This window comes from Paramormyrops kingsleyae, chromosome 7 (assembly GCF_048594095.1).
Source record: "Paramormyrops kingsleyae isolate MSU_618 chromosome 7, PKINGS_0.4, whole genome shotgun sequence".
In the NCBI taxonomy this organism is placed as follows: domain Eukaryota; kingdom Metazoa; phylum Chordata; class Actinopteri; order Osteoglossiformes; family Mormyridae; genus Paramormyrops; species Paramormyrops kingsleyae.
In genome coordinates this window covers 11,112,299-11,229,989 of record NC_132803.1, presented here as the reverse complement: position 1 = coordinate 11,229,989, position 117,691 = coordinate 11,112,299, and the positions used below count along the sequence as shown (strand labels likewise).

At 51.3% G+C, this 117,691-nt stretch overlaps 7 protein-coding genes and 1 long non-coding RNA gene across 18 annotated transcripts in view; 5 read left to right on the top strand and 3 right to left on the bottom strand.

Annotated features, from left to right (window-relative positions):
* Positions 1 to 238: 238 nt before the first annotated feature.
* Positions 239 to 2,466, bottom strand: LOC111842115 (uncharacterized). Its single transcript, XR_002837831.2, has 3 exons — positions 2,366 to 2,466; positions 1,962 to 2,032; positions 239 to 1,770 (listed from the first exon to the last, which is right to left on the bottom strand). It is a non-coding gene; the product is annotated as an uncharacterized lncRNA (long non-coding RNA).
* Positions 2,467 to 2,545: 79 nt separating this feature from the next.
* On the top strand, positions 2,546 to 34,757 carry LOC111842114 (NIPBL cohesin loading factor). Of its 3 annotated transcripts, XM_072714265.1 has the most exons (48): positions 2,546 to 2,873; positions 15,093 to 15,245; positions 19,679 to 19,844; positions 20,036 to 20,136; positions 20,436 to 20,547; positions 20,661 to 20,812; positions 21,265 to 21,419; positions 21,544 to 21,634; positions 21,820 to 22,410; positions 22,527 to 22,699; positions 22,787 to 23,822; positions 23,942 to 24,118; positions 24,217 to 24,387; positions 24,619 to 24,690; positions 24,784 to 24,873; positions 25,057 to 25,160; positions 25,280 to 25,366; positions 25,463 to 25,694; positions 25,990 to 26,141; positions 26,256 to 26,336; positions 26,471 to 26,571; positions 26,658 to 26,793; positions 26,972 to 27,054; positions 27,143 to 27,275; positions 27,370 to 27,513; positions 27,629 to 27,715; positions 27,807 to 28,027; positions 28,197 to 28,299; positions 28,403 to 28,501; positions 28,592 to 28,738; positions 28,950 to 29,084; positions 29,225 to 29,323; positions 29,491 to 29,544; positions 29,744 to 29,852; positions 29,941 to 30,077; positions 30,354 to 30,494; positions 30,596 to 30,689; positions 30,878 to 31,032; positions 31,151 to 31,241; positions 31,345 to 31,515; positions 31,616 to 31,806; positions 31,897 to 32,004; positions 32,086 to 32,286; positions 32,366 to 32,512; positions 32,602 to 32,939; positions 33,094 to 33,268; positions 33,385 to 33,567; positions 33,662 to 34,757. In XM_072714265.1, exons 2-48 carry the CDS (start codon positions 15,182 to 15,184, stop codon positions 34,025 to 34,027), a joined length of 7,956 nt encoding a protein of 2,651 aa, XP_072570366.1. In that variant the 5' UTR covers positions 2,546 to 2,873; positions 15,093 to 15,181; the 3' UTR covers positions 34,028 to 34,757. The 3 variants fall into 3 exon arrangements, with proteins under 3 accessions (XP_072570366.1, XP_072570365.1, XP_072570364.1); XM_072714264.1 differs by having other exon boundaries at positions 22,527 to 23,822; positions 25,060 to 25,160; XM_072714263.1 differs by having other exon boundaries at positions 22,527 to 23,822.
* A 786-nt stretch (positions 34,758 to 35,543) lies between these two features.
* Positions 35,544 to 49,046, top strand: nup155 (nucleoporin 155). Its single transcript, XM_072714262.1, has 35 exons — positions 35,544 to 35,691; positions 36,202 to 36,364; positions 36,478 to 36,615; positions 36,774 to 36,870; positions 36,949 to 37,019; positions 37,102 to 37,194; positions 37,299 to 37,562; positions 40,221 to 40,294; positions 40,834 to 40,925; positions 41,005 to 41,102; positions 41,183 to 41,350; positions 41,444 to 41,544; positions 41,650 to 41,820; positions 42,263 to 42,373; positions 42,460 to 42,554; positions 42,638 to 42,723; positions 42,824 to 42,886; positions 43,046 to 43,187; positions 43,264 to 43,330; positions 43,871 to 43,986; positions 44,070 to 44,176; positions 45,075 to 45,208; positions 45,297 to 45,488; positions 45,576 to 45,714; positions 45,839 to 45,974; positions 46,047 to 46,200; positions 46,289 to 46,393; positions 46,473 to 46,627; positions 46,711 to 46,840; positions 46,925 to 47,038; positions 47,125 to 47,245; positions 47,345 to 47,455; positions 47,644 to 47,780; positions 47,866 to 47,972; positions 48,047 to 49,046. The coding sequence occupies exons 2-35, from the start codon at positions 36,223 to 36,225 to the stop codon at positions 48,183 to 48,185; spliced, it is 4,170 nt and encodes a 1,389-aa protein (XP_072570363.1). The 5' UTR covers positions 35,544 to 35,691; positions 36,202 to 36,222; the 3' UTR covers positions 48,186 to 49,046.
* Positions 49,047 to 49,580: 534 nt separating this feature from the next.
* On the bottom strand, positions 49,581 to 50,555 carry ora5 (olfactory receptor class A related 5). The gene is made up of 2 exons (XM_072713869.1): positions 49,922 to 50,555; positions 49,581 to 49,852 (listed from the first exon to the last, which is right to left on the bottom strand). Exons 1-2 carry the CDS (start codon positions 50,553 to 50,555, stop codon positions 49,581 to 49,583), a joined length of 906 nt encoding a protein of 301 aa, XP_072569970.1.
* A 595-nt stretch (positions 50,556 to 51,150) lies between these two features.
* On the top strand, positions 51,151 to 72,220 carry cplane1 (ciliogenesis and planar polarity effector 1). Of its 5 annotated transcripts, none has more exons than XM_072714260.1 (51): positions 51,151 to 51,252; positions 51,619 to 51,742; positions 53,238 to 53,373; positions 53,453 to 53,572; positions 53,669 to 53,901; positions 53,975 to 54,081; positions 54,169 to 54,325; positions 54,586 to 54,689; positions 54,780 to 54,962; positions 55,051 to 55,300; positions 55,387 to 55,506; positions 55,616 to 56,361; positions 56,522 to 56,712; positions 56,823 to 56,903; positions 56,981 to 57,142; positions 57,235 to 57,408; positions 57,496 to 57,724; positions 57,807 to 57,913; positions 58,035 to 58,249; positions 58,342 to 58,506; positions 60,377 to 60,512; positions 60,597 to 60,706; positions 60,793 to 60,924; positions 61,000 to 61,093; positions 61,299 to 61,533; positions 61,614 to 62,442; positions 62,560 to 62,699; positions 62,811 to 62,920; positions 63,017 to 63,123; positions 63,521 to 63,597; positions 63,910 to 63,993; positions 64,090 to 64,267; positions 64,625 to 65,254; positions 65,401 to 66,098; positions 66,786 to 66,876; positions 66,973 to 67,033; positions 67,123 to 67,257; positions 67,472 to 67,543; positions 68,390 to 68,511; positions 68,614 to 68,821; positions 69,113 to 69,354; positions 69,501 to 69,594; positions 69,684 to 69,896; positions 70,224 to 70,254; positions 70,354 to 70,485; positions 70,588 to 70,744; positions 70,891 to 70,946; positions 71,059 to 71,199; positions 71,282 to 71,427; positions 71,535 to 71,800; positions 71,979 to 72,220. In XM_072714260.1, exons 2-51 carry the CDS (start codon positions 51,662 to 51,664, stop codon positions 72,120 to 72,122), a joined length of 9,432 nt encoding a protein of 3,143 aa, XP_072570361.1. In that variant the 5' UTR covers positions 51,151 to 51,252; positions 51,619 to 51,661; the 3' UTR covers positions 72,123 to 72,220. The 5 variants fall into 5 exon arrangements, 3 of the variants coding, with proteins under 3 accessions (XP_072570361.1, XP_072570362.1, XP_072570360.1); XM_072714259.1 differs by having other exon boundaries at positions 51,154 to 51,256; XM_072714261.1 differs by having other exon boundaries at positions 51,151 to 51,742; positions 55,390 to 55,506.
* A 922-nt stretch (positions 72,221 to 73,142) lies between these two features.
* On the top strand, positions 73,143 to 93,175 carry LOC111842234 (WD repeat-containing protein 70). Its single transcript, XM_023808648.2, has 18 exons — positions 73,143 to 73,282; positions 73,944 to 74,003; positions 74,094 to 74,177; positions 74,399 to 74,480; positions 74,624 to 74,855; positions 77,470 to 77,529; positions 77,755 to 77,888; positions 78,447 to 78,600; positions 79,771 to 79,847; positions 83,654 to 83,828; positions 88,122 to 88,221; positions 88,820 to 88,904; positions 89,004 to 89,142; positions 90,551 to 90,651; positions 91,091 to 91,170; positions 91,297 to 91,413; positions 91,545 to 91,707; positions 92,699 to 93,175. Exons 1-18 carry the CDS (start codon positions 73,177 to 73,179, stop codon positions 92,784 to 92,786), a joined length of 2,037 nt encoding a protein of 678 aa, XP_023664416.2. The 5' UTR covers positions 73,143 to 73,176; the 3' UTR covers positions 92,787 to 93,175.
* Positions 93,176 to 96,372: 3,197 nt separating this feature from the next.
* Positions 96,373 to 102,347, bottom strand: gdnfa (glial cell derived neurotrophic factor a). 3 transcript variants are annotated; one of them, XM_023808555.2, is made up of 4 exons: positions 101,337 to 102,347; positions 101,116 to 101,223; positions 99,290 to 99,520; positions 96,373 to 97,821 (listed from the first exon to the last, which is right to left on the bottom strand). In XM_023808555.2, exons 3-4 carry the CDS (start codon positions 99,492 to 99,494, stop codon positions 97,289 to 97,291), a joined length of 738 nt encoding a protein of 245 aa, XP_023664323.2. In that variant the 5' UTR covers positions 99,495 to 99,520; positions 101,116 to 101,223; positions 101,337 to 102,347; the 3' UTR covers positions 96,373 to 97,288. The 3 variants fall into 3 exon arrangements, with proteins under 3 accessions (XP_023664323.2, XP_023664324.2, XP_023664322.2); XM_023808556.2 differs by lacking the exon at positions 101,116 to 101,223 and having other exon boundaries at positions 101,337 to 101,618; positions 101,847 to 102,347; XM_023808554.2 differs by lacking the exon at positions 101,116 to 101,223.
* Positions 102,348 to 115,643: 13,296 nt separating this feature from the next.
* Positions 115,644 to 117,691, top strand: part of LOC111842181 (pikachurin) — a 13,028-nt gene continuing 10,980 nt past the window's right edge. For 2 of the 3 annotated variants that reach the window (XM_072713841.1, XM_072713840.1), the window contains exon 1: positions 115,644 to 115,960. In XM_072713841.1, coding sequence (XP_072569942.1) covers positions 115,822 to 115,960 — 139 coding nt within the window. In that variant the 5' untranslated portion in view covers positions 115,644 to 115,821. Of the gene's footprint in view, positions 115,961 to 117,475; positions 117,614 to 117,691 lie in introns of those variants that run through there. The other variant, XM_023808538.2, reaches the window with a different exon arrangement.

Genomic DNA, 117,691 nt, shown 5'->3' with positions numbered 1-117,691 from the left:
ACTTCACAAATGCTTTTCTGGACGAATGGGTCAAAATTCCCACAGACACAATCCGTAAACTTGTGGAAAGCTTTCCTAGAAGAGTGGCATCTGTAATCACTGCAAAGGGGGACCAACTCCATATAGATGCCTATGGATTTAGAATAGGACGTCATAAAAGTTCTTGTAGGTGTAATGACCAGGTGTCTCAATACTTTGGTCCACATAGTGCATCTTTTATGCAATGTTATGTATGTTGTCTGCATGAATATCAAGATGCAGGGCTAACTTTAGGTAGAATCATTTCTGATTTTAAAACAAAAAAATATTTTGAACTTAGAAGAATGCCAAATGTTTACTTCCATATCTGCATTTATTCATTTGCTTACTGAAAAATCAAACTCACAAATTGTTAGCTGCAGATTTTTTCTGCCAAATAGTACTTGCAGACCCCCGAAAGTAGCATAGCTGGACTGGCCATCTGGCATACTGGGCAATTTCCCAGGAGGCCAATGTGTATGTGGGCCGAAGGGAGAGATCCCCCCCCCCAAATTGGCAAAATTAACTGAAGAGCCCTCCCACAGTAGGCAAAATATTACCCATGAGGAGCATTTGTGTCCAACCCCAAATCCCAGGGCCCAAGTAGGATGTCGGAGAGTACAGAGGTACTTATAAATCAGTAAGGGCCACTCATAAATCATTCAAAAGTAAATGGTATCTTCAAGTGTCAATGGCATCACAATTGCATCTGTACTTACAGGGATCAGTAAGACAGCAGTGCAGGCTACTGCACCCATACTGTTACACAAAGGCAAAGCACCGTAACTGTTAAATGTGGAAATTCTGGTACTTATAGCAGCAAAAACGCAGTGCCAAACAGACAAAGTGCAAATATAGTAGGCCTATACACAGCACAAACAAGTAAACGTTACGCAAAAAAATCTAAAAAGTACACAGTACACAAATAGAACATCCTGAAAACAGAATACTGTAATATTATAGAAATAAATGTTTAGAGATAATAATAAATTAGTGGTGATAAGACAGATAGATAGGTGTGGGGAGGTGTAGTGCCTCATGGCAGCAGCCAGGAACGGTCCACAGCAGTGTGAAAACACTGCAGTGGAATGAGCCAGTGGAGAAATGTGCTCCAGAACAGCACCCGCTAAAGCAGTATACAGAATCGCTCATAGTATTGCCCAATTTTGCCCACACCCTCTTCAATGCTATTGCCTTCAGTGGGGTCCAGGTCAGTCCTTTCCTCATGAGTTAGTTCAGGCATTTGGCATCACCTGCACTGGTGCCATTTCCCCTGCAGGTCCCACAGTGTACAAAAGCATGTCAGAAACATATTTTGCTTGCACCCCCCAAACAGATGTAGCCAGGTAGCAGAATTGCAAGTTTGCTGCTCCTCCTCCGTCATTGTGTCGAACTGTTGCGAACACAGCAGGGTTACTCCAAAAATGGTGACTGTAACAAACAACACCCACAATGCCTTGCGTTATGATGTCATCACCACAGGAGCGATTAGTTTCTGGCTATGGGCATAGTCTGTTTTTAGATGATCCCTGAGAGTCACTGATCATTTTAAACACTGAATACACAACCTCTCCAGACAGACTGAGGGGAAGTTTCAGGACTGTGCTAAGGTGAGGAGGAGAGAATAGGCTGTGGAATACAGCTCGACTAGTGGTGAGACATTTCTTCTCTCCCTGGCCCCAGAAGGTACTGCTCCAGCTGTCCTGAGGATCCAACCCAGCGAGTCCACTTGTGGTGCTGCTGCTAGTGTCACTGCAATTTGAATTAGCGTCAAGTTTCTGGAATGATCAGCTATTGGGGTGAGAGGCGGGAGAATGTTGGTTGCTAATTGTATTAATTATGCCCATCATATTAACAATTCAGGCAGTATGGATTTAAAAGGCAAGAATGTGTGCTGTGAGTTGGAGAACCAGACAGACTGACTGGCATTTCATCATTTTCACCTTGAGCTGGCTTTCTGTCCAGAGTTTCACCAAACCTGTATTTGCTGTGCTGGGTTCCGGATCACTGCAGACTTAATAGTTAAGCAGGCAAGAAAACAGAATGAACAGGATACATATTCGAGTGGACACTGTTTCTGTCTGTACACTGAGGTTTGAATAGTGAGGAAAGAGGATGGTCATTGCATTACATACACTATGACAATCACTTAACAAAAGCCAAACATACAACAACTGACCAGCCAACTGCAGTACAAGGTACAGCGAAATAAATGCAATCAAATTTAGCAAAATTACGTCTATGCAATTATCCAGGTATTAAGTAGGAACTGTTTCGCCTACAGTGAAGTACGCAGATCACAATTACTGAACAATGGGGTCCACGCTGAGGGGGAAAAAAAAACTACCCGAGGAAGCACAGCCGCGGCGAACATGACCCGTCGGTTCTGGTGGACGCCGGCTGAGCCCAGCGCGCTGCCCGGCCCGGATCCACTGTGCCTGCACGACGGTGCCGGGGCAGCTGGGCGGCGGAAGTTAGCGAGCTGGCGCCGGCGGAGGGAGTCGCTCCCACAGCAGCACTTCCGGTCGGCATTTTGTTCCGACAGAGGGAGTCCGTCTGAGTGGCTCCTTTGATCGCCGCGTCGGTCGCCCTCCGTGGCTTCTGCCCCTCTCCTCTCCCGAATTGTTCTCGTAGCCCAGCCGGATTTTAACCGCCGTTTCCAGCAGTGTCGGTGTGGAGCCGCCCGAAGGCGCGGCCCGGGGGATGCTCTCGCCGTCGAAGCAGTCGCGTTTGCAGTGAGTTGGAGGAGCGGAGCCGCGGCCCGAATCGCTGTCGTGTTTCTCCGCGGAGCGGTGAGGGACGGACGGGGCGCCGCCACCGACCGCCCGCTTCTCCTCGCTAACAAACACAGGCAGGTAAACCTCTCGCCTTTTATTACGGTTCCCCTAAACGGTTCTCCTCCGCCAGCGCGATTTCTGTGTAAACCCTCAAAGCCGGCTGAGCGCAGCTGAACCGGCGAGGGCCCCACCAGCGAATCGGCCCAGCTCGGTTCGGTTCGGTTCTTTATGGCGGTCCGGGTCACAATTGTGTGCCCGCCGAGATGCGCGGGGGCGCGGTGTAGTCTGATACGGCGAGCCCGAGGACTGGAGCTGCGGGAGGCCATAGCAGGCCGCTGGGGGGGGGACAGCCTTTCACATGATGGAGGAGGAAAATAATGAGTCCCTCGAATGGCGTTCTGGTTCGGCGGCGCTGGCGGATCCGAACCTGGCGTTTCCGGCACTTTAGTACCGTCACTGAGGGTCAGCCGAGACGGGCCGAGTGCCCGGCGGGGGCGGTAGTGGGCTCGCTAGCGGCCGGCTAACCCGCTCGGCTTCGAAACAATGAGCTGGATGACTGGCTAGGCTAGTCCGCTAACGGGCCGGGCGCCCCGCCGACGAGGAGCGGGGGAAACCTCAGCTCGGCGTCGGCGCCCGTCGATTGGACGGGGCGCCGGACACTTGGCGGGCTGGGGGAAGGCACTGCTCCAACCTTTCTTGTCCGAATATCACAGACTTTGAAAGGCAAGGCGAAGGCAGCCCGTTGTGGGTGTCATTGGCCGGCCTCGGCTGTCCCTCTTGTCCCGCTCCAGGTCCCGCTCCAGGTCCCGGCGTCTGTTGACATGGCCTGTCCCAGTGCGAGACCCCTTCACGGTGACCTGGGGTTGAAAGTCATGACCTAATGGATGTAGGTGACCATGATTCGTTGCGCGCTGTGGGGGTTTGTGTCAGGCCGGTCCACACTGTGGGGGCCCCCGGTTCGAGGGGCTCCTTGATGTCCCTGTTTACCCTGCACGCAGCCCTGGTTTCTGTCCTTTGGTTTCGATTTTTGCGGAATACCGTTAAAGTAACATATATATAAGTGATGATCGTCTTCCAGTATTGTAATTATTTTTATCTACTTTCGTGGATGTAATGCTAGATAAAACATTTGGTGTGTAAATACGAGTGAGCATGGACCACACAAGTAGGGACCTTGCGAGCAGTACTTGCCTGGTTCACACCGTCCCCCGCCATCCCCCACAGGAGGCTCCCCAGCAAGGGAAGTGACTGACTGTCCGAAAGAGGCCAATCAGCCACTGTACATGTAACACTAGGCTGATGGGGCAGAGTTCTGGGTCCAGTCATGTTAGTTTGAAAGAGTGCATGGACCCTTCCATACCTGGGGAATGGCCAGCAGCCACCAGTCCATCTCTCTTCGTCTGCCCCCGCCCCCTTGCATTCCTGTCTTTGTTTTGCTGGTCATATCCTTTCACTCACCTGGTTGTGGTTGAAGTGGGAATCAGGCCCCTTGTCACGAAATCTGTCTCCCTGAGATCTGGATCCCTGTGTGTCCTCACTTTCTTTAATGTCCTTTGTTTTGGTTGTATGATCTTTTATTTGCTCGTTTGGAGTTTTTTTCTCTCTCCTTATAACAGACTGGATTCTGAAGTCAGTGACGGGATAAATGTTTACGTAGTAATAAGGTCAGTTGTCTTATTGTGTTATTCTTTGTACCAGCTGTATTAAGGGAGTTTTGATCCCTCTTTTTTTAAGCAGACGGTCAAATATAATGCAAATGTGAAGAGAAACAACTTTGGGCACTTTTCTAGCCTTTTCTAGTGTGACCATAAGGAAACGTTTGCATGAAGGACCGCTTTCCTGAACCCTAAGCCTTTCGCAGTCCTGTGTGTGCTTGTGATATGCAGGTAGCTAACTGGTCGTCAATGATTATCATATCTACCGTGCATCAAATGGGCCATCTAGGTGCCAAATTATTTACATTTATATGTTAATTAAAACATGAAAGCTGTCACATGACCTCCTGCTTCCTCATTGCCATCGTCAATCTTCCCTTTCAATGTGTTTAAGAGCCCAAGAGAGGCTTTCTTTCAGATTACATGAACTCACCTCCCAGCTGACATCTGATGGTTAATGGGCTGCAATCTTGATATATCACAGATTTTCATATAGTGCAGAGAAGTGGACTTAGTGTTTGGTTGCTTCTTGATGTGTTTTTTTTTTCTCTCGTATCTGCGAGTTTGGAATTTGCCATTCGGCTGACTTAATCGGGGGGGGGGGGGGGCTATAGTGTAAGGGCCATCTCCCCTGATCATTCTGAAGCTGGTTACCTGCAAACATGCAGGCACACCTCACCTGAAAGGTGCCCCAGAACTGCTTGATAGCTGGGATGTAACTGAAGACCATTAGAATCCTGGGAGGGTCCACCATCTGCACTTTTTGTTTTTATTTTTATTTTTAATTTCAGCTGTTATCAAGCAAATGTATGAACTGGGAAAGCATCTGATGTGTCACTTAAATTGTTAGAATTGCATGAATCTAAAAAGTAGGAAATATTTAGACTCGAGTATTTTACAGCGTGAACAGCTGTTAGTATGCATATATAAGTGTGAATAAATGAGACCGTCAAGCAGGCAGTGGTTGTGCTACCAGCATACATGCGACTCACAGATACACCACACTTCTGTGTGCTTTTACCAAACTGGCTTTACAAGCTGACTTTTGCATGGGAACCAAAGGGAATTAACTGGCTAGTAACTTGTTGGTCAGCAGTTTTTCTTTTCAGGAAATAAAAACAGAAAGATGAAAAGTGCTTCTACAACAAGCCTTAAAATGAAGAGTTTGTGTTTTCTTTTTAATACCTTGGCTTCCATTGGACTTGAGCCTTGCTGTCTAATAGCACAGCTGAATGCTGCGCTGTTTTCTGACTGTAGGCTTGGATTCAGAAATGCTGCAATATATATGGTAGTATAGCCCCATAAATAGGAAGCAGGGGGTGATGGAGTGCAGTTTCTCTGTCAGCCATTTTGCCGGGGTGTTTGAATTCCCTGTGGAGAAAATCGTATTCTTCAGAGTCCACATGTAATTCCCCAGAAGGCGCGAGCTGGGGCCCCGCAGCATGGCATGCCTCCTGCAGTGAGCTGCTTCTCTCTTAGAAATTCTGCTAGAAATACGGCCACAGACACGGGCTTCATCTGTATTTTTAAGTCTGTGAACTCTGTGATGCTTTGGGCTGGGTGTAAAGCAATATCTGTAGTCACTGGAAGGTAAAACTTCATAGAAGTATTCGCTAATCTCTGTTTTGTGTTTTGTAACAATGAGAGATTTTAGTGGTCATGACGTGCAGCTGCTGGCAGCTGGCGTGCCCGCTGTTTACGCCCCGGCTGAGCCGTGTGAGCCAGAGCAGTGGTAGAAGCCGCCCACTGATTCGCATCTCAAACAGGAAGCCGGCCGGAGAACGACAGTGGCTGTGGCGGGGAGCACTGTGCGACATCGGGCATGCAGTGTCACATAAAACACACACAAAGCAGGTGTCGGTGTGGTCTTGTTATTCGTGGTGGTGCTGATCGGTCTAGTACTGATACCCTGCACCTGAGGCAAGGGCCTTACTGCAAAGGGCTGGGCTGGATGTGTGAGCATGGAACAGTGCTCCAGTGAATCACGACGAGTCACTAAGTCCTAGCTGCACATGTCTAAGTTGCACATTAAACAGTTTGTGCCATGATAATTATCTTCCTAGGTAGTGTGTTAGTGCCGCAATTTTTGTGATTTTTTTTGTTGCCTGTGTTGTACTGTCCTGGATGTGGATAAGCGATATGGGAGATGGATGGATTGATTTGTGGTTCTTTGTTCATAATTGTAATTCTGCGTACCCCTTGACCCAGACTGCTGGGGCGGCTCATCGGCTCTGGTGTCCTGCCTGTGCCGCTACTTTTACTGTCATTGGCAGCCTCCTTGCCTGCCCCAGCCTGCCCAGCTGTAGGTGGCGCTGTGCTAGTGCCAGAGCACTTCGGCGAGAGCATGTTCACCAGCTGGACAGATCCCCTGCCAGTTTGATGGTCTTTGTGACGATGGCCTAACGAACGATTGATCCGTGAATAAATGCAAATGACGACACCCCCCCGCCCCCCCCCAGGCCGAAATCATGTTGGATGTTTAGCTCAGTGCATTATGCGTGTGTGTGTGCTTCTTTGTTTGTGTAGTGCTGTTTGACCATGGCGCTGATGCTGCCTCTTTGTTTGTGCAGGAGTGGTGCCCCTCTGCTGTGCCTGACAGATTTCCTTTTTGTTTTTGCTCCCTCCCAGGGCAATAAAGGGAGCAAAAATGTGGACTGTCTGGCAGGGAGCTTGGAGGGAGCAAAAACATGGACCGACCGTGGGTCCCTGAGAATTGGATTGGGAAACACTGCTTTAGAAAATCTCATAGCAGACTGAGGTGCCTGTGTATAGGCTCTGCTTTTTTGATTATCAGCATTAGTGCCCTGATGCTGTCGGCTGTGTTCTTCATCAAAAGGATCAGTAACCTGTCTGCTGGTTGAACGTTCTTATAACATACATGTCTGACATACATTTTGAATAGAAGGGATCTTCCTTGGATGGCATAATTAGGCAGAATTTACTTTATCAAGTATTTAGTGTTTCCCCTAGTCTTTTACGGTTGTTTTCGTTAGCTTTGTGTCCTACTCATGTTATTTACTAACTTCGAGCTGTGCTTTTCTTGTAGATCCATTATGTATTTATCCATACCAGGACAGGTTGTGGTTGATGTTTGAAAATGCTGTTCTTGAATCAGTCTAAAGCTAATGGATTCACTGATTTGATGGAAGATAGCATTTCTTGATTGTCTGAAGTCTGTTAGGATTAGGGTTGCAAAATTCTAGGAATATTCTTGTTAATTCCCATACTTTCCCGTTAATTCCCATGGAAAGTTTCTAATGTGGAATATTTCCAAAATTCCCCAGCTTAACTTCCCATGGAACGGAAAGTTTCAGGAAAATTTCCAGAAATTTTCCAGCCCTTTGCAACCCTAGTTAGGATTGAGTATTGAATCCCCCTCCATTACCACACTAAGCACTTGGATTGCTGGTATGAATCCTAATTTGCACTGGTAAAAAAAGTTGTCCTTTGTTTTCTACTGTGTATATGACTGTGTAGTTTGAACGGAAGTGTGCCCATAGCGTACCTGTTACCACGTGGATTGTAATATACACTCTGGCCTTCAGCTGGAAATAGGGTTTGAGCACAACATCTTCCTGCTTTAAATGCCTGGTTCTTTAAACCCATTTGAAATAATTGCATTAAAAAGTCGCCCAGTTCTAACCCCAGTGGTTCCAAATGCCGGAGTCTGTCTTGTTTATAAATGATTCATTTTTCATTTCCATTTGCAAACCGGGTTGTCTTAAGGCTGTTTGGAATTCGAAGGAGCCAGTGACCTGGCTAAGCTTGGCATCGAGCAGAATGTTGGTGTCTGTGTTTGACCGTGAGCGCCGCTGGTTTCGTGTGCGGTCAGCCGGCCACATCTCCTTAGCGTCTTTCTGCGGGATAGCGGGGGTCGCTTTGTTTGACTGGTGGGCTTCATGGGAGTCTTAGATTATGACATCAGCATCACCAGCTGTCTGCTGCTACTTATGTTTTAAGGTGTTTCCTATATCGGGATACGAAGGGAATCGTGAGCTGTTAACGCTGGGGTCTGCACACTCTTCACTCGCTCCCTCTGCTGGTCAGCCACTCAGGCGACCTGAATCTCCGGCTCGACTCATCTTCTGTTCTTTCCGACTTATTAGTTTGGAAGGTACTGCTGCATTGTGTTTTAATTTCCATTATTACCCAGTTATTGATTCCTGCCCGGCATAAATAAACTTTATCTGTCCGCCTAAAGAAAGGGCTGACAGAAAGATGGAAAGTCTGCTGTGTATAACTTGGTTATTTCCTATTAAAGCCTGGTCCGGTTGCGGGAAGGTGCACCGTAATGGGTGTGTTTGTGTAACCAATAGCCAGAAATGTGCCCGTTTTGTATGCGCGTGTCGTCTGAATACAGATGTCTGTTCCTGCGAGGCCTTGCTTTGATGAAACCTGGGACATCCGCAGGTCTGGCCCCTTAAACACTCCCAGGTATGGTGGGGGGTGAAATAGGAACCGTTGCCGCTGTTGAAACGAAACTGAAACCACAAATGGTGTATATGAAGCTGCAGTCTGTGTGCGTGGCCCAGTAAGCGCAGCTGGCTACCCTCAGATGCCCTCCCTGAACGGTCCGGCTCTCTGTTTCCTGTGTGTGTTTGTGGCCGTTTAAATTCATGTTGGGGGGTGCTACACAAAGCAGGATTTCTCAGTTAACTGGGTTAGCTTAAGCCAGAAGTCATGGCTGTCCAAAAAGAGTTTATGTAAGGAGCATTCCTATTGGACAATCATGACTTCTGATTTAAGGTATTCAGCTAACTGGGAAATTCTGCTTTGTGGAACATTCCCTTGGTCTTTGCTAGCAGTGCAGGGCTCAATGAAGAACACAGATGGTTCAGTAATGTGTCTTGCTTAATCCCTCATGATATTTAGCTCGACTGGAGGAAAGTGATTGGGCATCAGGGTGGCCCCTCCGCACACTTGTGCTTACCTCAGGGCACATGCTGCCATCCCAGCTGGCTCCTAGAGCTGCAGGACGCTGGTGCAGTGGGGTTTTGGGGGAACATGCACAAGGCCCTCCATTAAACCCAGGTTTCATTGGAGCAAAGGGCCTCCTCGCCGGGCTCGTTCAGAAAGGCTTGGGCCCCTTTACTGGATCACTGTGTAAATGCCTGCCAGGTTTCCTTTGTGCCTTGTTTCCAGCCACATGGAGATGGCTTTTGGGTCATGTAGGTGTTGTGGTGTCTGTCCTGGATGGCCCTGACGGACAATGAGGTCTGTGGAGGTATACCCTCTGGCTTTGTGAGCCCCAGTCCGCTTTCAGGCAGACTAGATGCACCAGACCGCTTCTGAGCTGCGGGTTTCCGGAAGGATGTTATGATGAGGCTGTTTGGCTTCACTGCTCAGTCTGTGACGTTGTGATGAGACGCCGGGCCTGCCGACTCTGACCGTGGTCAGGGCTTGAGTGATTAACTTCTCAGGCTCCGCCACAGCGAGTGTTTTGGCTAAAGAGATGCAAATATTTTGGTTCATTACGCTTCCTGAGACGCAGGCTGGCAGATTGAGCTGTCAGAGTGCCAGGCTGCCAGGCCTGGTGTAGCGCCTCATACGCGGAGCCATGTGACCTCGCCGCTTCCTGTGGAGGAGAGCACGTCATTACATCACCATTAAACGTGAAATGTGTACCCCATCAGGATCATTTCACTCCAGTCATTTTCAGTATGCATATAGTAGCTCTACTATGAAATGTGTTTTTAATTTGTGGTTTGTGAAATTTCATCGTATTTTTCTGGTATCCAGGGACTAAAACCACACAAGAAATTCTTGTTAGCTTTCCTAAATGAAAATACCCCTTACTGTTAATGTGGTTAAGGCGTTTTAAATTGGTAGAAGGTTTCATATTGCCAGTGATTGATTGGAGTTGAGATTTGAAGTAGTAGCAGGTTGATTGAGGGGGGGGGGAAACAAACTGTTTGGCACCCAGGGGATGGAGGGGGCACAGGCAGGTGCAGAGAGCAGGGGGAATGAAGCTGTGCCTCAGTGTTTGGTCAGACAGACACAGAGCTCTGCATCTCGATGCTGACCATCTGTCTCGCTGTGCATTTCCAGCTTGGCAGCAGTTCTTTCACATAATTCTGCGCTCCATCTGAAGGCCAGATTTGGTTGGATGAGGCTGTGCCACTAAGCACTGGAGTGCTTCTTGTGGTGAACTTGCAGATGTGGGAGGCCTCACACGGTCCTTTTATAACCAGCCAAGTGGCTCTCTGTAGGACGAGAAGGAGCCGTAAACACATGTACCTGTTTAGAGTTGGGGTGCGGGGATCCCTGAAGCCAGGCTGATAGGGTCCTGGAGCTGGTCAGCTCCTCATGCGATGATGGGAGGGTTGGAGAGTGTTATGTGGGATAGTGAGGGAATGGCTTTTGCCCCCATCAATAGAAAATGTGATCTGAAGGTGGGCTAGGATTAGTGTAGGACTCTCATCAGGACATGCTATAGCATTAATACACCAAAGTAGGGCTTATAAATTAAATTGTATATTATAATATGGTTGCAGACCATTTGCACTATGGGTACTATTAGGGCTGGGCAATTGAATTTTAATTGCAAATACAGTTTTGGCCTTCAACAATTATCAAAATAATCAAGATAAAATGCTTATTGTGCTACATTTCATTTTGCAGTTTTGTCTGGCGTTATAGATCCAGTGCACCCCTTTGCAGCCCAATTTTATTTGTTTCTCAGTCAAATTAAATTTAGAGTTTATGGAGTTTTTTAAGTTCAATAAATGCATGATATTTCCAAAGCCAGTGAGTCATCGTGTTAAATCGTGATCTCAGTATTGACCAAAATCGTTATTATGACTTTGCCATAATCTAGCTTCCCTAGGTTCTGTGACAGGTGATTTCTGCCAGCAACAGTAACACATGCTTCAACCCCCAGACTTTACTGCTTGTGACGATTGGAGCGCTGATGTGGAAGTCTTGACTTATATAGAAACCAATATTTTTTTGTTGCTGATTCAAAACCAGCTAACTTCTCAGGCACAGATTAGCGGAATGACATCACGTCGTTTTTTTATTCTGTGCAAAACCAAAGATCAATCCATGGGTCAGTTTAGATCACAGGTGTCAGACTCCAGTCCTGGGGGGCCGGAGCCCTGCACATTTTTGGTTTCCCCTCGTTTAACACACCTGATTCAACTTCTTGTGCTAATTACCACATAGCTGTTGAGCTGAATCATTTGTGGTGGAACAGGGAAAGAACTAAGCTACACAGGGCTCTGGCCCCCCAGGACTGCAGTTTTGCACCCCTGGTTTAGATAGTGTATTATAAACATGTCATGGCTGTGGAGCCTCCCGCCCCCGCCCTGCACCGCGCAGCCCCACATGGTGGAATTTATCATATCTAAAGGAGTTGGGAATGGGTGTTTTGGCAGGACTCCAGAAAAAAACTTTGAGAACCACTTTTGTAAGTGTGGACGAGCCAACAAAATCCCTCGTCCACTGCTGCAAAAATGGCTGATTGTCCAGTGCAATCATTTCCATTATTTTAGTAGTTCAGTCTTTTAGCTCTGGAGCAGTTTAAAATCAGCTAAGATTTACACATCGGCCCAAAGCCTATATCTTAATTTTTCATGAATATTGGCTGTTCCTGATATGTTAACCGATGGATTGTACATCTCTACCTGCAGCTTCGCTTGTTACAAAAATCCCTTTCTGCCATAGATTCAGCAGAAAACCTCTCATGTCCCATGAATAATTTCTACTAATCTTGTAAGATTTCTGCCAGTCTTCTTTTCAAAACTCCAGCTGTTCATGCAACTGCTTATCCTAGTCATAATTCACATGTGTATGAGCTTAAGTCACACACTGACTGTTTCAATGTTGTAGTTGGGAGATGCGTGTTAAGGGCCGGTAGCAGGGAGCCGAGGTCCGGGCTGAAGGTCTCCAGGTCAAACGTGATCTCACACAGATCCCTGGCTGAAGTCCGTGTGCTGGGTGATGGCATCCATGGTGCAGTTCCTCTGTGACTGACAGCTTAACTCCCCTAAGCCTCCGGTTACCGTGGTGCTTTGTTGTACCGGGGCGTGCTGGGACGCTAACACCATTCCTGGTGGATGCTGTGATGAGCTCATCGTGCAGATATGCGTTATGCTGGGCCAACGGCCGTCACCCAGAAAACAGAGCCGCCGTGGTCCTGCTGTTGCGGGGTCCTGCCGGCGTGGGGTCTGTGAGGGCAATGCCTGCATCAGCCAGACTCTGGGATTCAGCCGCTTGCTGCCTGGAGCTCATTCCCTGTGGCTGTAGTGACATCTTTGGACTGTTCACTTGGCATTTGTTGGATCACGTGAAAGTGCGTCTCAAGCCCAGCCCTCGGTTAAAGTGGTGAACGTGCACGTCTGCTTTCTCCTGGGGGTGTTTTTGTCACAGTGTTTTCTGGGCTTGTGACTTGGCACAATGCGGTATTAGAGGCTGCTGGCTCAGTGCATCATATTGTGACTTAAACCGTTTTTGATTTAACACGATATGCGTCTTTGGCGTTGAGTTAGGTTCCTGCTCGGGTGTTAGTTCTGGTAGAGGGAGAGCAGCTTTGAAGAATTGCTCGTGTGCTTGGCTTCATATTTCGGTTTTGTGGCAGTGGGTGATGTGCTTTTGTGTGTTACCCCTTTCGAGAGCTTGCCGTACTCTCCCATAACATTGCCCTCCGATGAAAACTGTATATGTCATCTTTTGACAATTGTGACTTTAGATTGAATACACCCATTGATGTTATATCTATTTAACTAGTATTTGTGTTTATAATAGTTACCATTTGTGTTCACAATGGTCCTTTGTATGGGTCATTTTTACACTAATTTTAACTTAATATTGATGACTTGATTTAGATCTATTTAATCACAAATACCAAATTTGATATTTGCCTTACTGACAACAATACATTTAAAGTAAGTCCATTTAAAACATTAATCACTGAAGACTGTATAAAGAGAGGTTTATATTTGTGGTGCTATTTTAGATCTATTTTGTAAAGTAGTTTCTGGGACAGTGAGGGTTTTTTCATGTTTCTGAAATAATGGATTTTTGGAGATGTGTGTTTTTGTTGGACAGCGACAGTAATCAGGTTTCTGAGGACCAGGCTCCACACATCCACTGATGTCTAAGTGTGAAATGCTTTGTGGGTCTCATTCAGGTTTGAGGGGCAAATAACAGGGCAGGTTTCTCCTGCACTGCTGTGGATTGGGAGTCTTGGTTGTCAGGCAATCTTCATTCCAAAGACTGATGCACTGTGTTGGATCCAAGTGTCCAAAAGCCATTGCCCACGGTTCTTGGGAGTTCCCATGGCCTCTCTTGCCTGGCTCATTCTTCAGTGGTTCTCTGATTAAAGTGCTTTTGTTCACACAGTGCACCGCTCAACTCGGCCGGCCACTGGAGGGTGCAAAACGCTCCGACTCAGGAGCTGGCACTCACTTGTCCTATCAGATTACCTCCTGCACCTTGGGCTCTGTCGGGCCTCTTGTGTCATTTGTTTGTTATGGTTCAAAGCATCCCACTGTTGGAATGTAACTTGGTGGTTTTTATTTCAGGATGTTCATGTAGCTCAATGAAAATGAGGGAAATGTGCCGTGTGTGTGTGCTAGAGAGGAGTCTTTCAACAGTAACTCACTGAATCAGGGCTCTCAAGCTTGGAATCTGCCACAACGTGATTCTTGTCAGTCATTTCAGGGTTGGACATCATCAGTATCCGTTTTACCATAGCTCGCTGTGGTTTACCATACCACAGATGCCACACTTCTATTTACTAACAATTTACTAGCAATCTTCTTAAGCCACTAACTGATCAGCTGTTTGTCAAATGAGCATTTTGCTGTATGTACATACTCATTACAGGTGTTGCCTTACAGTACAGTGTTCACCCCCTGGGAAGCTAATGGATGGTCTATTTTGATAATCAGTCTTAGCATTGCTGAACCTTCAGACTGAGCATATATGAATTTAAAATCAATTATCCAGTCCTATCTGTACTCACTCCAGATTACTCTGTATTAGTGCTAAGAGTTGTCATGGTACTTTTACTAAACGGTCTGTAGTTATCAAATAGTGTGACTGGCTGAAGATTTCGTGTGATATTGGCTGAAAGTGCTTTTACTGATTCCATTTTCTTCATTCTGCCAGTCACACCTTGTTTACTGGCTCCCTCTGTCTCTGATTTTGTAAAGCTGAGCTTTGATGCTTCTGACGCCAGTGTCGTATCACATTCTGTTTGTGTCTGGGGCTGTTGCACACTGCGATGCACGTCACGCCGGCCACAAGATGAGGCTGAGTAGCACTACAGAATGCGCGTGTGGTCTCGAGCTCCCCCTTGACCGGGCGGGCAGCGTGTAAGCCTGCAGCCTCGTATGAATTGCATGTTTGCCTTGTCCCCTTCGGTCTTCGCCTTGCAACGGTCACCTGCCGTGGCATGTGCAGCAAGCAGCACTGGCTAAGCTGCCCCCCCCCCCCCCCCCCCCAGCTCACCGGCAGGTTCGTCTCTCCCTGCCAGACTGTCAGGGAGAGAAAGCACTGGTTGTGGGGCCTCTGCTCAGCGGCTTCCTGAGGGTGGGAACCAGGTGTGAGCGAGCCCCTCACCTGCAGATGGTGTGTGGGGTCGACCTCGCAGTCGGACTGGGAAGGGACACACTGACGGGCGTTTCTGTCTTTGCAGCGCTTGGGAGATGTGAGGTTCGGACAGACGCCGCCGCCGCCGACACCGAGCGACCTGTGCACCCACGCGAGCCTCAGCCCATCTTCAGCATGAATGGGGACATGCCTCATGTTCCCATCACCACTCTCGCTGGGATCGCTAGCCTCACCGACCGTAAGTATGGCTGCGTCTGCACGTGCAGGCATGCGCAGAGTGGGTGCTGGCTGGGGGCTTTGCTATTCTCCTATGCTGGATGTGTTCTGGATGTGGTGTTCGTCCTTGGACACACTGCTGTGGATTACACTCTTTGGGGAAGATTTTTTTATTTTTTATTTTTTGTGGATCGCCTTTTTCTGCTCGGGAGGAATTTGAATCCTGTGGGACTTGTTTGGATTACCTGTTCTTGGGCTTGGACTCCCCTGGAATTCTGCAAGATGAGCCATTGGGAAGGATTGTTGGTGCCCCCCAGCTGCACAGCCAGCCTCCTGCGCCGGCCGCCCCGCTCTGCGCAGCCAGGCATTTCTCTGCCCCCATGCATCTCTGAATAGCCAGACACCTCATGTGTTTCTCTAGCATATTGTGGCTAAACATCTGGGGATAGCAAACAGGCCGACGCTGTTGGAATAAGTTGGAGGATTTTACAGCGTGTGTGCATGCATTTGGCTCAGGGGGCCATGTGGGGGGGGGGGCACAGTTCGGCTCGCACGCCTGTCAGCATGGCGCATCAGCAAACACTGTGGATACCAAAACACTCGTCCCGTTGGTGTTCTGTTGGCCCGGTGTCAGCTGGATCTGAGCGGAATACAGAAAAGGGGCTTAGAATCCATTTGATAAATAGTTAAACAGAAGTAGATTTAACTGCGGGGATGATGAGGGAGGGGGACTCGCTGTGAGGTTCGATGACATGCAGTGTCAGGGTGATGTGCTGACTGCTGCATGCTCAGCATCTATCCTGCACTCTGCTTTAACTGTATGAGAGGCTGCAGTGATGGCCAGCCCAGTGATCACCCTGTGCTGGTTTGATGAGCAGGTCCCAGTGATGTACTGGTGTGGCTCTATTGGGAGCGAAAAGGTTACGCAGTATTTCTGTAGCAGCCTTCTATGTAACCTGTACCAGATTTAAGTTAGAGATACACTATATATTGGTTAACGTGTCAGTATCAGCTGATATTCGTTGAAAATCAAGATATCCACATTGGTCCGATGTCTGCCTTGGGCAATATGTATCAGTATTTAAAGTTAGCAGTACTCATATTAGAGACACAAGTAATGGAGATGCTTAATCATTTTCTGTAGTGCACGACAAGGTACTTTGTTGCTCTTTCATTGCGTAGAATTATGGTTGCCACTTTCACGCTGAAGAATTGGTTCAAACCGCGATGTAGCATTTAATTTCACAATACAGGATCGCTGTTTAGGTCAATGTTTCCACAGAATAAAAAAAACAGCTATGTAACGTTAATCTGCTGAGTTTCATCACCGGCACCCGCTTCGCTCAGCAAGGGGTTCTGGGGTTAGCTAGTTATTAGACAAAAATAATCTGGTGATCGGTACTGGTCAAGATTTCCATATCGATGCACCCAAAGTTACAGGCACAAACATTTGGTGGTTTCAGAGTGGCTTACTGCTAGCTGGCTAATGGCAGAAACCACGTTAAATAGTAAATGTTAGTTTATGGTGGGTTTTTTTGTAGGCCTGCACGATTCTGAAAAAAAAATTGATCCAGGAGCTGCATGTCAACTTCTGACAACAGAAAGGAAACGCTCATTTGGCCATTCAGCTTGGCATATCGCACATCATCCAGCCCTATAGTATGCTACGGCCATTTTTCTAATTCAGTGCAAAATACCTGCCTCGTGTTGTAATGTCATTCAGCACCAGTACCAGATTTTGAAAACAGACAGTGAAAAACCAAAAGTACCAAAAATACAGTACCTGGTGCGGTGGGAAAACGCCCTTTAAAGAGTATGCAGAATTATGGGATGCTTGAGTCTCTGGGGGAAAAATAGGAGCGCTTGTTTTAATCCAGGTGATGGAATACAATGCAGAAGAACTGTTGTAATTTAGAAATGGGATGAGGTGTGAATCAAGATCGCTGTTTTTTTACAATTATTTATGCAGCCCTACTTATTAGTTCTTCATAAAAGCCAATTTTGTGGTGCCATTATTATTCTTATTTCCACCAAGGATTTGCTGCTTTCAGTACTAACTAAAGGTGGTTTTGATACTGTTTTTGTTATAAAGGTTGCTCAACTGGACAACTATACATAACCCTTATCTGCATAAATGGGCAGTGTTTATGAGTTAGTGCCCATGACCGGAAGTTTTCAGGTTCGAATCCCATAGTCGCCAGAGTGAATTGACCATTGGGTCTTTGCGCAAGGCCCTTAAATCCTAATGGTCCAGGGACTGGCTGACCCTGCCTTCTTAAGTATGGTGCTTTTCCACTGCGACCAAGTACCAAGCTGTAACCATGCTGACATGGCCTGCTTACTAGCAGGGCCAAAAGCATCTGTTTAGTTGAAATGCACAGAGATACCAGTGTTCTGCACATGGATTATCTGAAGGAAAAGCGCTTACTCTATATATTATTCATTTTTAGCAGTATTGTGTACTGATGCATTCCTTATACCTAGAAACCTACTTAAAAAAACTACTATAGAGCAGATGAATGGAATGGATTCGTAATTCAACTTAACACAAGCGAATGCTAATTCCACTTGGGTTTGATGCTGACATAATACAGCAATTCTCACACAGTTCTAGCATAAAGTAGCACTGCAGTAAATAATTGCATTAATAGCAATAATAATAATTGCACATAGTAAATCATGATGTACAGCGTGTGAACAGTAAAGCGTTTCTTTTGCTCTGTTAACCTGGCAGTGCCAGTGAGCCGACCCCTCTGCAGTGGAAAACGGAACCATGTTGGAACTAGTCTCTTCGTTACAGCTCAAGTACAGGTTGATTCCTGTATGCCAGTGGAAAAGCACCAAAACACATTGCTTTGGATAAAAGCATTTTGCAAAATAAATGTACATGTTTAGATGCAGCGCAGGTGGTAAAATACGATCACATAAACTCTCCTGAAGTCCCTTGTTCTGCTACTGTTCCCACTTCTGAGAGAACAGGCAGACGCAACAGCAAGCATTCTCACTTTTAAAATGCAGGAACCTGAAATGTCAGTGTGAAATGATTTGATGTAATGAGGAAGAGGCCTATCGCGGGAGCTGCCTGTTTGGCTCATCAGTGGATGAGTGTCTGGCAGGTGTATTAACCCTTGTAAGCCAGTTAGTCAGCACACCGTTAAGCTCTGAGGGCCTGCCCTGCTCCCATAGCTACTGTCTGCAGTGACACCCTCATGGCTGGAGGCATAGGAGAGGCCTGTGTCTCCAGACTTTATTTACCTTTGGAAAGTTGATTGGTTGATGTACAGTAAAGTGAGTCATCAAGCAGACAAAGTGAGAATGTTGAATGAGAACTATAAATAAAAAGCAACCTTTATCTCATAATGCTTCTTCAGCAGTCTTTGGGGGGCATAGACAGCAGTGGACGATTAGGTCCATCTATCTGCTGTAAGCTCCACAGGTGGCTCTGGTGCTCCAGGTGTCGCCCTCTGTATCAGAACGGGGTCAGCAGACTTACTGGTTTGACTCTGTGATAAGTGTTTACTGGGACGGCACCAGCGATCAGTATTGGTTCTTATTGCATGTTATATGAGAGAGGGTGTGTGACTCATCCGTTTGAGGGGTCTGTGGGTTTGAATCCCGTGGTTGGCAGAGTAATCATGACCATTGGGGAAGGCCTTCAACCATGAGCTCTGACCCCAAAACTTCTCAGGTAACATACAAGTGTGTGTGTGTGTGTGTGTGTGTGTGTGGGTTATGTGAAAACTACTACACTGTTCTGTTAACGAGATAAGCCATATTTCTGCTCGTTATTTTCTCTCATCAGATATACAGATGCTCCTCTGTTTATGATGATTCTACTTACGCTATTTTGACTTTACAACTAGCGATGAACGTTCAGGAGTCATCTTTGAATTTTCATCTGTTCTGGGCTAGCGATGTGCCCTATGTTACTTTCTACTGATGCTAGGCGATGACAGCATCTACACCACCATGCTTCCAGTCTCTGTAGCAATCACAAGTGTAAACATCTTATACAATGTTTAACAACATATCATAGTGTTTTTTCCCTATGTTTAACCAAATAAACTGTGTTTATTTACTTTTCAATTGCTGGTATTTAGTTACAGTATCTATTTACTTATTTAGTCTTTGGCAGTATTTAACGTATCATTTTCATATTGAACTTATATTTTCCACTTACAGTGGTTCATCGGAACGTAGCTCCATTGTAAGTCGAGCACCTGTCCTAGAGTGTAACAAAGGCTCTCTAATCTGCATCTTCTGTCAGGTGTCAGAGCCCTATGCTGTTTTTTTTACTTTAAAACTGCGTTATTCTGGGGAACTGGTCCTTTCTGGCCTTTCACGTGTTCTTTAACCACACAAAACGTCACTCGGCTGTGATGCACAGAAGCTGCGAGAAGGTCCCTGTTCAGCCATCCTCCTCAGAACCCTGTCGGCCTCTGTCTCTGTCTGCAGTGTTGAACCAGCTGCCTTTGCCCTCTCCCCTTCCTGCCACCACCACGAAGAGCCTGTTGTACAATGGGAGGATCGCGGAGGACGTCACCTGCCTGCTGGGCTGCAGGGACGAGAGCCTGGTGGCCCAGCTGGCCCAGAGCCTCAGCCAGGTCTCCACCGAGCACATGTGAGTACCGTGCTAAAGACACCAGAAACACTGACAGACATCCAGTTCAAAGTGATTTACATTATTAGTAGCTTTTCTCTGAGTGGTTCTTCTAGGGTGTAGGAAAGTGAGCACAGTCACATAGGCTAGCCTCATATCGTTCAGTTTAGTTCTTGGCGTCCTGTTCACTGTACCTCTGTGCCTTCCTCCAGAGAGCTGAAGGACAACCTGGGCAGCGATGACCCCGAGGGCGATGTCCCTGTGCTGCTGCAGACGGTGCTGTCCAGAAACCCCAACATCTTCAGGGAGAAAAGTAAGGCCATGCCCTTCGCAGCTACAGTGGGGCGTTGGAGAGTTGGCTGCCCGCCCTTCTGGCCCACACTCTGGCAGCCTTCTTAAGCTCTGCTGACACAGGGCACAACAGAATCTGAGAAACCGTTTTCCTGGTCTCCCCAGTCAGATCCAAGTATGGGATTTCTATTGTTGCTGTTTACCCCAACGGCTCTTCCCTTACGCCGAGGTTGCTTCCTGTTTTAGAGTGACTGGCTGGCTGCCTGGCAGCCTCCAGCCTCGTGCTTTTCACATAAGTTTCATTATACGCTGCTTCTCCAGGTATCATGCAGCAGCCAATGATGCCACAGTACAAGATGTCCCAGAATTCCATGCATGGCAGCTCGGCGTCCACAAACTACCAGCAAACCACTATCTCGCATAGCCCTTCCAGGTAGGTGTTCACATCTTGCTAATGCTAATCCAGCAACTAGTCTCCTTTTTCTAGATCCATGTGTTTGCAGCATTATTTGCGATATTCAGCATGGCCCCTTCTCTCCCTGCCAGTCGCTTTGTTCCACCCCAGACGAGTTCAGGCAGCAGGTTCCTGCCCCAGCAAAACAGTCCAGTTCCGAGCCCCTATGCCCCCCAGAGCCCTGCCGGCTACATGCAGTACCCCCACCTGCATGGCTATGGCCAGCACCAGCAGATACAGCAAGGTGAGTTAACCGTGTGACGGGCCACTATCTCCTGTCCCTCCACTCTAATGCCAGTGTGCTCCTGTAGCTCCCGTGTGCAAACGCCCCTCCGTGTGGCTCCCCTCTGGCCGTAGAGCTCCATGGCTCTCGCTTGGTCACGGCTCCTGCTTACTCAGGAAGCCCCCGGTGTTCCACACAGCCCTTTCTCCTGCTCCATCCTCAGCCTTCCCTTCACCTGAGTCTCTCCACCCCAGCATTAGTTGGGGGGATGGGATGGGGCTGGGAGAGACAGCAATAGGCAAATCTGTTTCCCCCCCCATGTAATGCTTGTGTTGCCCCGATCACATGTCCTTCCTCCGTGCAGCCTGCTTAGGGTCTTGGCATGACCAGCTTATGCCTGTCCTATGAGAACCTCTGAGCCATTTGTAGTCGATGGGCGTTCACAATGACCATGCTGTCTCTTTCCATGTCAGTGGCCAGTCCCATGGTGCCTGGTGGTATGAGGAACATCCACGACGGTAAGGTGTCAGGGCAGCTGTCAAGTAATTCAGCCAATCACCACGCAGACGGAGGCAGGCATGGATCCAATGAAGACTACATGAGCATTGTCCACAGGCTGGGAGCAGAGGTAAGTCCATGCATTATGTTTCGAGGGTCTTTGCACTTCCTGAGCAGGTGCAGCTACTTTCTGCTTCTCATTCTCGAGGTTTGAGCATAACTGTTAGGTAACCGTGACCGCTGTGTCATTTCAGGAGGGCGACCCCTCCATGAGGAATCCCTCTTTCCCCCTTCGCTCCCCACAGTCTGTGTGCTCCCCTGCGGGAAGTGACGGGACACCTAAAGGTAAGTGCAGGACTCTGGCTAAAAAGGCCATTCACTTTCCCCCTGTAGTTTGCAGGAAATGTAGAGGTTCTCCAGACTATGCAGGGAAAGTCTAAAATTATAAACCCGAGAATGTTATATGCCATAGGTGGCAAATGTTGCTGGTGCAACAGAGTTTTTATAACATGCACATGCTGTCTCTGCAGCTGGGTCCCGCCCTCCGCTCATCCTGCAGTCTCCGCCTCCCTATGCCTCCCCCCGTGACGCGGCCCCTGACCTCTTACTTGACTCCCCTGAACGCAAGAAGAGGCAGAAGAAGTTGAGCAAAGAGGAGAAGGAGCAGGCGGACAAGGCGGCCATGTACGATATCGTGAGCTCCCCCTCCAAGGACTCCACGAAGCTGACCCTGCGGCTGTCCCGTGTCAAGTCATCTGAGCTGGACCCATCGGGCGAGTTGCCGGCTGGCATGGAGCCGGGCTTCGACCCGGAGGGAGATGTGCCCGTCAACAGCTTGCCATATGGTGGGGCCCAGCTACTGCATGCGCCCCAGGAGCCTGGAAGCCGAGCTGGATCGGGTCAGTACCTGGCGGCAGGCGAGCCAACCAGCTACCTGCAGGCCCCACAGGTCCCTGCGCTGCCCAACGCTGGGGTGCTCCCAGCCAAGGAGCCCACTCACGGGGTAGCCAGCAGCACGCCCTATGATGAAGTGGAGATGGATGCACTGGCCGAAATTGAGAGGATAGAGCGCGAGTCGGCCATTGAGCGGGAGCGCTGTTCCAAGGAGGTGCAGGACAAAGGTGTGTCATGCTGTTGGGACCCTGTCTCTGTCTCCTTGTCTCTGTCCCCAGTCCCCTGTCTCAGTCTGTGCTGAGGTTTAGCAGCAGTAATGTTGACTGAGGTTCTCTCATTGCAGACAAACCTCTGAAGAAGCGGAAGCAAGATTCTTACCCTCAGGAACCCGGGGCAGGTGGCACAGCAGGATCCACGGGCGGCCCTGGAGTGGGAGGCGGGGGAAGTGCTGGGAACAAAATGGCCCCGCAGGAGGCCTGCGCTGCCGGCAACGGGGCTAGCCGGCCTGCCTTGATGGTGAGCATCGACCTGCTGCAGGCTAGGCGGGGCGAGTCCCAGCTGGATATGTGCTTGGCAGCACCAACCCCGGCTTTTGATGCCCAGAGGCTGCCTGAGGAACCCCGGGGGGGACCTGCTGCTGACAGGGCTGACCCCGGCGCCATGCTCCAGCTCAAATCTAGCCGGGATTCTGGAAAGAGGAGGCCGGATGGGGAGATGCCGAAGGCTGCGGACGGGCGGCCTGAAATCATCAAGCAGCGGACGGAGACACCGAAGAAGGGGAGTGTGGAGACACCCCGGCCAAAAGACCAAGGCGATACCACGAAACACAGACAGGACAGCCGGCGGGACACTCCTGGAAAGCTGCTGAATGCCGACAAGCGGACAGAGCCCTCCAAACACAGGCACGACGGCAGGCTGGACACCCCCAAGGCCCGGCCTGAGGGCAGGGGGCCTGAAGCCCCTCGGCACAGGCCAGAGGAGCGCTCCGCCACGACTGAATCCATGAGGCGGGATGGCACCGAGGGCCACCGTGGCAGCGGGATCGGTGATCCCACTCGCATCCGGCGACCTGACACCCCTAAATCCAGCAGGGGGGAGCCAGACTCTAGGCACGGGCGAGATAGGGACCGGGAAAGGAAACATGGAGATGCTCGGGACCGGCGGTCCCCAGAGCAGCGGTCCCGGCCAGATAGCCCACGTGTGAAAAGCGATCCGGCCGGCTGGCCACAGCCAAGCTTTAAATCTCCACTCCGGAAGGAGGAGAGGAGGCCCGGTGACAGTAGCAGGAGTCGCTCCGAGGGACACAGGCAACCGGACAGCAAGCCCGGGGAGTTCCCCTCTTATCTCCTGGGGGGCAAGTCAAAAACTCTGGGTAACTTCGTTATCCCGAAGATCAAGCGAGACAAGGATGGCAACGTGGTGTCAGAGCGGCGGCCCAGCGAGGCCTTGGGTGAGTGCCAGGCCAGAATGGAGCGTGCGGAGCTGGTGCAGGACCTGCAGAAGGGTGCCAAGCCTGTGGTGGTGCTGCAGAAGCTGACGCTGGACGAGGTACAGCGCTTCATCAGGGAGAAGGAGGACTGCAATGCTAGGAGCTCCAAGTCTGGCAAGAGCAGGCACTACTTGGACAAGACTGGCAAGGGTAGGTGGCCACCAGCCTTAGCCTGCAACAAGGTACAACATTGTATGACACCTTGTGGCAACTTGTACGCTTCTGTTCCAAAGGGGTAGCGCTTAACATTTGCTCGTTGCCGCCCCTAGGTGGCATGGACCCATCAATCCTGCAGGAACTCCCCCCACACCTGTTGGCTGAAATCGAGTCCACCATGCCACTGTGTGAGAGGGTCAAAATGAACAAGCGCAAGCGCAGCACTGCCAATGACCGGCCCAAGTATGCCGAGGTCAGCTCCGAGGACGACAGCGAATGCACAACCGACTGTGAGTAGCAAGGATGGGGGGAGTGAGGCATTCTGGGAATCTGTGTTTGTGCTCAATGGGGTGTCAGAGCATAACCCCAGGTTGTGTGTTGCATCCAGCTGCCCGTAAACGGCACAAGAAGGACCGCGACCGAACGTGGGAGTATGAGGAGCGGGAGTCCCGGCGGAACAGCTGGGGCCATGAGGGCCGCAGGGGGTCTGGCAGCCGCCAGCGGGAGCGCAGTCCAGAGGACTCGGACAATGAGTCGCCCCCGCCCAGCCTGAGCGACTGTGAGTGCCCCTCCATACACTCTGAAGTAGCTTCAGTTTTCCTTTGGTGATCAGGGCTGGAACAGGAATCTGGCTTTGATGTTTCAGTGGTGAACGTGTGGGTGAGGGGGTACCAGTCAGTGGGCTTGAGTTGGCCCTTTGAGGATGGGCACAAGTTTGCCCTGTTGACAGTTGTGTGACAGATCAGGTATTTGGTGACGCACATGAACAGGACTCCTCTGTCTGCCTTAGTGGCCAAAAAGATGAAGAAGAAAGAGAAGCAGAAGAAGCGAAAGGCATATGAACCGAAGCTCACTCCAGAAGGTACCTTCAGAACCTCTCTGTTTAGTGACACTAGGCCTGTAAGTGCTGCTGTCATGTGTGATGTGATCTGTGTGTTTTATCTTCCTCCCTCAGAAATGATGGATTCCTCGACATTCAAACGTTTCGCAGCAAGTGTGGATAACATCCTGGAGAACCTGGAGGATGTGGACTTCACTGCTTTGGGTAGGGGACCAGTGAACTCCATGTAGCAAGTTACATTGCTTGGCATCAACTACTCTAGTTACAAGACTTTTGGCATTGAAGACCAGGCTGGCTTCCATCTTAACTCCAACTTTGAGTATTGTGGTTTAGAGGTAATTGTGAATTGTGGTGAGCGATTTGCAGTGATGATGCTCTCCTCTGCAGCAGATGATGATGAGATCCCTCAGGAATTGCTGCTGGGGAAGCACCAGCTGAGTGAGCTGGGCAGCGAGTCAGCCAAGATTAAGGCCATGGGCATCACCTACAGGGTACGGCCATGCCAGGGGCAGTGTCACAGGGCTGTGTAGGGCCGTTAAGTGACTGATCACTTCATGTGGTGTCTGTGTAAGCTTCTGTGTAAGTTCAGCTGCTTCTTTGTCTCCATTAGCTCTCATCGGATAAACTGGTGAAGGTTTTGAATATTCTGGAGAAGAACATCCAGGATGGTGCCAAGCTCTCCACTATGATGAATCTCGTGAGTGTTTTGAACCATCTTCCTGGCTGCCTCGCGACAGACAGTGGGGCCGTGTGATGTCTGAGTCCCCTCCCCGTCTCCCTCTCATCATCACAGGACAACGACAGCGAGGACGAGGAGCGCCTGTGGCGGGACTTGATCATGGAGCGAGTGACCAAGTCCGCCGATGCCTGCCTCACAGCCCTCAACATAATGACGTCCTCACACATGCCCAAGGCGGTCTACATTGAGGATGTCATCGAGAGGGTGCTTCAGTACACCAAATTCCACCTGCAGAACACATTGTACCCCCAGTACGACCCCGTGTATCGTGTGGACCCCCATGGAGGTTAGGAGGGCTGGTTTCTTGTGGTCCTGTGAAGGGCCTCCCTGTTCACCCTGTCTCTCGTAATGCCTCTATGGCTTTACATCTCCTTGCTCTGTTATAAACGGCTCCTTGATCGACCTGTTGATACGGCAAGCTTGATTTTGATCCATTCCCTAAAACCAGGCTGTACACCACTTCACCTCCTGCTTACTGCGAGTTAGTCTTCCACCATAGAGCAGTGTGGCTTTAGGCTAGTGGAGTCCACACTGGGTCTGAATCAGGCTTCACCTCCTGGTACCTCTTCCTCCCGGTCCAGGTGGCATGCTGAGCTCTAAGGCCAAGCGAGCCAAGTGCTCCACACACAAGCAGAGGGTCATCGTCATGCTGTACAACAAGGTGTGCGACATAGTGAGCAACATCTCTGAGCTGCTGGAGATCCAGCTGCTGACAGACACCACCATTCTGCAGGTGAGGTGCTGCTCAGTGCACTCACACACAAACAAACACACTTAAATGGGAACTGTGCCTCTTTCAGACAGTGCTTGGTATCATTCTCTCTGTCGGTCTCTGCCCTGAACCCAGGTGTCATCTTTGGGAATTACTCCATTCTTTGTGGAGAACGTCAGTGAGCTGCAGCTTTGTGCCATCAAGCTGGTGACCGCGGTGAGCATGAGGAAATGGACAAACACCCACACTGTCGGAGTGTGGTTTACAAATGCTGACCTATCCATCCAAATGCACCGCACCGTGGAAGCTCTCCACGTTTCTTTGACCATGCCCCTCCCCATCTGTCCTAGGTGTTTTCTCGCTATGAGAAGCACAGACAGCTGATCCTGGAAGAGATCTTCACATCTCTGGCCAGGCTGCCCACTAGCAAACGCAGTCTCAGGAACTTCCGGTACGTGCCACCTGTCAGGTGATGTTCATCACAGAGTAATGGGTACACACAAAGCCTGACCGTGGGCGTGTTGCTGTCTTCTCCAGGCTGAACAGCAGCGACGTGGATGGGGAGCCCATGTACATACAGATGGTGACCGCTCTGGTGCTGCAGCTCATCCAGTGTGTCGTCCACTTGCCTTGTGACAAGGACAACGGCATGGAGGATGAGTTTGACAAGAAGGTGAGAGCCTATCCCCCAGACCCCCCTAGGTCTCTGTTGTGATCACCTTCTCAGGGGTCACGTGACATGGATGGGAGGTTGGGCTTCCTGTCAGGTTTCTCACATTTTTATGGAAGCCATCAATGGATTTTGAGTTGGGTTTTGCTCACCTTGAAGCGTTGGCCGATCTTTTCTCCAGGTGGATCATGATGTCCTAATCACAAACTCCTACGAGACTGCCATGAGGACTGCCCAGAACTTCCTGTCTGTCTTCCTTAAGAAGTAAGGGTCGCTCATCTGCTGAGGACTATCTCGCTCTCGTCCTGGTCGTGACTCATCCTTCTCCATCCTTCACCCATGGCATGTTCAGGTGTGGGAGTAAACAAGGAGAAGAGGACTACCGGCCGCTCTTTGAGAACTTTGTGCAGGATCTCCTGTCCACGGTGAACAAGCCCGAGTGGCCAGCAGCAGAGCTGCTGCTAAGCCTCCTGGGTCGGCTGCTGGTGAGCCCCGCCTTGCCAGGCCTCCAATGTGAGCTCCCATCCCATCTTGCCACATGATTCAACATGTAAACCCTCGCTGCCCTTGCCTCTCCAGGTGCACCAGTTCAGCAACAAGCAGACGGAGATGGCCCTGAGGGTGGCCTCACTGGACTACCTAGGCACGGTGGCCGCCCGGCTCCGCAAGGATGCAGTCACCAGCAAGATGGACCAGCGATCGATTGACCGCATTCTCCAGGAGGTGGGCGAGCACCCATGGGCACTGGGAGGCGCAGGACACAACACAAAGCATTACACTAAATGCAGTAGAGGCCCATCTGTGTCACCATGATGCTGACCTGTCTCTCGTTCCCCAGACCTCTGGGACTGATGAGACCCAGCAGCTACAGAAGAGCTTGTTGGAATACCTGCAGGCGAACATGGAGACAGACCCATCGCTTATGGTCAGTGTGGGCCCATATGGGCAGGGGCCAGTTGTAGCTGATGGAGGTAGGATGCCACTGTTGACCCGGGCCTGTTGATTCTTTCATGTAGTTCTCCCGGAAGTTCTACATCGCGCAATGGTTCCGGGATACCACCACAGAGACCGAGAAAGCCATGAAGACTCAGAACCAGAAGGAGGATGACTCGTCTGAGGGGCCGCACCACGCTAAGGAGCTGGAGTCCACGGGGGAGATCATGCAGAAAGCGGAGGCACGCAAGAAGTTCCTGCGCTCTGTCATCAAGACCATACCCTCGCAGTTTAGCACTCTCAGGTGGGCCTACCTGTCTACGCGAGGCTCTGGTGTCCATGCCAGGCTGGACCCCTCCCACCCATGGCTGTATGAGTGTGCCACCCTCAATAGGCTGCCTTTTTTGTGATGGGTGGGGGGGTGTTGTAATTATGTTGACTGACCACCCCACCTTGGGCTTCTCTTCCTGCAGGATGAATTCGGACACGGTGGACTACGACGACGCCTGCCTCATCGTCCGCTATCTGGCCTCCATGAGGCCGTTCGCTCAGAGCTTCGATATTTATTTGACGCAGGTGAGGGGGTGGGGGTGTTTCTGGCTTCCGATTAGCCAGCTGCTACTGTGTCGGGCCCTTGTCCAGGTGGCTGAGGCGGCCCCTGTCATCTATCTCCATGCAGATCCTTCGTGTCCTGGGGGAGAGTGCCATTGCTGTCAGGACCAAGGCTATGAAATGTCTGTCCGAAGTGGTAGCGGTGGATCCTAGCATTTTGGCTCGAGTCAGTATCTCAGCCCGTCTCTGGTCCTTTGACTGAATGTGTAGGAGGGGCCCTACTAATGTCTGTTGGTGTGTGTGATCTCTCCCCCAGCTGGATATGCAGCGAGGCGTCCACGGCCGGCTGATGGACAACTCGACCAGCGTGCGTGAGGCCGCCGTGGAGCTCTTGGGCCGCTTTGTCCTGAGCCGGCCCCAGCTCACTGAGCAGTACTACGACATGCTCATCGAGAGGATCCTGGTGCGTCGTGCCCATCGTGCCTTTATGCTAGGGCTTGAAGTGCGGTCTAGCCTGGCCTGGAGGTGTGGGTTGGCTGGAGAAGTCCTGCCTGTGTAGTGGGCTGCTCTCAGCTGAAAGTTTATCTGGAGGAGCAAGAGGCCCTCCATGCTAACAGGGAGTCTCACAGTAGATGATGTTCCATCTGATTCTCATCTCTTTTGACTCTGTCTAGGACACGGGCATCAGCGTGAGGAAGAGGGTGATCAAGATCCTGAGGGACATCTGCCTGGAACAGCCCACCTTCAGCAAGATCACGGAGATGTGTGTGAAGATGATCCGCAGGGTCAACGATGAAGAGGGCATTAAGGTTTGTCATGTTCACTGTGCCAGGGCTGTGCTACATGCATGGTGCTCTTCTTTCTGGGGTTAAGAAATGAGGATGGGTAGAACTAGACGTGATGTTTGTGCAGGTCATCTGGCTTCATTTAAGCTTCATTTCTCCAACAGAAACTGGTGAACGAAACTTTTCAGAAGCTGTGGTTCACGCCAACGCCCAACCACGACAAGGAGGCCATGACTAGGAAGATCCTCAACATTACTGACGTGGTGAGTGTTGATCAAAGCCACAGTGTTATCCTGCTGCTTCACGACAGTATGGTTGCATTACAATTGAAGATTCTAGCATCTCCCCCTTACCAGGAGTGTGGGTAGAAAAATTAGGTTAATTAGGTTAACAGTTAGGTTCACTAATTTTTGGACAAACTCTTTCCCAGGTATCAGCCTGCAAAGACACAGGTTACGACTGGTTTGAACAGCTTCTCCAAAACGTAAGTATTTTGTGTTGGTTCTTTGTGGAGATCTTGTTGGTTGGTGCTTAGCCTTTTCTGAGTGGGTTCTGCTGGGGGGGGTGTCTACTGTCTACTGGGGGTGAGATTTGTCATCTACTTGGAGCGGGGTTTACCTGTGTGTCAATTAGAAGGCATGAGGTTGGCTCCTAAGACACTTCCCTGTTTCTCTCTGCCGCAGCTTCTGAAGTCAGAGGAAGATGCCTCCTACAAACCGGCCATGAAGGCCTGTGTGCAGTTGGTAGACAACCTGGTGGAGCACATCCTCAAGTATGAGGAGTCGCTAGCAGGTACGCCACAGCTGGCCATCAGCGGATAGAGGCTGCGTGGGCGGTTGCCCAATTCTCCTCTTTGACTGGCCTTTTCCTCTAAACCCAGATTCAGAGAACAGAGGTGTGAACTCCAACCGTCTGGTGGCATGTATCACCACTCTGTACCTGTTCAGTAAGATCCGTGCCCAGCTGATGGTGAAGCATGCCATGACCATGCAGCCCTACCTCACCACCAAATGCAACGTAAGCCCCGACCCACCAACCACCAATCGTCAAAGCTGATTGGCTGTTTTTTCTGTGTGCTGTTACTTTGTGTATATAGTCCTATCTATCCCTGGGTGTGCTGGAACACCTTTTGGATCATTTTTAACAGTGGTAATATGGCGCCCTCTTGTGGTTGTCAAGTGGAGGTACTGGATGAAGCAACATAAGGGGACAATAGGTACCTATGCATCCAGCTTGTGTCTATGTGAAGTCACTGCCGGTCCTTTGGTCTAAGCAGTGGTGCCCCTTCCTCAGACTCAGAGCGACTTCATGGTGATCTGTAATGTGGCCAAGATCTTGGAGCTGGTTATTCCACTGATGGAGCACCCTAGCGAGACCTTCCTGGCCACCATTGAGGAGGACTTGATGAAGCTCACCATCAAGTATGGCATGACGGTAAGTGTGTTCCTGGTCTGAGGTGTGTGTCTGTCTGTGTGTCTCTCTGTGTGTGTCTTTCTGTCTGTCAGACCAGTGATCACTTTTCGTCTCTCTCTCAGGTTGTCCAGCACTGTGTGAGCTGTCTTGGGGCCGTGGTCAACAAGGTCACTCACAACTACAAGTTTGTGTGGGCCTGCTTCAATCGTTACTACGGTAAGATGTGTGTGGAAGCTAGTCCGGTGGGACATTAACATGGATATCTGTACCCGGCATGCCAGATCCATCGTCAAGTGTGATTTTTATTTAATGTTTTTTATGTTCTTGAGGTCTGGAGGCTCTGTGTTCAGCACTGAGTCCCCGTCGTTCAGTCAGTGGTCCTCACCTCTTCCCTTCATCTGCAGGTGTACTGACCAAGTTGAAGGCCCAGCACCAGGAGGACCCAAACAGCACGGTCCTGGTCTCCAACAAGCCCGCACTGCTACGCTCTCTCTTCACAGTGGGGGCGCTGTGCCGTCACTTTGACTTTGACCAGGAGGAGTTCAAGGGTGGCACCAAGGTGTGGCAGCACGGCCAGAGCACAGTGTCGGCCTCTGTGTCCTGCCTTGTGTTTTGTCTCGCCCTGTGCATCATGCCTTTGTTACCTGTGTTCACCTATGTTCACCTGCTCCCTTCAGGTGGTGATCAAGGATAAGGTGCTGGAGCTGCTGCTGTACTTCACCAGGCACGAGGACGAGGAGGTGCAGACTAAGGCCATTATCGGCTTGGGTAAGCAGGCGTATGCCGTGGGTCCCTCCTCATACCTGGCTTCCCCAGGCAGCCTGGTGGTGTGTATCTCTGTCTCTGAACATGCTCATCTCCCCGGCTCCAGGCTTTCTGTTCATCCAGTACCCAGACCTGATGTTCGCTCAGGATGTGAAGAGCCTGTACAATGGCATCCTGTCTGAAATCAGCTCCATCAACCTCAAGATCCAGGTGCTGAAGAATCTGCAAACGTACCTGCAGGAGGAGGACACACGGATGCAGGAGGCCGACCGCGAGTGTGAGCGAGCGCACACGCGCACGCATACACACACACACACACACACACACACACACGTTCGCTTTGTGTAACCACCTTGGCGGGATGATTCACCCCTCAGGGAAGAAGCTGTCGAAGCAGGAGGACCTGAAGGAGATGGGGGACATCTCATCGGGCATGAGCAGCTCCATCATGCAGCTGTACCTGAAGCAGGTGTTGGAGGCCTTCTTCCACACGCAGTCCAGTGTGCGCCATTTCGCCCTCAACGTCATCGCTCTCACGCTGAACCAGGGCCTCATCCACCCTGTGCAGGTGTGTCTCTGTCCCTCCCCCCTGGCCCCTGCCTGTCCCTTACCCAAACCCCCCCCCCCCCCACTGACCACCTGCCCTCTCGCCATCCAGTGTGTGCCCTACCTGATCGCCATGGGAACAGACCCGGAACCCACCATGAGGAATAAGGCCGACCAACAGCTCGTGGAAATCGACAAAAAGTACACAGGCTTCATCCATGTAAGTATGCAGCCCCCCTTGGGAATACTGTGCCCCCTACCCCCGGCTGTGGCACCCCCTCATGCGTGTGCTGTCCCACAGATGAAGGCCGTGGCAGGAATGAAGATGAGCTACCAGGTCCAGCGGGCCATCTGGCCGTCTCGGAACATGGTGATCCGCGGCTTCCGGCCGGACGAGACGCACTCGGCGCTGTGCTCGCACCTCTTCAGTATGGTGCGGGGGAACCGACAGCACCGGCGCGCCTTCCTCATCTCACTGCTCAACCTGTTTGACGACAGCGCCGTGAGTCTGCCTCTGTTCACTAAGACCGCCCGCATCACTTGACCTGCCTGTTGCTTAATATGAGCCTCTCCCCCCGCAGAAGACGGAGGTCAACATGCTGCTGTTCATCGCAGACAACCTGGCCTGCTTCCCCTTCCAGTCCCAGGAGGAACCGCTCTTCATCATGCACCACATCGACATCACGCTGTCCGTGTCGGGGAGCAACCTGCTGCAGTCCTTTAAGGAGGTGGGCGTCCCTGCCCAGCCGGGCTGCGCGAGTGTCCTGCACCCGGCTGTATCGTTCATGTCTCTCTTCGCTCCTCTCTCTGCCCCCAGTCCCTGCAGAAGGAGATAAAGAGCCAGGAGAAGCCTCGAGAGATGCCCCAGAAGGACGGCTCAGAGGAGGACGAGGACAACGGGCCGAGCAGCGGGAACAACAGCAGCGATGAAGATGAGGTGGTGCGACGCTCCAAGAAGCCCAAGCAGGCGGTGGTGGCCGTGGACTCCGACTCAGACCTGGATTCCGACTTGGAGATAGAGGACGTGGACAGAGTGATGCAGCGGCTGCCCAGCAACCCCGGGCCCCTGCTGGACTTCGCTAACGCCTCTCAGGGCATCCTGCTGCTCCTGGTCCTCAAACAGCACCTGAAGAGCCTCTATGGCTTCTCAGACAGGTGAGTGCTTGGGCCACCAGGGGGCGTTGATGGTGGGCCAGTGACTCCTGAATGGCTGTATCAACTCTCTAAATGTATACGCTCCTTTTGGTAGCACCCTTGAGCTTTCTCTGTATTCCATCCTCTCACTGCATTTTTTAATGCCCCTCTGCAGTAAAATCCAGAAATATTCCCCGACTGAGTCGGCCAAGGTGTACGACAAGGCGGTGAACAGGAAGGCCAATGTGCACTTCAGCCCCCGGCAGACGCTAGAATTCCTGTCCAACAACATGTACAAAGCAGACCTCAGTTATGAAACCAAGAGGAAGATCGTCAGGCAGTACCTGGATGTGAGTACCTTTGGTCTTCCTGTGATTGTGGAAGCTGCAGGTGCATTGTGGGTATCCGTGGCCATGTGATCGGCAGACTGACTCAGCCCCTGAACCGTCTTGTTCCTGTGTCTCAGTTCAAGCTGCTGATGGAGCACCTGGACCCAGACGAGGAGGACGAAGAGGGTGAAGCTTCGGCCAGCGCTAACGCCCGCAACAAAGCCATCACGGCATTACTGGGCGGCTCCAGCCCCAAGAACAACACTGCCATCGGTGACACGGAGGACGACGAAAGCGACGGCGAGGACAGGACGCCCGGGGTGAGGGGCCACACAGGGGTAGATGGGAAGGCGGATCTGTCTGTGGAATCGGGGAGGCGATGTCGGCAGATAACCCATTCCTCTCTCTCCGCAGTCTTCCCGGAAAGCCAGACGAGGCATAGACTCTGCCGAGGCATCCGGTCACATGAACGAGACGGTGGAAGCCATGGACGTCATCGCCATCTGTTGCCCCAAGTACAAGGACCGGCCGCAGATCGCGAGGGTCATCCAGAAGACCAGCAATGGCTACAGCGTGCACTGGATGGCCGGGTCTTACTCAGGCGCCTGGGCCGAGGCCAAGAAACGGGACGGACGCAAACTGGTGCCTTGGGTGGACACCATCAAGGAGTCGGACATCATTTACAAGAAGATCTCCTTGACTAGCTCGCACAAGCTGACTAACAAGGTGGTGCAGATTTTACGATCGCTGTACGCGGCCAAGGAGGGGACTTCCAGCTAATGAACCCAAAACGTCAGCCCCCCTCCCCCCCCCCCCCCCCCCCCACTCCTCCCACAGGCTGACTTCACTGGGATCCAGCGTTTTCTAAGAATACTACAGACACACAAACTTGAAATGCAGCATTCTGATGGACCTGAGGGAATAAGAGGAAGCGTCTGTTAACATGGGTCTGTGCCGAACTTCAGGTGGAGACCTGGTTCAAGCTGGAGTTCAGCAGGAAAATCAGGAGGGGGCAGATGTTTGGGGAATGTATGTGTGTGTGTGGGGGGGGGGGGGCTCCTTCGCTGTTGTGCAGCAGAAATCCTGGTCTTTTGATTTCTACTCCCACTGTATCATAGTTTAACAAAAAAGAAAAATGTTTATATCTCTGATAAATTCTGTTTAAAAAAATAAACTTAAAGTGAATGTTGGAAATTAGTGTGTCGATGTTCTTAAAAAAGTGTTCTTGGAGTTAACCTAGGGCCAGGCGGCTCTCATTAGCATAGCTCAGTTTGCAGGGAAGCAGCTTTTACGTTGCCTTTTGTCGTTCATGCTGTACAATGGCAGAGTCTCCTGGATATTATTTATTCTGTTTTAAAGGAAGCATGCAGTATCTGTGGCCTACCTGCAGGGGGAGTTTTTGTAAATGTAGATTTTGATGTATTAGGTCACCCTAGTGATGAGGGAAAGGGGTCCCCAGCACTTCTGGCGGAACAAATACTGCAATAAATTTTTCTACTTCTCTTTGTTACTTGTCTTGTTTGCATCTCACTTTGTTTTGGGTTTTCGTTTTCTGTTGTCGGTATCGTTAGGCGAGTTTAAATGTCAGTTTGTATGACCTGTCTCTAGTGTTCCTTTTTCCATTTGAAAGTTTTTTTTTCCGTTTGTTTTTGAATTAAGTACCTACATCTGGAGGAGACGGGTGCAGGTCATTCAGATGTGAGCAGGACCTGCTGTGGCTCTGGGTCAGGCCCCTTGCACACGTCCCCACCCTCCCGCTGAGCTCTCTGCGAACACCCACAGTTGTTTTGGAGAGTGGAAGCCATGCTCTCTTCTCTGGAGGAAGAATTTGATTTCTGTGGAGGAACATCTGGGCTTCTGCTCCATCATTCAAAGAAACCGTGGGCAGTGTGTTCACTGTGTTCACTGTGGTCTTGGCCTCCATAGATATCCCTGGTCTGTTCCTCAAACCAGCCCATTGAGTTGAAATGGGTACCACACTGTTGTTGAAAGCCAGTGAATTAGTTATAATGCCCCATTTCTTCTCTGGCAACGTCCAATAGAGAATTTCTTGGCAGAAGACAGAAGGTGGGTTTTAGATTAAATTTAGCATTTGGGTACATTTTCCACCTCAGAATGTTAAGGAAAAAATATATATATATTTAATAAGTGAGATAGTTTCTCAGATAAGCAAAGTTTAATTCATGTCGGTAGCGGTGTAATGATGCACGTTGGCCGCAGACTCCGGCGGCGCTGTAGCGCACTGGCTCCTTGTCCCGCGTGGGTTCACCGGAAGCGCTCGCTCTGACTTTTCACCTTTTACTCGACGGCGTGAGGCTGGCGGGATACGGTGGAGGTTGTTGTGCGTGTTGGAATCTGAGAAGTCCTGCTAATTTTAGGGAAAGTGTAATTAAAACAAATCCGCAGCACTTCAATTCCTCATAAGACCGGGAATTTAGATTAAGGTAAGTGTACGGTTTGTTTAAATATGTCACCTTCAGTGTAATTTGGGGTCGTTAGGTTTTTGTAAGTCCCGCGTTTTGCCGGCACTTTGGCTGTACTGACCAGCGATTCCGTTTTTGCCACCATGGCTATTATACCTTCATTCAGCGACACTGGGTGCGTTCCTCGGGCAGTGCTGACCCGCCAGTGCCCGGTGCTTTGCAAAAAAAAGTGGACACCGGAGACAGGACGCAAAGAGAGGCGTCACAGCCATGCAAATATGCGCTCTGAAAGTATTCTGACCGTACAAAGCAAATGTCCAAGATTTCGCTTTGTTTCATGTTGACATTTCAGGCATTTTAGATCCCAAAAAGAGTCACTTTATTTCGGGAAGGTCTGTGAGGTAACTGGCATATCGTGTTCTTCTGAGCTGTGGTTTCTGTCAGGGCGGGTAAATCACGCTTGTAGCTGTTTACTCGCATGTTACAGCATCTCACCATGTCTGATCAGTGCCGGCTACGCTTCTTGTCCAGGCTTGTTTTGTTTCCCCGGCGATGCCGTCCAACTTGGGCACCAGCAGCTCCGCCGCTGCCCTGCACGAAGCGCTGGATAACGCTGGCCGGCTAATTGATCGTCACTTGCAGGATGACCGCTGCTTTCCTGACCTGTCAGAGCTCCTCAATGTTCCCGCACATAGTGAGTACCAACTGTCAGCTGCCGTGTTTATTGCTCTGGTTTAATAACCTTTCTGCTTGTCACTGCTTACATTCCCGTTTGTCTTGGTCTGCTCCTCTCCATCTCCGATGCAGACATGCCTTCCCTGTCGGGGGTGTCGGACATGGATTATCCACTCCAGGGCCCGGGGCTGATCAGCGTGCCTAGTCTCCCGGAGCTGAGTGCTGTCCGAAGGGTTCCCCTCCCCCCCGAGCTGGTCGAACAGTTTGGTCGTATCCTTCAACCTGCATTATTGTTAGAAGGCATAAATGAGAACTGCTCCTGTCCGCTGGTGCAGCAGGCTTCTGCCAGAATTAGGTGTACTTTAGTATCTAAGTAAAATTCTGGAGTTGCTGTAATATCCGAGAGCCTTAACCATGATGCCCCGCAGACATGCAGTGCAACTGCATGATGGGAGTTTTCCCTGAGATCAGCCGGGCCTGGCTCACTGTGGACAACGACATCTTCATGTGGAACTACGAGGACGGGTGGGTGCTGTGATGTCACTGATTGAGTTCCGGTGGGTGGGTGTCACCGGTGACGCTAACTTGGGTTCGTCTGCCCAGGGGGGACGTGGCGTACTTTGACGGCCTGAGTGAAACCATCCTGTCCGTGGGGCTGGTCAAACCAAAGGAAGGTGAGCAACTTCACAGCCGCGCGTTTCGCCGTTGGTATGTGAGGGCTGTCTGTGTCACCGTTTATGGCCGTCTCTGTCTTAGGCATCTTCCAGCCCCATATCCACTTCCTACTGGTGCTGGCCACCCCTGTGGATGTCGTCATCCTAGGCCTCAGCTTCCCCAGAGCCCAGGGAGGTGAGTCCCTCCCCTGAGGACCTTGCTCTGCATGCCTTGAGCCAAGGTGCAGTCGCTGTTTGCTGCATTTCCCACTTGCCTATCCCCTCACACCCCTTCCACAGGGCTGAATGACAGCATGGTGGGTGGCATGCAGCTGCTGCCAGACCCCCTGTACTCCATCCCCACGGACAACACCTACCTGCTGGCCGTGGCCTCCACTGACCTGGGCCGCATCTTCCTGGCGGGCAAAGATGGCTGCCTGTACGAGATCGCCTACCAGGCAGAGGCCGGCTGGTTCAGCCAACGCTGCCGGAAGATCAACCACTCCAAGAGCAGCTTGTCCTTCCTCGTGCCCTCCCTGCTGCAGTTCTCCTTTTCTGAGGATGGTGAGGCACTGTGGTCTGGCCCAGGGGGGTAGATCAGACTAGGGGTGGGAATTATGGCCAAAATGTTGTATCACAATATTTTTAGTTTGAATCTAAATGAATGAATTTTGAATTGAATGAATTTTTTTGCTTGTATGTTTACAAACCAACCAAATTGAAATGTGTATATAGTAATGCAGGTTGACGTTTTAACCACTTACCCTGTTATTCCATCCTTGCAAGAAATTCTTGTAGCATTATAATAATAGGTATTCATAGCCGAACATTTTGCATGCTATTTGTGGTGTTTACATTTCAGGTGGTTAAAATGAATGTTTGTGTTGTCTCCTTTTTATACGAACGGTATCACTGCAAAGTCTGTAAATTACAGAAGATTGGTCCATGTTGGATTTTGCCAATCATAACCACACAAGGCAAAGCAGAGCCTTGATTTGGAACCAGTTCTTTCTCATCAGCCATGCAGCACACTCGTCAACGTGGCAAACCTCTCTGCGGATTGTGTGTTTACCATGTGACACAAGTGCAGTATTTTTAGCAGTCTGATGGTATACAAAGTTTGTTTGCTGCTTTTTTTCCATCAAGTTGGGTAACTGGTTAGAAAAGATCAGTTAAGTTCAAGATATAGTCATTAAGTTTGATCCACTGAAATAGGTAATTAACAACGAATAGACATATACAGACAGAACTGGGATGTTATGCAGAGTGAAATGTTGTTTCACGTCGGTTTGTTTTTATTGTTGTACTGTTGCAGTCTCTGAACACTCAGGCATTGTGTGACAGGGGTTTGCTGGTTTGTTCTGTTGTTGTTGTTATAATTAGGGGTGTAACAATACATCGATTTGTATCGATATATCGATTCAACAGCAAACGATCCGATGCATCGATGTGACCACATAAATATTGATACATGCGTTTTTATTTCCTCGCCTGTTCCAGTGTTCCAACGTATACATGGTCTACGCCCAATATGTCAATTGCAACCTACTGGTCGATTGCAAAGGTAGTGTGTGTAGATCGTATGGCATAAAAAATAGAGGATGGATGACGCGTTCAACCACGCCAGCTGCTACAAGCTACCGAGTCGCCTATTTAGCTTCCAGTTTATTTCTACTAAACCTAAGAAAGGGTATAAAAATGAATGGGGGAGCTGGACCAAGTAAAAAGCCAAAAACCTGCCACTTCCATACGGAATGGGAGGAGGACTGTTGTTTTTCCACAGTGTCATATTCGAAGTGCGTTTGCCTCATCTGTCAGTCTTCCGCTGCTATTCGATCCGAAGAAGGGAAATGTAGAGCGGCATTTTCAGACTGTCATAAAAACTACGACATTAACTTCCCTCTGAAAAGCGAGCTGAGAAAGAGAAAGGTGAAGGAACTAAAATCCCAGTTCAATTCAAAAATACTTTATTCATCCCAAAGGGAAATTAATAATAATAATAATTAATATTAAAGAATACTCAATATTTTTTACATAAATATACGTTTTGCATTTTTATAGTAGGTAGATCATTTTGACTTGGTCATTTATAAGTAGCTCGCAGGCTAGCGTTCCTTCAGAGCATGTGTTTAGTATGACAGGTGACATAGGACACAATCTCCTGAACACGCTGACCATTTAATTTTTCTTTAAAAAAAAAAAAAAACCTCTCAAAGCAGAATACTGACGTACTTGTTTCACTGCAGAAGTCAGTCTGTTGATCTTCCTCATTCTACATGTCTGTCCATGCAGTGTTTTTTATTTGACTTTATTGCACTTTATTTTACTTGTTCTTGTTGTATCCCAGCACAGGGCGAGCAAGCAGGGAACGAGGAATCAGGGTCAGGCAGACGGAAATCCAACAAGGGGGGGGCGGGGGGTTATTGCAAGCACAGCACATAACATGGGGAAAACGTCAATGACAGATCTGGGCGACAGACTCTGATGTGGACTTAAATACACGGGACTAGATGAAACAATAAGAAACAGCTGGGAACAATCGGGATTGCACACGAAGTTAATGAGGGGCGTAGCACACGAGAGGGTCATAGGAGCAGGTCATGATGGTTATGGACATACTTTTATACTTTTTGTTACACTTTTGTATTTATCTGGAGAAGACTTGATTTAAAATAAAATTAGTCACCATGTTAATCTAGATCCATCCAAAGTTTTTATTTTTACCTTATTGCACTTTATTTTGCCTGATTTATGGGACATACTTGACTACACTAGATTTTGTTTACAGTTCACAATAAAATATGATAAAATGCTAATTATATTTGCCTTTTTTAATTCATTGAAATGTAAAGGATTGTGTGAAATTTCATCATTTCGACTACTATCCCCAGTAGACATATAAGATCAGAAATGAATCGAATCGTATCGTGTGAATTTTTGAGGTATCAAAAAAAATCAAACCGTTGGCTTAAGGAATCGATATTGTATCGTGTTGCGAGGAAAGCTGTGATTTACACCCCTAGTTATAATAGTGCTGTATCGCAGTTCTGGTGATGACTATGAAAAAGTTATCGTGGATACAATTGCAACTGGTTACAATATATTATTTGTCATATTGCCCACCACGACCTTAAACCCACGTATGGGAAAGTGGCAATGCAGGTGTGTTTCATAGGACTCCTCAGAAGTTCGTCTCAATCTCAATGTTGTCTCCCCACGCAGACCCTGTGGTTCAGATTGCTGTCGACAACTCCCGCAACATCCTCTACACACGCTCTGAAAAGGGGGTTCTACAGGTAGGTACCAGTAGGTTAAGGGTCTCGACCTCTATCCAGAAGGTAGTGGATTCTAACATTAGCAGGGGTCTCGGCAGAGGGTGTCCTGGATGAAAACGGTGAAATACGAAAAATTGGCCCAGGTTAGATTTAAGTGCTTTATTCTGACATCACATATCAAGGTATGGGTTTCTGCCATTGATTGTGGGGTTTCGCTATGAATGTCCTGAAATACATATTTTATCTGTCTTAATTCTGTGAATGTCTGTCAATTACTGAAAGAACAAGTCATGCAGTACCGATCTCGTTTGTTCACCATTAATGATCTCGTGATGCATCTTTTATCATAAGTTGTGACTATATTTGTTCATAATTTGTACTTCAGTAGTAACTGAGTTATTACCAGTTATTAGTGCTCTGTCAAATAAAGTTTAAATGTCACATTTCTGGACAGAAATAAGTTTAATCATAAGTTGATGCTCTTACCTGCTGGTACCTGCTAAGAGTCAAAAGGAGCTTTAAGTTCAGCCGCGATGACGAGCTGCGCTGCTTTTCTGCAGATGTACGACCTGGGTGCGGACGGGCAGGGTATGAGCAGAGTGGCTGCCATGTCCCAGAGCTCCATCGTGGCAGCAGCGGGAAACATCGCCAGGTGGGCTCAGTCAGGAGTGGGGTGACCGGGGGGGCGCGTTGGCTTACTGGTACGCTGGCTGACTGATGTGTGTCCCCAGGACCATCGACCGCTCTGTGTTCAAGCCCATCGTCCAGATCGCCGTGATCGACCGGTCGGAGTCCCTGGACTGCCAGCTGCTGGCCATTACACACGCGGGTACGGCCACTCGCCAGGCGCTCCCTGCGCTCTCTGCCCCCTGTGCCGTCCCACTTTCAGCCGCCTCTGTGTGCCCGCAGGGGTGCGCCTGTACTTCAGCACCTCGCCGTTCGCCCTGCCCAGTGCCAGACACACCCCTGCCCGGCCCAGCCTCCTGGTGCTGATCCACGTGCGCCTTCCGCCGGGCTTTTCTGCCTCTTCTACACTTCAGAAGCCCGCCAAGGTTCACAAGGCGCTCTACACCAAAGGTAGCCCCGCCCCCTCGTGTCTGGCCCCGCCTCCCGTCAGGCTGGTTCTGAAACACGACACGTGAGCTGAAGCTGCCCCCGCTCTTTAATCAGGGGTCCTGCTGATGGCCGCGTCAGAGACTGAGGACAGCGACATTCTGTGGTGCATGAACCATGATTCCTTCCCCTTCAAGAAGCCACTCATGGAGGCTCAGGTTGGCTATGCTGCCTCACAGCCGTTGGGGGGGGGGGGGGGGGTGTCACCCTGGCCAGCAGAGCACAGGTGAACTAGGCTCGCTCTCTTGACTGTATCTCTGCAGATGACCACCAATGTGGATGGCCACACATGGGCACTGTCCACCATTGAGGAGGGCAGGGCAGCCAGGATCTCCACACCGGTCAACAAAGACCTGGTTCCTCTCACGGACTCCCCCGTCGTGGTGCAACAGCACAATGTGCCGCCCAAGAAGTTTGTGCTCCTCTCTGCCAAGGTGGGTAACCAAGGAAGGAGATGTTTGGGGCTGCCACTGTGCTCCGTCTGTCTGTCGGCCTGCCACTGTGCTCCGTCTGTCTGTCGGCCTGCCACTGTGCTCCGTCTGTCTGTCGGCCTGCCACTGTGCTCCGTCTGTCTGTCGGCCTGCCACTGTGCTCCGTCTGTCTGTCGGCCTGCCTCTGTGCTCCGTCTGTCTGTCGGCCTGCCACTGTGCTCCGTCTGTCTGTCCGCCTGCCACTGTGCCCCGTCTGTCTGTCGGCCTGCCACTGTGCCCCGTCTGTCTGTCGGCCTGCCACTGTGCTCCGTCTGTCTGTCGGCCTGCCACTGTGCTCTGTTTGCGTGTCTCTCTCTCTTTGTCTCAGCACTTCTGTAATTCTTGATTCGGCGACAGCTCCTGAGAGACTTTTATACAAACGTGTTTGATTGACTGCTCTTCTCAGGGGAGTCACATCTTCCACAAGCTGCGGCCTGTGGATCAGTTGCGCCACCTGCTGGTGAGCAGCGGTGGTGGTGAGGGAGAGGAGATCGACCGCTTCTTCAAGCTGCATAGGGTAGGTGTGCGGCCGGTGCCCCCCCCCCCCTACCGCGATGTGTTGCTTGGCCCTGGTACTGCAGTCTGATGTGCGTCTCCACACAGGAGGAGCAGGCTTGTGCCACCGGTCTCATTTTGGCTTGTTCCAGCGCCGCCTGCGACCGTGAGGTGTCAGCGTGGGCCACCCGGGCCTTCTTCAGGTCGGCTCTGTGTGCCTTTGCGTGTGTGTACTGCTCAGGCAGCCATATCCCTGTCACCTCTGACGTCCCCGGTCCCCGTGCAGGTACGGAGGCGAGGCCCAGATGCGCTTCGCCTCGGCCCTCGCCGCGCCCAGCAACCTGGGGCCCCTCTTCGGCTCGCCCGTCCCAGGTCAGCCTGTCATCTCTGTGCATGTCAGCAAATGAGGTCAGATATGCGAAGCCACGTGATGCAGTTCAAAGGTCACACGCTGGTGTGTCTCCGCCCACAGGGTCCCCGGTATCTGTGGGCAGCCCCCTCCCCAACCCCAGCTTCCTAGCCACACCTGCTCCAGGTAGGGCACCTCACCCTGGGTGGGAAAGGCTGGCTGTCCTGCTCAGATGTACTGTGTGTCAGGTGAACGTGGTGTGTGGATAATGTCAGCTGATGCTGGGGGCAGGATGGCAGAGGTGCTTTATTAAGCTTTGCTCTAAGCTGCCCCTTCCCCTCCCAGGTCTGATGCCCGCCAGCATGTCCACACCCTTAATCCCTGCCAGTCCTGGGGCGCCCTCTCTGACTGGGGGATCCGCAGGCCCCGAGGTGGTCTTCTCCGGGAAGCACAATGGCATCTGCCTGTACTTCAGCCGCATCCTGGGGTGAGGGTCCACCGGCCACGCTTGGGGTGGTGTAATGCGGATGCACTCCTGCTCGCTCACTTCTACCTGTCCTCAGGAGCATCTGGGACAGCAGCCTGGCCGTGGAGAAGCCCGTCAGCAGAGGGGGCCAGACACTGAGCGTGGTGAGTCGCAGTGCGGGGCAGTGGCTGCAGGTTGAAGGGCGAGGCCTGCGTGTCGCGGCTGCATGTCTGTTAGCTGCAGGTCTGTCTCGCCGCGGGGGCGTGGTGCATGGTGGTGATGTCAGTGATGATGAGCGGTCAGATGCTTCGTTACTGTCTGTGGGGAGCTGAGTGGCCAGGAAGTTCAGTAACTGGTTCCTGTGGCCTTATTTTCGGATTCCTACCGCAGCTGATCTATAGAAAAAAATCAGTAAATGCGAGGTGTAGCCGTGATGTATATCATTATCGGGATATGAGATTTTGGTCATATGGCACAGCCCTGTTAACCAGTATTTTATGTATCTTTACATATTGTTTGTATGTAATGCAATATAATAATAAATATATTCACTCAAGATAACAAGCACTTGGTTCAGCAATACTTGTCAGTAGCGCTACTCAAGTACAAGGGCAGAGCAGTGACAGTGAGGTCTGCGCAGTGCTTACGGCGTATCATGTGAAGCCCACTAACAGTGTCACGCGATGTCTGTGCCCCGCCCCCAGATGGAGAGCTCCGTCAGCTCCCAGCACTTGGAGACCGTCCTCTTTGAGCTCTGCGGCCTGAAAGACTTCCTGGACAGGAATTCTCAGTTCAGCCCTGCCTCCCTGGGTGTGGCCAGGTAGCTAAGCCCCGCCCTTTCACCGGCCTTGTCATCCTTCAGGCTCTTAGCTGATATTTCTGTCCCCCCCCCCCCCTCCACAGCTTCAGCACCTCAGCCAATCTGCAGCAGCGACTTCTGGGCTTCATGCGGCCAGATGGGGGCAGCAGCTCTCAGCAGGTACAGCAGGAGCTCCAGAGGAAGTACCACAGTAAGTCCCTGTCACTGTCCCCTCACTGTTCCACAGTGAGTCCCTCTACCCAGTGTATCACTGTACTGGCCCGAATATAAGACGACCCCCCCCCCACACACACACACACACACTTTTCTTTTTCTATTTGTTAGAAAAAGTTTTTGGAATACCAAATGTTACTTTTATAAAGAAAAACAATTGTATTTCACAAGAACATATAAGTTAACCAGCAACTGCAGCTTAAAAAGCAACCACAGGCAATCAAATTACTATAGGTGTATTAAACAGCGGCACAGCCAGGGAAGCCAGCAATTTACATGACACACGCTAAACACACGCACTGCCACTGTGGCCAGCTCTCACACATCTGGAGTGACACTCAGGGTCACGCTAAACACACGCACTGCCACTATGGCCAGCTCTCACACATCTGGAGTGATACTTTTTGACTCTTAAAAATCTTACAGCAAATCTATATCGCTCGTTACAAAATATCGTATTTGGTGCCGTCTATTCCCCTTCTTGTCTATATCCCGAATATAAGATGACACTACTTTTTCAGACATATTTTGAGACAAAAAAACCCCGTCTTATATTCGGGTCAACATGGTAATTGATGCATTCAATGTAATTGAGGTACAAAAACAATTTCACCTGCTCGATTCTTGCTGCACTACATCTTATTTTCTGCATTTCGGCGTAACTTCCATGTTAGCGCCGTTGCTTGTGGTCAACCAGTCAGCAAATTTATCTCTGTAAGCGTCTGCCCAGTAGTGCATGTTCGAATGAAAAGTACCGAGTCTGGAGCAGATACTAAGAAAGGGTTCTGGAACTTCCTCTGAGGAACTGAGGGCCAAGTTCCTGCACCTAGTGAGTTTGTTCCCCCGCTCTGACACTCGTCCCGTGTGCTTCACAGCGGAGGCGCAGGCCTACGAGAAGGCGTCCCTGCAGGGAATTCAGCAGCTGGTGCATCGTTCCTGCCAGACGCTGGCGCTGTGGAAGTTGCTGTGTGAGCATCAGTTCAGCCTGATCTTGGCCGAGTTGCCCAAGGTGCGTGCGTGCATATGCGTGCTCTCCTTTCGAGTGCGATGCTGTCCCACTCCTCCTGACGTGATGGACATACCCCTCCGTGCATCAGGAATTCCAGGAGCAGGTGAAGAGCAGCAGCTTTAAGGACGTGGTGATCCGGGGCGGCGAGCTGACCGGGGCTCTGATCACCGCTCTCATCAACGTCTACATCAAGGACAGCGCCTCCGTGGACACCATCAGCCTGCACCTGCGCGACATCTGCCCCCTGCTCTACAGTTGTGACGATAGCGTCTGCTCTAAGGTGCCCCCCTCCCCCCCTCTCAGCACACAGCCCAGCCCCACACCCCGCTTTGGTACAGCCCTCTGACTTCTGACCTCTCCACTACAGGCAAATGAGCTGCTCCAGGGTTCCCGGCAGCTACAGAGCAAGTTGGAGCGGGAGCGAGCGCTGAGGGAGTCCCTGCGGCTCTACCAGCAGATCAGCCACCACACAGATCTGCAGTTGGTGTGCGCGCAGTACCGTAGTGGTGAGTACTAGGTACTGAGTACTGGCTACTGAGTACCAGTACTGACTACTGGGTACAGAGTACCAGCTACTGAGTACTTCCTGGTCGCGCCTGTGTGTGACGCCCCCTCTTGCTGCCCTCGCAGTGCGTTTCTACGAGGGCGTCCTGGAGCTTTGTCTCACAGCGGCTGATAAGAAGGACCCCCAAGGGCTGGGCCTCCACTTTTACAGAAACGGGGAGCCAGAGGGAGACTCGGCCGGACAGCTCGCCTTTCAGGAGAGGTAGGGGCCGCCGTCCTGAGCCACAGTGGGCTGGTGCGGCGGCCCATATTAAAGCATCACCCCGTCCCACAGGCTGTCCAGCTACAAGTGTGTGACTGACACCATGCAGGAGCTAGTGGCCCATAGCACGGTGGCCCCCCAGTCCCCCAGCGTGCCCAAGCAGCCCGGCCCCCCCGTCATGACCTCTGACCCCAATATGCTGAGCAACGAGGATGCCGCCGCCCACGTGAGTCAGCACGCCATCGGAGGCCAGCCTGGCCGGCAGGGACAGGCGTCACCCATGTGTCACTCCTATCCCCCCCCCCCCTCTGCAGTTTGAACAGGTCCTGCAGCTGGCGCAGAGGTCTCAGGATGAGCTTTTCCACATTGCCCTCTACAACTGGCTGATCCAGGCAGACCTGACGGAGAAGCTGCTGGAGGTACGTGGAGGGGGGCCTGCGGGCCGCGGGGGGCTTTGGGCGGAATCAGTCCTGGTGTGAGTGGTTACCTCTGCCCCAGGTCAACTCACCCTACCTGGAGGAGCACCTGATGCGGATGATCAAGCAGGACCAGAACAAGGTGCACAGCATGGACCTGCTGTGGAGGTACTACGAGAAGAACCGCAGCTTCAGCAAGGCGGCGCACGTCCTGGCCAGACTGGCCGACATGCACAGGTAAGGACGCGCCTTACGGGGTGTGGGCTGCTGACCCTGGACGCTCCCCTGACGCCTCCACCCCCCTCCACCCCTCCCCGCAGCACGGAGATCTCCCTGAAGCAGAGGTTGGAGTACATCTCCAGGGCCATCCTGTCAGCCAAGAGCTTCTCTGGCACCTCCTCTCAGGGGGCTGACGGCGAGTTCCTCAACGAGCTGGAGGAGAAGATGGAGGTATGGAGGAAGGGGGGCACCAGCGAGAGCACGTGGGGGAGGAGCCCCGCAGGCCCGTCGCTCATAACCTTCATGCTACCATAGGTGGTGCGGATCCAGGTGCAGATCCAGGAGACTCTCAGCCGGCAGTACTCCCAGCATCCTTCAGTGCAGGCAGCCGTGTCACAGCTGGACTCTGAGCTGATGGACATCACCAAGGTACGGCCCTCGGTCTGAGAAGCCAGCCGCAAACCCCCCCCACTCCTGGTGGTATTAAGCCCCCTGTCCCCCCTCCCCCCAACCAGCTCTACGGTGAGTTTGCGGACCACTTCCGGCTGTCGGAGTGCAAGCTGGCCATCATCCACTGTGCCGGCCACTCAGACCCCATCCTGGTGCACTCGCTGTGGCAGGAGATCCTGGAGAAAGGTCAGCATCCTGGGGGGCGTGGTCTGGACTGCCCTGCCCTCCTCTCCCCACTGGCCACACAGCTCACTGTTTGTTTTCTTTCGCTGTTCTCCCCCCTAGAGCTGAGCGACAGCGTGACCATGAGTGCGGGTGACCGCATGCGAGCTCTGAGCCTGAAGCTGGTGTCCCTGGGCAGGATCTACGCCGGCACGCCCCGCTACTTCCCCCTGGGTGAGATGCTCCTTGCGTGCATCAGCGTACCCGCCTTCCGTCCTCTGTTGATGTCTGTAATTGCCCCACCCTTGCCCCCTACTGGACGTGCCCGGGCTTGCCCGTCCTAGCCCGTGCGTCCATCCCAGGAGGCGCGGGGGTTTGGGGGAGGCGGTGCTACTGGTCTGAGGCTCACGTTCCCACTGCAGAGTTCCTGGTGAAGTTCCTGGAGCAGGAGGTGTGCCGGCTGCACTGGGACGTGGGGTTCACCACCTCCACCATGCTGGAGATGGGGGTGCAGCTGCCCAGGTTGCTGGAGGTGTACGACCAGCTCTTTAAGACGCGGGTAAGAGTTGGGGCCGCGGGGCAGGGAGCTGAGCCGTGCGTTAGAGCCCGACGGCGAGACTGATCTGGGGTCGCTGTCCCCGCAGGACCCCTATTGGCAGCGCATGAAGAAGCCGCTGCACCTGCTGGAGTGCATCCACGTGCTGCTCTCGGGCTATGTGGAGGACCCCAGCCGCGTGCCCGCGTACGACAGGTACTGCCTCGATGGGCCACTGGCACCCCCCCCCCCCTCCCATCCCCACTGACCGCGCGTGCGCTTGCTTGCAGGAGGAGGTTCACCAACGTGTGCCTGGACAACATCTGTGGCTACCTAGTAGAGCTTCAATCGCTGAGCCCCAGCGCCGTCCTGCAGCACGTCATCGGCAACTTCAAGGCCCTGCAGTCCAAGCTGGAGAAGGTGCACTGAGAGCTGGGGGAGGTCGTACATGTGCAGGATGCCTCACCACTGAACCCCCCCCCGCCCCCCACCATCACCACCACAACCACCCAAACAGAGGCGGATCTCAGCCACCGTCTTTCTTCCACACATTTTCATCCCTTTAATTGTTTTGCATGTTCAACAGTTGGAGGTCTGAATATTAGCAGCGTGGGTTTGACGGAGGGTCAAACTACCTTGGTGACACACCCCCCCCCCCCCCTTTTGCAGACACCGCTGCTCATTTCCCGCTGAACCAGGCCTGGTGCTCTCACTGTAAACTTCCTGTGATATTCCAGTGGCTGGTGTTCTGCAATATGCCCCACATCCCCCCAAGGGTGCCATTGTGCTTCTCTGTGATAGACGCACTTCGATCATTCCCAGGGGTGGGCATTAACAGCACAGTACACACATCTGACGGCCCCCCGAGGGTATGGGGGCCCCCGTGCGTGTTACGGAGCCCTGCTTGCACTAAGGGGCCCCGGCTGTGGGATTGTTAGTCGGCTCATTTGCCCTGGGATTTCCGTTCTCCTGCTGGCACCCTCAGTGATCCTCTAATCAGGCACTGGGTTTGAATGGACAGTGCCCTGTACCTCTAGCAGGTGGGACCCTGAATTTTCCTCCTTTTGTTTAGGGTGCAGCCCAGTCCTCCCCACCAAAGAGGAGTTCTGTACTTTAAAACCTGACTCTCACTGCTATTTTATAATAAACTTTTTATGTAAATCAACCATTTAGGTTTGTTTTGTATGTTTTTGATATAGGCCTTGCTGATTGATTTGTATTGTAATAAAAACTGAAAGCACTGAGAAATTTGTCTTGGATTTAATATCATAATAAACATGCCGAAAATAATCTTTATAGCGTGGAGATTGATGTTCAGCCGGTGTCAACATGGATGTGTAACATCCATACAGAGACTGCACCCAAAATGATTACCATCTTCTTTATGGTGCCCCCAAGAGGCTGCTGTCATGGCAGGTGCATGAGTTTACCCAATTAATGAAATTGTCCTGTTCCTTGTTGACTTGTGTATGTTGACACAGTGGCCTCTGATGAGCTGTAATTATACGTTTGGTCACAGTGGACACCCAGCTCATTGATGTTCATATGTGAGAGATGGTGGCTTTCATCACCCTCCAGGTGGTCTCCAAATCTTTTTAATTAATCAGTTTTGATCACCCCTTAATTTCTTTTACCTCTTTGGTCTGACCTGCAGGAACGCGACTAGAGTCGTATGGTACAACAGAAAAGTCACACACTGCTGGTGAACACAGTTGTCCTTTATAAATGAATCCTTATACTTCTGCTAGATCATTACCTCATACATGGAATACTAGGTTGACCGTACGTCCAGGAACATGCCTCCCTGGAACATTTTTGGTGCTTTCACCCTCGACATGAGCAGGTCAGCTTTCTGATGCCGTAGAGGAAGATGTAGGGGATGATGCTGGTGTAGGAGGAACCGGCGTATGAGGCTACATCCATCAACACGGACGACTCATTGATGTTGTTGTAAATGCGCGATAGCAGATGGGTCAGCCAGCAGACCAGGAAAATGCTGGCCACAGCCACCTTGCTCTTGGCTGCCCTTACTTGGGTGCCAGCGTTCGGTGTGGGCTTGCTGGGTCGTGGGGGTGGAATATTTTTAGCCCCTCCTGCTGCTGTCCCCCCTGGCAGGCTGGATCCTTCTGGCCCAAGCGTCTGGGGGGCAGGGGGTGGGTCAGCACCCATTCCCTGGATGCGGTTCCGGTGTCGGAGTAAGGTCACCACGATCTGTACGCTAGCGAATAATATTCCAGAAATGGGCACGACATTAGCCAGGGTCAAGTACGCGATTTCATAGATTTCCTTGGCTTTTTGAGAAGGAAACTCTACTATGCATTTAGCTGCTGTTTGGTTCTTGGTTTCCAAGACGCCGTAGATGAGGTTGGGGAAGCTGAAGAGCACAGCTACAGCCCAACTCCCAGCCAGCAGCGGGGCGATCAGGCGGAGGCTGTCCAGTGCCACTCGGGCTCCACCCCGCTTCAGCGACCACACCAGCTTCTGGTACCAGAACAGACTGATCAGCAGGGTGGAGAAGATGCTGCTGGTTTCAGAGAGGTCTGAGAAGAACCAGTACATCTTGCAGTATATATTCCCCAGGAACCATCCGCCAGCGAACTCCGACATGGTATCAGGCACATCCACCAGGACATTGGTGATGAGGTTGGAGACGGCCAGGTTGAGGAATAGGGCTTCGTTGGTACGGAGCTGAGATCTTCTGCTGGGCAGAGTGCGAATTGCCAGCCAGCTATTTCCCAGAATCCCTAGCAGGCACATGAGAGCTCGGATGCAAGGCTCAATAAGCTTGACGATGTCCATCTGAAATAAATGCTTTAGTTCCCTTGCAATGTGAACTGATAGGTGTGTTTCCCTGGGTGCTGGGAATCGGGAATAGTGATTGCCCTTGTATCTCCCTATGCTGTGAGTGCAGATGAGACCAGTTTTCGTCACACATTGCCCCTCCTCTGTTTCATGTGACATGAACTCTTGGGGTAGTTTGGGAATGGGCTGGGTTTGCCCTGTTGGCCACCCATCAGGGAGATGAGGAGCATACTCAGTCTCATCTCCCATAATGCAAAACTGAGAGCTACAGATACGCTTTCTTACCCACTACAATACATGCCAACATTCTGTACGGACTTTGAATGTATGTTTCACAACAACCTTTTTGCACTATATTCACCATAGTGGTACACAGTTTTGTTATTTTGTTTATTTTATTATTTATTCTCTGTTACATTAGTTTTTTTTATTATTACTGATATTCCCTTGCTGACTTCTACTTTACCAGGGTTCACTTACATTAGCACCTATGTAACGGTAGATCGTTGAGTCCGATACCTGCTATGACTGACGTCAGTAGTTTATCCAGCGACCTCGCTGTAATCCCGTCTGTGCCCGCGGGGGTCGCTGTGCCAGAGCACGAAGTCAGCGCTCCGTTCGCGGCTGAGGACAGGGGAGGTGTCTCTCGGTCCGGAAGCGGAGGGAGATTTGAAAGTTTTCATGATGAATTTGGGCAAGTAGCCCCAATAGTGAACTGGGCTTGATTAGCCTGAGTATTACCTCAGGTAGCAGTCAGACAGGAGTCGGGAATGTAGCACGTAATGTCTGGTTACTCAGTTAGCATCGCTAGCCGATGTTAGCCTGTTAGCTGTTAGCAACAGCGGCGTCGCTTGGTTGCTGTGGACGCCAGTTAACCACCACTAGGCAGAAGCCGACTGGTTTAGTGTACCAGATGTACTAACGAGCACCGTCTTCGGTCCAGGTTCACTTCTGATGTTAAAATGGCAAATTCATCATAATATTTCCGCCCGCTTTTTCATTTCAACACGCCGTAAACGCGAAAAGCACGAGCGTTGCGTGTCTGTTTCGTGTTAGGCAGGTAGCTGCGTGGATGTCAGGATCACTGTTATCCGCGAGGGAAGATGGAGCTGCATCTGGAGGTGATGCTGGTTACCAGTATCAAGCGCAGGAAGCCGTGGCCGCGGTTCTGTTGGCTCGGACAGGTAGGTGGGACACCACTAGGGTTGCCACCTTTTGATTTGTGAAAAACCGGGACATTTTGGGGGGGAGGAGGGATATATCCATTTTCGCAAATATACTATTGGCCTCTGCGCTCACTCTAGCCCCTGCTGTCTCTTTCTACGTAACGAGTAAACATATATATACACTAGCAAACTGGACTATATATGCATGTAGTCAAATTATAATCTATTGCAAAACCCAACCCTAATATGTCCAAAGGTATACTCCCTTTACCAATGAAAACATTATTAGACATATTATAATAAATTATAAACAACTTCATGACTTTTGACAACCTAACACTGACATTTCACACCTCTTTTCCATGTATATTTCTCTTCCCTTTTTGCTGCCTGCAGATGTCCCTGCTGTCCCTCAATGAATGCTTTAAACTCCAAGCATGATATGTTTAATCTAACCTGATGTGCTTTGACCAAAAGTTGCAACGGGTACATTTTTTGCATTTGCTGAATACAAATCAGTGGTGCTACTTTGTTTTTGCATAATTGTCAAGCACCGTTTTTCCTTCATATTTGACTGGACACAAAACATGGCAGAGACACGAGGCAGGGGTGGGGGGTATTCCACAATGCAGTCTTTTTTTCATTATCCAGATAACTTAAGCCAAATGTAAGGACTGTCCAATAAGAAGGTTGCTTACCTCTCCTCCTATTGGACAGTTTTCATGTTTGGCTTAAGTTATCCAGCTGACTGGGAAATTCTGCTTTGTCGAAAACTCCCCAGTCGCCTTAGTTGGGTTTTACCTATTCAGAAAAGTTTTCTCTTTTCGCCAACTCTGTGTTGTACATTGTAAATTGCCATTTCTTTGATGTTTTGTGAATTTCAAAAAACCGACAAAAAAAAAAATAAAAAATTAAGATTTTTAAAAATAATATTATACCTAGCTAGCAATTTTAAGACACAGTGGGGTCGTGGATGTGGATGCATGCGGCTGACTGACAGCCCGCGCAGTTGCTAGGTAACAGGTAAGCTTCGTATTTATGCTACCAATCAAATAAAAGTACAGACAAGGCCAATCATCGTTGTTTTACCCGTTCTAAACCATTTACGGACGCAGGATTGCATGTATAAACATAACCAGGAAGAAAAAAGAATAGCGGTAGAAGGAAACCAAGTGAGGTTTTAATTGAAACTACGAAATTCTAAACTAGATGTACATCTTCTCAAAAAACCAGGACAGGTGACAATCCTGGGAAAACCAGGACAGGGGACAACCCTATCTACCCCCCGCTTTACAGATGCAGAGATCACTCCCTGTTAATCTCAGCTCATGATTACCTCCTGTTAACCTATGAGCAGGATAACCCCTGTTAAATTATGAGTAGGATTCCCCCCTCCCCTGTTGAGCAGTGAGCAGGATCCTGTCCTTCTATAATGAGTGTTCTGTCACTCCACCGGATTCCTGACCCTATGGGTTGGACCCTCACTATACACAGGTTATGTTTTGTCCCCCAGGAGAAGGAGGCTGTGTTTGTGCTGGACCACACAAGGATCAGCGAGATCGACATGGCATCAGGGCGGACCAAGAGAAGAACCCCCAAACTTCAGCCGCTTCTCCCCAGGGTGGTCGCCATGGCAGCGTCCCACAATGGTGCCGAGCGCCCCTGGGCTTCAGATGTGGGGTCTCTGGTGGTCGTGGGGTCTTCATGGTCATGTCCTGGTTCCCCTAGGTGCCTGGCTGGCCGGCCTGCTGCTCTCTGGGGAGGTGTTTTTGTGGAATAAGGACAGGGACTTTATAAAGACTGTGGCCCCAGTGCCGGCTGTATGCGAAATGGCCACCATGGCTAAGGGTAGGTCTATGTGTGTGAGTGTGTCATAGTGTGGTGAGCTGTGGTGACACCTAACCATAGTGTGTGACCCCCCCGTGTGTGTCTCGGTGTGTGCAGAGCGATCCATGAGCCCGTCTTTGCTGGTCTCGGGGGATGGCCGCCGGCTCCTCCTGGCTGCTCTGACGACGCGGGTCTTCCTGTGGGAGTGTGTGGATGCGCGGGGGCTGGGGGGGCTGCGGGATGGCGAGGCGAGGGGCCGCTGGGCTGAGATCCTGCCTCCTGAATGCCCTTCCCTGCCTTCGCCGGTGGACAGAGAGGCCTGCCTGCACTGTGCCTTTGTGCAGGGGGAGGTGAGGAACCTCGGATGACCTTTCTGGCTGGGGGGAGCCAGCCCAGTGCTGACCCTGTCCCTGCCTCTGCTAGGCCCTGGGCGACTGCTGCCTGTCTGCGTTCGCTTACATCGCGGGGAACCAGCTGGGTGTCACCTTCCTGAAGATTCGCTGGGAGGAGGGCCCCGAGCGCCGGCTCAGGTGAGGGCCTCGGCGGGGGCCCGTGTGGGGGGCCGGTGCAGCCCCCGGAGAAGAACTGTACTTGCTGATGCCTTACTGTGTTTTTAGTCCGCAGGGGTACAGCGTGCGCTGGGCCACACAGCTGTACCCGCTGGACAGCCTGCATCCCCCCTGCCGCCCTGTGAAGTCCCGGGGGGGCCTGCTGTGTGCCCTGTCCCCTGACGGGCTGCTCTTGGCTGTGACCCTGAACCAGAGGGACCCCAGAGTAGGTGGAGTGCTGGGTGGACAGCCAATCAGCATTTTCTGTTCATTACACGTTTCTTATGTTTATTCCTATATTGCGCATCTTGTCCCTGATGTCCCTACTGTCCTGTATCACTCCGTATGTCTGTCCCCTCCCACGCAACTGTGGCATAAGAATTTCACTGTTACTCTAAAGGCATGTGACACAGCTTGAATCCTGATGTGTATGTTTCATAGACGTTGATCCTGCATCAGCGTCTGACCATGTTCTGCTTTGTTCAGGCCACCCAGGTTCTATTCATCAGCACCCAGAACCTTGTCTCTGTGCCCAGCTGGCTGGGGGGCTGCGGAAGCAGAGACCTTGCCATCCCCGCCAAGTGTGTCAGGTGAGTGCGTGCTGTGTCTGTGTCAAGGTGGTGGGGGGGCATATTGTCTGGTTCTGGGTGCTTATGGGATGGAGTGTCTGCCCCCTACAGGTCGTACTGGGTGGCGGATGTGAGCTGGAGTGCAGGGGGGCTCTTCCTGGCCTGTGTGCTGAAGCGGGGGTCCCTGCTGCTTCTGGCCCGGCTGGGGGGGCTCCTGTCTCTCTCCACCTCAGGTTGCAGCGTGGAGCTCGGCCCCGCCCACTTCCTGCCTCTCCACCCACTGGTCACCTACAGGTGAGCCCCCCCCCCCCCCATGCGCACACACACACAGCCGTTACCACTAACTGTGGTATGCAAACTCTGCTTAAACTCCTCTCTGCAGACCCCCCCAGGCCCAGCCGCAGGACGCTTCCCCGCCCAGCTCCTGTGCCTCTGCTCAGGACGTCCTGCGGCAGCGATATTCCGTATCCTGGCACCCCCAGTTGGCCTGCCTCGTCGTGTCTGATGGCTACACGGCGACTGTCCTGCGCATCCCCCGCCGGCCCTCTGCCGCTGCGTTCGTCGGTGCCCTCCTCCTGGACGCCATGGAAGCCTTGGAGGTGTTCCGGCAGGGCGTGGCTGGCTCCCAGGGGGTAAGCAGATCCTCTTTTGACGAGGCGCCCCGCGCTCAAATGCTGCATCTGTACCGGCCTCCGTTGTGACCTTCCCCTGACTCTAGCAGGAGGCGCTGTCCACGCTTAAGCTGCCGAGCAGCCTGCAGGAGCTCCGTGGGGGTGACGCGCTTGACACGGACCTACCCCGCTTCCTGCTGGGGGGCGACTCGGGCACACAGGCCCAGGTCAGCGTGCTCTTTGGTTCGCTTTGACCGGCTTGCTCTCCATTCTGGTTTGGAGAAGCGCTCCACTAAAGTAGATTGAGCCCAGGGCCCCATCTGACACCCTCTGCAGGTGGCGGCTGAGGAGGACTCTGATGACGAGGGCAGTCAGCTTCCTGGTCCATGCGTGGAGATGGAGGGGAGACTGGAGTTCGCCTCTATGTTCGACACTCTTCATGCTTATCCTGACCAATCCCACGACCTCACAGAGGCGGAGCCTGAAGCCCCACCCCTACTGGTGAAGCTGTCACATGCACGGAGGAGCCTGCTGACGGCCTGGGCGCTGGGTGTGTCACTGGGGGGCGCCATGGAGCACCGTGCTCGTCTGCTGAGATATGCGGTGCGCTGTGCCCTGCGGTATGCCGTTCTCCTGCGTCTCGCTCCTTTCCCAGCATCCCGTGGGCCAGAGATGGTGCAGGACACCTGGCTGTCTCGTGTTCTGAACCTGCTGCAGACCCTTCTCTACCTGCTATCGTGGGACATGCCCCATGTGGGCGGAGCCACCTGCCTGGGCGTGGCAGTGGAGCTGACAGAGCAGGTGGTGCGCCTGCTGCTGTCGCCTCAGGGTGGCGGTGCTGCTCCATCCTCCTACACCCTCTCCACTGCCCTGCTGGTTCTCACCCTGGCCTCCCAGAGTCTTGACCAAACCTACTGGCTTCCACAGAGAACCTGCTACAGCCTTCCTGAGCACCAGGGAGCTCCATCTTCTGTCCCTCTGTTTGATGTCTTTTCTGTCTCACTGCTGAGGGAGGCACAGTGGAACCCCCTTCAGAGGTTTTCCCAGAATGCCCAGCTCATGGGACGACATCCTTCCCGAAGGTATTGCGGGATACCTAATTTTCTTTAGAATTTAGCTTTGCTTCTGAACTGTTTTTGTTGTTCCTGCAGGAATCATGCCTCGAAGAGGGCTGTACTTGTATTGTGTTCAGTCCGGAAGCACCTGTGCTTGGCTAGAGATTTATCAGTACTCCCCCTACAGGTTGCTGAGGGTGTGGCAGGAGCTGTACACGACGGCGCTGCAGTGTGCAGATGGGCTGTGCTCCCAGCCAGGACATGGCAGCTGTGAAGAGGAGCGGCACAGCATCTCTGATGTCCTGAACCAGGTGCAGCGGGTCCTGCAGGCAGCCGGAGCTCAGCTGGAGGGGGGCCCTACACTGTATAGGGTCACAGGTCCGAATCCAGGCTGTATCCCGTCCACTGTCTCAGTGCATGTGTGTGCGGCTGTGTTCAGGCCGTGCCGGTGAACAGCGTGTCCACGTCGTGGCTCTCCCTGCTTCCAGGTGAGCAGCACTTCCTGACGGGCTCATATGCAGACGGCGTCCAGGCGTGGGTCACTGAGCTACTGGCGGACCGAGGCGGAGGTGTGTGGGGGGGAGCCCTGGTCTGCATCTGCGGTCCGGTTAATGTGGCAGCCACTGATGCTCCCTCTGCCCACCAGGGCCGCGCTCCTGCTTCCTGGAGACCCGGTACTGCCTGGCGCTGCTCTACAGCCTGCTCTTCCGGTACCGCTTGAGGGAGGCCCAGGGGTTCTGTGACCAGCTGGCCCAGAGGCTGGTCCGGAAAGCGGGGCTGGAGGTGGAGGATGAGGCCCAGGCAGGCGGTGAGGCTGGGTGTTGTGTGTGTGGAGGGGGTGGCGGGTGGCTGTCACTGTCACTATCGCCATGGTGACGCCTTCATTACCCCTCCGTCCAGCCGCACAGGCAGAGTCGGCCCTCACTGCCCGTCTGCAGCAGGTGAACAGCGAGGCCATCTACGCAGTGGTGCAGTCACTCGGTAGGTTCATGGCCTCCTACTTCACCAACCAACCGCTGGCCATCATGCCCCCCCACTGCGTGGACGTTCTGCCCCCCCTGCACCTGCCTCCAGGTGGGTCTGGCTTCCAGCTGCTTCCAGGCTTGCACGTATGTTACACGTGTGTGCGCTCACTGCCTGCGTGCTCGCGTGTGTGTGCAGCCCCTGGCCAGAGGCTGGTGCCCCTGAGCCAGATCTCTGTCACGGAGGCGGTGCGGAGTCAGGAGCTGTCGGGGGTGTGGACCGTGGGCTACGCCCTGGACCTTCTCCTCCTGGGGGGGCTTCTTCCCGAGGCTGCATGGTTCGCCCGTCGCCTGGGAGACTGGAAGACGGCCGTCTCCCTGGGCGTCACTTACACCGGCTACTGTAGGGATGAGACCCGCCTCACAGGGTAAGTGTGCCAGTCTGCCGGGGTGTGTGTCGTCTCTAGAGACCAACGATGATGTTCACCAAGTGCTTACTGCCACCCCCAGGCTACGATGGAAGGAACTGCACCTGCCAGGGGAACTGAACCCCAGACACATACTGCAGGCGCAGCTGGAGTGCGTGCTAGGCATGGAGGCACTGCGCAGCCAGCAGTGTGAGTGCTTGGCGGGTGTGTGCCTGCCTCTCTCAGGCTCCCTGGAGGAGGGCAGTATGGTTAGGCTCCCTGCCTCTCTGTTTGGGGTGCGCAGCCGTCATCGTGTGTCTGCCTCCCATAGGCTCCCAGGAAGAGGAGGACGATCATCTCCAGGCCTCGGTGCAGGACCTCCTCAGGGCAGCAGCCATGGCTGGGCTGGACGTGCTGTCGCAGCCACTGCGCCACCTGGTGGACCGTGCCAGGATGCTGGGGTCCTGCCTGCCCGCACTGGTGCCCGGTGGGCTATACCTGCCTGCCCCTCCGCTGTATTGCCCCCAGCCTGCCCCAGACCCCGATGTATGTGCCACAGTACGGTAACGTGATTGGGGTTTGGGGTCTGTGCCTTGGTTAGGCACCGCATCGGTTTGTCCTTTGCTGCTTTGCTCCAGGACCCCGCAGGAGAAGGGCCACTGGCGCTGGAGCGGCTATCCCGTCTGCAGGTGTCTGCCGTCCTGCAGAGGGTGCTGTTGCTCCTGAGGGCCGCTCGCTGCTGCGTCCCTGCTGCCCAGTGGTACACGGCACAGCTGCGCCACTGTCGCCGGGTGATGCGGAAGGTATGACAGTGGGTTCTAGACAGAAAAAATGTTAGGAGCCATTGGCTCCCAAACCCAAAATATTTCAGAGCCAAATGGTTTTTTTCTAGGAGCCACAATCTCCATAACATGTCATATGTGAAATAAATAAAAAAATACTTATATGGCACATTTTGTTTCCAGTCCACCTCACTCTGCCTTTTCTTTCTCCTATCCGCGCTCTCTGATCTGCCTACTATTGCCTTCTGCATTCTTATACATCAGAATAATAATAAATGACACAGAAATGTGCAATATATGATACGCAATATGTAAGAAACACAGCTGGGCTGTTGAACATGAAGTGCACGCACAAACATTGAAATATTAATTAAAATTTGCCTGTAAATAAACCTAGAAAACCATGGGGTGTTGCTTGCTTTTGTTGAAAGACGTTATAGCCAGAAAACTGAATATAAAGCTAACTGTGCTGCTGTGTCATGGGGTTTAACCCCAAACCCACTCCCGGGTATACCTCCCTGCTGTTTAACCCCGAACCCACTCCCGGGTATACCTCCCTGCTATTTAACCCCGAACCCACTTCCAGGTATACCTCCCTGCTGTTTAACCCCGAACCCACTTCCGGGTATACCTCCCTGCTGTTTAACCCCGAACCCACTCCCGGGTATACCTCCCTGCTATTTAACCCCGAACCCACTTCCAGGTATACCTTCCTGCTGTTTAACCCCGAACCCACTTCCGGGTATACCTCCCTGCTGTTTAACCCCGAACCCACTCCCGGGTATACCTCCCTGCTGTTTAACCCCGAACCCACTCCCGGGTATACCTCCCTGCTGTTTAACCCCGAACCCACTTCCGGGTATACCTCCCTGCTGTTTAACCCCGAACCCACTCCCGGGTATATCTCCCTGCTATTTAACCCTGAACCCACTTCCGGGTATACCTCCCTGCTATTTTCACTTGATGATGCATGTGGGGATGTACGGATCTGTACTGAAATATTCCAGAAAGCGGGTTCGAAACCTTAAACCTTTTTTAAGCTTAACTCCAACACCGCAGTGAAGTTAGCCTTATATGCAGATTTCCAGCTGTAATAACTTTCACTGTTTGTAATGTTTTTCACTGTGTGTTAGTTTAATGCTTAAAGCTTGCCTTTAAGTATTAAATGATATATGTCTATATCATTTAGGTTTATACTTATTAATCCATAAATATTTTCTATATATTGCACTTAAATGGACACAGAAGAGTCTGCAACGCAACAATTTGACAATACCCGCCCAATCTGTCAACACTGCTCTGGATCAATCCACGCTTTAATCATGTGATAATGTAGCAGAAATAGCAGTCGCAGGTTAAGAGTGCACATAATTTAATTAAATTAAAAGCTGCCACTTTTTTTTGGCTTTTTCAGTTTTTATTTAATTTTTCCTTGGATTGTGGGAGGCTGTTGCCATTGGCAACTGGAATGAAAAAACTAGCTTCATTGGCGACTATTTTAGTTGCCATCTGGAGCTGTGGGGAAACATTAATGAAGTTGATTAATAATTTCATGAATAACAACTGATTAGGGTTAGGGTTAACCCTGTGTCTGATTAGGGTTAGGGTTAGGTTTAGGGCAGCTGTAGGCATCTCATCCTCAGGGCCAGTATATATGCAGGTTTTTGGGATAACCTTAAGGGCAGCTGTTCAAACCCAGGTGTGAGGACTCCTCAGCCAGTCAGTCGAAAACCCGCACACAATGGCCCTGAGATTGCCCACCCCTGGTTTAGGGTTAAGATTAGGGTTTTGGGTTAGGGGTTGGGTTTAGGATTATTGTTGCTTTTAGGGTTCAAAAAGTCTGCTTTTAGCTAAAGAATTTACTTTAACTAGTTAACTCGTCTGTTCCCAGATCCGTAAGGATTGCTCTGAGGCTGCAGTCAGGTCGTTTCCCGATGGACTTATGAAGTTCATCTCCCCCAGCGGCTTTGTCATACCTGGGTCTCCAAGGGATGGGATTCTGGACTCAGTCACCGTGGAGATGATCAGTAAGACTCTGATGAATTCGGTCAGTAAGGAGGGTGCCTTTGTCACTATGGAGATCGCATCACGGCGGCTTCTGTCCTTCGCAGCATGCTTCAGGGAGCTGTGTGGTCTCTGCTGGATGCTCCATGTTCGGGACCAGCTGTCGGTTTCCTGCAGGAAGTACCAGGCTGCAAGGAATCATGGGATGGGCACACAGGTGTGCTGCGATCAGGAAGAGGTCTGAGAGACATCAGCTGTGAGTGTGCCCCTCGCAGGCGGGCTCATGCCGTCTTTCTCTCACAGCTGGAGGCATGTTGCGTGGACGCCCTGCGCTGGGGCTGCCGTCTCCTCCCCTTCGCTCGGTTCCTGAATGCCGAAGAGGTCCTGCAGGATGTGCTGCTCAGCCTGGCATCTGCACTGCCACCTGTTCCCATGGTAACTGCCTCCTCTGGGACAGCTCTGTCTGCTCGGCCCACTGATGATTCCCCTCTGACCATGCCCCCGTCTTAGGTGACACAGGTGCTGTCCCAGGCCTTCCCGGACCAGGAGGACTCGGTGCGGGTCTCCCTGAGGGAGAAGTACAGCTCTCTGCTGCAGAGGCTTGGTAGGTCACACCCTTTTCCAGTGGCCTGTGACCTTTAGCCTTCCTGTGCCCTGCCATTTGTAGTCCGTCTTTACCCTTATTATGAGCATATATGGCTATGAGCAATCGCTTCAAAAGCGATCATCGCTTTCCCTTCTGCGCGTTGCAGTTGGGCATGTCGCTCCCCATCTACATGAACCCCACACTTCCCCTGCCCCCTTTCTAGGAGAGAACCAGGCGATGGCCTCTCTGATCGAGGATCAGTTGAAGAAGAGCCGACGGGATCGCAGTCGTGTAGCTAAGTACCTTGGCCCCCCGCAGCGCCACCTGTGGGAGAGGGAGGAGGAGACAGGAGACTCCCAGGGGGCCAGCCTGAGCTGCAGTACACTGACGGACTGCGGGGACACGGCCGATACCGGCTCGGAGACCGCGTCACTTCCGCGTGGAGTGAGCCAGCTTCGGTAAGGGCTTGGTTTGGCAGAGAGCTGCTTTTCACAGGGCTATGCTACGCGACTTGATGCTGGCTTTTCTTTCTGGTCAGGAGTGGTGCCGGACGGACCGGGGGCAGGGAGGATCCCGGCCTGCTGGAGCAGGAGAGGGAGCCCCGGGCAGGCACACCAGGCAGGGCGCGCCTGCCTCCCGTCGGGACCTGGGTGTTCGAGTTGGATGACGATGAGTACCTGAGTTTCCTTGAGCTTTTCCTGAGCTACGTGCTAGAGAAGGATAGTGTAGGGGGTGCACACTTGGACCCCCCCCTCCTGAGTAGCTACACCCCCCAGCTGTGGGAGAGTGAATTGCACTCCCTGACGTTTGACATGATGACCACACTTCGGCGCCGCTGTGCTCGTGACAGAAAAGGGACTGCCGTGTTCCGGCCTGGTCGCTGCTATCGGCTTGCCTCGTCTGGCCTGGTCCAGGGCCACAGCCAGTCCCTGGCACCTGGTACCAGCGTGGCCGGCTCGGAGCCACTCTTCCCTGGTCTTGGGGCAGGAAAGTCCCAGGGCTTGTTTGGCCTCCACCGTCAGGCCAGGAATAGTTCTAAGTACAGCATCCAAGGGCCCCAGGTCAATTCTGAGGCCTCCCCCTGGCTGTTTGAGGTCCAGCCTGATGCTGATTTGGACCCTTGCGAAGACCCTGACCCCGGACTGGACGCCCAGTTCCCAAGTCTGAGCCGACTGCTAGAGTGGATGATGCGCTGGTCTGACAGGAAGGTCTCACATATCCATTCCTCCCACAAGAGGGCAGTTGCAGCCATCGGAGAGGCCGGGGTGGTGTTTATCAGGGCTAAGACATCTGCCCCAGCTGTCCTCAGTGCCCTGAAGCTCCTGACAAGCAGATACAGCGCCGCCCTGCTGGACATACACTTCCAGGTCCATGAGTCATCCTTCTCCTGCAGTGTTTAGGCTTTTAAATGAAGAAATGCTTTTTCGCAGCTGGCTCTGTGGTTTATTTTTCCTTGGTGGGCACTGCCCCTCTCTCTACCCCAGGTGCCACTAACGGAGGCAACAGTCACCCCAGTGCTGCTGCCAGAGAAGGATTGGTGCAGTGAGGACACAGAGTGCTGTGCCTCCTCTGGGAGCCCCCCTACGCCTTCTGCCCCAGATCCTCCGCGAGGGCGCCCCTTTGGGTGAGCAGGGCATGGTCAGCATGCAGGGGGACAGTAAATGCAGGATTGTGTGTGTGGCAGATTTTCTCTCTGGGTGGGACTGCGGGGGTGAATCTGTGTTCTGCTCTGCAGCATGTCTCTGATGGAGGCGGCGGGGCCTGGGGCGGGCTCTGAGGAACAGGACCCTTCATGCCAGTACCGTGAGGACAGCGTGACCTCTGACCTTAGCACGGCCGAGGAAGGTGAGGAGCACAGGAGGATCGGGTGAAAATTGACGGTTATTTCCTTAGTGTGTGCTGTAGTGGGTGCTATAATCAGCTGGCTCTTTAATGGCTCAGATGACAGGAGTACGGAGGAGCCCTCTGAGTTGCTGGAGTCCCTCACTCGACCTGACATCTCTGTCCAGATCAGGACTGTCCCCAGGACGCCATCCCCCAAAGATCAGGTGGGTGTGGTTAGGAAGCGGTGCTATGGTAAGAGACCAGGACGCGAGGCTGCTCTGCGGGGACTGGTACGCAGTCTATCACCTGTGTTTCAGTCAAGTGACCGCTGTGGAAGATTCTGCCTAGGGCTGGGCGATATCATATCGATATTACATAGCGCATGAGTGATCACCAGGGCTTCAGATGACAGGCGAAACATTTGGCTGGAGGCCAGCTTTTCAGTACCATTCGAGTGTTTATTTACACCAACAATTTAAGCAGATTAGTAGTACAGTTAAAATACTAATGAGGCATTTTATGACGCCCAAAAGTAATCGGTATAAATTCAGCAGTATAAATTCCTCCTTCTGCAAAACACCCAGTGCCTCACACCACATACTGTCTTATTCACCTGCACAGACACTGACGCTGGCTGACCTGGACTATGACACCCCCCCAAAGGAAGCGGCTTGTGGGTCGCCTGGAACATCGTCTCAGTAAGTGCGGGGGTAACAGAGAGTCTCCCGAGGGGGTGTGTGGGAGGGGGTAACAGAGAGTCTCCCGAGGGGCTGTGTGGGGGGTAACAGAGAGTCTCCTGAGGGGCTGTGTGGGGGGGGTAACGCAGAGTCCCCCGAGGGGCTGTGTGTGGGGGGGTAACGCAGAGTCCCCCGAGCGGCCGTGAAGGGAGGAGTCCTCTGCTTGTTACTCATGGTAACCGTGCTCCTTCATCAATAATATCTGCTGAGTTATGTTTCACAAGCTGATTCGGGCTGCGTTTGGACCCACACTAGTGTGCCTGTGTGCTTCAGGGCTGACGAGCTGGAGGGGTCAGAGAGTCCTGGGGCCCGTGGAGCAGAATCAGGACCTGAGAGGACTGGGAGTGCGGAGGAGGAGTGAGTGTCGTGACCTCCTGCTGGCGTGGCAGTGCATTATGGGCAGTGACTACAGTAGCACTGATACCTGCCTCCCCCACCCATCTGTCCCCACAGACACTCACGGCTGGGTCTCGAACCCAGCATGCCAAGGAACCCCAAGCCCCTCCCCCGGACAAGCCCACAGCTGGAGCCATGCTCGGAGAGTGTGGCCAGGGGGGGGCCTGCTACGGAACCCCAGCACTCTGACAGCATCACGCGACTCCTGCAGGATGAGCTTTTCAGGCTGGTACAGGTGAATACGAGAAAGACGCGGTCACTGAGCGGGAAAGACGCGGTCACTGAGCGGGAAAGACGCGGTCACTGAGCGGGAAAGACGCGGTCACTGAGCGGGAAAGATGACACGGTGGTAGAGCTAGAAAGATGCGGTTACGGAGGGGGAAAAACACAAGAAAGACGCCACAGTCACAGAGCGGGAAAAACGCGGACACTGAGGTTTGTGGTTACGGTGTGGTACGAATGTGATTACCCCGTCAGTGTACCTGATGCTCAGGATGCCTTCGGACCGCTTAAATGCGCCAACCATCGCTCTGGGAGGATTCTTCATACCCGCATGTCTGCTCACACTTGTTTCTTTTTTTTCTGTCTCCAGTTACAACAGATCAACTTCATGGGTCTCATGCAAACTGTGGGAATGTCATTTACCAACCTGCCCCACCTTCAGTATAACCTGCCCCACTTACAGCCCAACCTGCCCCACTCTCAGGCCAATCTGCCCCAGCTTCAGCCCAACCTGCCCCACTTACAGCCCAACCTGCCCCACTCTCAGGCCAACCTGCCCCACCTTCAGTACAACCTGCCCCACTTACAGCCCAACCTGCCCCAGCTTCAGCCCAACCTGCCCCACTTACAGCCCAACCTGCCCCACTCTCAGGCCAATCTGCCTCAGCTTCAGCCCAACCTGCCCCACCCACAACCTGATCTGCCCCACTTACAGCCCAACCTGCCCCACCCTCAGCCCAACCTGCCCCACCCTCAGTCTGATCTGCCCCACCCTCAGCCCAACCTGCCCCAGTCTCATTTCACCCTTCCCCTTTTGCCCCATCCTGTTTTGCCTGACTACAACCAATCAATGTTGCCCCAGCTCAGCCAGTCTGTTTTACCCCAGTTGCCTACCCCTGTCCTCCAACACAATGTATCCCCCATCCAGCCCAACACTCAGATCCCAGCTAAGGGCCAAGACTTTTCCGGCACAGCAGCCCTGCCCAAGCAAGCTCTGCAGGTGGGGATTCACACAGGAGCATCAATGACCTGTGTGTGTGTGTGTGTGTGTGTGTGGCATGGGGGGGCTGCTCAGCGCTGTCTCTGTAGGAGGTGGGGGTGAATAATGGTCTGTCAGCTGATCTCCTCCCTCCTGTTTCTTTCCAGGACTCGCCAGTGCTGGCTGTAGATGCTGACTGGTCCCAGATCAGTCAGATGGGCCAGGACGGTTTACTCCCTGCATCCTCTGGGCTGCTCCGCTCCGTGACTAGCCATGCCCCTGTAGGCATCCCGCTGCTGCTGCCCCAGGACACACCTGAGCACACCCTACCCACAGTGCCCCCAGCTGGGCTCCCGCTGTTACAGCTGCATTCCAATAAGCGGCCTTTGCTGCAGCCACAGCCTCCATTGGTTTCTTCTTCTAGCCAGCTACCCCCTCCCTCGGTGAGAGAGGCCTGGGGACCGGGCCGGAGCGGTCACCTCCCGGTTGACCCGCCGCCCCCAGGTCAGGTGCCCTGGAGTTCTCCGCCTAGGCTCCGGCGTGCGGAACCCTACAGATATGCCCAGTCCCCCGTGCTCCCGTTACTCCGCTTCCACTCCGACGCTCCCCCCACACTCGCCTGCCCCCCCGCCCCGTCCAGGTCCTTCCCTGGGCTAGGGATTCGGCTGCTGCGGACAGAATCCGAGTTCCATGTTAGAGCAGAGCGCCCCCCTCCGCCTCCGCTGCCGACCCCTCGTCTCATTCCCTTGGAGGAGCTAGCAGGAGGGCCCTTGTGGGGCAGCAGGCAGCTTCTCCTCCTGACTGCGGAGAGGCAGCCGCTTACTGCTGAGGCGGCCCGCCACACGGCCCCGAGCTCCGCAAAGAGGTGAGGCAGCCTTGGGCTGGACCCCCTGAGTATATCTGGGGGGTGTTGTTCCTGGGGATTTGCATCTTGCCGTGGGATCTGAGTGCCACTGAGTGTCACTCTGTAGCTGCCCATCGCTGCTGTGGAATCTTCCAGAAGGGTCCAGGGCTATTATCTAATGAAAATTAAAACTCAAACTAGAAGAAACAATTTTTGTAAACAAAATAACATTTAAAAATAAAATTAAAAACTACAACTAAAGTCGAAAACTAAAATACTGCTTCCAAAATGAAATAATAATGCTGTCATACTTTCTGTTACTGTTTAATACTGTTTAATACTATATGGCTTACTTGCAATTTTTTTCTGGTCTCACCATTAGCAATCCCTGGGACGTGTTTTTCCCCATTTTGAGGACAGTAGTAAATAATATGCACTGTGTATACATGTAGGATTCTCTATAGATTAGACATACATTTCTACAACTTTCAGTTTATCCTTAGAAATAAAATTCCTAAAACTTAACCTGAAACTAAAATGTATATAAGCTGAATAGAAACATATCTTTAAAATGAATATGAAGAAAACTAAATCTAAACTGCATTTCAGATGAATATTTAAAATGTTATGAACTCAAATTAAGAAGGGGATACTGACCCATGACATGGGTACTAAGTTTTTGCTTTACTTCCCTGCTTTACTTCGCAGGCAGAGGAGGAGGAAGGAGAAGCGGAGAGAGAGGGGGGATGTGGGTGTCACCTTCATGCCAGAAGAATCTGTCACGGCCCCTCCAGCGGAGGTACAGGGGCCCTCGGCACGGTGCTGTTTGTCTGACCTCTGCATGTGTGTTTCTGTAGAGCTGTGGCCTAATCGGCTGGGCTCTTTGCCTTCACAGGTGTGCGCAGAGGGGGCCCAGCCCAGGGTGCCGATGAAGCAGCCTTCTGAGCCCCTTCTCAGTAAGCCGGCCTTCATCTGACCGCTCATTCCGCTATGGGTGTCATTTGAGTTCAGTAGTGAGAGTGACCTTTGACTTATGTTGCCACAGTGACGTGTGACCCCGTGCTGACGGGCCAGGAGCTTGTGGCAAAGGCTTGGTCCACTGCGGCTGAGCTGCATGCTTTTGCCTGCACACAGAAGGCAGCCCCGGAAGTCCACGATGCGTGCACCAGCACCGACCCAGGTGTGTCCCATTTGCTCCCTTACCGGTGTCTCTGGGGCATGGTCCCACCCTACTGTGTTGTAAAGGATCTGTGCAGATTGGTCAGCATTAGACTGTAGTCTTCGCACATGCTGTGTGTCTGTAGGACTCGCCTGTCATCCCATAACAACTTGACTCATCTGTAGTCATGTGGTGTAAGTCAGAAGCTTTGATTGGCTGTCTCTGGTCCTTGTAGCTTCTCCCATCTCACTTGCGGACAAAGCCGTTTCTGCCAAGTTTCCTGCGTCTCTGACTGCTGACCCAGGAAGTAAGTCGTGCTGCTTTCCGCAGAATTACTCGTATGTGTCCAGGGTTGCCCACTCAGCTGAGATTGAGATTTTCAATTTGAGACAAGTCTGCACACACATGCACATGCATTTATATGGATGTAACAGTTTATTACCTTATAAATAGCTTGTAGGATTTGAAAACTACCTCAATGTTTTAGATGTAGCTAATTTTAGGTTTATAATGGAATAATATTGATCTGCCATAAGATATCTTGCATGAGATGTGGGAATCTGAAAGTGTGATTAGCAATCCTGAATGTCATGTTCTGTCACCCTCTTCTACTGTATGGGAAGAATCTTCCATTTAAATGTTATCTGGGTTACTAGTGTGCTAGTTGTGAGACCGTGAATGCCTAGGGCTTAGCATTGGGGTTACTAGCATGCTAACTGTCAGACCGTGAAAGCCTAGGGCTTAGCATCGGGGTTACTAGCATGCTAGCTGTCAGAGCGTGAATGCCTAGGGCTTAGCATCGGGGTTACTAGCATGCTAGCTGTCAGACCGTGAATGCCTAGGGCTTAGCATCAGGGTTACTAGCATGCTAGCTGTCAGACCGTGAATGCCTAGGGCTTAGCATCGGGGTTACTAGCATGCTAACTGTCAGACTGTGAATGCCTAGGGCTTAGCGTTGGGGTTGCTAGCATGCTAACTGTCAAAGTGTGAATCCCTGGGGCTTAGCATCATGGTTGCTAGCATGCTAACTGCCAGAGCGTGAATGCCTAAGACTTAGCATCGGGGTTACTAGCATGCTAACTGTTAGAGCGCGAATGCCTAGGGCTTAGCATCAGGGTTACTACTTGACATTGTCAGTGTGTTGTCTGTCCAGCGGGTGAGCAGCGGGAAGCTGCAGTTGTGCCCCCTGATATCTTCTTGGACCTGAGGTTCCCCCAGGACCTACGTCCTCATGGTCCTGAGACCCAGGAAGCCCCAGCACAGGCGGGGAAGAAGGTAAGAGGGTGCCCACTTCGGGAAGCTTTAGCGGCAGTGGTGTCACACAGCCATGGCTGTGACAGGAGTCGGCGACTACCTTAGGGCTTCTGTCCTCCTCAGGTGGGCCGCGGATTCATCAATGTCATCGACCTGGAGGACGTGGCCTTATTGCGGGAGCTGCCGCCCCGTCCGTCCCTTCATACCCAGGACCGCCCTCGCTCGCCCCCACCCTCCAGCCAGCTCCACCTCCTCGCTGCCTCTGTCGCAAACTCCGCCCCAGCAGAGCTGCCTGTTACAAACTCCCCAGTGGGGGCCCCGCTTGCTGAAAGTGAGCTCAGTTCAGCTCGAATTCCTCACCTCATTGTCCCAGTAATTTGAGCTGCGGGCCCCTAATGGTAGTGTAGCCTTACCTGGAACTGACAATCAGCTCGTTTCACACACCTCCCAGTGGATGAATGCTGTGACCTGTGGTATCCCTGGATACGAGGTCGCCTGGTTCAGCTGTAGATGTTGAGGATAGGCTGCCCATGTCCGAGACACAGTGAATGGCCAGTAGGGGGCAGACTCACTAACCCTGGTCTTGCGCCTCACACCCCTGCTGCCTTTCTCCGATCCCCAGGACCTCCTGTGGGGCTGGCTTTTCCAAGCGCAGCCTCCCGGCCCGGGGATGATGCTGTGGTGCTCAAGCCACCAGCAGGACATGATGCTAAGGGGCAGGATTCTCAGGGGCGGGGTGAGCCGGACCGGTGGGCGATGTCCAGGAGGCAGGCGTGGAGCCGCCTGTCGGAGATGGATGCCCAGCTGAGTGCCTTGCAGAGCATGGCCGACCACATGGAACGGGAGTTCGCCAACAGCAGGATGGTACCCTGTCTGACCCTGTCTGCCCCCTCCCCACCCCACCTGTCCCCTGTGCCTCTATGCAATGACACCCCTGTATCCCGGCCACCTCTGTGTCCCGAGTGTCTGCCGTGTCTCTCATTTCACTGACAGAAGTCTTCCTTGCTCAGCTGGTGAGGACCATAGACACACTGGGTCCACTCAGCTGTGAGCCCCCCAGCCCGGAGCCCCGCAGCAAGGTCGGCGTGAAGGTCGCAGAGGAAGGTAAGGTGGGGGGGGTGGGCGCGCTCTCAGACTCGCTGTTCATGATAAGGGTCCAGTGATGACCAGAATCCCCCGCCCCCCTGTGTCAGCCTCCAGAGTGAGTCAGCCTCCGAGGCACATAGACCCAGAAGATGAAGAGGTGGAGGAAGAGGAGGAGGAGGAGGGTCATCAAGGCTATGGAGCCGAATTTGATGTCCCTGCATTGGTCACTGGTCCCCCAGACCCAAGGACACGCTTTTGCAGCTCTCCGCTGCCTGCTGCTGTGGACGGCGCCACCTACCTGTCACCTCCCTCCCTGCAGGGTAACCCCAGCCTGTGTCTCTCTCTTGATCTTTATGTCTAAATGCCTGTCAGTACAAACTGACACCTTCGATATGGGAACCATCAAATGAAGATACAGGCTCTGCGGTGTTGAGTGTCCTGCAGAGTGATGCGGCTCACTGGAGCCCCTAACCCTCCCTGCTGAATGTGTACCTGACGCGTAAGCTGACACCCCGTGCTGGCAGTGCGGTGTCACTGGGAGCACGCTCACGCAGCCGGCCCCGTCACGCTCGTCGGGCATCTGCATTTTGTGCCTTTGCTCTCCTACTCTCCTCCTCACCTCGTCCATCTGCCGTTTCCTCCTGCAGACTTGGGCACCATGGCGACCGGCCCTGGACGGTAAGTGGCGGTATGGCGTATGAGACCGGACTTGGTGGCACTGGGGCTCGTTACTTTGACCAACTCACCGTGCCACCCCCAACCGCCCTGCCCCCCCAGGCGGCCAGAGGAGTCCCTAAACCTGTCGGGGCTCAGCGACGTGGGGGACATCCTCGGGGAGCTGCTGCGGGATGGGGCCATGTCGGCGACGAGCCTGGGTCTGTCACACACGCAGGCCGCCAGGCTGAGAAGGTGCGTGCCAGTAGCTCCAGCTCCAACCACAGAACGCACCGGGCCTGTCTCTGTGCTGATACTGTGCTGTGCCTTGTTCAGACACTATGGTTCCTCTCACAGGCAGGGAGTGCCGCAGGCAAGTCAGGCAGAGGAGGAGCAGCAGGAGGTACAGGTGTGGATGAGGAGCAGACAGAGGGAGCGGTTGGCGGAGTACCGAAAACAAAGGGAGGAGCGAATGGAGCAGGAGCGCAAACCCTTCAGAGGCACCACAACCCTGGTGAGAGTTGGGCTTAGAGAGCGCGGCTGATCTGGGGAGACATGCTTGGCGTGGGGCCTCGCCGGCGCCCCCTAGCAACACACCCAGCCTCTTGCTGCGGTTAATTAAACATTCTTTGCATCTTCTTTTGCGTCTTTTCTTTTCAGAAGCCGACATCCAGGGATATCACGCTCAACAAGAAGGTCAAAGAAGAGAAGGACAGGTAAGATCGGATGAACGTTTATCAGCCTCTTCAGACATGGCTGACCGGCGTGACTGTGCCTGTGCGTGCAAGCTGCGCTCTGTAGATGGTCACGTAATCCTCCTTCCCACAGGGCGGCTCTGCTGCAGCACCACAGTCAGAGAGCTCAGGAGGCCTGCAACTTAATGGCGGACCTGCTCACTGCATCGCAGGCCCTGCCCGTGTCCTCTCTGGCTCCGCCCCCAACACAGAACAGCACCCGTAGCAGCACCAGGTCAGGAGTAGCCTAAGTTACTGATTGGCTGCTTAACCAGTGGAGGCGGAGCTGTGGTGTGATTTGCACTGATATGTTCCAGGGTGGGGCTGCAAAACAGGAGTAAATCCACTGGGAGAGCAGGGAGGAGTCACAAGTCCCCAGCAGGGCTCCGCTCGCTGTCTTCCCCAGGCAGGGTGACCGGGGCTCAGGCCTCGCGGGCCAGCAGGTTGGGCCTGCACAGACCTGGTGGGTTTCCGGTCCACACAGGAATATTCTCCCACACGATTTGAGAAATTAACTAACTAGCCCATGCCTTGATCTTTCCGGTACGTTCCTGTTCCTGGGGGGGACAGCCAAAGCCCTCCCTAGCGACCGTCTGTCCCAGGTTACGCAGCGGGGCATGCTGACCCGCACGCGAGACTGCACAGGCAGGGTGCAGGCTGGGATCCGGGGCAGGACGCGGCTGCCCCCACAGCCCCACAGTGCGCCGGGAGCTGGAGGTGAAGACCGGTGCGGCGATAGCCCCAAGGACATGGAGGACCGGGATGTGGTGAGCCCCTGGGAGCCCCCCCTGGAGATCCGGAGGCTCCTGGGGCTGGAGAGCCTGGAGTGGGGACAGGTACAGGCTTACACAGCGGCACAGATGCATCTGTTCCTGTGTTATTTATGTTATGTCTGTTCTGTTAGGGGCCCCATGTGTTTCCCTTGAGCCCTGATCCATTTGTTTAATGCCAAACTGAGTTTATTAAGTGCAACAACGTATGTTGACCCCCCTGTGCTCTCTGCCCTCTTCCCAGCGCCCGTGGTCGGACTCAGCCCAGGCTGCCGGGATGGAAGCCGGATTTCAGCTGGACAGCGTGTCAGAGAGTACAGGAAGCATCCTCAGTAAGCTGGACTGGGCTGCTGTGGAGGGCTTGCTGGCAGGAGAGGGGTCAGGCTGATCATACATGCAGGGGGCCAGCTTGTGCCCTGCATACTCAGTTGATTTACCTTGGATTTTATGCGCACTATGTGTTTAATAAATGTAATTTTTAAGCCATACCTGCATCAGATTTTTTAATTCACTTCCCTTTTTGGGTGATAGCATGTGGCTCAATGGACTAAACCCCTGTGTCTGTGATTGGTAGGTCGCTGGTTTGAGCCGGGCTTTCAATTGAATTTATTTTTATATAGCGCCTTTCACTCGGAGTCGACCGACGATGCTTTACATGGGTGTGTTGTGATACAACACCATTAAGACTATAATACAAAGACCGGGAAAAGGAGGACAAAATAAATAAAAGCAAAGAAAAAAAGTCAGATGACAACGGAGGAGAGGAAACAAAAACTCCCAAGTAGGGTGGAAAGGAAAAGTCTGGGGGTCCAAGGTAAACTGGCTGCCAAACTCCCCCCCCCAAGGGGGCAGATTGAAGGCTGCATCCACAATATAACATTTCGTAAGTCACATCAGCGTTCCGTGAGGCTTGAGCAGAATAGTCACGTCTGTGGGCCCTTGAGGTGCCATGCTTGCTCTCACCTACACGTGTGTCTGTGTGTGATGGAAAGAAAGTGAGGTAGGAGAAAAGAATTTCCCCACAAGGATCAATGATTATTATTACTGTTTTGTGAGACACTTGATAGGAGCAGATCTTTAATAATATTATTGCATCATCTTTGTAAATGGATTTAAAAAACATCCTTTCACATCAGAAACTTCCCACAAAGAAATAAATGACATAAAAAAATAAGATGAAATAATTTCAGAACATAATCCAAGTTTACGTTAATTGGCATTATAAGAAATAATTTCACATTTGATTATTTCATTTACGTTTTAATTATTTCATTTTGTCACAAAAAGCGTTCCATAGGAGAGGACACGTGAAAGTTGTTTGACTTGAACTACTCAAATATATACAAACTGATCAATCCGTGTTTCATTCCAATCAGCGAGGAATACGGATACATGGCTGGTACAGTATATGAATAGCGTGAAGTTCACCTCCCGAGCACTAGATGGCAGCGGCTGCTTTCTGCTTGCTTGGTTCCCTCTTTGCAGTAGCTCAGTTCACAAACATCCTGGTTGGTCGCCGTGGGTTTAGAAACATGGAAAGCCGCGAAGGTGAGAAATATTTTTTGAACTTGTTTTCTAGCTTTATGGTGCTCGTACATTAGCTGGCCAAATATATAGGCTATATATAGGCTGCTGTAGTTTTTCATATTATATTTACCGTTATTGAGCTACAGAGCTGGATGGTCTCGTCAGCGTCTGTCAGTAGAGTAGACTGTTTTGTGTATATGCACACCTGCCTGGAGTTTAAGCACAGACCGATTTATTCCATTACAAACCGCAGTATGTAATTTTACCCGGTTTCGTCTCGCTCTTGATGCTTGATGCGTCTTTGCATACTTTCATCAGGGTTGCCAACTCTCACGCTTGTGCCGTGACACTCACGCTTTCAGACTCACGCACACGCAGGAAGTCTTACGGCAAATATATCCTATTCCATTAGAGACCTAAAATTAGCTACATCTGAAGCGTTGGGATAGTTAGAAAACCATACACACTATTCACGAGGTAATGAAACTTTTACATGCATGTAAATGAGTGTGCAGACTTCTCTCTAATTGGAAATCTCACTCCAACCAGATGCCCAAAGTTGACAACCTTGCTTTCAGACTACAGTCAGCCATGGTTAAAGTAGTAGTTCTTAAGTCAAGGAGCAGATTTGTTGTTTTATGGGTGTAAGTTTCTGTCTGTTTTCCTCGTTCTGGTCCTTCAGCCTCCCAGGGCACCAGCAATGACAGTGACATCACGGCTGTCATGGGCTTCTCCGGCTTCGGTATGTCACGATCATTTTTCAAAATTTGAAACACATAAAATGGGACTTTTCCATTGCCTCACAGTCCTTTTTATTTTTCTGTCCATCCAGGAAAGAAGGCTCGCACGTTTGACCTGGATGCCATCTTCGAGCAGACCCGGCGGACAGCCATAGAAAGGAGTCAGCGAGTCCTGGGTGAGCAGCTTCTGTGGGCTGAGAGCTGGCTAGAGATCACAAGTCTTTCTACCAGACTAGCGGTATCCCCTGTATAAACATTATTGAACTTTACAGAACAGTTTCCTGTGATCACTTTTCCCTTGACAAAAACAGTCTGTGTGTGTGACCTGTGTGTATCCCTGTACACACGTATGAGAGTTTATCTGATGGTGGTGTGTATATATATGTATGCTGCTCAGTGGAAAGGCAGCAGGAGGTTGAACAGGAAATGGCGGCCGGCTCCGGGCCCAGTGGAAACACACCTCCCAGTTCCGGCCCCAGGTAAGGTCCTGCCCCCCTCTACGTTATGTTTTTAATTATGATTACAGTCCTGTGCAGCCTGTGCCGAGGATATACCTTTATCAGCAGGATCCCTCTGCTGCCATCCTGTGGCTTTTTGGAGTAATGTCTCTGTCTCTCTGTAGGCAGACACCGAAGGACGACAGCAGCAGCGGCTCTGACTCCGATTCAGACTCCAAGCTTATAGGGCCCCCTGTCCCTCCTGGGGCAGGTGTGGATGAGAGTGAGGATGAGGATGAGGATGAGGATGATGATGATGCTCCCGTGGGGCCTCCACTGCCTCCAGGATATAGAGGCAGCACGGCAGATGACGACGACGAGGATGAAAATGAGGATACGAAGGATGAAGAGGATGATGTGAGTTAATCAGGAAGATGATTGTGGGATACGTCTCCATTGAGCAGACGGCCCTTTCGGGCATACCTGCTTTCTGTTCTGTTGCTTTGGTGCACTGGTGCCATAGATTATCTGTCTCTGAGAGCCCAGCACCTCATTTCTAACATGCAGTGGGTGTTCTGAAGACTTAATATGTTCCTCCACATGGTGGCAGCACAATACCAAAGGCTGAAACTTCAGTAATCTCCATGAGTCATTCCATATCAAATCACCCAGCTTGAGGAAAAATTTCCCAGGTCGCCCTCTGAAAATTCCAAACAATGTGACATTGGAGAGCCTCTCACTCAGATAGATAAAGCACTCAGACTTTTTCTTTCCTGTCATTTATGACATATTAGGTTATGTTTATGCGGAAACCTTATGTATTACTGCTATTAGGACTGCTAGAATAATTTTTTGAAATGTGCTTAATTTTTCACAATTGGTCAAACGAAGACATGAAAATAAGCAATTGTGAAAGGCAGTTAACCATCATTTTCACTTATTTGCCATGTAGTCTTCTTGAAATAAGTCTTTGTGGTAATTCTGAAACTAAACTATGGTAATATTTGTGTTTTGGTTGAATTTGTATGGCAACAAAAGCCCAACAGCTCATTCTTAACTCATAACTCCAGGAGGAAGCTCAGCAACACCAGATTTTTGTCAGATCACCTTTGGATACATAAGCATACATGGTAAAAAACACATGAAAATGATTGTTTGATCTGATTACATTATTGAATTCTATGGACAAAGTTGGCCCTATTCGCAAAGTTTCAAGGCCGCACCGAGGGAGCTATGAATGCTGGGAGCTGGAACAAAACGAAGTCAGCAAAACGCATAAAATTAAAATGTCGAAAGGCTGTAGTTTCAAGAATATTAGAGATACAGACCTAATATTTGGAATTTCCCCATAAGTTTGGTATAGGAGCATCTGAATTTTTTTCCGGGAAATCTATGGGGGTGACCTGGGACCCCCTGGGTGATTTGGTATGGGATGACCCCCATCCATCTCTTGGCTCATGTCAGCTTCTGATGTTGATATGCCCCAGAGGACTGCCTGTTAGATATTGCCCTGGCACACTGCTCACAGGGTGTAAACTCTGCAGCTGGGGTTGTGATTATACACTCCCTGCAGAATTATTAGGCAAGTGTGTATTTTACTTGTATCTTCTCTTCAGACCGATATTTTCAATCCTGGTGAATCTCCACTTAAGAATGGGCCGTTTAAAAATGGAGCATGCTCACAATTTTGTATTCGTTCTTTCTTTTTGGAGTATAACATGAAACCGTGAATTATTACGCAAACAGTTATTACACTATTAAAATCAGCCAAAAAGGACATTACAGAGAGCAAAAGTAAACAGAATGGTAAAGCACTTGTTAGTGGGATGGAAGGCAATCAAAACTGTCAAACTTATAAGTCGTGATCGCCGTTCAGTGGAATGTTTTGTGGCCAACAGCCAGACGAAGATGGAAGAAGCTTGTGGAGAGAAGACGATATAAATTAACTGCATGAGATATGTGTCAAATCGAAGGGGAGACTTCCAGAAACACTTTAGTATCAAGTGTCTTCATCTTTCAAGCTGCAGTCCAAACTCCATAAGGCACACAAGCTAAAACCATCAAGAATGGGCAGAGTATCAAGGCTGATTTTACATTGGTTTTGTGGGATGAGATGGGAGTAGCTCCGCTGACCAGATGAATGGGCCAGTGGACGGATTTGTGATGGGCATCATAAACTGTTCCGAATCTAGAGCGAAGGAGGGGTATGAAAAGCGATGGTGTGGGCTGCAGTTATCAGTGAATTTCCGACTTGCAGATGGTGTAAATGCTCTAAGATCTGCTGCTCACTTTTATAAAATAACTTCTTCGAACACTGTTAAAGAGTAGTCCGCAGCATTTGAAAAGGCTATGAAATTTATACAGGACAGTACCTCTTCCCATGCATCAAAGCATTCCATAGATTGGCCAAGGAAGGCTGGAAAGATGACTGAATTTTGACTACAACAACAACAACAAATTTATTTTTGTATAGCGCATTATCACAACATTACATTGTCCCAAAGCGCTTTACAGCATCCCCACCCAAAGCCCCCAGTGAGTAAGCCATAGGCGACTAGGCCGCCTTCATCGCCTGACTTAAGCCCCATTGAGAACTGCTGGGCCTTAGTGAAGTGTGAGATTTGTCAAGGCAGAGCATCTCTGAGCAGCGTCTGGGAGGCGGTCCTAGCTGGGATCACCCTGGGCGCACCTGCCCTCCTCCTGCCCTCATCACTGCCCAAACCAACTTAACCTTCTTAACCTCCTGCCTGTCTGGGCAGCTTCTACCTTACTGTCCATCAGAGGTTGGACCTGCAGGAGTGGAAGATCTCAGCCCAGGCTGTCTTGGGCTGTAACTGTTTGAGACAGAATAGGTGGATATAACAAAAATTGTATTAGCACTGCAGACACGTGCAGGGTCTTGGGTCACAGTGCTGTGGGAAAGATGGGGGTGGGGGTGGGGGGGTTTGTAGAGCCTTCTATCAAAGTTTGGGTCCTATGAGCTCTGCTCTTTTCAGCTGAGTTAATGATCTGCTTACCCCACTATTCACAGAACCCAGTGAAGAGGATTCCGGACACACATGAGATCACCTTGCAGCACGGCGGTAAGACGGTAAGTCTTGGCCACTCCCCTACTGCTAGTCAAGCCAGCCTCCAGCAGGTGGCGCTCTGTCCACCCTGCTGGCCCTGCTAAGCCCAGCAGTAGTGTGGCGCCATGGTTTGCTCTCTGTCATACTGTATGTGGTTAGTGAGCTCTCCACACTTGTTAGCAGCTCTGCTCGTGTGCTGTGAGTAAACGTGACCTCCATTCCCAGCTGAGCCCCCTGTCCCCGCCCAGGTTTCAGCCCTCGCTCTGGATCCTTCCGGGGCCCGGCTGGTAACCGGGGGCTACGACTACGAGGTGAAGTTCTGGGACTTTGCCGGCATGGATGCGTCCCTGCAAGCTTTCCGCTCGCTGCAGCCGTGCGAGTGGTAAGTTCCCCTTTGGGGGGGGGGGGGACACCGTTTCACCCTGCTCTCATTCCTCCAGCCTGCAGAAACTGTCTTCTCCCTCCCCGTCACAGCAGTGAAAACCAAGACCGGAAGGGGAGCACTGGGTGGCTTGGCTGAGCGCTGCTGCCATGTGGATCCCGGCAAGGCTTTCGGGAGTTAATGGGCCGGGCAGTGCCGGTACTCCCGGGTCACACAGGCAGAACTGCATGGCACATTAGCAGGGGAGAGGGGCTGCTGGGAGGCAAATGGAGCGTGCTGCACTTACCAGGGCCCCACGCTAGCCCGGGGAGTGGGACTCCCCTGGAACGACGGGCGGGGTGTTCCCGGGAGTCACGCTGAACCCGAGAGCGTCAGGACCTCACACTGTGTGTGCACTGTTATACTGTGCAGAGGGATTTGAGAGGGGCAATTGTGATGCAGTGGTGACAGTGATGATCGCGATGGTGACTTGTGATTGTGGTGATTGTTGTGCTGGTAGTAGCGGTTGTAATTGTGGTGATTGTGGCAGTTGTGGTGATGACTGTCCTCCCATGTCAGTCACCAGATCAAGGCCCTGCAGTACAGTATCACTGGTGATGTCATCCTGGTGGTGGCTGGCAATGCCCAGGCCAAGGTGCTGGACCGAGACGGCTTCCAGGTTATGGAGTGTATTAAGGGGGACCAGTACATCGTGGACATGGCCAACACCAAGGTAGGCAGCCTGAGCCGTCCTGCTCTGAGGATGTCCAAGTTTTCTTCTGTATTTCCGTTGCTTTGCTCTGTGGCTGTGAGTGATTCACCCTCCACCCTGCACGGCTCTGGGAGGTGGGCCGGCCTTTTTTGCTGCCCTCTGGCCCTAATTCAGCATCCCACACATTGGGATGCACAGGCTAACGCTCTCTGATTGTAGCGGAAAGCTAGTTTAAGGCAGCTGTCATCTATAGCAGCAACTTACCCTCCGACGGCTAGTGGTTAGCTAGTGCTGGTGTAGCGCCCACCTGACTTGTAATGTACACCAGTTGTAGAAGATGACTAGCACCCCCTGCGAGCTCCAGTGGCAGGCTAGTCCCCCCCTACAGGCCATGTCACATAAACAGCAGCGCACAGTAATATCTCTGGCAGCGTGCCTAGGCTGGCTGACTGACGGTGGGGGCTGTTTGCAGGCCCAGTGACTGGGCCCTAGGTTTGAGAGCCCCCTCCCAGAATACCCTGCTTCGTCCAGCTGCCCAGTCATCTGGGACTTAGTCCGGTTTTGTTTAGTTATCGCCAATTTGCACTCTTGTTCTGTGCAGTGAATCGGTGCCTGGTGAAGCGACTCTAATTAGAGTGAGGGGTACGGTTAGGGCCCCCCCTGCGCTTGGCGAGGGTCCGCACCGTCCCGCCCATCTTTATTTAGCCTGTTTGTTGCTCTCCGGGGAGGCATCGGGCTTCCTGGCTGCCTCTCTCTGCTCCGGCTTGGTTTCCCTGTAGCTGAACCCTGAACAAACGCCCGCTTTCTGTCCGCTGCTCTTCCTGCCTGTTTGTGGGGGGGGGGGGGGGGGTGCGGCGGGACCCCCGTGGTCCTCTGTGTTTTGGCAGGAGTAGGCAGGAACCTCACCAGCTGTCCGCCATCCCCTTATGCTGCTAGCCCCTTCTCCATCCTCCTTATCAAAGTTATTTGTTTCTACTGACACTCTCCAGCTTCCATTGCAGTGTTGTCACGGTCTTGACTAGTGTTGGCTGTGGGTCAGACTGGGGGGGGTGGGGGCTGGCTGGCACTTGCACGCTAGCTACCCACCCCTGCTTAAAGTGGGTTAGAGTCGATCCGAGCTGCAGATGCTGGTTACTGATTATTGGAGGCGTGGCCTGTCTCTTGGCTGCTGATTGGTCCTGTCCTCCACAGGGTCACACGGCCATGCTCAACGGTGGCTGCTGGCATCCCAAGATCAAGGAGGAATTCCTCACCTGCTCCAATGACGGGTAAGTGGGGTAACACATGCCTTCTGCCTAAGGGAGAGCTTGTGCATGTGTTTGCAGCCCTCTTATTAAAACTATGGTGATTATGGTGTTTTCATCTGCAACAAAGTTTGTTTAGCTTATGGCTCCCGACTGACCTTTTCACCTCTTCATGAAGTCCGGTACATTCAGTCCAGTAATCTTTAGCTCCTTTCAATACCTATAACTTAACAGCGCCACCTCTGAATTTGTGGTGTTATTAATCTAACTGCCTGCAGGGGGCAGCAGTGCACAGCTGATGGGGGGGCAGAATTCCGTTACAGTAGAGAGCACACTTACTCCCTCCCCTACAGAGCTGAGCGCCCTATAAAATGCTGGGGTGGCTTTGTTGTGAAGCCACACACAGGCCTGGGGGCCCTTCTTCCGCTGGGGCCCCCCATTCACAGTGCGCACACTGCTGTTGCCAGGTGAATGCGAGCTGGCGGGGGCCCGACAGAGCTGAGAATAGGGGCTCGTCTGTCCGCATGGGTTTTGTCTGCTCTCCTCCTGAATCACCCATTTACTCTTTAAGCCAATTAAGCAAGCGGTTTCCCAGGGGGTGGCACTATGGGAACGGAGTAGCCATGGAGGGGGGAACAAGGGCACCTTTCAGACCGGTCACAGTCCCTGGACCCGTCCCTGCTGCGTGCCTTTCTCCAGCAGCGGACGCCGAGGGACCCTGGGGAAGTGCATCCTGTGGGCATGCTCCTAGGGTGGTCTTCCCGGGGGGGGGGGGGGGGTCTTTGCTTCTGAGTTTGCACCCTGGGCTCTGTCTGACGGGAGTCTTGGTGGGATGTGGAAGCTTTGTGTGCTATTTTTAACAAAGTTAAATTAAGCATGATTCACTTCTCTGGTGGGGCTGAAGCCCCCTGAGCAAACTCCCATCCCCCCCCCACCACCCCCCCGCCTGGTGATGATCTGGGGTCAGTGGGCCTTCTGGTGAATTGGCCCCTCCCTGCACCTTGACAGACGGGCGGCTTTTTTCTGGACACTAGCTGTGTATTGATGAGCTCCTGCTCCTCACTGATGCCCCCCCCCCCCCCCCCCAGGTTCCGGAAGCTGTCTGATGACCACTCAGTAACCTCACTTTGCAAACACTCCATGTGCAGGATTATTACCATAATCCTGTGTTTCTTTGTACAAGACAAATTGACGAAGCATAAAAATGTCACTGAACGGTCAAGCAACAGTTTGAGGAACTGGGGTGGGAGTTTGGGATGTTTGGGGGTGGGAGTGCTTGAAGCTGTGACATCATAGGATCATGGGTCGCCATAGTGATATGGACTAGACCTCCCATACTCTGGTACTGAGGGGTTTGGGCCGACTGCGCAATATGTCTATCTGGACTGCAGCACAATGCTACTGTGTATGCCTGTGGAATCCCACTCGCTTGGCTCGCCTGGGGGGGTGACGGCCATCTTCCAGCTGCCTGCCGCTGGGATCTGGGGGCGATGGCTGATTCGGGTGTGACACCAGTTTAGTGTCTGTTTGAGAGAGACGGGCCACTTTTTGAAAAGTGATCCTGTGTTTTGAAAAGAATGGAGAACCTGACATGAACGGGAGGTCAAAGGGCAAACACGCGCGTTGCCTGGAACAGGTGCTGGGACAGCCGGGCCCCGTGTGGACAGCTGGGGGCCGCTCTGAGCATGTGGGCCAGGCAGGACCTCTGACGCTGCAGGGTCACCTGCTCCCTGAAGCGTCTCGAACCCCTGTCCGTGCTCCCCAGCCCTGCCTGAGGTCACCTCTGCCCGGCTGTCCCCATTGGTGACCGGAGAGGGCACAGGGCATTACCTTGGCATGATGAGAACCCTGGCAGAGGTGTTAAGGTACTGTGACCTCTTTGAGGTCCCATCTGGACAGATTGACTGAATTTGGTCAGATTCTTGACTCCTGACCCCTGACCTCTGGGGCCTAGGCTCTGTGCTTACATGTGCACCCCTCTGTGGTGGCGGAGCTTTTCAGCCCTGATGTGTTCAGCAGGTGGAGAGGTGAAGACTGGCAGGGTTCATATGGTCATGAAAATTCTGGGAAAATTAAGAAATCACGTTTTCCAGACCTAGAAGAGTTGTGGAAAATAAAAAATATCAAACATTTTTGGAAAGTTCATGGGATTTTTGAGAACTACGTTTTTTTTCCCCCCAATCAATCTTCGCAGTATAACCCTGTTCCTCTTGAGCAGTATCTTGATTATACCTTGTGGGGACATTTCTCCAGTCCTCACAAGGGAGAACTCAATTTCATTTAAAAAAAAAAAACTAATAATGCCAAAAGTCTTGTATTTTTTTGGTTACTTGTGAAGGTTTGGGCTCAGTGTGTGAGGTTAGGGCTCAGTGTGTGTGAGGTTAGGGCTCAGTGTGTGTGAGGTTAGGGCTCAGTGTGTGTGAGGTTAGGGCTCAGTGTGTGTGAGGTTAGGGCTCAGTGTGTGTGAGGTTAGGGCTCAGTGTGTGAAGGTTAGGGCTCAGTGTGTGAAGGTTAGGGCTCAGTGTGTGAAGGTTAGGGCTCAGTGTGTGAGGTAAGGGGTCAGTGTGTGAGGTAAGGGGTCAGTGTGTGAGGTTAGGGATCAGTGTGCGAGGTTAGGGATCAGTGTGCGAGGTAAGGGATCAGTGTGCGAGGTAAGGGCTCAGTGTGCGAGGTTAGGGCTCAGTGTGCGAGGTTAGGGCTCAGTGTGCGAGGTTAGGGCTCAGTGTGTGAAGGTTAGGGCTCAGTGTGTGAAGGTTAGGGCTCAGTGTGTGAAGGTTAGGGCTCAGTGTGTGAGGTAAGGGGTCAGTGTGTGATGTAAGGGGTCAGTGTGTGAGGTTAGGGCTCAGTGTGTGAAGGTTAGGGGTCAGTGTGTGAGGTTAGGGCTCAGTGTGTGAAGGTTAGGGCTCAGTGTGTGAGGTAAGGGGTCAGTGTGTGTGAAGGTAAGGGGTCTGTGTGTGAAGGTAAGGGCTCAGTGTGTGTGAGGTTAGGGCTCAGTGTGTGTGAGGTTAGGGCTCAGTGTGTGTGAAGGTAAGGGGTCAGTGTGTGTGAGGTTAGAGATCAGTGTGTGAAGGTTAGGGATCAGTGTGTGAAGGTTAGAGATCAGTGTGTGAAGGTTAGAGATCAGTGTGTGAGGTAAGGGGTCAGTGTGTGTGAGGTTAGAGATCAGTGTGTGAGGTTAGGGCTCAGTGTGTGTGAAGGTAAGGGGTCAGTGTGTGAAGGTAAGGGGTCAGTGTGTGAAAGTAAGGGGTCAGTGTGTGAGGTAAGGGGTCAGTGTGTGTGAGGTAAGGGGTCAGTGTGTGAGGTTAGGGCTCAGTGTGTGTGAGGTTAGGGCTCAGTGTGTGTGAAGGTAAGGGGTCAGTGTGTGTGAGGTAAGGGCTCAGTGTGTGTGAGGTTAGAGATCAGTGTGTGTGAGGTAAGGGGTCAGTGTGTATAGGTTAGGGCTCAGTGTGTGAGCTAAGGGGTCAGTGTGTGTGAGGTTAGGGCTCAGTGTGTGAGCTAAGGGGTCAGTGTGTGTGAGGTTAGAGATCAGTGTGTGAAGGTTAGAGATCAGTGTGTGAAGGTTAGAGATCAGTGTGTGAGGTAAGGGGTCAGTGTGTGTGAAGGTTAGAGATCAGTGTGTGAGGTAAGGGGTCAGTGTGTGTGAAGGTTAGAGATCAGTGTGTGAGGTAAGGGGTCAGTGTGTGAAGGGTTAGGGCTCAGTGTGTACCTTACTCAGGTAATGTTACATCTCTCCTATGGACCCAAACATCTGCCCCCACTGTCCCCCACACCTCCTCCCCACCCCTCTGGCGGTGACTGCTTGGTTCTAATCCATGCATCTTCTTGCCCAGGACGGTCCGCACCTGGGACCTGAACTCAGAGAAGAAGCACAAAGCGGTGTTCAAGCCACGCTCACTGCAGGGCAAGCGCGTCATGCCCACCTGCTGCACCTACAGCCGCGATGGCAGGCTCATCGCGGCCGGCTGCCAGGATGGCACCATCCAGATCTGGGACCGCAACCTCAGCGTGAGTCTCCCGTCCTGCAGGGGGCAGGCATGAGCAGTAGCGCTGGGCTGGTGGGAGGAATCCGTACATGAATAGATGTAATGGGGGTGCGAATAGGCCTGATTAGCCTGACGTCAGCAGCGTGTTCTGTATCGGAGGGCTGACAGACTGCCCTGTGTGAGTCTGTTGAGGCGGAACGGCGCCCCAGGGGCCGGCTGATGGCAGCTGCGATATCCACGGCCTTTTCTGTCCTGTGCCCTGTACCCTATTCTCATTCTGCTTGCTGCCACTAGGGGCGCTGCAGCTAATGCCCCTGCTTCTTCAGACAAATGAGGCTCTGTTTCTGTGCATGCAAGGCCAGACAGCGCTTAAGCGCCCACCACTTTAACCCAGAGTGTGGCTCAGTAGTTTGCCCCCCCCCCCCCCCCCCCCCGACAGCAGCTTTGTTCTTAAAGACCTTACTGTGTGTTTATTTTAAAGGGGGGCGGGGGTTCAAACTTGACAAAACACACACTGGACCTTTGACCTTTGCCTTTACATTTTTATATGTGATTCTAGCCTTTGTGTGATTCTCGTCCGTCTCGTGGCTCATCGTGAGTAATTGTGATTTGTCCCCCCACACCCCCCCAAAGATATCCAGCTGCCTCTCCCTAGCAAAAGGGCAGGACTGATGGGACAACCTGCAATTTATTATGTGGCCGCCCCCCGAGACTAAATATTTACCCAGAATTCCTCAGCAGCTTAGAAAAACAGTGCGTGAAGGTGACGGGGGCCTCATCATCTGGGGTTTCAGGCAGGTGTGGGGGGGGGGGTAAGTTTGGGAAATGTCAGCAGGGTTGGAAAAGCTCCGACATTTTTGAAGCGTCAGTCCTGCCTCGGCGGGCAGGGAGACGGTCTGTATCTGTTTGTGCGGTCTCCTGCTGCCCGGCTTCCCATCGGTACACTGACAACGGGTGCGCAGTCTTCTGCTGTGGAGTGGCTTGCGGGAGTGCTCCACCTGTCACCTCAGCTTAACCTGGCTGTCGAGTAGATAAAGGGTTTGTCGGGGCTGCTCATCTATTCTGACGGGTCCTGATCTGAGGCTTCTGGCCTCAGTGTTGTGATTGGAGATGACGGGGACTGATGAATCCTAGGAAAGAGATCCCAGGGTACCCTGCGTTGTCTCGTCCTGGACTTTGATTACACTGTACCGACAGTCCAGCTGTTTTGCAGGTTGCTAGGCGACGTGGCCACACCGATGATGGGAAAGTGGTTTTGACTCAGACCCGTTTAGAGTGTGCTGCAGGACGGATGGTGAAATGGACTTCCAGATGTGATGCTATGAGCTTTGTGCTGAAGGGCAAGCTTACGTGTGCGTGTGGGTCTGACCTGCATCTGTCATTCCAAACTCACGTACATCATTCCCATAGAGACTGTGGAATGTTATACAATAAATACTGAACAGGATCACATGGTACCATGACCAATGAGCCTGTTGTATCCTTAAAATGAGCATGATGCGAAAAACCATCAGGGAGCCAGAAAGATTCCCAGAATCCCACTTCTACAACTGCTATTACAAATAAGACTAATAATGTAGAAATTAATGAAGGGTATGGAAGAGAAGTGGGTAATAGCGTTCAAGACCGAACGGTGTGTTTGTAATATACACATGAAGCGCTCTTATGAAATATTGCTTTAAAATTTTATTTTTCAATATTAATTGTGTTAAAAGGATCTTCAGGTATATACTTTTATCTTGCTGACATTGACAGAACCTTTACTAAAATCCATTAATCCATCCATTTTCTGAAACTGCTTGTCCTATCGCGGAGGCTACGGGTACAAGGCAGGGAACAGCCCAGGATGGGGAGCCAACCCATCACAGGGCACAGTCACACATATACCTACAAGCAATTTAGAAGATCCAATTAACCTCAGTATGTTTTTGGACTGTGGGGGGAAACTGGAGTACCCGGAGGAAACCCCACGACGACACAGGGAGAACATGCAAGCTCCAAACACATCGAGCCATGGCAGAGGCTCGAACCCTGATCCCAGAGGTGTGAGGCAACAGTGCTAACCAATAAAATGTGTTTCATTAGTATTACAGTAAGAACATTCTCTGCCAACTTTGAGAAGACCTTCACTTAACGTTACCTAAAGTTCTAGGAACGTTCCCTGGTGGCTGGAACCCCACTTCTCCCCCTCCCAAACACTGCTGTAGGTTTTTCACCGTCTGAATGTCTTGCGATCTCTTAGTCCTGCTGCTTCCGAGGATCAGGTAGCCGAGTCCTGTCCGATGCAGCTGTCTGAATCCCTCACTGCTGACAGTTATGTGTTTTTCCTTCAAGTCTCTCGATCTTCCTCACACTCTGTTTTGGTTCTGAAGTTCATTAAAGCACTTCATAACAGTTCCCTTACCACCATGTTTGTGCGTGTTTGAGGGTCCCAAGTCATTATTTTTGCATACAACCCCCCATCCCTTTACACCCACGGGTCCTCTGGAACCAAGTGATAGTGGAGTTTTGGGCTGTTCCTCTGCCTGAAAAAAAGCAAATGTCTTGTGAGGTTGCAATGGAGTAGTTGGTGTTGCTCTCTCCACCCGTCGTCCGTTTAGATGTGGGTTTACACTCTTGCACATCCCCGACAGTCTGCTTTCAGAGCGGCCTCTGGTCAGCTTTGTGGCCCATGGCCGTGCTTGTAAACATCTCCCACATCACATGCTCACATCCCCCCTGCTCATGCCCCTCGGATGACCAGCCTGCTTTTGTAGTAACAAGGCGGTGTGGTATGGAAACCTTTATGTAAATCTGGAGTCTGTTTCTCTCTTGAGAGAGCGCAGCTTTCCAGGGCATACCTTCTGTAACCCATTACCGCTAAGCAGGTACTCCCCTGCTGCATGAATGAAATCACTTTGGGGAGGGTTCAGTGTGCCTTCAGACGGCGACCTCTCCTTCAAAGCCTGGGACGGCTTCCTCCTCTGCCACCCCCCACCCTCCCCCCAAATCCATCCATTTTTAAGCTGAGATTCCACAAAGACAAGGCTGGCAGGCTTCCCTCTTCAGAATATGGCTGAAGCGTGAAATCTTCTCTGTTCGTTCCCTGTCACGGGCAGAGCCAGAGGGGGCAGAGTTTGGGGCCAGGGGTCTGGTGATGGGGCCTCGCTGGCTTGCTTTTGAGATGAGCCAGACGGGAGTTTGTGATACTACCACCAAGTTATGTTTAGCCCTTTCCCTCAGATGAGGAAGAAGCAACATACATCAGGCCTAACATGGAATTGGAGCAAAATCAGTCTGATATTTCAGGGCCTTGTCCATAAGTGGTATACGGCCCGCTCACTCATGTGCTTCAGTTGTATATGTTCACTTGATTCTGGATTGTTCAAACTGGACCCCAAGACCAGAGTTTCTTCCGGCAGGTAACGGGCTATCCAACTGCAGTCCTGCACAGATGCTCTTTAAGTACATCTCTGGCACTTCATGTGTTGCTTGTCGCATGACAAAAATATTCAGTCTTGACAGCCTATCTAAGACTGTTACGCATCACTTTTATTGATGCATGGATAATGTGTTTTTCTCATCAGCCGTACCTAATACCCCTTGATATCAATGAGATCAGAATCACAGGAGTGACCCATTATCAAAAGAAACTGTGCATTAGAGTCTGGAAGGAAATGCAAATTGTGAGCAGGTTACTTTAGATTTGTGGTGTGACTGTTCGGCCAGAATGAGCTTGGGTGCGCCGAGGCCACTGAGAAGCTGGTCCTCTGCCATCAGCACTGGGTTGCCCCTCCTGTTTTTGTAGCACAGATGTTGCAGGCAACTGAAGGATTTGGGTGAAGCTTGAACTGGTCCACGGCCTGGCCCAGATTGGGTTACTGTAACAGCTACTCTGAAGGAAAAGAAAGAACTAAACCCATGTAGGATTAATTCATCTTCAGCGAAAGTTCCCTGAAAACTCATGGGGGAATGTAAAGTGATTATGTCAACAGGCTATTAAAAAAGTTTGTTTTTCCAGGTCTGCGAAATCTGCTAGTTTTCCCCGTTAACATTAGCTTCCTAGTACATTGAGATCCAGAAGGATACAGACATGTCCAGCTGTAAAGTGTGCCGAGTTGTGTTCAGATCACCCAAGTTGACAAAACGTCAAGTGAGGAGTGATGTGGGAATTGCTTGTGAGAATTATCTCATCTTTGGCAAAACAGTGTTCTGTTTGGCAAAAATGTCACCCCTCTGGTTGCATAGGTTTTAGGTGACTGACTAACCTGTTGAAGGTTTACAGGGTTGGGGTTCGTTGAGCTGACATGATGGTCTGTCTCTTGTCCCGTCATAGGTGCACACCAAGTTTCACTGTCGCCAAGCTCATGCCCCGGGCTCTGACACATCTTGCCTCACCTTCTCCTATGATGGGACGACGTTGGCCTCACGAGGAGGTGAGACTCCTAGAACCACACCCAGGTACTGCAGCAGTTTTAAGAAGGGACTCACCATAGTGAGCTTTGTCAAGGTAGGAGACAGCAATGGGCACACACTGGGCAGATCCTCATGGCATAACCCCCCCCCCCCCAGCTATGACTGTGCCCCCTGCTCAGCCCCGTCCTGTCGGTGGCTTGGACAAAGTCCCCTGGTCCTACATGGCACAGGTCCCCCCCCACCCCGGTCTCTGTGCCGCCCGGCAGGACTGCAGTCATTCCCATTTCTCTCCTTTTTAATATAAACTCTGTCCCTTGAAGTTCAGCAAAACAGGTCTGCAGTAAAACTGCAAGCTGCAAATAAAATTGATTTCTCAACCTCTCCACCCCCCCAGAACAGTCTTCATTATTTACTAAATTTAGCATTATTTATTTAGCTGTTACCAATTAAACAGATTCCATTATAAGAGCCTGGGTTTAGGTAACAGGGACTCTGTTCCTGCCCATTTATGGTCCTGCTGTGTACTTTACCTGTTCGCATGTGGTCTGAGCAGAGACGGAAAGGCAAGGCTGCGTGTCCCGGCGCCATCCTCATCCCCTCCTCTATCTGCTTCTCCAGGAGATGACACTTTGAAGACCTGGGACATCCGGAACTTTAAGAAGCCTCTTAACTCAGCTTCAGACCTGCCCAGCTTCTTTCCCATGTGAGTGCTTTGGGTGCCATACCTTCGGTGGGGGTGACTGCTGGAGCAAACCAAAGACGCCACACCCACCACCTAACCTTCACCCCCTTCCACTCACAGGACAGACTGCAGCTTCAGCCCAGATGATCAGCTGCTAGTCACGGGCACCTCGGTCAGGAAGGGTGAGGGAAACGGCAAGCTGGTGTTCTTCCACAGAGCCTCTTTCCAGAAGGTGTATGAGATCGAGGTGTTTGACTCGGTGAGTGTGATTGGACGCGGCTGCAAATGGCACGGGCCACGTGGTAGAAGGATCAGTCTGAGGACCTTCCATGACATGCTGTTTTTGTTATTGGACCTACAGCACCTTTACAGTGGATGCCCAGTCTCTGAGGCTGCTTGGCGTGAGCATGCGTCTCGCTCCGTTTGGTGTGACTGACGTTTGCCATCCTCCCCCCACCCGCTGCGCTCAGCACACTAGAACAAATCAGGAGTGTGGAGCATTTCTGCGACCTGTCACGTCTGATTTGTGTGTCTGCTCGTTCCACGGCTGTTTGTCATTCCTGCCCCTCTCAGTCATGCCCCCTGGGTGTTACTACATTGCTCTCAGGAGGTGTGGCCTCTCAAGAGGGGTGTGGCCTGAAGGTTATCAGCCTCTGGGCTTCTCCACAGCTCCTTGACACTCCCCACTTGTTGGGTCTTAGGGGTTGCTGGGAGCCATCCTTCGTGCTGAGCTGTTTACGGTGTTTGCACTGTTCCCCCCACAGCAGCCCGAGATGTGAGCACCAGCCAAATGTCTGAAGGCAGAGGTGCCAATGTGTCTGAGCCCTATCCTGTTTCAAGATCTGCATTGTGGGTAGTTAGAGAAATGGTGATGGAAATGCCCCACCACATAAATGCCTCACATGGCACCAGGGCGCCCTCTATAGGTTGGGGCAAGCAGCACTGCAATGAGAGTCTTCTCCTGCAACCTCAGGTCTGGCTCATGACGTCCTGAGGTGGGATGGTTTGATGTGCTGTTTTGGTGTAGCTTCTCTCTGAGGATGCTGTGAATGCTGGACTGTGAGCAGTAACCAGAGGCTTCTGGGAGCCTGGGGTCTCCGCCATGGCTGCCAGGCACGTCCAGGCTCGTCTTCCTCTTCTGCATGGATTTTTTTCCCTGGGTCTGCTTCAGCTCCATGGGGCGGAACGGAATTTCTCGACCGACTGCCGGTCAGCGAGATGTTGGCATTCTTCATGAGATGTTTGGTGTCTTGGGTATTCGGAGCTGGAGAGGCAGCCCGTGTGTGTGTGTAAAGACCAACTGCACACGACTACATGCAGTGGTGTGTGGATACCCATGGCCCATGTCTTATGACCACTCGCTCGCAGAAGCGTGGGTGATACAGTCTCCAGGCCTCTCCGAGTCGGCCGTGCTGGTATGGCTGTAGTTCCTTGCCCTCTAGGTGGTGCTGTCTCTGCAATTCCTAACCATCAAGTGGAAGTTGTAGTGTTTCCACAAGGGCCATAAATCTGAGCAGATGAGCCACTAAACTGGAGTCTGTTACCTAGACGTGTTTGTGTGCTGGGAGCACCTCCAAAGCCAGGCTCCCGTGGCTCCCGCCGAAGCTGCTGACATCTGACGACTCCTTTATGTGGGCCAGCTTCATAACACCTCTTCTGTTCCTCAGAGTGCTGTTCGCTGCCTCTGGCACCCCAAGCTGAACCAGATCATGGTGGGAACCAGCAATGGCCTGGCCAAGGTCTACTATGACCCTGTCAAGAGCCAGAGGTAGGCTGTAGCTCGGCGTGTGTGTCTGTGAGTGTGTGTCTGTGAGTGTGTGTCTGTGAGTGTGTGTCTGTGAGTGTGTGTGGGTGCACACTCCTGTGTTCTTCTGTCTCTCTCCTAACATTCAGGACATTGTCCTGCTTGATCAAGGCTTTTATTCTGCACAGAGGACGTTCTACTCCTTCTGCTTTTAGTGTAGAACTGAGCCACAGGCTGGTTGGTATGTGGAGAAGGTCCATCTAGGAATACAGGAGCACAGTACTGCACAGTACTGCGAGAGGCAGCACCCCAAGCCATTTAGTGCTATGCTAACTTAGTTAGCACCATAGGCTCTATTTAAGTATTTAGTTTTGTACTAAACTAGTCAGCACCCTGAGCCAAATTTTCATCTTTTATCTGGTAATCTGTTATAAAGACTCTTCCCCCAACGTCATTGTTACAGAGGAGCCAAACTATGTGTGGTGAAGAACAAAAGGAAGGAGAGGCATGCAGAGACCCTGACCCAGGATTACATCATCACACGTAAGTATGACATCATTGCTGCCATGTATGTGTACCGTCACACCGGTCATGTGATGCAGGTAGGGCCCAGTGTGCAGTCTGCTTGTGAGGGTGTCACCTCCCTCTTCTCTTCCACCCCCCCTCCAGCCCACGCCCTCCCCATGTTCCGAGAGGCCCGGCAGCGTAGCACCAGGAAACAGCTGGAGAAGGACCGTCTGGACCCGGTCAGGTCCCACAAACCAGAGCCCCCTGTGTCTGGACCAGGTATTGCATCCCCCTTCAGATTTGTCAGGTGGCTCTGATTTAGGGGGCGGGGTTGGGCTGAAGCACGCCTTAAGTTATGTGTAGCCCATGCGGATTGGGCAGCGTGGTAACCAGCTACCTGTGACGGACAGGTCGGGGGGGGCGCGTGGCGGCACATGGCGGCACGCTCTCCTCGTACATCGTGAAGAACATCGCTCTGGACAAGACGGACGACAGTAACCCGAGGGAGGCCATCCTGCGGCACGCCAAGGCAGCCACTAATGACCCCTACTGGATCGCCCCGGCCTATGCCAAGTACGGCGTGATGGGGGGGGGGTGCATGACATCACACACAGTCATCACAGGCCAGCTCCGCTCCTCAGTATGCTTGGGCAGGTGTCTCACTGCTCACAGATGTGCATGACTGAAGGCCCCCCCCCGCCGTGCCTGGCCGCAGGCTGCCCTTACTGGAGGGGTAAGGGGGACGTGCTCTGAGCCACTGTAAACAGAATTCCTGTGGCAGCAAAGCACAAGTGCCCCGGTGAGCCAGTGAGGAAGCCAGAGCCTCAGGGGTGCAGACCTGTCTGAGCTGGGGGAGCCGGCCGGGGGCGGGGCCAGGATGGCCATGTTGTTCCTCCTCAGTCTCAGAGCAGGCAGGATGCTGACGGCCCCCCCCCTGTTTTATGTCTCCTCCCCACCATGTCTCCAGTGTTCTCTGGACCTCCCCGTCTGGCTGGCTGCACACAGTCCATTCGTACTGTGTTTATAAGCTCTGCGTTCATTAATCTCAGGCCTTTCACTGCAGCTATTTCCAGTGTTTTGGACGGTCCCGTGTGTGTGTGTGTGTGCTGGTTCACGAGCACTGCACACACATACACCCACACACGCTCTGATCACATGGCCAGCATTCCTCCTGCATTTTCGTTTGGTTTCTGAAGGTTTTGCAGTATGAGAAGCCGATGTAGAGCCCCAAGTGCACAGTCCCTGTGCTTCCCTAAGTGTGACAGTGTTAGAAAAGGACAGTTTGTGTTTGAGATGAGCTATTTTGACTTGACTGACAAAAGCCGAGAGCCCTTCAGGGACCCCTAGGGGCCACTTCCTGTCACTGGGAGGCCCCTGTCCTGCACACCTTTCTCTTCCTCACACTCACTTTCTGCTGCAGCTGTGGCTCTCATCCTCCTCTGCCTCGCTCCCCCTGCCAGTCCCTCACCTCACATGTCCCCCTCAGCTCTTCCTTGATGATTAACCCCGCTTGTGTCAGCCTGATGATGATATCGGTGCTGTTCCCATCCCTCCATTCTCCCAGGACGCAGCCTAAAACTGTCTTCGCTGATGTGGAGGCTGAGGACGAGGAGGATGATGATGAACCCGAATGGAAGAAACGGAAGATCTGAGTAGTGCCCCCTGCCTTTTCCAACTGGACAAGCAGAGCTGTCAGTAGCCATGTGGGGCCCGGTGCAGCACCAGATGGCCTCTGAATGCTGCGTGTGATCTGGGCTCCCTGTGTGTGAGGTTGGGGGGGGGGGGGGTGTGCGTGTGAGAGAGGGTGGGTATATGGGTGTGTGTGTGTGTGTGTGTGTGTGTGTGTGTGTGTGTGTGTGTGTGTGTGTGTGTGTGTGTGTGTGTGTGTGTGTGTGTGTGTGTGTGTGTTGTCACTCCCAGCATGTTAAATCCTCCCTCCTGAATCCTTTATTCTTCCGTAACCCAAATGTGTCTCAGCTTGCCATCTCAGCTCAGTGTTTTAAAAATGTCAAGTAAATCATTAAAACTTTGCTGCCTTTGATCAGACCTAGTTATGTCCCCTCTGGCACTCAGTAAGTCACCCATTTACTGATTCCTGCATTCATAACTGACTGCTGGTCACTTTGCAGTCGATCCTCAGACTCTGAGGCTTGTGGCCTCTTGCACTGTAAGAGGAGCGTGTGGCCTGTGCAGTACGCTCACTCTCGATTCCAGATGACCGTCAGAAGCTTCTGGAAGGTCCCATCTCCATTCCAAACACGTATACATAACTGCTTCCTGCTGGGAATCCTGTCCACCGTGAGCTGCTCTGTGCCAGACATGGCAAACCTTACTGGTGACACTTTGGGATCAGATAAATATTTGAAGTTACAGCCTTTCTCCTGCACAGACCTCAGTGCACCTCTGTTGTGCGGGGTGATTGTGCACTTTTTCACAATTTAACAAGACCCTGGGGTGCACCAGGGGAACACTGTGATATCTCGACATTAAATTGACATACTGTGGCTTCTGACTGCTTGGCAAGAAATGACCCTTTAAAATAAACCTTTTTCAAAAGTGGAAACAAATCTCATTGAACAGGGACGATCTGAACTGGTCAACAAGAGACCGGAGACCACAGCGCCTCCTACTGCATCGCGTTCAAAATAATGGTGTTGACTTCCCTGTGGCATTGTGATTCCAGAGCTCACCCAATACGGCCTCTCTGACTTACTCACGTAGGGTGCAAGTACACTCAGCACAACCATCCACCCAGGTAAATGAAGCCCAAAATAGGTTAAAAGAAGCAGGCCGTAATGTTAGGTAACTTAAGCCTGCGTATCCAGCCTCATCGTAATCCAGCGGCTCCTATTCTGAGTGATGATGTCACATGCAGTGCAGGAGTGCTGGGCAGGTGATGTCATGAGCCCTCTGCATGCACTGCTGTCATCCTCTGGGTTTAGCAGTGGGTACGGCCCTGTGTAAGCCGACACGGCGCTGGAGGGCAAGCGGCCGCTCCCGGCCCGGCCCGATCGCCTTGCATGGCTTGGTGACCCCAGGACCTGCTGAAACTGCGGCCGTGTCCCAACATCTGTGCTTTGTGTGACTGCAGCCCAGGACAAGCCAGACAGTGTCTTTACTGTGAAAGATGGAGGATTTGACAGCGATTTCCGTTAAATAGAAAGCGGCATGAGAGACTCCACCCAGTGATAGGTGGAACTGAAGGGTGGTGATTTTGGCAGTGGGGGCAGAGGGGGATCAGCGAGCGACATGCCCTTCAGAAAGGCAGCTGGCAGGGTCCTGAAACGCTTAATCGACGCTTTATCAATGCTTCACTAATGTATTCGCGCCATTCGGCCCCGGTGCCCAGATTTACTGCTAGCTATGCGCTTAGAGCCAGCCTGTGTTTACTGTAGGGGTCTGGAGGAGGAAGCAAGAATGTAGCCAGCTAGGCACTGTGGCGCTCTGTGCTGCACCCCCTGGGTAACCCTAACCCTAAACCTAACCCTCCCGCTGTGCTGAAAATTTGTCTTGGGGTGAAGGTTGGCGGTCAGCATCCAGCGCCGGGCGCATTCAGACAGGCAGGTGGAAACGAGTACCACTGGCAGTCATAGGAACAAATTTAATTCCATTAAAAAAATACAAAATGTATATTGTACAAAAATAGCGCGGAGAGCTTTGGTTCAGCCTGTTACACACGTGTGATCATCAGTGCCAGAGGCGCTATCTGCAGCACGCCTCGCGGTCACGGCCCTGGCGTGTGTGTGGCGGAGGGACGTGACACAGTGAGTCGCCATCTGCAGTCACATTACCGCACAGCATCTGGAAGCAGCAGCCTGGGGCGGCAGCGGGGGGGGGGGGGCGGACATGGCGGTCTGAGGTTTGACAGGCCTGTGGCCCCATCTGCCATCCATCACATCCCTGACATTTAGAAATATTTTCAAAATGTCCAAATTTGAAAAAACACAATGTATCAAAAGGGCCCGTGGAAAGAGGGATTTGAAAGAGGGATTTGTGCAGGCGGACGTGCTGGGAGGGTCCTGTTGCGCTGTTTCATGGATTTGTCGATCGACAGCTTTGGCTCACCTGTTGGTGATACCTGCTCAGATTGGAATGTTAAACATTGGGGAGGGAGAGGAACCACATTAAAGGGCGTTTGAAAGCGGGGGGCGGGGACTGTCATGGGTGCGGTAATGCACACCTTTCCGCAGAGCCGTACTCTAGGGGGACGGGGAGGGGTAGATGTGGTGTCGGGTGCCCCTCTGCGCTCCCTCTCACCTCTGAGACCCGGCAGTACCCTGGCATGAGCCACTGGGGGACAGAAGCTGGTCAAAGGGAAACTCGTCACTGTATTTCACGTTACACTCCAAAGACAAAACCTGTGGCTGAATGGTTACTGCAGGCTGGTCTATCAGTGAGGGGCTGCACCATTCTTACCAGCCTATCAGCAGGAAGCTGCATGGTTCTGGCTGGCCTATTGGGGGCACGCTGCATGATTTTGGCCGGCCCACAGGCAATGGTTCTGCCTATCCTATCTGCAACAGGCCGTGTGGTTCTGGCTGGTTTATTGGCGATGGGCCACTTGGTTCTGGCTGGCCTATCAGTGAGGGTCCTGCAGTTCTGGCTGGCTTATCGGTCTCGGACTGCATAGTTCTGGCTGGCCTATCGGTGACAGGCCACAAGGTTTTGGCTAACCTATTGGCGATGGGCCATGTGGTTCTGGCTGGCCTATCTGCGTCGGACTGCGGGGCTCTGGCTGGCCTATCGGCGATGGGCCACGTGGTTCTGGCTGGCCTTTTGGCGACAGGCCGCAAGGTTCAGGCTGGCCTATCGACGACAGGCCATGTGGCTCTGGCTGGCCTGACGTCTACAGGCCACATGGTTTTGGTTGGCCTTTTGGCGTGGGGCCACGTGGTTCTGGCTGGTCTATCAGTGAGGGGCCTGCAGTTCTGGCTGGCTTATCAGCAATGGGCTATGTGGTTCTGCTTGGTGTATCAGTGAGAGGCCTGCAGATCTGCATGGCTTATCGGCGATAGGCTAGCCAGAACCACGTGGCCCATCACCGATAAGCCTGGTGGAACCATGCGGCCAGTTGCTGATAGGCTAGCCAGAACCTTTGGGCCCAATGCCGATAAGCCAGCCAGAACCATGCGACCCATCGCCGATAGGCCAGCCAGAACCACACAGTCCATCGGCATCGGGCCACATGGTTGTGACTGGCCTATCGGCAATGGGCTGCGTGGCTCTGGCTGACCTATCGGTGATGGGTTGTGTGGTTCTGGTTGGCCTATCGGTGATGGGTTGTGTGGTTCTGGCTGGCTTATTGGCACTGAGCCGCATGGTTCTGGCTGGCTTATCGGCAACGGGCCACGTGTTTCAGGCTAGCCTATCAGCAACTGGTCGTATGGTTCTGGCTGGTCTATCAGGGACCTGCAATTCTGCTTATTGGCGACAGGCTAGCCAGAACCACGTGGCCTATCAGCAACTGGTCGTATGGTTCTGCCTGGTCTGTCAGGGACCTGCAATTCTGGCTGGCATATCAGAGAGGGGCCTGCAGGCTGCCTGGCTTTGGTTTCCAGCTCTGTGCACAGTGCTGTTTCTGAGGTGCCCCCTCTGTACTCTGATGGCCAGACAGAGCTTCCTTACGGCTAAATGCTGTTAAGGTCAGGCCGCTTCACTGGTCAGCCCCCAAACCGTGTCCTCTTTGGCAGTGATCGAAGCAAAAAGCTCAAATAAATAAGAAAAACAAAAACACTTTCACTTTTATAAAATGGACTATAATAAATATCAATAAGTTAATTCAATGTAAATAAAATAAATATTTATATATTTTTGTAGGTAGGAATTCGAGTTGCTGTATCAGAGTTGGATTTTTATGGTGAGTTCAGAATGACCGTGCGTGTAAACAGATCCGTTCCATGCTGCATGACTCTCAACAGGTGCAATCCAATAATCCCTCAGCACCCTTTTCAGGGAAGGTGTGTGTGACGTTTCTGCTGTCCTTTCATCTTATCTCCTCCGTGCCGACACCGCAGCTGAAACACATTTCATTTCCGGGGGTTCTGTCCAGGGACATCCGCTGCCCCCTACAGGTGGTGTAAATGGTTGTTCCTTTTCTCCCGAAAAAGATAGCAGCAGCCTTGGTTATGAACGGTACGCACTGGCCAGCCACAGGTCAGATGCAGGCACACTTCCTGGCGGAATGCTTCTTCAGCGTGTGGTAAACCAGGTCGTCGTCCAGGAAGGAGAGGTCGTCGTCAAAGGCGATGGGCCGGCAGCAGGTACGAGCCGGGTTGTCCGGGGTCAGCTTCTTGTTGTGGCTCAGGTTGTTCAGGATCTTGTCATAGTTGGTCTCTGAATCCGCACAGGGCCCACTGCAGTATCTGAACAACAGCTCCTCTTTAGTCCGATAGCCCAGCCCCAGGTCCGTCACGTTCAGGTGAACCTGCTTCAGCACGCAGCCACTGCCGCCGCCCCCCACCTGCCCCTGACCCCGCCTCCTGTTCCTCCCATGGCTCCGCCCTTTCTTTTTCTCTTCTCTGATTCGTCCCATTCCGTCTCGGCTGGCCCCGCCCCTCCGCCGGCCACGCTGCCCTATGGCCCAGGTGCTCTCATCCCACTCTGAGGCGCGGGGCAGTCTACTGAGGGTGGTCTGAATGAAATCCATCACGTCCTCCAGCTGCCCGGGGTACAGCGGACTGGCTGAGACTGTGGGGATAGAATACACCATGTCACCATGTTACCCCATAAGCAAGGACTCTCCGTAAGAGATCCACCCACACTGATAGCAAACACCCTGTTTACCCAAATATGGTCTGGGATGTTTTTCAGAAGCAACACATAAAGAGGGGTCATGTGGCCTCAGTATTCTACCGCCAGTGACAAAGGTGACAGACGTAATGACTACAACCGCAGCCCATGTGTGTCAGCATAGTGGGGGGGTCACCTTGCTGGCCTGACTGGCCTCTCTGACTCACTTATCTATATAACACCAAAGATGAGGGGGTGACACTATTGTCTGCTCAGCCAAGGTGTGAAAATTTGAGCCCTCTGTGGGACGTGTCACCTGCCCCACTGCCTGGCGACTTAGAAATGCAATCCACCAGGATATGGCAGGTCTCACACCCGCCTGGGCCGGCGGCCATGTCAGCCTCGGGTGGGGGTGGTCGGACGGGGCCTCGGACAGGCAGACAGAGACCCTGCTCTACGATAGCCAGAGCTGGGGTGACCCAACATAATTCTGGGTGCGTGTCCAGCTGTCCACCAAGTAACGGCTTGCTTGCATCCCTTAGCAAACACCTAGGGCTGCAGGTAACCCTAACCCTAACCCTACCCACCCAAAGCAAGGTCTCCTTCTGCTGAACGTTTCTTCGAGATCTCGCTCCCTGGACACACAAGGGCTAATAATACCTTATAAAATCTTCCCTTGCTCGTAAAGAACCTTACAAGCCAACAGCCGGATTGGAACAGGACAGCACCAGGTTCCTCTAAACAAATGAAATTCCTAGCCCTCACGGCCGCTAAAATGAACATAAACACTAGCGGGCCTCCGTCTGAACCGGGCGAAGAACTTTTCAAGCACCGAGTGGCGTGTCCTTCAGATCCACATCTGTTTCCAGTTCTTTGCAATAGCTTGGCTCCCTGACAGATATGCAGAGCTTTGGTGGGACAGCCCAGATCCCAGAGACCCAGCGAAGGCTAGTGCAGGTCGACCTGTAAGATGTACGGCTACGACCTCGGCACCCCGGTGATCAAACGGTTGCCCGCGGTGCTGGACCCGGTGGCTCCATCTCGGGCTGTGTTACTGATGACAGGTTCTCCCTGAAGCCTCACTGATTTCCCAATAAATAATCCACAGGCCAGCTTCAGGTGGTCCGACGAGGGCGACGCCACAGATCCTGTGAACTTCCACAGTACCACGACTTCAGGACCTGTCTGCTTACAGAACCAGGTCCGGTTCTGACGTTGGTCACCCGAGTTACACAGGAGACGTTGGTCACCCGGGTTACACAGGAGTGCATGTTATCTTTTTTCAGGGATTCCTATACATTTCTTTTTTGCTTTTATTTATATATATATATATATATATATATACACACACACACACACACACACACACACATCATTACATGTCATTATTAGCAGAAGAGGCAAACGACAAGACACACATACTTACTCAGTTTGGAAGAGGGAGGTTCTTGCAGGTTCTCCTGACCTCGCTGCTGGTACTCGGACCAGGTACCCTCCATCGCCAGATGTCCTCTCTCAGGCTTCAGCTCCAGGACCTGAAGGTGATTTTCTGCTGGCAGGCGATGTCTGGCGGGTCTGGCGGACACGGCGCCCAGCGACACACACAGGGCCAGAATGTCCCATAACTTCATTTTAGATGCCGTTCCAGTAACGGTTCCTGCAGACAGGCCACGGTGAGTTACACCTCGGAGCTCCTCGGTAAATCACACGTGTGAGTTCAGGGTTATGCATTTTTGCTTCGAAGATGTGCTGATAACAGCCAGCAGAACAAAATGCAAACCACTGCAGCAGCACGTCAGCGCTGAACACGGGGGCTGACAGCTCAGTGCGCTTTACGGGAGCCTCTGTTCCTTGGCATGGGGGGAGAGTGACAGGGTGCTACAGCGGAGCAGGACTGTGTGAGAGAGGGACCCGCGTAATTAGGAGCCAGGATGCCGGAATGCTGCAGGAAAGTGACACCTTTGTTCTTCCTACTTAACACACCTCTAGTAACGTTTTTTTTTTTGGGGGGGGGGGGAGGGGTGCCTAGTCAAGAAGGTTTTCTGGCCTTAGAGCTGAATAATATAGATTGACGTTATAAATGGCAGGGGGAGAGGAAATGTCCTAATGATGGGCCTGGAGCCCAGCGCAAGCAGGGGACACAGTCGAATATCCAGGTACCAGGCATCCTTTTTGCCAAGTGTTTCTCTGAACAGGACACTTGTTCAAGTTTATGATGTTATCACTAGATGAAGCCAACCACACTAAAGAAAGAAAAAAGAAAAAAAAAGTCTCATGATTCCGTAGCGAGACTTTAAGTCTTTAAGTAACTAGGTCCTGGGCTGGCATTTATTTAACTTGGACTTCGTAAACTTCCCCCTGGCTGCCTGTTTTAATAGATGCAGGATTGCCACACTGTAATTTGTAATGAACTATAGTTAATTAAGCCCGTTTGTGTCCTGGTATGCGCCTGGTCACGGCACGCGGGCTGTTCTTGGGCTTAGAGCTAATAAACATGAGTGTTTGTCCTAGAAATCGATGCAGTTCACAATTTAAGGAAACGCATAAGTATCATTATTAGTCTTACGGGAGCTGTTTAAGGTGCAGCACGGTGAAAAGGCCCTCCCATGACATGCGTTTTTATGCTCCTGTTCACAACTACAAGAATTAAAGAAACGACGGAATTTAACACCCCCTTCTTTTTAACAGGCACTTTAAACGTCATGTTATTTAAGAAATACAGGAAATACTGTTTACATTTCTGCCCAGCATTTTTGACGGTAATTTGAATGTGTGAAACCTCGTAATTGCATCCTTCTGCGTCACATTACCACCAATACCTCCCCTTATTGGGCACAATATCGCGTTTACGGCTCGCTTTTTAAATCTCCTAAATATTTAACAGTTTCAGATCTCTGGATAATGATTCTACCAGCCGAATGAATGCGATAAAACACACCAGTGTGCACTTCTTTGGCCACTGGGCACGACAGATAGGGGACGTTCCCAACTCGTACGCTTGAAGCCAGGGACGCGCTGGGAAGCGTTCGACCCGCACGACCGGGGACCCGCACGACCATGGGCGCGCTGCGGGAGGCGTTCAACCTGCGCTCCGACGGCATTGATGGAAGCGCACTAAGCAGGATAAATGCTTTTAAATGTATTCGTACCCGCCCGGACGCAGATCATTGCGGATATGTGTTAAAGGAAAACAGCGCCTTTCTGGTCATGATTAATCCGGATAATTTAACTCCTTAAAGAAATTACACTTACTTAGAAACACAAGTAATGAGGCATTCCCGTCTTTTTAATTCAGGGCTGTTTCTTCAGATGTTCCAAGTAACCTTAACTTAAATACGGCCAAAGGCAGTACTTCCACAGCTAAAGGGACAAGATAAAAATAATAGTTGTGAATATGGCGCAAATGGAAGACAAACAGACCATTACCGACCCATGGCGGACCCGTTAAATGCTGGTACGGACTTCCAACTCACCTTAAATTGGTCCCATTCAGACCAGCTGTCCTCCCAGAAAACTGGTCAGCATGCATTTAATCATCCATCTTATGCCCCAGATCCTGGAGATGTTTCAAACTGCGTCTCGTTATCCAGACTACGGCGTGCGTATTGACCTGATACTCTGTGTCCAAAGGCGCATGGGAGAACAAAATCCTCCGGCGTGTAATGTCGCGTATGTGTTTCCCCCTCAGCCGAGGGACCCCGGGGTCTCCTGGACCTGAAGCTCACTTGCACAGTAAATGGATGCTGCGTCCCACGCTGGGAAGGGGAATAAGAAGAAGCGCCAGTCAAAAGAATGCATCGGTGGTCCGGTCAGCAGCACCTGGCAGCCAAGCCTCGGCCAGAGAGCTTAACATCTGAGCGACTTCAACAGGAAAAGCAAATCCAGCAAAGTGCTGCCAAGCAGTACATCCACAATCCGATCCGTCCGTGTCCCAGCACGGCACAGCCCAGGCTGCTTTGTAACTCCAGATTGTGGTCGCTTACCGGAGTCCGCTGGTGAGCGTCTGTCTGCCTAAACACCACATCTTCTCTGGAGATACACAGACCCTGAAGGATTTATACTGTCCAGCCTGCTGACGTCCCCAAAGTCCGTCCTCCCATATTATCCCACTTTTTTAACCACCATCAGAAGTCGGTAATGACCAAACTTAAGCTTATATGTTCAAAGCAAGGCTTCTCTGGTTTCGGACGGCGAATTTGGGATGTCTCGGGGATTATGTCAGCTGCATTATGTTCTTGTATAGGATGTCAGGCGCACTAAGTCTGATCCACGGAGCCCTTCTTACGAGGAGGTACATGCGTGCTTCCCGCTGAAAACAAGCGCTTTGGAAAACGTCGGTCCCCATCGCAAAACAGCGAAATACGTCATACAAAAAAAGCGGACTTTTGTTGTTTTATACTGAATGAGATAATTTTTGTATGACGCACGCTGAGCTGTCATGTGGTGCTTATCAGCAAGTTCTTGCCATGAGTTATGTTGCAAAATTTATCAGAATGCGGGAGAATGCAAATATTTCTTTTCTCATCCAGACTTTCTGTGGTTGTGTGTAGTTGCGTACGATGGCAGGGTGAATATTATTTAGGTGAGACAAGGATAAACTGGCACACGTGTTTGATGTTCTATATCTGTGGTAACTTAAACTCAGTTCTTGAGCTTTCATTGGTATACTTTTATGTTTTAATATTTATAATTAGGATCAGGGGCGCCGTAAGGGGGAGGAAAGCTAGGACGATTCCAAGGGCCCCTGAGTGACAGGGGCCCTAAAAAATTAGGAAAATAACTGGATTGGTTTGGACTGGGGGGCCTAATATGATATGCTTTCATGGGGCCCAAAATCTCTAGCAACGCCCCTGATTAGGATCATATTTTTAAAGTGAGAAAGTAATATTTCAACATTTCCCAGTTTACCAGTGTCAACCCTACAAAATATTTTCATTTGTAATATATTTGTAGAAACATTAAGCAGTTTTAGTACATCGATTTTATTTTCTAAAATGTTTTTATAGCGAAGCCAAAAGCAAAACACGAATTTCACTTATTTATTTACCGTGAGTCAACACTCCTGAGAAGGTTAATAGTTTTTGTCCACTTAAATTTGCTTGTGATGCTTTTTGAGAGAAAATTCCATGCTTTGCCTCGAAAAAAAATGGACAATTCAAGCTGAGGCGGCATGATGAATGACCATCCTCACGATGGTGTCAGCCGACCAAAAGCTCCGCGAATTGTTCAGCTTGAACAGCCGGCAGACTTCAACCCCAAACCTGACCAAGCCTGTTTATTTGTGAAGTGCATCCCCTGTCAGAACCAACTCTGCGCATGTTGGGTGGGAAACACCGGAACGACTGTATTTGTAAACACTGTGAGTTTAGGACACATTTAATGTAAAACTGATATGCATTTTCAGGCTGCATGTATAGAGGTGGATTCCATGAATATGGTTTATCCTGGACATATAAAACATTTTTAAATCTTTTTGTTGCACACCCTGAACCTTCAATCCATTGTGGATTCATGTAGGAGGTTTCCTGGTAACATTTGCTATGAATTTTCCATCTGGGCTAACAGGTGACCAGACTTCTACTTCCTGTTTATGGGAAAAGATTAATCACATCTGGCTGTATTTTGCAGGGCAGCATTTCGACCAGCTATGACCTGTATCTGGCCCCTGGACCGTGGTGCATGGCAGCATTTCGGGCAGCTATGACCTGTATCTGGCCCCTGGACCGTGGTGCATGGCAGCATTTCGGCCAGCTATGACCTGTATCTGGCCCCTGGACCGTGGTGCATGGCAGCATTTCGGCCAGCTATGACCTGTATCTGGCCCCTGGACCGTGGTGCATGGCAGCATTTCGGCCAGCTATGACCTGTATCTGGCCCCTGGACCGTGGTGCATGGCAGCATTTCGGCCAGCTATGACCTGTATCTGGCCCCTGGACCGTGGTGCATGGCAGCATTTCGGGCAGCTATGACCTGTATCTGGCCCCTGGACCGTGGTGCATGGCAGCATTTCGGCCAGCTATGACCTGTATCTGGCCCCTGGACCTTGGTGCATGGCAGCATTTCGGCCAGCTATGACCTGTATCTGGCCCCTGGACCGTGGTGCATGGCAGCATTTCGGCCAGCTATGACCTGTATCTGGCCCCTGGACCGTGGTGCATGGCAGCATTTCGGCCAGCTATGACCTGTATCTGGCCCCTGGACCGTGGTGCATGGCAGCATTTCGGCCAGCTATGACCTGTATCTGGCCCCTGGACCGTGGTGCATGGCAGCATTTCGGCCAGCTATGACCTGTATCTGGCCCCTGGACCATGGTGCAGTCCGCCCTGGGTCATCCTGAAGCCTCCCTGCAGACTTTGCACATGGCTCCTCTGCAGGGCAGCTACGCTTTCGCACTGGACACTTCCCATACTATCCTGTGCTCGCTGGCAATTTCACTTTAAAAGGCTCCACTCTAAACTCTGATCCTGCAAGATTTCTGCTGTGTACGGGATGTTTGCAATCCTCACTGGAATGAGGCAGTCAGGCGTGCTCTGCCATATATAGGGCTTATATAATCTTTCTTCAGCTAAATATGAGTGGCAGAACAGTGACATGGAGTGGAGAAACAATGTCATGTGACCACTGGTAATTCTGATGACATTTAATGACACTCATTCCGTAGTGAATTCCAGCCTCCTGCTTCTCCATTGACATGCATGTGTGGTTAAATATAATCCCCAGGATCATAGCTGGCAGTCAGTGCAGTGGGCCTTATTTAGACACCCTTGCGAGGCGTTAACTTTAAGTTCTCTATCTGTGCGCCGACCTCACCTTTGCAGCTTCAAGTTGCATGGGTTCCTGATTGCTGAGGATGAGCCAGAATATGTCTGAGGATGAGCTTCTGGCGAGAGTATGACTGAGGATGAGCTTCAGGCGAGAGTATGACTGAGGATGAGCTTCAGGCCAGAGTATGACAGAATGAGCTTCAGGCGAGAGTATGACTGAGGATGAGCTTCAGGCCAGAGTATGACTGAGGATGAGCTTCAGGCGAGAGTATTACTGAGGATAAGCTTCAGGCCAGAGTATGACAGGATGAGCTTCAGGCGAGAGTATGACTGAGGATGAGCTTCAGGCCAGAGTATGACAGGATGAGCTTCAGGTGAGAGTATGACTGAGGATGAGCTTCAGGCCAGAGTATGACTGAGGATGAGCTTCAGGACAGACTATGTCTGAGGATGAGCTTCAGGTGAGAGAATGACTGATGAAAAGCTTCAGGTGAGAGTATGACTGAGGATGAGCTTCAGGCCAGAGTATGACTGAGGATGAGCTTCAGGTGAGAGTATGACTGAGGATGAGCTTCAGGCCAGAATATGACTGAGTCCTCAGCTTCTTTCTGGAGCATCACTGAGGTTTAGCTTTTGCCCAAAGTATCCCTGAGGAATAGCTTCTGCCCAGAGTACTGTTGAGGATGAGCTTCTGTCTGTTGTATGGATGAAGACATAGTATCGAGTATCGAGGAGGATGAGTTTCTGTCCAGAGTATTGCTGAGGACCAGCTTCTACCAAGATTGATATGCTTGGATTCACAGGTACACATAAGGGGTACACATGTCCTGGAGACAGTGAGAAAGATTCAAGACCTATAATGGGATGAGGAGAGAGAGTAGGGGGGCAGCGAACACAAGAAAGAGAAGGAGTGGATACTGGAATGAGGGTTTTATAGGAAGGAGAGGCAGAATGGGGGAGATCCTACAGCGTACAGGTGGCTCCTGAGCTGTCGATCTGCTGTCCTCCAACTGCTCGTCGAGGGCAAAAGTCAGCTTGCCACTGCAGGTTGGGTTACATTTTGGACTTGGCACGTGTGTCAGGACAGCCCCTCCCTGCTCCACGAGACCTGCAGCTGCTCTCCCCCCAGCTGTAATAACAAGTGCGGGGGAAAATGGAAGACGTTTGCTGGGCTTAATGCATTCGCCACGGGTCACAAACCACTCTAAAGCCAAAGATGATACCTCACACTGACTGTTTTGTATTCTTACTGTTATTCCTTGATAACCGGCAGTAACAATCAATTACTCGAATCGGAATTAAAACGAGTAAAAATAGACCAACCTCTACTCAGTGTGTTGATGTCTGGTGTGTAATGTTACATTTTAATATGTATATACAGATGCTCCTCACTTTACGGTGGTTCGACTTACGATATTTCGACTTTACGATGGTGCGATAGTGATGCCTATTCAGCGGTCATCAAACTTTCAATTTTCATCTGTTCCTGTGCTAGTGATACGCAGTAGGATACTTTGTATCGATGCTGGCCGATGACAACATTCATGTTTCTGTAGCGATTGCAAGCATAAACATCTCATACTCTGTTTAACAACGTGTTGTACAGTAGAGTTCTTTTCTATATAATCAAATAAACTTGTATTAATTTATTTACTTTTCAATTACTGTTATTTAGTTAAAGTAATTATTTATTTACTTAATTGGTAAAAGTGGTTTATCTATCTATCAAATCATATTCATATTCGATTTATATTTTCTACTTATGGTGGATTCATCAGCATCTTACCCTATGGTAAACTTAGGAGCGTCTGTACATGTATCTAGTTATCAAAGTCAACTGAGGATTTATAACCAATAAGTATTGATTAGTGAAATTTTGAACACCAAAACCTTTTTTTATGAATAACCATGAACTGTGTGACAAGTCCAGTTCTGCTTAAAGCAGTTTCGTGTCAGTCAATCACATGACAGGTAATATAAATAAGCAGAAAATCCCACAGTGAAGGACGCCGGACTATAATCCCAACAATCAGGGACCAGAAGACAGAGCGCAGGTCCTTCTCTTGGCTGAGATCTGATTTCAGCCCGAGTCGGGCCCCGGCGCCGGGTGATTCCGGTACCGTGGGCCTGCCGACACAAGCCGGCCATTACTTTTTCCACATTTGCGGAATCCACGGACGGATGGGAGATTTTGTAAAACGGTTTCTGAAAGTGCAATAGAGTGACTGAGTATTGTTTCCAGTGTCGATGACTTAAAAAGCGATGAGTGATGGTGGCGTGATGTCAGAGAGCTGCTAGACGAGAGAGATAACAGACCCTCTGTTCCCGGGCGTTGAACTAAAGTAACTCTTTGTATTTCATGACATCCCACTTTTTTCCATGCCGAACTGAAACAGTCCCCCGGGATCAACGGAACCAAAAATACGCTAATCAGTGTGGGGTTCTGCCTCAGACGCTCCCTTTCATTGCTGGTCCTGAAAGTGCAGAATGATACAGAGCCATGAGGAGGTCGCCTCAGTGACGGGGCTGTGAGTCATGGCTCAGTGTGTGTGGGGGGGTATCACCAGGTATGTGACCTCACAGGCCCACCCCTGTATCTGAGACAGTGTGGAATTCCCCAAACAAGCCTTTGTTAAGAAAGCACTGAAAGCACTGGCTGCTGTGTGATGACTCATCTCACAATCTGTTGGAATAAATTAATAAATAAGAATTCCGTATGTCCAGGATGACACAGGACTGTCCAGACATTACTTTTCCGGTTTCTCTCTGACACTTTGATGCTAATGCGGAAAATGGGACCGGGTACCATCCCAACATCACTGACCTCGTTCTCCTTCTGAAAAACAACATCTGTTCATTTCCTCTCAATAAGGTCTCATGCAGCACACAGGCAAACACTGAGGGACGCCCCGGAGAAGCACTGCCTTCCGGCCAGAATAAAGGGGGGTGTATCTAAACCTTAGGCCTTGGAGGTGTAAGGTGAACAAATGAGCTTCCATGCTGCCCCATAGTGTTTATCGCCCCCTACAGATTAACTCTGGTAGTGCTGCATTTCACTGCTGTTAATGCCTTGCCGTGAGTAAGGGGGGGGGTGGGAGGGGGGGGCAGAGGTTAATCATTCAGAGGGCTTATCAGTTAGGCCTTGGAATTCACACGCAGTCTGCTGAGTCTGGGAAGTACCACTGGGAGAATCCTGTGAGGAGGATGCGTTACAGATCTGAGACTGTGAATATTAAGGAAGGGGGTGGGGGGGGGGGGGCAGTCGGATGGAGCTTTAGAGGGCAGGATTTAGCGGGGGGGCTGGATTTGGGGGTTAGGGTCCCAAAGAGGGGGTACTTCCTTAATCAGCCTGGCTTGTTTCCTATGTCATGAGGTCATTAGAACTGAATGTAGTGGCTGCTTTTTCTTAGGTTGAAATTGATTAATTTTAAGACTCGTATTAACACTGATTAGCGGAAGGTAAAACTGGGTGTCAGTGTATTAATATAACATTATCATAACAACTCATCCTGGGGAGTGTAGGGTCCTTAATACAGTTGGCTTCGTGTACACTTTACAGACCTCCAAACTGCATATGTATAAATATTGGCAGTAGTGGCCAGTTTTCGCTCTGCTCTGTTAAGGACATTTCCCGGATCTCATTTATACCTGTCTTTACAAAGCGTGCCCATACGGCGATCTTTGGTGAGTGATGACAGATTATTCAGCAAAGCTTTTTCACTCTCCGGTAAAGATCGACAACTTGTTTGTTTGTTTGGTAGCTGTCCATGGTACTGAGCGTTTACAAACGTGTCCAGGCCAAACTCTCCGGTGCCTGTCCTTTAACGCAAGACACAGCTTTCTTAGGAATGTGTCACCCAGCATTTCCTTCTTCCCTGATCACCTTCCTCTCCCGCTGTTAGGGTTCGGGTTTCCGTTCCGGGCCCTGAATGTCTTGTGTTTCTAACCCGAGGTGTCCGGCGGCCGGCAGGCACGAGCGATCGAGGTACGGAACGCAGCCTCCAGGTACCAGCTGGGGTGTCAGCAAGCAGCCGCCAGACTCGGCGGAGCGGCTGGCTCTTGCGGTCACGACAAACTACGCCTGGTGGCGCGTCTAAATCCTGGGTTGGACACACGGCCGCTGCATGCTCTGCCTGCACCCGGGTCGCAGCTGTCGCTGGGCTGCGTGCTGTCCCCTCAAGTGGCTGGGATTCCTGCGGTCGCCCGCCCCTGCATGTGTGAGGTGTACCAGTACGGTGCGTCGTGTCCCGATAAAGGGTCCCATGACCCTCAGGAAGGAACGTCAGACACGCTGAGATGATTGTGATTGGAAACCGATCACCCTGAACAATCGCACTCCAGAAACATCTGCGAAACTGTATCCCACAAAACATCAATCCTTTACTTGACTTTAGTACTCAAACATAATTATAGTCAAACTAAACATAGTCGCTCCTCCATAAATCTGATGCTGTCAGCTCTGCTTAAAAGTCAGAAGTTTGCCAGACTGGTAAAAACATCACAGCCCTGCTAGTCTAGGACCGTCCAAAGCGGAATTCTACAGAATTAAATCCCACAGCCTTTTCTGGGATTCACAGTCTCCTCTGGGGTCCAGAGGACGCATCTAGAAGGCAGGTAGACAGGTGACACAGCAGCTGTATAGGATAACCCTGCGAAGGGCCCCTGGGTGCTAACTGGCACAGGAAGTGGGGGGCGGGGGCCCGTGTGGTGTGTGAGGATTTGGTTTCTGTGGTTCCATGCCCTATTCCTCCTGGTCCCCCTGTAATCCGCCACCGGTGAGAGACAGGCAGCACTGGGCCAGTGTCTGAGATCAAAGGGCCCGTCTCATGCGGTCTGCGGTGGCTCTTTGTCATGTGATACTGCGCCCAGCGGATCCTGTATCTCGCGCGTACGAGCCGCTGAGGTCCGCACAGAGAGGTGACCCGTGGTACAGTGGTGGTCAGGGCTCCACACGACCCTAAGTCGGGTCTGGCCACGCCCATCTGCCAGGTCACTGCGGGATGCAGTGCAAAGAGAATCCAGTGCCAGCATGAACCTTGAGAAAGCGAGGCCCAAACCGAGGGCCTCCTCAGCCGTATGTGACTGAAGCGGGTCCCTCACAGCCAAGGAGTCACGGCTCCTGCTCTGGGTCCTCCGGTTTCCCTCTGGATGGAGACAGGTGACGCCAGATGCGGCGCGTGCCTCTGGCAGACAGGTAAGCGGATACGGGCGCTGCCACCCTGCACACAACCTTTGTGTGCCTGTAATGCCCCGGTGAGCGGGAATGATAGTCGCCGATGGGCACATTCAGGCAGGAGGGACGGGGTCGGCTGACTGAACACCAGGATAGAAATGCTTGTAGTGCAATTATAAAGTGCTCTATTTATCAACAAAGGACCCACACCTACTCTGGAACTTGAGCAATGACAACATAAGTGTCAGTGACTTAGTACAGACAGTGTGGGAGTGTCACTTAGTCAATTCTGACTCTCTGAATGTCTTAGTTAATAAAAAGCAGTGCCTCGTTTCTGTGTTTGGCAGCAGTCCCGGGCTGTAACGATTGGGCCCAGGAGCTCCTTGCACCAGCCAGATCAGATCAGTCATCTCCAAGGCCCAGAGAGGACGTGTCCCAAGCACAGAGCGTAACAGGACCTGCCATCTTTCCAGGGGTCCGTAACTGGAGTCCAACGCAGGCGACGGCACAACGGAGACTGAACTTTGATGTGGGATGATGAGTTCCAGCACAGCGAGGCTAAACTGCAGAGCTCTGAAATACATGCCATTTGTGCCTGAGGATATTACATCAGACGGCGGAGCTGTCCAATGGACGGGCTGCCCATTGCTCGCTTGTCAACAATTCCTGTTGCTAGGTGATGGATGCCACAGGACACAGGAAACATTTAAGACGCGGTACCCAGGGGACACTGCTGCGTGTGTGTGCGTGCCTGCGCATGGCTGCCCCTCTCAGTGGCCCCACTCTCTCTCATCCTCCCACTGCCTGTGGGCTTTGACTCATGCCATTAGCGTGGACTCAAGAACATTCTAATGGCATTCGGGGAATCACGGCATATATAGTTTGCAGATTCACACATATGGTGCTATCAATGGAGAAAAAAGCAAGATAGGATGTTAACTGACCTCCCTGTCACATTAACTTTATCTATCACTGGATAAAGGAGTGGGAGGGGTCAACCTACATCACAGCGCTCTCATATTCAAAAGCTAAGCTAAAGGCCCTGAGCCATGGCTGTCTTTGCTGTGCCTGACAAGAAACTTTTTTTTTTTATACAAAGATTTAGAACTTCTGGCCCCAAATTACTGACCATCAAACCATTTTAAGTAGCTACACAACTGTGCGAAAGAGTAAGAGTCATGTTGAGTTCTTTCCTGTGCTGCTGTCTTGGAAGAGGAAGTTACTGTGAATAGACCAGTCTTCACATTAATGGACTGCAATCCATCCATCCAATGTCTGGAGCCTATCCTGGATGCTTTGCCAACCAATTGCAGGGCACACACACACACCTAGCTATATGCATCTTTGTAAATTTCAGTTTGAGATTAGGAAGTGAGCTTTGAATATGAGTGTTCAATCTGAGTACTGAGCAGGGATTGGGTGTTGAGTATTGCTGTTGAGTCTTAACTGTACGGATTGAGTGTTGGGGGACTGGAGACAGAAACTGAGTTGAGTTTAAGGGTGGCCTGTAGACAGAGTCATTATGGCTGAGAGACAGGAATGTCAGTCCCAGGGATGCAACCCCCAGTCAGGCAGATACTCCGTATTGCACCTTTAACCCCTCCTGGGTAATGAATGTGAGGAGAGGCTCGCAGCCCAAACATCCCTGATCAGGATTTAATTTTTTTTCCACGCATCGCTCTTACCATCGAAGAATCCCTCCGAGGCCAAACAAAATCCATCAGCGGAGGAATGTGGCTGGAAGGGAGGCTGCCTTGGACCCGCAGAAAGGCCTGGGTCTCCGAAGCGGGTCTCTGCTCGCTGGACCCAGAGGAGCACAACACTGGGCACAGGGAAGAAGCCGTTAGGGGAAAAAATCACACTGGTGACAGTCTGCTTCTGGGGGCATTTTATCTCATACAATATAGCAAGACATGCTGTCTGGGTGGCCTGAAGAGGGCCAGTTACCGGCAAGATATACAAAGGAGGACCCTCCTGGCTGGCAGAGTGTCGTCCCCCCCCCCCGATCAGCAGAAAACTATCCAATTAGGGCTGCTTGTCAACAAATTCCTGGGTTGGATTTTGCTGCCAGTCCAACCCAGTCTGGGTGTCATCCAAAATGCAAAGGCTGTCACAAGGGGGCACTATATGGACTCCTGGAAACCCACCTACCCGACACGAAACACAGACAACCATGGAGGTATCAGCATTTATCACAAACAGACATACAAACAGAGCACCCTGTCTGACAGTGGAGATTAGTGTTCTGCTCTTCATGTGTTCATGTGTGCGTATGCGGGATGACATTGCAGCTACACCTAGCGGTAGAAAACGCTACACGCTGCTGCTCCCTGCTGGCAAGTTTGTGCCATGACAGGCCAGTTGTGATGCGCTCAGGCCTGTGTGCTCTGGCCAGCTAGTTCCTCACAGTGCCTCCACTCTCTGGCGATGTAGCTTGGTCCCTCACCCTCTCTCCCAGTAGCAGACATTAGGTGTGAGATCTTTCCTCCCTGCTCCACGCGATGTGCGACTCTAGAGGGTGCTACTGCAGCCTATCTAGTTCCTTTGGAATGTCTACAGCAGATCTGGGCTCAGTCAAACTGTGATGTATGAGCTCAAAGGGCCCCGCTAGTTTGACATTGTTTTCATAGTTACATTTGGCATTGAGAAGACTTCAGACAACAAGTCATTTTCAATAGAATCCAAGCTGATAGTTTAATCTCTAAAGCAGGGCTCCCTAATTATTTTGTCCTCGATGGCCTACAAGACAAAGCCAAGGGCCACTGCCCCCAATATTTTTCTGTTATGCGGCAACAAAACGCTGCATTTGCTAAGATTTTAGGTCCAGATAGTACAAATCCAGAAGAAGATTTTGTTTCAACCAACCAGCTGAGTCCTCTGTGACTGGGACTCTTTATACTCAATTGGTCGGTTGAAACAGAATCTTGGTCTGGATTTGTACTCTCTGGACCTGAAATCTCCACCTCTGCTAAAATGCATGTGGCTCGTTTCATCCAAACCAAACACTTAACACTCTGGCCTGTGAGCTGCTGTTAAGGAATCCTGATCTAAAGAGTCACAGATCCGGCAGTGCAGGGGCTCAGTGGGCTTCCCTGCTGAGGGTGGCTGGGGGCCTCGAATCCTCTCCTCCCCGTGTGATGCAGGTTTTCTCCTGCAATCCAGGATTGATAGGCATCTTTAACTTTTAACTTGTAATAATTTGTGTTTGTCTGCCCTGTGATTGGCCGGCATCCTGTCCAGGGTGTGGCCTGTGCTTCCTGGGTTTGGCTTGAGGCTGAGGATTATGGATGAACTGTGTTTCAAAACCAGATAACATTTGTTGCCAGTAGGTGGCTCCCTTTTATAATCAGAAATTGTCAACACATGGTTGTGAAGGTGCACAACAGTGTTACCGTACTGTCACCAGGCAAATCACCTTTATAAACTGGTACAACACGTTCTGAAGAAATCCAGCCCGTGAATGACAACTGCAAGCTGCTGTGGACCTGTATGTATGCATCACTATGGACCATTACTTAAGTGGACTTTGAGAAAATGTTGGACTGCTGCAAGACATTATAGAGTGTGCTCACCGGAATCAACACCTCAGAAAGTTTACAGTTTATCAGCCCAAGAAGAAAAAAACAGTAACACTGAAAACTAATACCATGGCTTCTAGCCTAAACTAACAAAAACATTCAACAAGAATAACCACAAGTTTTGACATCTCTAGACCACATAATGGGAGCTGTTTTTTATCAGTGAGTTGTGTGTTTCAGAAATAGCGGACTGATGGCCTGTGAATATTGGGGGGGGGGGGGGGGGGGAGGCCACATGTTTTCAAAACTGGGGTTTAAATCCAACACCCAGCTGGAGCTATTGGGGTCAGCCTCAATCCAGGCATGGAAAAAAGCCATCACCAGCTAGGACCTCTGCCAAAGAGAAACATGACAAGACCTTAATGGTTTTAATGTTTTCAAGCCCTTATTACGAAGTCTGAGTCCAAATTGAAACATTCCTATGTCTTCAGGGCAAGCCATGATGACTAGACAACCATATGGGACCAACAGCAAAACAATTCTGTTTTCAACACGAGTGGTCAGTGTGAACACGAATCCCCTTGCATGTCGGCGGGAGTGAATGTTGACGTCTCCTATATACAGATTCAGAGGCTGCAGTTTGAACCTGGTTTCTGTAGGAGTTTGACTGCATGCACTCTCATAAAGAGGGTAGAAAAATGTATTGATTTGAAGATCTTTGCTTGTCACTAGGGCTGTACTCCTGTAATTGTACCTTTTAAGGTATAGAAATAGACTTTGAAGAACATCCCAAAGGTACAAACAGCATTAATGTACCATCAATAGTACAGAAATGTTCCTCAGAGTCCATTTTTGTACCGTACAAGGTATATTTACCTACAGCAGTAAAATTGGCAGACCCTTGAGGGTACAGCCCCAGTGACAAGCAAATGTTCAAATTTTTACCCTCTTTTCTTAGAGTAGATACGTAGGATCAGCTCTGTCCCATCCTGCTGTACACTGGTGACCAAAATTGTGGAAGCACTTCAAATTTTTAGATATTGCAGAACTTTATTTAACTCTTGCTCTAGTTACGTATTCAATCAACCAATGTATATAATTTGTAACATTCTTTGCCTGTTTATAAACATTACCACCAGTATTCATGCAGTAATTTTAAAGTGTGATGCCAAAAGTGATAGGTGTTTCCACAGTTTTGGGTGATGGTATAGAATCTGTGTGTTGTATTTAAGGCCAAGCCTGCAGAGACCCTCACGCAGTGCATGATCCAACCTGCAGGTGGCATGTGGTTAGTTGTCCTATTAGAGGGACACAGCTAATTTGGTGACCCCAGTGCACGTCTAATCGGAAACAATAGCCAGAGGTAACAAGGATCCCGTAAAGGCCTGTCGATAAAAACAATAATTTGATAAGACAGATTAGCAGCCATGAGTCTGCAGAGAATAAAAGCAGGCGTCCACATTTCGTGGCCCAGAATCCTAAGAGCTTCCTGGAACAGAGCAGTTTCATATAGGTCTGTAATACAGCAGGCACCCCCAAGGCTAAGCATCTTAGCATGGGCCCCCCCTCTAAAGAGACAGATGCTACACAGACACCCACAGAGACACTCTCAGCTGGGCAGTCTGTATCTGTGAACGCTGAGACCACCTGGTCAGCGCAGAGCTTTAGCGTTACAGTAACGCTGAGGAAGCTTGTCAGACAGGCCTTGAATGAAGGAAGAGGAGAGACTGCAGCTAGTGAAGTCCACTGGAGGAGTGAATTTGGCTGTGAGGGACTTGGTAGCCCTCAGGGGTTTAAATCTGCAGTCAGTCATTGAATTTGTTTTGGAGAGACACGTTTGCATTTATTTGGGAGAGGTTCTCTCTCTTTTATTTTTCTAAAAATAGTATTTTGGTTTATTTATTAGGAGCTCACTGTGTTAGTGCTGAGGTCACAGCCCAGGAAATCAGTCCCTGCCAGTCAATGACATTAACAGGTTTGCGGGAAAAATGAACTACGTAAAATGGTGCAAATTCTTTCCGCTTATGATGCTTTGAAAGAAATGCCCTTTGTGATCGAACTGCCAAAAAACCCTAATTATTTTATGGTGACATCATGCCTTCTGTTCCATGCCAGCTTTATAACAGCCCTTCGATCTCATTTTTGTAGTCACCCCCCTCCTCTTTCTGGTAAATGTTGTTTAATTGAATATTTTCAGTACCTCTTCTGGGTGTTACTATATTAGTCAGAATCTAAAAGGCTCCATCTGGGCGGATTACTGTCCTTTATCCTCTTACCTTAATATCCCCCATCCATTTCTTGTCCTTACTTCTGGCTGTTGAAGAGTCACTCTACACTCCACCGGGGACGGGAAATAAGGGCAGCTCACCTGAGGCGGTGTCGGTCCGCCCAGTCGGTCTCAGCGGGACTTTGTCGGATTTTACTGCAGGGATCGCCGCTTACCAGCCGTGGCACGGAGGTCCCGCTGTTTTGAAAGCCGCTTATTGAAATCAGCCCTCGTTTTATGACATCTGTAACTTTGACAGGTCCGTCAGTGATGGGTCTGCTCGGTATTAAGAGAGCTCTGCTCATCACACTGCTGCTGTTCATCTCCGCGATCCAAGTTTATTATTGTTCAAAAAGGAACAATATTAGGAAGTCAGGTAAGTCGCTCCGATTTCACGTTTTTAAGTATTAAAATAGTTAAAACGGACAAGAAGCGCGAGGCTTTGGATGTGCATATGAGCCTATTGTCAGTAGTAGCATAGAATGAAAGTACGTGAAATACGTGAGTAGTAATACGAAAAAAACCTTTGGAAACAAGGTCCTAATTTGGCCAACGAGATCTTCAAATCAATGCATATAGCCATACGTGTATGTGTATAGGAGTCTCCTCACTTTTGGTAAACTTTGGCATGTGTTGCTGAAGACTGCGGAAATGGTACAAGATGATAGCGGCATCCAGATTTGCCGACTTGTGAACAGCATTAAATGCACAGGATCGGGTCGTTCCTCGGTCGCCTTATGCTAGTATTGCATATTCGATATACTTGCACACAAATAGAGTAATTTATTAAAGTTTTAAAATCCAAACAAAATGCAGGAATAAGCGGACCCAGGAAATGGTTAGACTAACGTCGTTTGATACTCCGTGTGTGCGGCACACTTCAGTTGACAATAATTGGTGATAATAATTTTCACAACCCCCAGCGTCTCGAGACTTCCCACAGCCAGGCTTCTTGACCGTAGAAAATAATTAAGAAGCGTCTTCCATTACACTCCGTCAATTCCTTTTGCTCTGAATCAATAATATAAACAGTGAAATGATCTTTTAGATCATTTATCAACCCAGAAGGGCTGTTTCACTTGGAGAGCAACACGGTATCTCATCAAAAGAAATGAAACTGAATCTCAGGCCATCGTTTTGGGACTTTGCTGTTGTAAATAAACGGCACTTCACCCAAATTACATCTGGTCTCCTTAGAGAAGCACTCCATCTAATGAAGCGTTCTAGGAGCCTTCTCCAGATGTTCAGCCCAGATGTTCAACACCAGCCAGAACAGCTGCTTTCTTATTCTCCATAATGATGTTGACATGTCTGGCAGATGCATGGCATATGTCTGATGTTATGTGCATAATTTGTACAGAATGAAGACTAAAGAATATGAAAAAGATACGGCAGATTGCACACTCATTTTAATACAATATCGGCTCAAGCTGGTTTTTATAACCTATAAGCTTTATAGCCTATCAGCTTTATAGCCTATCAGTGGACAGTGTCATGCTAACACGTTCTGGAAAAATGAGTCATAGTTCACCTTTTAAGGAATTCACATGAATGCGGTGCTCAGCCAGGAGGGTGGGGGATGAAGGTTGGATGAGCCTGGGATGCAGATCGGGGCTCGGATACCTCTGGAGGGCATCATCGCTCAGGAGGGTATCACCCAAAATATGCAGGAAGGCTCCATATGACATGATGTCCAGCTTAGGATCAACATCTGGCCACATCAAAAACAAAATTCAGCGGAAATGTTCACAGTCATGCGGTCCCCGGGAAGCGAAAATAAACACTCGAGGCACGACGGATGCACACGCGCACCCTGATCTGAGCTCGTCTGGCACTCCAAACTGCCCATTACAGATTACACTCTCCATGTGCTGTAGCGCTATCTGACTGTAAGAACAACTGAGTTCCTGTGCTGTAGCTGTTTACTTGTGACCTCAGAGGACCTCCCGAGTGAATTCTCTGGAGCAGTGCATTTCCTCACCATGACGAGGGATGAGGCAAGGTGATCAGAGATGACTGGATATGCCAGGTGGAGTTAGAATGCGCAGTGTGTGCTTGGGTTGGGGCGGGGGTCCCCGTTGGCTTGCTTAGACCTTTGCTCCACGTG

What these genes read in the sequence shown, in the direction of transcription:
- LOC111842114 (XM_072714263.1), top strand. Translation starts at nt 15,182, where the DNA reads ATGAATGGGGACATGCCTCATGTTCCCATCACCACTCTCGCTGGGATC. An exon ending in CTTGGACAAGACTGGCAAGG is followed by an intron (nt 23,823 to 23,941) that starts GTAGGTGGCCAC and finishes TGCCGCCCCTAG; the next exon opens with GTGGCATGGACCCATCAATC. An exon ending in TCGTGTGGACCCCCATGGAG is followed by an intron (nt 25,695 to 25,989) that starts GTTAGGAGGGCT and finishes CTCCCGGTCCAG; the next exon opens with GTGGCATGCTGAGCTCTAAG.
- nup155 (XM_072714262.1), top strand. Translation starts at nt 36,223, where the DNA reads ATGCCGTCCAACTTGGGCACCAGCAGCTCCGCCGCTGCCCTGCACGAA. An exon ending in TTGTGCTCCTCTCTGCCAAG is followed by an intron (nt 41,821 to 42,262) that starts GTGGGTAACCAA and finishes TGCTCTTCTCAG; the next exon opens with GGGAGTCACATCTTCCACAA. An exon ending in AGCTGGAGGAGAAGATGGAG is followed by an intron (nt 46,841 to 46,924) that starts GTATGGAGGAAG and finishes ATGCTACCATAG; the next exon opens with GTGGTGCGGATCCAGGTGCA.
- LOC111842234 (XM_023808648.2), top strand. Translation starts at nt 73,177, where the DNA reads ATGGCAGCGGCTGCTTTCTGCTTGCTTGGTTCCCTCTTTGCAGTAGCT. An exon ending in AAACATGGAAAGCCGCGAAG is followed by an intron (nt 73,283 to 73,943) that starts GTGAGAAATATT and finishes CTGGTCCTTCAG; the next exon opens with CCTCCCAGGGCACCAGCAAT. An exon ending in TCGCTGCAGCCGTGCGAGTG is followed by an intron (nt 77,889 to 78,446) that starts GTAAGTTCCCCT and finishes CTCCCATGTCAG; the next exon opens with TCACCAGATCAAGGCCCTGC.
- cplane1 (XM_072714260.1), top strand. Translation starts at nt 51,662, where the DNA reads ATGGAGCTGCATCTGGAGGTGATGCTGGTTACCAGTATCAAGCGCAGG. An exon ending in TGAACCAGAGGGACCCCAGA is followed by an intron (nt 54,326 to 54,585) that starts GTAGGTGGAGTG and finishes TGCTTTGTTCAG; the next exon opens with GCCACCCAGGTTCTATTCAT. An exon ending in GTCACCTCCCTCCCTGCAGG is followed by an intron (nt 69,897 to 70,223) that starts GTAACCCCAGCC and finishes TTCCTCCTGCAG; the next exon opens with ACTTGGGCACCATGGCGACC.
- ora5 (XM_072713869.1), bottom strand. Translation starts at nt 50,555, where the DNA reads ATGGACATCGTCAAGCTTATTGAGCCTTGCATCCGAGCTCTCATGTGC. An exon ending in GAACCGCATCCAGGGAATGG is followed by an intron (nt 49,853 to 49,921) that starts GTGCTGACCCAC and finishes GGGGGACAGCAG; the next exon opens with CAGGAGGGGCTAAAAATATT.
- gdnfa (XM_023808555.2), bottom strand. Translation starts at nt 99,494, where the DNA reads ATGAAGTTATGGGACATTCTGGCCCTGTGTGTGTCGCTGGGCGCCGTG. An exon ending in ACCTCCCTCTTCCAAACTGA is followed by an intron (nt 97,822 to 99,289) that starts GTAAGTATGTGT and finishes CTATCCCCACAG; the next exon opens with TCTCAGCCAGTCCGCTGTAC.